Raw genomic sequence first — 144,179 nt, 5'->3', positions numbered from 1 at the left:
AAAATAAATAAATAAAACAGACAAAGAATGGATCTTTTTTCAGTGTTGAAACAACTGTCTGCCCGTGTAGAATCCCCTGCCCATCACACATCTTTAAACCTGGCAGGAGGAGAGGCGAGAGGAAAGGTGATAATCTGGGAACCACGGACAAGTTTAAAAATTCCTAGCACACTGGAAGATTCTTCACCACTAAATACAGCCAGGATAAATGCAAAGTTGTTGTTTAATGGAGACAGTATTATTTGTAGGGAACCAGGACATTCCACCCCCAGATCTGCCTCTTTAGCATAATTATTTTGAAGTGAGACAACTGAGAAACAAAGACTCCAAAAAAGCTCTCTGCCCTCCCCTTTCTCTCCCTAAAAGAAGGCTTAGACTCTCTGTCACCTGAAACCTTGGAGCCCAGACATGGCACCCAGAGGAAAGTAGACAGCAAACCTCACCCAACCACCCTCACCTTCATCAGTTTCCCTGCACATACCTGCCGTCCAGTTTGCCTCCCCCACAGCCCAGAATCCTTCTCCTTTGTCTTGTCACCTCCCCACAAACGTATTGCTGTTTGTTAAGATGTTATATTAGCCCAAGTCCTACAGGGGCCTGTGTTGCTTAGTCGCTGATCTCCGAAGGTACCCCAAATGTAAACTTGCTGGGTTTTATCATTAATCTTTTTGTCTTTTTGGCCAGTTAATTTGCAGGATGCCAGGTGAATAACCTAGAAAGGTAGAGGAAAAGTTTTGTTTTCCTTTCCTCCACAGTTTTTTTTTTTTTTTGGGGGGGTACTAGGGGTTGAAATCAGGGGCTCTCGACCACTGAGCCACATCTCCATCCCTATTTTGTATTTTATTTAGAGACAAGGTCTCACTAAATTGCTAGCACCTCGCTTTTGCTGAAGCTGGTTTTGAACTCTTGATCCTCCTGCCTCAGCCTCCCTGAGCCTCTGGGATTACCGGCCTGCGCCACTGCACCGGCTCCTCCACACTTTTGCAGGATGAAAAAAATGATGTGGCTGAACAGTGGTGACAGTAGCACAATAACATGAGTGTATGTCATGCTGCTGAACTGCAAGTTCAAAATGGTTGTAATGGTTCATTTTCTGTTATGTATACTTTATCACAATGTTGAAAAATATTTATTTTTCATAAAATAGGTTTTGGGGTTGGGCATGTGGCTCAGTGGCAGGGCGTTTGGCTGGCATGCATGAGGCCCTGGATTTGATCCTCAGCACCACAAAAGCAAAATAAACAAATAAGTAAACAAAAATGTAAAATGGGTAAATATGCAAAGTGAGTAGCCTGACATCTGGTAAATGTCCTTCAAACGGGGGCACACCCTGGACGTCCCGCCTCTGCGCCCCTTCTCCTCCTGTCTGTGGCTGAGAGGCTGCAGCTTCAGCAGCCGCTGAAGGACCGGAGGGGAGGCAGGGCGCACAGAGAGCTGAGGATCTCCACCAACCACCCCGATCCCCACAGGGCCTCTGCACAAACGCTTTTGAACACGGGCCACTCTCATTTGGAGTTTGCGGTGGAGAGAGCTCCATGCAGTCCTTCTGGGGCTCACAGTTGTCATCCGCATTCCTGGTTCGTGTTCTTGGCTGTGCCTCCCAGAAACTTTGGCAGAGCAGCCTCCTGACACTCACTTGTTGAATGCTGAAGCTCGACTCGGGCTGTTATAATTTATGTCCAGCTGAGACCAGCACTTCCAAAGACATGGCTGTCTGCAGACCAAACAACAAAACAGGAGCCTTCCCCAGGGAGGGTCGCAAAGCCGGCCCCCAGACGGGCCTGGGAGAAAAGCATGCCGTGACACCCAGCAGACGAGGTAACAAGGCAAATCCCTCTGTGGACTGGGGTTCCCCAGCCCCCTGGGAAGTCCACCGCCTCAAGCCAATCAACCTGTGAGCATTCTGTCAGGGCGCAGGTGACAAATCACCCCCTGCTCTTGTAGAGGCAGTCTGCTCTGGGGGAGACAGGTATTAACCCCTCACCTCCCACTCCCCCAATAGGTCCCTTCTTGAAGACTGGAGCCAAAATGCTTCCTTTCATTCTGGACAGTCAATAAATATCCTTTCTACCACAGGGGGGTAAAAGAAGCCTGACCATCCTCCATGCCAAGACTGCTAAACCAATAAGGCACGCGCTCCTGGACGTGCAGAAGAAATACCCAAGCACCTTGTCCTCTGGCTCTTTTGAGGTCAGAGGCTGGCGGGTGGAAGGGCTGGGATGTAGCTCAGTGGCAGACACTCGCCTGGCGTGGAGAAGCCCTAGGTTCAATCCTCGGCACCACGGAAACAAAACAAAAACTTGGGGCCAGAAAAACTAAATATTTACCACTAATTTATCAACTAATCTGTGCTTGTCAAGCTCATAGAAGGAAAATGGATAGTCTTGAACTCTTCCCCAAATAACCACCCAGGCACTATCATCCAGGGCAGGGTGGGGGTGGGGGGGTGGGGGGGGAAGGTCTGTGCAGTTAACTATTTTGTGTGTGTGGTTTTTTTTTTTAATATTTATTTTTTAGTTGTAGTTGGACACAATACCTTTATTTCACTTACTTATTTTTCACGTGATTGCTGAGGCTGGCTTTGAATTTGTGATCCTCCTGTCTCAGCCTCCCTCATTATTAGGATTACAGGCATGTGCCAACACACCCAGAGAAAGTCACTTTTTAAGAAAGAATGAGGGCTGGGGATGTGGCTCAAGCGGTAGCGCGCTCGCCTGGCGTGCGTGCGGCCCGGGTTCGATCCTCAGCACCACATACAAACAAAGATGTTGTGTCGGCCGAGAACTAAGAAAAAATAAATAAATATTAAAATTCTCTCTGTCCCTCTCGCTCTCTCTAAAAAAAAAAAAAAAAAGAAAGAATGAGCTCGCTAGCATGCTTGCCCACACCTGTAATCTCAGCTACTTAGAAAGCTGAGACTGGAGGATTGTACTTGGGAGGCCAGCCTGGGCAACTTAGTGAGACCCTGTCTCAAAAAATAAAGACTGGAGATGTGGCTTACTGGTGAAGCACTCCTGGTTCAATCCCAGTGCCACAAAAGCTAAAAACAAAAAAGTGATAATGATAAAAAGGAAAGAGCTCTTGGTAGTAGATATTGTTGATGCTGTTTCACAAAAACTGCAAAGTTAGGTTTCGATGAATGTGGAGACACAATGGGATCTCCACAGCTGAAAAAAAAAATTAAATAGTTCTGGGAAAAACATCTTTTAAATATCAAATTCAATTTATTTTCACATGGTGCTGAGGATTGAACCCAGGGTCTTGCAGGTGCGAGGGGAGCGCTCTCCTGCTGAGCCCCAACCCCAACCCCTGTTTTGTGTTGTTTTTAACTGACTGGTTTTTACAGTTCTGTCTTTGCCCAGTGACCTGTGGTTTTAGAACCAAGACCCTGCCTCTCCCGCAGGTGCTAGTATTTCCCTTTCTCGTCTTTTCCTTGACAGTTGGGCCATTTCCTCTGTCTCCAAGTTCAGAAGAAAACATACCCTGGTGAGATGATCTAGAACATTAAAGTAGGACTGAGGGTCCTATGTTTAGCTTTTGTGGCACTGGGATTGAACCGGAGCTCAGTGGTGTAGAGCACTTGCCTAGCATGAGTGAGGCTGTGCATTTGATTCCCAGCCCAAAAAGAAAGAAAGAAAAAAAGTTACTGCAAAGTTTTTATACAGTTTCCACTCTGGATTTTTTATTTATTTTATTTATTCATCTTTGCAGTGCTGGGGATGGAACCCAGAGCCTCCCACATGTTGGGCAAACCCTCTCTCACTGAGCTCCACCCCAAGCCTGCTGAGAGCCATTGCCAAGTAGGAATGACGCATCGAAATTTCCTTGCCAGCGTACCCCATGTTGCTTAGAGGAAGGACTCGTGGAAATGAACTTGCCTTGGACATTCGCTGTGACATTGCATGTATGCTTTAGTAAGGTGACCTTGCTCAAGGACCAGGGCGGATCCGGGTTTAGAGCTGATCAGGTTTCAGGGAGTATCCTGTCCTTGGGTTTAGGGCGGTTCCAGGTTTAAGGTGTACCCTGCCAGGAATAGGGCATATCCTGCTGCCTCAGGCATGCCCGATCCTTGAGTTCCCATTGAGTTCTCGTGGGATTCAGAAAGTATTTGGGATTCAAAGCCTGGTGGAGTCCGTGAATTTTGCGGCAGAACTTGGATTTCCCCAGAACGTGTATAGACGGCCGGTTTGAGTTTGGGAATAAAGAGTTGCCGTTTGAATCTACAAGGTGTGTGGTGGCTCGTGATTCTGTGCCCAGCCAGACTGCGGCACAAGCCCTCATCTGAATTTTACATAGAAAATTTTAAAGCAATAATGCAAACTGTGTTGGACTAGAGGAACACTTTGATTCATTTTTTTCTATAAATTGAATTTGATATTTAAAAATATGTTTTCCCAGAACTATTTATTTATTTATTTATTTTAGCTGTGGAGATCCCATTGTGTCTCCACATTCCTCGAAGCCTAACTTCGCAGTTTGTGTGAAACAGCATCAACAATATCTATCATGAGCTCTTTCCTTTTTTTTTCATTATTACTTTTTTTGTTTTTAGCTTTTGTGGCACTGGGATTGAACCAGGAGTGCTTCACCAGTAAGCCACATCTCCAGTCTTTATTTTTTGAGACAGGGTCTCACTAAATTGCCCAGGCTGGCCTCCCAAGTACAATCCTCCAGTCTCAGCTTTCTAAGTAGCTTACAGGCGTGGGTAACCATGCTAGTGAGCTCATTTTTTTCCTTAAAAAGTGACTTTCTGGGTTAGTTGGCACATGCCTGTAATCCTAACAATGAGGGAGGCTGAGGCAGGAGGATCACAAATTCAAAGCCAGCCTCAGCAACTTAGCAAGGCCTCAGCAACTTAGTTAGACTCTGTCATTGGTGGGATGACCTTGTGGTATCCTCATGCATGCTACATAAACTCAGGGATATGTGCAGACCCCTACCCCAGTGATCCACCTGCTTTGGGTCTCTCAACCCCCTTTCTACCAGTACCAGAGAATGATTCTCTGTTCTACTTTAACTTTGAGAATGAAGAAGTAAACACCCGACTTTATTCTCAAACTTGCCCTTGCCTACCACTTCCCCTGGGAATAACCACATCTGCTTTCCTAAGTAACTGTGTCCCCACACGCTGTTCTGTGGTCAGGGAGTAAAAGTGACTGTATTTGAGAACAGGGCCCACTCTTACTTACTAAATAAAGAAATGAAGCTCTCTTTTCAAAGTCACATTGGTGGTGGCCCAGTTACTGTTAGGAACAGGACCAGAGACAACCAACAGACTACTTCTCTACTTCCTTCTCACCATATTAAAGAAAAATTACCCTGACACTTGAAGGACAGGTGTGGTGGCACAAGCCTGTAATCTCAGCAGCTCAAGTGGCTGAGGCAGGAGGATTGCAAGTTCAAAGCCAGCCTCAGCAAAAGCAAGGTGCGAAGCAACTCAGTGAGACCCTTTTTCTAAATAAAATACAAAATAGGGCTGGGGATGTGGCTCAGTGGTCAAGTGCCCCTGAGTTCAATCTCCGTACCCAAAAAAAAGAGTGGAGTGATCCTTGCTAAATTGATTCCCTTGGGTCTCTCTTGGTTTTTTGTTTGTTTGTTTTTGTTGTTGTTGTTGTTTTGTACCAGGGATTGAACCCAGGGGTACTTAACCTCTGAGCTACATCCCCAGCCATTTTTTTTTTTTTTTTGTATTTTATTTAGAGACAGAATCTCATTGAATTGCTTAGTGCCTTGCTTTTGCTGAGGTTGGCTTTGAACTTGCGATCCTCCTGCCTCAGCCTCCCGAGCCGCTGGGATTCCAGGCATGCGCCACCTCACCCAGCTTAGATTTTATTTTTGTTTGAGACAGAGTCCCACTCTGTTACCTAGGCCAATCTTCACCTTCTGGGTTCAAGCCATCTCCTGCCTCAGCTTCCCAAGGAGCTAGAGCTATAGGTGTGTGCTACTGTGCTTGGCACTCAGTGCAGTGATCTCTTTCAAAGGGGCGCTTTGGTGGTTTGAATGTGGTTGATTTAACGTGAGGTTCATTTGCTGGGAGCTTGGTCCTCAGTGCAGCCATGTGGAGGTGGTTTGGAACCTTCAAGATGTGGGGCCTATTGAGAAGTAGTTATGTCATTGAGGATGTACCCTCAAAAGGGGTTGATATAGTTCTCAGGAGACCCTGGTTAGTTGTGAAAGAGAAAGCCTGGACCCTCCTGCTCTCTCTCTCCACCCCTTGTCTCACCACATGATCTCCCCTCTCATATACCCCCAAGACTGTGATATGGTCGGCCATGAAGTCCTCAGCCGAGCTGAACCAATGCCTCCAACCTCCATAATTGTGAGCTAATCAAACTTTCCTTTATAAAGTATTCAGCCTCAAGGATTTCATTATAGTGATGGAAAATGGACTCATTCAGGCACTCATGACCTGCTCACCTCCCTAAGGCCCACCTCCTAATGTCCTCACCTTGAGGCTTAAGATTTCAATATGTAAATTGGGGGTTGGATCTACAAATATTCAGATGATAGCGATCTTATGACTCTTAATAATTCCAAATGCTGATGGTGGTCTAAATGCATTGTCTCTGTTTTAAGAAAAATCTTGATGCTGGGGATTATTAATTCTGTTTTTATTGCTTCAGATGGTGGGGATGTGGACATGTTCCTGAATCCATCTGGGCCTCAGCTTACTAATTACTAACTCACCATAATAATGATATGTATCTCATAAGGCTAGGGTAAAAATAAAATGACTTAGCATGGGCTACAGTCTGAATTTGAGATGTCCCCAAGGCCCATGTATGAAAGGCTTCATCTCCAGCCTGTGGCACCACTGGGAGGTGGTGGCCCCTTTATTTTAGTCAGTTTTTATTTTTTATTTATTTTGTGTGTGTGTGTGTGTGTGTGTGTGTGTGTGTGTGTGTGGTGCTGGGGATTAGAACCCAGGGCCTTCTGCATGCAAGGCAAGCTCTCTACAACTGAGCTATCTCCCCAGCCCCTATTTTAGTCAGTTTTTCATCATGGTGACCACAAGTTCTGACTAGCACAGCCTGGAGGAAGAAGCGTTTGCTGTGGCTCCCGGTTTCAGAAGTTCGGTCCACGGTCAGCAGGCTCCATGGCTCTGGGCCTGAGGCAGGGCATCATGGCAGAAGGCATGGCAGAGGAAGCTGCTGGGGACATGGCAGCCGGAAAGCAGAGAGCGCCACTCACGAGGGACTGCCACAGTCTGGCTGGGCACAAAATAACCGAGCCGCCACAAAGCCTTGTAGGTTTGTAAGGGTCCGGCTAAGCGTCGGAGGAAGAGACCACCAAGAGACTGACTCATGCAATTGCAGAAGAGGATTTATTGGGGATCCATTCCAGCGCGCTGGGGCTCCAGGCTCACTCAAGAAGGGAGAGCAGCCCAGAGCCCCAAGCAGAGGCTAAGCAGTGCTCAAGTACACTTTTTGGGGAGGGCGGAGGCTTTGCATACATCAGGACAAATCATCATGAGGCGCGGGAAAATCAAACAACAATTCTTAAACTTGATTAGTACATTCATTGGCAGGAACAGGTCGGGCGGGGGTGATTGGTCACTCTTAAGCGGGGTACACATTCAAACTGATTGGTTCGGGCCCTGTATGCCTACATGACAAGCTGCACAGGGCCCTAGGCTATTAAACTAAATGGCCAGTAGGGCGTTGTCTTAACTGCCTCAGGAATTTCAGGTTCTGGGTGTAGCAGAGGAACTTAACAATACCTGGTCCTTCACTTTTTAACTCAGGCCTTGCAGCTTAGAAACTTTACAATGCCCGGTCTTTTACATTTTAACTCAGGCTTTGCAGCTTAGAAACTTTACCCTTTCAGGTTCAAACAGCAACTCTTTATTCCTGAACTCTCACGGGCACTCCACACACACTTCCTGGGAATCCACTCCCTCCACCAGGCTCCGCGCCAATTCTCCCAGAACCCTGCCAGAACTCAAAGTGAACTCCAAAGTAGCAGGCACCCGAGGCAGCAGGATCCACCCTAATCCCAGAGCCGCCCTATTCACGGAGCAGGGTCACCTTTCAACCATTCCCTCTAGCAAAATGCCAGGCGTCATTCCAACTAAACTGTGGCTCTCAACAAGGGACAACATGTAAACCCCAAAGGCAGCCCCCCAGTGACCCAACTCCTTCAGCCACACCCCACCTGCCTGCAGTTACCACCCAGTTAATCCACGTCAGAGGATTAATGTACCATGAAGTTCTGCCCCTCATAATCTAATCATTTCACCTCTGAAGATTCTTGCCTTTCCTCATACACCTTTGGGGTGTGCCTCACACCCAAACCACAACAGGAGGAAAGAACGTAAGTTACTGGGGTGTGTCCTTGAAGGGGATTTAGGGACCCTGTCCTATTCCTCCTCATTTGCCTCCCAGCCACTGTGTGGTGAGCAGTCTTGCTCCACCCCATGCTCCCTTCCATGGTGGACTGTCTTGCCACAGTCCCAAAAGCAATGGGCCAACCGACCACAGATTGAAACCTCCAATACTATGAGCGAAAGGGAACCTTTCGTCCTTATTAAGTTGATTATCTCAGGTATCTTGTCACAGTGACAGAAAGCTAACCAACACAACATCTGTAAGTTCCTTTGCATATTACCTAGAGCATAGCAGCCTTAAAAATGCCATCTTACAAGATTTCCTCTCACTCCAGTCAGAATGACAGCTATTATACCTACAAACAACAATAAGTGTTGTCGAGGATGTGGGGGAAAAGGCACACTCATACGTTGCTGATGGGACTGAAAATTGGTGCAGGCAATATGGAAAGCAGTTGGAGATTCCTTGAAAAACTTGGAATGGAACCACTATTTGACCCAGCTGTCCCTCTCCTCCATCTATACCCAAAGGACTTAAAAACAGCATACTACAGGGACACAGCCACATCAAAGTTTATAGCAGAACAATTCACAATAACTAAACTGTGGAACCAACCTACATGCCCTTCAGTACATGAATGGATAAAAAAAAATGTGGCATATATACACAATGGAATATTACTCAGCAATAAAAAGAATAAAATCAGGGGCTGGGGATGTGGCTCAAGTGGTAGCGCGCTGGCATGCGTTCGGCCCGGGTTCGATCCTCAGCACCACATACCAACAAAGATGTTGTGTCCGCCAAGAACTAAAAAAAAATAAATAAATATTAAAAATTCTCTCTCTCTCTCTCTCTCTCTCTCTCTCTCTCTCTCTCTCTCCCCCTCTCTCACTCTCTCTTTAAAAAAAAAAAAGAAAAAAAAAGAAAAAACCAACAAATAAATGATCTCATACTTCATCTCAAAATCCTAGAAAAAGAAGAGCAAACAACAGCAAAAGAAGTAGAAGGCAAGAAATAATTAAAATCAGAGCTGAAATTAATGAAATCGAAACAAAAGAAACAAATGAAAAAATTGACAAAACTAAAAGTTGGTTCTTTGAAAAAATAAATAAAATCGACAGACCCTTAGCCATGCTAATGAAGAGAAGAAGAGAGAGAACTCAAATTACTAGCATACGGGATGAAAAAGGCAATATCACAACAGACACTTCAGAAATACAGAAGATAATCAGAAATTATTTTGAATCCTTATACTCCATTAAAATAGAAGATAGTGAAGGCATCGATAAATTTCTTAAGTCATATAATCTGCCCAGATTGAGTCAGGAGGATATAGACAACCTAAACAGACCAATATCAATTGAGGAAATACAAGAAACCATCAAAAGACTACCAACTAAGAAAAGCCCAGGACCGGATGGGTATACAGCAGAGTTTTACAAAACCTTTAAAGAGGAACTAATACCAATACTTTTCAAGCTATTTCAGGAAATAGAAAAAGAGGGAGAACTTCCAAATTCATTCTACGAGGCCAATATCACCCTGATTCCTAAACCAGACAAAGACACTTCAAAGAAAGAAAACTACAGACCAATATCTCTAATGAACCTAGATGCAAAAATCCTCAATAAAATTCTGGCAAATCGGATACAAAAACATATCAAAAAAATTGTGCACCATGATCAAGTAGGATTCATCCCTGGGATGCAAGGACGGTTCAATATACGGAAATCAATAAATGTTATTCACCACATCAATAGACTTAAAAATAAGAACCATATGATCATCTCGATAGATGCGGAAAAAGCATTCGACAAAGTATAGCATCCCTTTATGTTCAAAACTCTTGAAAAACTAGGGATAACAGGAACATACCTCAACATTGTAAAAGCAATCTATGCTAAGCCTCAGGCTAGCATCATTCTGAATGGAGAAAAATTGAAGGCATTCCCCCTAAAATCTGGAACAAGACAGGGATGCCCTCTGTCACCACTTCTGTTCAACATAGTTCTCGAAACACTGGCCAGAGCAATGAGACAGACAAAAGAAATTAAAGGCATAAAAATAGGAAAAGAAGAACTTAAATTATCACTATTTGCAGATGACATGATTCTATACCTAGCAGACCCAAAAGGGTCTACAAAGAAACTATTAGGGGCTGGGGATGTGGCTCAGGTGGTGGCGCGCTCGCCTGGCATGCGTGCGGCCCGGGTTCGATCCTCAGCACCACATACAAACAAAGATGTTGTGCCCGCCGAAAACTAAAAAATAAAGATTAAAAAATTCTCTCTCTCTCTCTCTCTCTCTCTCACTCTCTCTTTAAAAAAAAAAAAAGAGGGCTGGGGATGTGGCTCAGCGGTAGCGCACTCGCCTGGAGTGCGTGCGGCCCGGGTTCGATCCTCAGCACCACATACAAACAAAGATGTTGTGTCCGCCGAGAACTAAGAAAAAATAAATAAATATTTAAAAAAATTCTCTCTCTCTCTGTCCCCCTCTCTCTCACTCTCTCTTAAAAAAAAAAAAAAAAAAAAAAAAAAAAGAAACTATTAGAGCTAATAAATGAATTCAGGAAAGTGGCAGGATATAAAATCAACACACATAAATCAAAGGCATTCCTGTATATCAGCGACAAATCCTCTGAAATGGAAATGAGGACAACCACTCCATTCACAATATCCCCAAAAATAATAAAATACTTGGGAATCAACCTAACAAAAGAGGTGAAAGACTTATACAATGAAAACTACAGAACCCTAAAGAGAGAAATTGAAGAAGATCTTAGAAGATGGAAAAATATACCCTGTTCATGGATAGGCAGAACTAACATCATCAAAATGGCGATATTACCAAAAGTTCTCTATAGGTTTAATGCAATGCCAATCAAAATCCCAACGGCATTTCTTGTAGAAATAGAGAAAGCAATCATGAAATTCATATGGAAAAACAAAAGACCCAGAATAGCAAAAGCAATTCTAAGCAGGAAGTGTGAATCTGGAGGTATAGCGATACCAGAGGTCAAACTGTACTACAAAGCAATAGTAACAAAAACAGCATGGTACTGGTACCAAAACAGGCGGGTGGACCAATGGTACAGAATAGAGGACACAGAAACCAACCCACAAAACTACAACTTTCTTATATTTGATAAAGGGGCTAAAAGCATGCAATGGAGGAAGGATAGCATCTTCAACAACTGGTGCTGGGAAAACTGGAAATCCATACGCAACAAAATGAAACTGAATCCCTTTCTCTCGCCATGCACAAAAGTTAACTCAAAATGGATCAAGGAGCTTGATATCAAATCAGAGACACGGCATCTGATAGAAGAAAAAGTTGGCTACGACCTACATGCTGTGGGATCGGGCTCCAAATTCCTCAATAGGACACCCATAGCACAAGAGTTAACATCTAGAATCAACAAATGTGACTTACTCAAACTAAAAAGTTTTTTCTCAGCAAAAGACACAATAAGAGAGGTAAATAGGGAGCCTACATCATGGGAACAAATCTTTACTCCTCACACTTCAGATAGAGCCCTAATATCCAGAGTATATAAAGAACTCAAAAAATTAGACAATAAGATAACAAATAACCCAATCAACAAATGGGCCAAGAACCTGAACAGACACTTCTCAGAGGAGGACATACAATCAATCAACAAGTACATGGAAAAATGCTCACCATCTCTAGCAGTCAGAGAAATGCAAATCAAAACCACCCTAAGATACCATCTCACTCCACTAAGATTGGCAGCCATGATGAAGTCAAACAACAACAAGTGCTGGTGAGGATGTGGGGAAAAGGGTACACTTGTACATTGCTGGTGGGACTGCAAATTGGTGCAGCCAATTTGGAAAGCAGTATGGAGATTTCTTGGAAAGCTGGGAATGGAACCACCATTTGACCCAGCTATTCCCCTTCTCGGTCTATTCCCTAAAGACCTTAAAAGAGCATGCTACAGGGACACTGCTACATCGATGTTCATAGCAGCACAATTCACAATAGCAAGACTGTGGAAGCAACCTAGATGCCCTTCAATAGATGAATGGATAAAAAATGTGGCATTTATACACAATGGAGTATTACTCTGCATTAAAAAATGACAAAATCATAGAATTTGGAGGGAAATGGATGGCATTAGAGCAGATTATGCTAAGTGAAGCCAGCCAATCCCTAAAAAACAAATGCCAAATGTCTTCTTTGATATAAGGAGAGTAACTAAGAACAGACTAGGGAAGAAGAGCACGAGAAGAAGACCAACATTAAACAAGGATGAGAGGTGGGAGGGAAAGGGAGAGAGAAGGGAAATTGCATGGAAATGGAAGGAGACCCTCAGGGTTATACAAAATTACATACAAGAGGAAGTGAGGGGAAAGGGAAAAATAATACAAGGGGGAGAAATGAATTACAGTAGAGGGGGTAGAGAGAGAAGAGGGGAGGGGAGGGGGGGGATAGTAGAGGATAGGAAAGGCAGCAGAATACAACAGACATGAGTATGTCAATATGTAAATCAATAGAAGTGTAACTGATGTGATTCTGCAATCTCTATATCGGGTAAAAATGGGAGTTCATAACCCACTTGAATCAAAGTGTGAAATATGATATATCAAGAACTATGTAATGTTTTGAACGACCAACAATAAAAAAAAATTCTCTCTCTCTCTCTCTCTCTCTATCTCTCCTCTCTCACTCTATCTTTAAAAAAAAGAAAAAAGAGGCTGATCTCTAGTGAGATAGAGAGAGGGAGCATGGGAGGAATAGAGGAACTCTAGATAGGGCAGAGGGGTGGGAGGGGAAGGGAGGGGGCATGGGGTACTTAATGATGGTGGAATGTGATGATCATTACTATCCACAGTACATGTATGAACACATGAATTGGTGTGAATATACTATGTATACAACCAGAGATATGAAAAATTGTGCTTTATATATGTAATAAGAAGTATAATGCATTCTGCTATCATATATAAAATTTATTTTTTTTTTGCATAAAAAAGAAAAAATATATATATTCCAAAAAATGCCATCTTATTATTTAGTCATGAAAAGATGTTGAACCCTAATTTATATTGTACAAATCTCATGAATTTTGGGTTGAGTATACTCTTACCTATGGTTAAGGAAATTTCTATTTTGCTGAAAGAAGCAACAATTATTTAGCCCCAGAGAGGAAATTATGGATGAAAAAAAAAATATATATATATATACCCATAATTTACAAGACAGAGTGTAGAATAAAAAGAAGATCTTTGAACAAAATTACAAGATTTATTTTATTGACAACAATATATTAGGGCTGGGGGTGTGGCTCAGCAGTTGAGGGCTCGCCTGGCATGTGCGAGGCCCTGGGTTCGATCCTCAGCACCATGTAAAAATAAAATAAAAGTATTGTGTCCAACTACAACTAAATAAACAAAATTTTTTTAAAAAGAAAAGAAAACAATATATTACAAGGATAAGAGGCCAGTCACTGGTTGGGTTAATAATGTCAGGATGTTAACTTAGTAGCATCTCTAACCAAGAAAGATAAATAGAATCACTGTCCTCTGCTGGGCTCTGGACTTGTGGAGTAAGAGGACAAGAAAGTAGCAAAATAGTATCCTTCCTGCAAGGTTACCTATGGTCTCTCTTTCTTTCTTTTTTTTTTTTTTTTTTTTTTTTTTTGTACATTTTACTGTAACCTCTCATGAAAGGTGGACTGTGTAAAGTAACTTTAGATGTAAAAATAGCTACTGTTCCAGACAAAGGAATATTATTTGGCATTAAAAAGAAACAAGCTATCAAGCCATTAGCCAGGGAGGAGACCTTCTGCTCAACCAAAACAACTCTAAAAAACATAAAGCCTCAAAAAAATTCACTGAAGGGACTGGGATTGTAGCTCAGCAGTAGAGTGCTCGCCTAGCACAGGCAGGACCCGGGTTCGATCCTCAGCACCACATAAAAATAAAGGCATTGTGTTGTGTCCATCTACACCTAAAAAAAAAATATTAAAAAAAATTTACTGAACATATAGTGGAATGCCCATACAACAAAGAGCTGTCTTCAACATTCCAATGACATTGCTACTTTACCATAAAGCATTCAAATAGCATTTTAAAAAGCTGGTGCAAGCTGGATGCCATGGTGCACACCTGTAATCCCGGTGACTCAGGAGGCTGAGGCAGGAGGATTGGGAGATGGAGGCCAGCCTCAGCAACTGGGTCACAGCCCTCTCCACCAGCGCCACACTAGCTAGCATTGAAGCCTCTGGGAAATGAAGCTGTTGCTCCTGGCTCACCAACAGGAATCCCAGTGTCTGGAGCTCTTCGCTGTAGCCAGGAGAGAGCAGGGTTGGGGTTCAGTGTGGCCCTTAGGTGGGTTCTGGCACAGATGACAGAAGGTGGCAGGGTGCTACAGCCACCGCAGAGGGATGAAGGTATGAGAAGCAGTGAAATTTGGAAGGTATAAATATAAAACTATTACTTCTACAGCCATTGAAAGAAATTGTCTAGAAGAAAAACCACCGGGGACGTTTTTTGCAGCGATGATGTAACAGTGAAAGACTTATTTTAGTTGAGGTCACCCCCCTCCCACTGGTCTGTGTGCAGAGTTTTCTCTTGTTTTAATCAAGGGCTGAATTCCTCCCTTTTCTTGGAAATGAGAGAAGGATAAAGCAGACACCAATTAACTTTTGAAAGACAAATTAAAAGTTGCTTGTAGGTTGCCAAATAAAGGCATCTCTGAACTCTTAAGAAAGAAGTTAGAAGGGATAGGAATAGCTCAGAGGTACAATGTCCCTGGGCTCAATCCCAAGAGCCACACACACAAAAAAAAACCCAGTACAGCACAAAAGCCAGTGTGCCAACAGATGAATTTGTATCAGAAATGTGTTTATTTGAAAGTTAATATGATAGTGGAGTAAGCATGTGCTGACAAGAAGGGCTGTCTTTATATGCAGTTGGGGGTGGGGCAGAGAGGAAAGAGAGAAATCAGTATTTTCGAGGAAAATTTTAAAAAGAACGAAGGAAAATGAAGCTGCGAATCATTTTTGGAATTGTCTCTCAGAGAATAATAACCCTACACAACCCCAGAACTGGGGATTGAACCCAGGGAGACTCAACCACTGAGCTTTTTATTTTGAGACAGAGACTCACTCACTTGCCGAGGCTGGCCTCGAACTTGAAATCCTCCTGCCTCAGCCTCCTGAGTCACTGGGATCACAGGTGTGCACCACTGAGCTCAGTCAGCAGGGACTTTTGCTTGACTCTGCAGGGGCCTCTTGGGTGTTTCAAAGCCACTTGGCATCTCTTACCCGAGAGACATTTCTGTGTCGCCATCATCTAACCTGGTTCTATCTTTGGACAGCAGCTGTCCTGGGAGACAATGAATCCTGCATCAACATGGTCCTTGTAGACAGAGTGACTATCTTGGTGACTACAGGACCTTTCTGTGAGAAACCAGCCTCTACCTCAGAGTAAAGCCTGTCCAAGGAAGGGGGTGTGACCCTTGTCCTTGGAAAGACCCACAGAGCACTCCTAGGCACATACCCACCCTGCTGAGTTGTCTATCTACAAATAACAGGAGAGATCTGCTGCGCCAGGTGTCCCTGACTCAGTCAGGCTAGGTGGGGATCCATAGCAGCACCCTAGCAGCCACCAATCACCATGAGACAGGGAAATACCTGGGATGCCAGATGACCCTCCCAGTAGTTTATGGTGGTTGATAAGGTGTTGGGAAACCATGTAGTTCAGCACGTGCACCCCTCTTGGCTTAAACCAATCAGTTCAAATGAATCCCCCTCTTGTAGTAACCAATCACCCCTACCCAACTTGTTCCCGCCAGTGAATAATCATGTTTAGAGTTGTTATTTGATTTTCCCGTGGTGTGTGACGATTTGCTAAGAGATGCTATGATGTATGTGGAGTCCCTGCCTTCCCCAAAGAGTGTATAAAACTGCTGCAAACCGTGGGCTCGGGGCCTCTCAGCGTCACCAGTTGCTGCGTGCACGCGGAGGACAGAGCTAGCTCGCAATAAACACTTCTTTGCTGCTTATGTCGATCTTGGTCTCTGGGGGTCTTTTGGGGGTCCCGAACTCAAGCATAACATCTAATCATTGATGATCCATCCCTGAAGAGATGTGGTGAATAAATGAACATATTGAATATCTTCTTTTAAGTCTCCCTGATGGGGTTCAGGATAGGTGGCCCCCAAGTAGGGTACCCTGGCATTTGGGAAAACCCTCTTCCCATTCCAGACGTGCCCGCCCTATACCTGGGGAAAGGAATGTTCTTATCTTTGAAGACACGAGATTCAGAGAAGGATCTGAACAAATGGGCCTTGCTGTGTCTTCCCTGTTTGTTACCATTAAGTCATGTCACCTTTGTCCACTCTTACTTTCCTCAAGACTGTCCACTCTCTATCAAGTTTACCGTAGAAACACAGATGTCTCCCCTTACCCATATTTTCATTTCCCATGGTTTCCGTTACTTCCAGTCAACTGCAGCCTAAAAATATATTTAATGAAAAATGCCAGAACTAAACAATTCATAAATTTTCAATTTTCTGTTATTTTGGCTATTGTGATGGAATCATACTCCACCCCATCCGGGAAATAAATCATCCCTTTGTCCAGTGTATACACCTTCTATATACTACCCGCCCAGGAGTCACCAAGTAGCCATCTTGGTTATCAGGCCAACCGTATCACAGTGTTGGCATTCAATTGATGATGGTAGAGGGCCCATTTGGGGTCCAGGTTCTTGGTGACTGGAAAAATAATTGAGCAAGGCATGCTAAAGTCACACATAGAGAATAGATTTATTTAAAGTAAAAGTACAATGAAGAACAAAATAGTTGATTAATTATTTAATTTTTAAAGAGCGAAAGTACGCTCTGTAGAATCCAGGAGGCCAAGTGAAGAGAGGGACTCAGGGTTCCTGGGGTGGATGAAGTCTTGTTTTATATGCCAAACGCTGCCCGCCCCCCACTCTTGAAGACCTTGCCCCATTTGTTCCTATTGGTTACTGTATGTTTGCCTGATTAGAATACAGAAGTTGTGGCGGGAATTGCCATGGTGATAAGCCCCCTTGGGGTGGTTGCCATGGTAACAGGACTTCCTGTAAACAGGAACAGGGCGATGCATCTCCCCATCTTGTGCTCAGGCCAGGATTTTTCTTATACCCTGTCTCTACCATCTTGAGGTCCTGTCCCCAAACTCCTATCTCACAAGTAACACTTATTTTACCTAATGATGTCCGCTAAGGCACAAGAGGAGTGATGCTTGATTGTTATAATGGTTCTATTTTATTGCTGTCATTGATTGCTCAGTTGTTATAATTATTCAATCTTGAGAGTTATAATTGTTTTATTTCAGTATTAGTTATTACAGTTAATCTCTTACTGTGGTTAACTTATAAATTAAGCTTTATTATAAATATATATAGGAAAAAACATAGTGCATACACACTTTGGCACTATTGAGAAACTGATGTGACTCCATTTTTTGAGACACCAGCCTCTACCTCAGAGCAGGGCCTGTCCAAAAGGCTGGGGATGATCTTTGTCCTTGGAAAACCCATTCCTAGGCACATGACATGAACCCTGCTGAGTCATTTGTCCATAAATAACAGGAAAGGCCGGTGGAGCCAGTAACCCTAACTACAGTGACCAGGTGTCCTTGACTCAGCAAGGCAAGTTCCTGGAAAGACCAAAGAATGCTTGAGCAACAACCAATCAGACTGAGACAGGGAACATACCTGAAATACCAGGCGGTATCTTCCCAGTAGTTCTGGTGATTGAAACAAGGTTAGGCCACCAATCAGTTCAAACGAGACCACCACTTGAACTCACCAGTCACCCTTACCGACTCGTTCCCGCCAGTGAATGTGCTGATCAGTGTTAAGAGTTGTTGTTTGATTTTGCCGCGGTGTGTGATGATTTGCTAAGAGATGCTATGATGTATGTGGGGGTCTTTATTTCTGCTGACCCCTGTTTTATGGAAAGCATAAATTTGAGCCAGGCACATAGGTGCATCCTAATGAAGCCAGATTTAAAGTTAGGTAGTCAGTGTAGTTAGGTAAATCGGGTCTAATATCGAGTGAAATCTAAAATGGAGGCCATGCTGGGAATGATTCCGGAAACGCAGGACAACTCATGGAATGTTAATGAAGTCCCGAGAAAAGCCCAAGGCCAGAGCCCATCCCAAAGAAATGTTAATGAATAGCTCCAGCAGATTTGAAGATAGCCCATCCCAAAGAAGTGTTAATGAAGTCCTTCCTGCCCAGATTACTTCTTTGGCCCACCTGTGTCCCACCCCTCAGGCCTTCCCACCTACATTCCATCACTGAAAGAACTATAAATAGGAGGAGCAACCGCACTTCCAGGGATTGCACCTCTAGGGTCCCCTTCTTCCTCTGGGAGAAGTCTTTTTTTTTTTTAAAAGAGAGAGAGAATTTTTTTTAATATTTATTTTTTAGTTCTCGGCGGACACAACATCTTTGTTGGTATGTGGTGCTGAGGATCGAACCCGGGCTGCACGCATGCCAGGCGAGCGCAATACCGCTTGAGCCACATCCCCAGCCCAGTGAGAAGTCTTTTCTGCTGTCCTTTAATAAACTTCTAATTTCTACTCTGACCTTGCTTCAGCATGCTTCTCTGGTGTTATTCTTCAACATTGGGGAAGCAAGGACTCATAATACTTATAATCAAAGCTACTCTGGAGGTTGAGGCAGGAGGATTACAAAATCAAGGCCAGCTTTAGCAACATAGAGAGGCCCTAAGCAACTTAGTGAGACCCTATCTCATATATGTATGAGACATGTATAGATTCTTATATATGGATATATGGCATATGTATATGGCTGGAAACGTGGTTCAGTAATTAAGCATCCCTGCGTTCAATTTTTGGTACTGAAAAACCAGCCTCTACCTCAGAGCAAAGCCTGTCCAAGGAAGGGACATGACCTTTGTCCTTGGAAAGACCCACAGAGCACTCCTGGGCACATTCCCACCCTGCTGAGTTGTTTATCTACAAATAACAGGAGAGATCTGCTGCACCAGGTGTCCCTGACTCAGTCAGGCTAGGTGGGGACCCATAGCAACCCCCTAGCAGCCACCAATCAGCATGAGACAGGGAAATACCTGGGATGCCAGATGACCCTCCCAGTAGTTTATGGTGGTTGATAACATGTTGGGAAACCATGTAGTTCAGCAGGAACACCCCTCATGGCTTAAACCAATCAGTTCAAATGAATACCCCTTTTGTACTGACCAATCACCCCCTACCCAACTTGTTCCCGCCAGTGAATGTGCTAATCATGTTTTAGAGTTGATTTTTTCCCTCGATGTGAAATGATTTTCTGTGTGATGTTGTGACACATAGAGTGACCCCCCAAAAAAAAACTATAAATCTTCACTGAACAAAGGACCGGGACTCACTCCCTGGGACCACTACCTCCGAACGGCTGTGAGTCCAGGCTCGCGCTTGCAATAAAGACTCTTGTGTGATTGCATCGGATTCGGCTCCTGGAGGTCTATTGGGGTCTCATGGAATCTGGCATTACAAAGGGGGTCAGGGTGAAGAAGATTAGGAAGGAAAGGATTGGGGGAGGAGAGGGTCATGGATGAAAGGATCAGGGAGAGAAAGCTGGGAAGAAGGAAAAAATGTCCATTTGAGAGCAACAAGGGATATATTCAAAGCATGAAGTGAACCACTGTTATAGTCCTACCTCTTTATTAAGGGTTAAGTTTCAGTGGGTTTTGGTGACTACATTCAAACCATAACTGTTAGGTTATTGTGTCTGAACTAAGTTGTCTGCAGGGCAGGCTGAACAAATGTTAGCGGCAGGATGACCCACGCACTCCAACCTCCCCTCTGTCTGGTCCTTTATTACCTGTTTGCATCAAGTCTGAACACTCAACCCCACTCAAGGCTGAACACTCATCTGGTGCAATGGAAACCCACATCTGACCCCTGCCCCATCTGCCTGAAGGTAGAAGATGACACCCTTAGCTACTACCGTGTGGTCCAATCACTGTCTGCCAACAAGGCAGCTTGCAGACCCAGAGACCCCATTAGATATTGGCTATAAAAACTCCCTCCTGCTGCCCCCCCCCTTGCTCTCTCTGTCTCCCTCTCTTGCTTTCACTCTCCCTTGCTCTCTTTTTCTTCTCTCTCTCTCTCCCTCTCTCTCTCTTTTTCTCTTCTTTTGCACTGCTGCAATAAAGCAGTGGTTGCTCTGAGTGTTGTGGTCACTTTCCTTTCAATAACAACATTTAAAAGTCAATTAAAATAAATCTCTACACTAGAAAAAGAAAACATGCTGGTCATGATAGTGCAAGCCTGTAATTCCTGTGACTGAGGAGGCTGAGGCAGGAGGATCCTGCATTCAAAGCCAGCCTCAGTGTCTTAGTGAGGCCCTAAGCAAGTTTGTGAGATCTGGCCACAAAATAAAACCTAAAAAGGACTGGGGATTTGTGACTCAGTGGTTATGCACCCTTGGGTTCAATCCCTGGAACAAAAAAAGGAAGAGGAGGAGGAGATACAATGACCATTCTAATTAATGCAGAAATGCTGCGTTTGGCAACAGAAAGACCATCTGACAGAATTCAAACCCACTCATGGTCAAAATCTGAGCAAATTAGGAATGTAGAAGGGGTTCCAGCCTGAGCCTCAACTTAAAAAAGAACATCTGCAAAATTCCTAGGATTGACATATGAAAACAAAACAAAAAGAACAATTCAGGATATACCTCTAGTTTTGGCTTGATACCTCCAACTGGCTACCAAGTCATCCATACCCAACCACAACTCAAAAGTGCATTCTGGTGCAGTCATATTGTTTGTGGGTGCCAACCATCTGTGAACTTGTGTCTAACCCAGGTCCTACATGCATATGCTCCACGGGTTGGTATTATGCCTGAGTCACCTCATTCTGGCTTCCTGCCTCCTAGATGTCCTTCTCTCCCTTTGGGAAGAGTCACCTCCTGTGCCCATACTTTTCAAATACAAATTGCCCAATGCAGAGCCCATACCCCCAACCACCTTTCTTGTCAAATGTTCACACAGTTACAGATTTCAGATGTTTCCTGAGAAACCAGGCACCGTGGCACATGCCTGTAATCCCAGCAGCTTGGGAGGCTGAGTCAGGAGGATCACAAGTTCAAAGCCAGCCTCAGCAATTTAGTAAGGTTGTAAGCAACCTAGTGAGACCCTGTCTCTAAATAAAAAAGGCTGGGGATGTGGCTCAGTGGTTAAGCACCCCTGGGTTCAATCTCTGGTACTAAAAAAAAAAAAAAAAATCAAATGTTCCCCCAAGGGTTATATGTTAAGGGCTTGGCCCACAGTCTGTGACGCTGTTACAAGACAGTGGGGGCTTTAGGAGTGGGGCCTAATGGAGGGAGTTCGGTCACTGTGGACACACCCTGAAAGGGGACCATGGGACCCCAGGCCCAGGCCACCATGGGGTAAGCAGCTTTGCTCCTCCACGTGCTCAAACACAGCAGGATCAGGTCCTGTTCACCCGGTGCTGAAGGCTGGACACCCAGGAAACATGGAGGCAAGAGCAAAAGGTTTTATTTAAAGGATATAACAGGGTGGGGGGCTGGGGGACAAAGAGAAAAACTTCTCCTGAGGAGAGGAGGTCCAAAGCTGGTGCCCAAGGGAGTGGGGGTGTCCTGCCCCTTTAATAGATTTTAGATTTCCTTTCTTGTCACATTCCCTCCTCCTCTTATCTTGCCTCTGTGACCAAAAGTGATCAAGGGGAGGGAGGGAGCTTGCACTTCATTAACAACTGCTTGCTGGGTGGAACCATCCCTGGAGGCAGGTAACCTTGGCAATAATTTGGAGGAAGGGGAAGTGCTCTGGAGGTATTAGCATTTTTATTTCCTTTTGAATCAGCCCCCATCTTCCTGACCCAAGCATTCATTACCACCACTGACTGTCCTTTTGCTCTCTCACACCCAAGATGTTCTGCCTGGCTACCAAACACAATCCCAATAGAAATGAACCGAGGGAAACCTCGGAAACCAGGAACCCTAGAGGTCACCCTAGAGGGTAGGGAGACCAGAGAGAGCCTGGAAGGCCCGAACCCTATACCAAATGAATCTCTCCTTTTTAAAAAAGTCGATTTTCTCAGGTATTTTGTCACAGCAATGAAAAGCTACCCTACATACTTCTTGGGCCACTATCTATCTGAACAAACAACCCAGAGACAGGTAGTAGAAAACCAGGTGCTAGCTCAGGTATCCCAGATATGCTAAAATTGTTCAAACCAGCCAATCCTAGGCCTGGCTTACCTGAGTGTCTTATGGAAACCATCAATGGAGATCTTATTGTACTTTTTCATCTCTTGTCTTCTGGAAGAGTCGAGTGCTTCCTCATGTACAACTTGCTCCCTGACCCCATCCCCAGGTATGTTGGTCTTTGTGCTTGATTTCGTATAATTGAGCACCTGAAACCCTTGGAATTTCCTGAGTGGGAGGAGTGGCTTGTTATTCATAAGGAACCCCATGGGTAACACACCTGAATTCATGCTAATGAGGTGATTTTGAAAAGGTCGGGCCACTAAGAGACTGTCTCATGCAACAGCAAAGGGTTTATTGGGGGTCCAGCATGCTGGGGCTCAGAGCTCACTTCAGAGGAGCAAGAACAAAGAGCCTGAGAACAACTTGAGCAGAGTTTATATACATTCTTTAGAGAGGGCAGGGACTTTACATACATCATAGCCTCCTTCAGCAAATCATCATATACCGCGGGAAAATCAAATAACAACTCTAAAACATGATCAGCACATTCATTGGCGGGAACAGGTCGGGCAGGGAGTGATTGGTCAGCCCTGAGAAGGGGTATACGTTTAAACTGATTGGTTGAAGCCCTGGGATGTATACCTGCTGAGCTGCACGGTTTCTGGGAAGGGCTAATGGGCAGTTCCAGGAATTGTCTTAACTGCCACCGGAATTTCAGGTTCTGAGTGCAGCTTGGAACCTTTACAAAACCTGGTTCTTTGCGTTTCAATTTCAATTTCTTTTATTCTTTCAATTTAGGTGGGCCCCTAACTATGGTCAGGGTGGAGCTGGTCACCAGGAGCATCAAAACTCATGATTATAGGGTGGGAAGGATCAGCCCCACTGACTGACCCATCTCTGGGAAGGACAAGGGCTGGAGACTGGGCTCTATAAAGAGTTCTGAATGGAATTTGATGAGCTTCTGGGCTGTTGAAGTGTAGAGGGTAGGGAGGCCAGAGAGAGTCTGGAAGCCCTGAACCCTACACCTTGCCCTGTACATCTCTTCCATCTGGCTGTTCCTGAGTTGTGTCCTTTGCAATAAACCAGTAAGGTCAGTGTTTCCCTGACCTCTGTGAATCTTTCTAGAAAGTTAATGGAATCAGAGGAGGAGACTGGGTCAAATCTGGTCCAGTTACACCTCTGACGTGTGGTCACTATGGCAACGACTGTTCTAAGAACTTGGAGGTTGCTTTGGTCTAGCTCAAACTGATTGAAACCCCTGACCCTTCACTTGGGTGACCTTGGGACATCAGAGACCCAGAATTTCCAGCCACAGGAATGCTGCTTTTTCTGAACAGCCATGCTAGAAGAATCAGAAGGTTTGACTGTGTGTACAGTCCATGGACGACTTCAGGATTTTGATTGTTTTTGCCTCCAATCACCTTTTCCATGCCTATGATCACCCTACTTCTTTATCCCATAAATACTCCTAAACCCTGTCCTTAGGGAGACAGATTTGAAACTCACCCTCTTTGTTATTTAAAAAAAAAAAATTTTTTGGGGGGGGGCAGTACCCTGGATTGAACTCAGGGGCACTTGACCACTGAGCCACATCCCCAGCCCTATTCTGTATTTTTTTTTTAGAGACAGAGTCTCACTGAGTTCCTTAGTGCCTTGCTGTTGCTGAGGCTGGCTTTGAACTGGTGATCCTCCTGCCTCAGCCTCCTGAGCTGCTGAGATTACAGGTGTGTGCCACCGTGCCCAGATTGAGACTCATCTTCTTGAGTTAGTACCTTCTCCTGGGCTTTGCACATTCTAGAAAGCATTCTATCACTGAGCTCTACCCCAAGTCCCCCTTTATTTGTTTGTTTTTATTTTCTATTTTGAGATAGGGTTTCACTAAGTTGTTGAGGCTGGCCTTGAGCTTGTGATCAGCCTTCTGAATGGCTGGGGTCACAGTTGTGTGCTGCCACATTCTGCTTGTCCGTATATTCTTGACTAAACTTTTTCTATTCCGAGCATCAGTTTCAGTAGCTACATATTGGGCATGAGAATCTGACTTAATGGGTAACAACTCTGGAGTCACTGGGTGTCTTCTGAATGTTTCACAGAGTCTTGTGCTGTTTGTGCCATAGGTAATATTCAGGTGTTTTAACTATACTTGATGGGAGAAATAAGGGAACTACCACAACTCATCCATTATCAAACAGAAAATTTGAATAGCTGTATAATTATTAAAGACACTCAATTCATAATTCTTTTTTGGACTGGGGATTGGATGCCAAGATGCTTAACTACTGAACTACATTTCCAGCCCTTTTTAATATTTTATTTAATATGTCAAGATCATTGTATTGTCACGAGCAACTAATAAAAAAATTTAAAAAATATTTTATTTAGAGACAGAGTCTTACTACATTGCTTAGGGCCTTGCTAAATTGCTGAGGCTGGCTTTGGACTTGAGATCCTTCTTCCTCAGCCTGCCGCCTGAGCCGCTGGTATGACAGGCATGTGCCACCATGCCCAGCTCAATTCATAATTTAAAACCTCTTAAAAAGGAGAAATTCAAGGCCAGATGATTTCATTGGAAACTTCTACCAAATATTTATTTATTTATTTATTTGGTACTGGAGATTGAACCCAGGGTGGCTAAACTACTGAGCCACCCAGCCCTTTTTTACTTAAAGTTTTTTTTTAGTTTTTATTTGTTCTACTTAGTTGTACATGACAGCAGAATGCATTTTAATTCATCATACACAAATGGATTGCAACATTTCAATTCTCTGTTGCACACGGTGTAGAGATGCACCATTTGTGCAATTACACATGTACCTAGGGTACTGACGTCCATCTCATTCCACCATCTTTCCTATTCTCACAACCCTGCCCCACCCTCCCCTTTGCCCAATCCAAAGTTCTTCCATTCTTCCCATGTCCCCTACCCCTGCCCATCGTAGATCAGTATCCACTAAGCAGAGAAAACATTTGCCCTTTAGTTTTTTGGGATTGGCTAACTTCACTTAGCATGATATTCTCCAGCTCCATCCATTTGCCTCATGATTTCATTCTCTTTTAATGCTGATTAATATTCCATTGTGTATAGATGCCACATTTTCTTTATCCATTCATCTAAAGATGGGCATCTAGATTGGTTCCACAGTTTAGCTATTGGGATTTCAGGTGCTATAAACATTGATGTGATAGGTGTCCCGTAGTATGCTGATTTTAAGTCCTTTGGGTATAGACTAAGGAGTGGGATAGCTAGGTCAAATGTTGGTTCCTTTCCATGTTTTCTGAGGAATCTCCACACTGCTTCCCAAAGTTCACCAATTTGCAGTCCCACCAGCAATGTATGAGTGTACTTGTTTCCCCACATTCTGTCCAACATTTATTATTGCTTGTATTCTTGATAACTGCCATTCTGATTGGGGTTGGATGAAATCTTGGAGTAGTTTTGATTTGCTTTTCTCTAATTACTAAAGATGTTGAACACTGTTTTTATATATTTGTTGGTTGCTTGAATATCTTCTTCTGAAAAGTGTCTGTTCAGTTCCTTGGCCCATTTGCTAATTGGGTTGTTTGGGTTTTTTTGATATTAAGTTTTTTGAGTTCTTTATATATCCTGGAGATTAGTGCTCTACCTGAAGTATGTGTGTTAAAAAATTGCTTCCATACCGTAGGCTCTCTCTTCACTTCAATGATTGTCTCTTTTGCTGAGAAGAAGCTTTTTAGTTTGAGTCCACCCCATTTGTTGATTCTTGATTTTATTTCTTATGCTTTAGAACTCTTGTTAAGGAAGTCAGGGCCTAATCTGATAAGATGAAGATTTGGGCCTACTTTTTCTTCTATTAGGTACAGGGTCTCTGGTCTAATTCCTAGGTCCTTGGTCCACTTTGAATTGAGTTTTGTGCATGGTGAGAGGTAGAGGCTTAGTTTCATTTTGCTACATATGGATTCCCAGTTTCCCAGCACCATTTGTTGAAGAGGCTATTCTTTCCCCAATATATGTTTTTGATGCATTTGTCTAGTATGAGATAACAGTAGTTATGTGGGTTGGTCGGTCTCTGTTCTGTACCATTGGTTTACATGTCTATGGCATTTGGTGCCAATACCATGCTGTTTTTGTTACTATTGCTCTGTAGTATAGTTTAAGTCTGGTATTGTGATGCCTTCTGCTTCACTTTCCTTGCTAACGATTGCTTTGGCTATTCTGGCTCTCTTATTTTTCCGAATGAATTTCATGATTGCTTTTTCACGTTCTATGAAGAATGACATTGGAATTTTAATAGGAATTGCATTAGATCTGTGTACCAGTTTTGGTAGTATGGCCATTTTGACAATATTAACTCTGCCTATTCAAGAGCAAGGGAGATTTTTCCATCTTCTAAGGTCTTCTTCAATTTCCTTCTTTAGTGTTCTGTAGTTTTAGGGGTATTTCACCTCTTTTGTTAGATTGATTCCCAAGTATTTTATATTTTTTGAGGTTATTTTGAATGGGGTTGTTTTCCTAATTTTTCTTTCAGTGGATTCATCACTTATGTACAGAAATGCAATTGATTCATGGGTATTGATTTTATATCCTGCTACTTTGCTAAATTCACTTATTGGTTCTAGAAGTTTTCTGGTGGAATTTTTGGGATCTTCTAAATATAGACTCATGTCCTCAGTAAATAGTGATCCTTTGAGTTCTTGTTTTCCTATGTATATCCTTTTAATTTCTTTTTTTCTGTCTGATTGTTCTGGCTAGAATTTCAAGGACTATGTTGAATAGAAGTAGTAAAAGAGGGGCTGGGGATGTGGCTCAAGTGGTAGCGTGCTCGCCTGGCATGAGAGGGGCACTGGATTCCATCCTCAGCACCATATTAAAATAAAATAAAGATGTTGTGTCCACTGAAAACTAAAAAATAAATATTAAAAAAATTCTCTCTCTCTCTCTCTCTCTCTCTCGAAGAAGAAGAAGAAGAAGAAGAAGAAGAAGAAGAAGAAAAGAAGAAGAAAAAGAAAAAGAGGGCATCCCTGACTTGTTCCAGTTTTTAGAGGAATGCTTCCAGTTTTTCTCCTTTAGAATGATGTTGGCTTTGGGTTTAGCATAGATAGCTCTTACAATGTTAAGGTATAACCCTACTATTCCTAGTTTTTCTAATGTTTTGAACATGAAGAGGTGCTATATTTTATCAAATATATATTTGCTGTATTTTATCAAATATATATTTGATAAAATATAGCACCTATTGAGATAATTATATGATTCTTGTCTTTTAAGTCTATTGATGTGATGTATTACATTTACTGATTTCCATATGTTGAGCCAACCCTGCATTCCTGGGATGAATCCCACTTTATTGTGGCGCACTATCTTTTTTTTTTTTTAAGACACAGAGAGAGAGAGAGAGAGAGAGAGAGAGAGAGAATTTTTTATTATTTATTTTTTAGTTTTCGTTGGACACAACATCTTTGTTGGTATGTGGTGCTGAGGATTGAACTCGGGCCGCACGCATGCCAGGCGAGCGCACTACTGCTTGAGCGACATCCCCAGCCCACTATCTTTTAAAATATGTTTTTATATGTGATTGGCCAGCATTTTACTGTGAATTTTTGTATCTATATTCATCAGGGATTTTGGTCTGAAACTTTCTTTCCTTGATGTGTCTCGGTCTGGTTTTGGTATCAGGGTGATTATTTATATTTTATTTAGAGACAGAGTCTCACTAAATTCTCAGGGTACTGGCATCAAATCAATATTGGCCTGCTATCAACCCCACCCCAGCTTAAACTCCTAAGCAGCTTATGAGATTCCTCTTGCAGGCTAGAAAGCTGCTCTGTGAGTGCTGACAGGCTGCTGCTCTCCTTGGAGGGGCAGCCTTGTTGGTATATGTCATGTTACCGACAGTAAATCTCTTGCGTGGGATTTCGGTGTATGGTGTGGTCTTTAGAGTTTGCATGGACTCTGTGAGGGTCCTTTTACAGGTGCTCACTAAATTGCTGAAGTTGGTCTGGAATTTGCAATCCTCTTGCCCCAGCCTCCTGAATCACCAGGATTACAGCCTGCTCCACTGTGCTTGGCTCTATCAAATATTTAAAGAATTAACACCAATTGCATACAATTTTTTCCACAACAGGAACTCTTACCAACAAATTTTATGAAGCTAGTATCATCCTAATGCCAAAACCAGACACAGTACAATGATAACAAAAAAGCTATAAACTGATATATCTCATGAGTAGAGATGCAAAAATTCTTAACAAAATATTAGCAACTAGAAATTATATATATAAATTATATGCTATGATGAAATAGAGTTGATTGCAGGAATCTAAGACTGGTTTAACACATGAAAATCAGTCAGTGTAATTCACCACAGTAACATGAAGGAAAAAAAAAAATCACACCATGATGCCAATTGATGAGGATGAAACTTTTGACAAAATTTAATATCCATTAATGATTAAAAACTCACAGCAAACAAAAATGGCAAGGAACCTCTTCAACTTGATAAAGCACATCTACAAAAAAAAAAAAAAAAATCCTAGAGATAACATTATTCCTGATGGTGAAAAACGATAATTTCCCTCGAAAATCAGGTACAAGGAAAAGATGTTAGCTCTCCAGAGTCCTTTTCAACATAGTGTTGAAGATCCTCTGCGACGCAAAAGGCAAGAAATGGAAATGAAAGACATACATGTTGCCCAAAGGCTGTTGGTCCTTGTCCCCAATGGCAATCCAATATCTAGGACATGGTTTGGAGAAAAAGGAAAAAGCTTTATTGCTTTGCTAGCAAAGGAGATGTTATGCTCGAATTCGGGACCCCCAAAAGACCCCCAGAGACCAAGATCAATGTAAGCAGCAAAGAGGTGTTTATTGTGAGCTAGCTCGGTCTTCCAGGCACACAGCAACTGGTGACGCTGAGAGGCCCCAGCCCAGGGTTTGCAGCAGTTTTATACACTCTTTGGAGAAGGCAGGGACTTCACATACATCATAGCATCTCTTAGCAAATCATTACACCCCGCGGGAAAATCAAATAACAACTCTAAAACATGATTAGCACATTCACTGGCGGGAACAAGTTGGGTAAGGGGCATTGGTTTGAACTGATTGGTTTAAGCCATGAGGGGTGTTCATGCTGAACTACATGGTTTCCCAACGCGTTATCAACCACCATAAACTACTGGGAGGGTCATCTGGCATCCCAGGTATTTCCCTGTCTCATGCTGATTGGTGGCTGCTAGGGGGTTGCTATGGGTCCCCACCTAGCCTGACTGAGTCAGGGACACCTGGTGCAGCAGATCTCTCCTGTTATTTGTAGATAAACAACTCTTCAGGGTAGCTATCTGCCTAGAAGTGCTCTGTGGGTCTTTCAAGGACAAGCGTCACGCCCCCTTCCTTGGACAGGCTTTGCTCTGATGTAGAGGCTGGTTTTTCAGGAGAAGTTTAGGAAAAAGAAAAAAAAAACATGTAAGTTTCAAAGTGATGAGAGATGTAGACAAAACATCAAGTGAAACCCCTGCTACATACAGATGACATAGATCAGAGAGGGAGAAATGAGGGGCTAGCTGTGTGGCTCAGAGGTAGAGTGCTTGCCTACTCCTTCATTGAATCCCCAGCCCTGAAAAAGGAAAAAAAAAAAAATGGAAGAAAGAAAAAAAGAAAGAAATTGTCCTTTTTTGAAGAGGGTATGATTTTATATGTAGAAACTTTATTTCTTTGTACTAGCCATGAATCTGTAGATATCAAAATTGAAATACAAATTGAGCACAGTGGCATACACCTGTAATCCCAGCGACTCAGGAGGCCTTCTGGCTGGCATGTTTGAAGCCAGCCTCACTCAGCAACTTGGTGAGTGGTTCATCCTCATGCTTTTTGAAGACAGCCCTTGCTACTCTGCTCTGAGGCTTATTTTAAAAGAGACATTTTTTTTTCTCCCTTCTTCCTCTCCTCCTCCCTAGAAAGATTAGGGAGACAGGGTTATCTTTTGTTTCCCATTTTAGGCCTAGTTATCAGTCCTTGAACACACACCCACCACAGGAAAGGGACAGCTAACTCTCAAATTAACAAGTGAATCACAAACAAACAAACAAACAACAACAACAACAAGAAAACACCTTGGTTCTCCCTTGGGACAGGCAGAATCGCAGCCTCTGGGACAGGAGTTTGCTGTGCTCCTCATTTGCCAGCAAAGCAACAAAACTTTTTTCCTTTTTTCTCAAAACCTTATCCTCGTTACTACATTGGCATGAATTGGCATAGAAGACAAAGACCTAGCTTTCAGTAACAAGACCCTGTCTCAAAATAAAAAATTAAAAGGACTGGGGATGTGGCTCAGTGGTAGAGTATCCCTGGGTTCAATTCCTATCACCACACAAAGAAAAAAAGGTAGTGTTATGGTTTGGAAGTGAGGTGTCCCCTCAAAGCTCAAGAAGGTTCAGAGGAGAAACAGGTTGAGTAGTAAGAGTCCTAACCCAATGAGTGAATTAATCCCCTGCTAGGAATTAATTGAGTGGCAGCTGAAGTGGTGGGTGTGGCTGGAGGGGGTGGGGATGGGGGTGTGGCTCTGGGGTAGACATTTGAATCTGGCCCAGGGAGTCTCTCTACCTCCTGAAGATGTGAGCTGCTTCCCTCTGCCACACTCTGGCTCCGTGATCTTCAGCCTCCCCTGGGGCCCCATGGAATGAAGCCGGCCTTCTATGGACTCAGACCTCTGAAACCGTAAGCCCTCAACTAAACTTTTCCTCCTTTAAAATTGTTCTGGCCAGATCCTTTAGCCATAATAGCAAAAAAAAAAAAAAAAAAGCTAACGAAAACAGAAAGAAAGAAAGTTGGTTCTAGAAAAATTTAGAAACCACTTCAAGCCATTCTTAAAGTGCTGAGGTATGGGTGAGCATGGTGGCACGTGCCTATAGTCTCGTCTCAGTGCGGGGCCAGGACAAAGCAGGAAGATTACGTGAGCATTGGAGTCGAAGGCTGTAGTATGCTACATTTATCAGGTATTTTCACTAAGTTTAGCGTCAATGTTGTGATCTCCCAGGAGGCAGGAACCAGCAAGCAACCTAAGGAAGGGGGAACTGGCTCAGTTGGAAATGGAAGAAGTCAAACCTCCTGTGCCTATCAGTCGTGGGGTCGCATCTGTGAATAGGCACTGTGCTCCAACCTCTGCAACATAGCAACAACCATCTTTTAAAACAAACAAAAACCCTTAGGTACAAATCTAAAACATGTACAGGACTTGGATGTTAAAAGCTATACAACGTATATATATACTGGCTAATGTTGTATAGCTTTTATATATATCTCCTAAGTCTCATGGCTTAGGGAAAAATTCACTCAAATGGATCATGAAATTAAATGTAAAGTGAAAAACTATAAAACTTTTAGGAGAAGATCTAAGGAGGAAAAACCTTCAGGATCAAGAGCAAGCCATTGGTTTCCTAGACTTGGAACCCAAAGCCCAGTTTGTGAAAGGAAAAGTTGATTAATCGGCGTGTTCATTTCCTGGGGCTCTCATAACAAAAAACAGATCTATTCTCTCGCTGAAATCAGGTGTCAGCAGGGCCACATTCCCTCTGGAGACTAGGGAGAGTCGTTTTTTTTTTTTGTTTTTTTTGAGAGTGAGAATTTTTTTAGTATTTATTCTTTAGATTTCGGCGGACACCACATCTTTGTTGGTATGTGGTGCTGAGGATCGAACCCGGGCCGCACGCATGCCAGGCGAGCGCGCTACCGCTTGAGCCACATCCCCAGCCCTAGGGAGAGTCCTTGGCTTCTTGCAGTTTCTAGCAGTTGCTGGGAGTTCTAGGTTTCCCCAGGCTGGCAGACACAGCTCCAATCTCTGCGTGTCTCTGTGTCTTTTTTGTCTCTTGAGTCTCTGTCTTCATAAAAAGACAACATCCAAGGGTTAGGGCCCCCGTCATAATCCTCTGACTTTCTCTTAACTTGATCATGTTAACAAAGACCCTACTTCCAAATAAGGTCATATTTATAGGTACCAGGGGTTAAGACTTCAACATATCTTCTTGGTGGGGAGGCACAATTCAATCCAAACTTTTGATCTATGAAATACCCTATTAAGAAGATAAAAGACAAGTTATAGAGTGGGAGAAAATCTTTGCAATCCACATGGTCAACAAAAGACTAATACCTAGCTGAGCCCCTAAAATCCTAGGGGCTCCGGAGGCTGAGGCAGGAGGATCTTGAGTTTGAAAGCCAGCCTCAGCATCTTAGCAACAAAATATATATAAAAAGATGTGGCTGGAGATGTGGCTCAGTGGTTGAGCAACCCTGAGTTCAATCCTCAGTACCAAAAAAAAAAAAAAGACTAGTACCTAAAATAAAGAACTCTCCCAAATCAACAATCAAAATCCTGAACAATTTAATTAGAAAATGAGTAAAAATCATCAGGAGTTATGTAGATGGCAAACAAGCACATAAAAATGTGCTGTGATGATTAATTTTATGAGGACCGCAAGTTCAAGTCAAGCCATGTCTTGATGGATGGATGGATGGATAGAAAGCTAGCTAGCTATGATACCGCTGTTGACCGGTGACGAGTCCTTGCTTCCCCAGTGTTGAAGAATAACACCAAAGAAGCACACCAAGGCCAGGTCAGAGTAGAAATTAGAAGTTTATTAAAGGACAGCAGAAAAGACTTCTCCCGGAGGAAGAAGGGGACCCAAGAGGTGGAATCCGTGGCAGTGCAGTTGTTTCTCCTTCTTATAGTTTTGGGGATGGAATGTAGGTTGGAAGGCCCAGAGGTGGGACACTTCTTTGTGAAGGGCTATCTTTAAGTTTGCTGGGGGCTGTTCATTAACACTTCTTTGAGGTGGACTTTGGCCTAGGGCCTTTTTGGGACTTCGTCAACATTCCATGAGTTGTCCTGTGTTTTCCCTGAGTCATTCCCAGCATGGCCTCCGTTTTAGATTTCACTCGATATTAGACCCGATTTACCTAACTACACTGACTACCTAACTTTAAATCTGGCTTCAGCTAGACCGACAGATAGATAGATGAAGCAGGGGAATGTAGTTCAATGGTAGAGTGACTCTGGGTTCAATCCCCAGTTCTGCAAAAACAAACATTTGCAGTCCCGAGCGAAGGGATCTGAAACAATTTCCTCCCATAGGAAGTTGGCTCATGGCTTGAGTACTGGCTGGCAAAGGCAATGATCCCCCCCCATGTTTTTTAGTTGTAGATGGACATAATACCTTTATTTTAATTGCTTATTTTTATGTAGTGCCAGGGATCGAACCCAGTGCCTCACACATGCTAGGCGAGCACGCTGAGCTGCAACCCTGGTCCCCAATGATTCACCCTTTACTGCTCGAAGACAAGCTTCCAGGGGCCAGTTGACATTTGTCCTCCAGACCAGAATCCATCTGTCCAGAACATAATGACAGATTCTTCTTCTAAGCCTCTAACTCCCTATTATCCTATCATCATTAGCACAACGTGAGCACAAACTACTCTAGCTAGACCTGGTTCCCCATGTGCAGACCGCACTATAGAGTATTTACTCATGCATTCCTACCCTGAATTCCCCCCACTTCCTTGTTTCTGAAGCTGTCCACACCCAACCCCGTGGATCCAGAGCAATGATTTCTAAATTGCATGAGTTGAGGGGAAGTGGGGATGAGAGGGTTGACATATTTAGCTTAATTAATATTGAAGACAGAACAGCCGGTGCAGTGGCGTACACCTGTAATCCCATCAGTTTAGAAGGCTGAGGCAGGAGGATCGAATGTTCAAAGCCAGCCTCAGCAATTTAGTGAGGGCGTAAGCAACTCAGCAAGATTCTGTCTCTAAATAAAATGTAAAAAAGGGACTGGGATGTGGCTCATTGGTTAAATACCCCTGGGTTTAATCCCTGTACCAAAAAAATGAAAAAATAAAAAATAAATAAAATAAAATAAAATTGAAGGTAGAGAAAACCAGCTAAATTTTGCCAAAGTTTTACATACAAATGAACAGAAATGTGTATTTTAAGATTTTTTTTTAAATATTTATTTTTTAGTTCTCGTTGGACACAACATCTTTGTTTGTATGTGGTGCTGAGGCTCAAACCCGGGCCGCACGCATGCCAGGCAAGCGCGCTACCGCTTGAGCCACATCCCCAGCCCCCAGCCATTTTTATTTTTTATTTTCACACAGGGGCTTGGTAAGTTGCTCAGGGTGGCTTTGAACTTGCAGTCCTCCTGCCTTAGTCTCCAAGTTGTTGGGTTACAGGCCTGTGGCATGGTGTCTGGTCTCTTTTTGTGGTGTTAAGGATCAAATCCAGGTTCTCGTGTATGCTAAGCACATACTCTACCACTGCTACATCCCCAGCCTGACACATTAATATGTATATACACACATTAAAAGTACAGGCTTTTAACTGATTAAACACAGCGGAATTCATCTATGTGGAATGTTTCAACCCTTCTGCCACAAAGGAGAGTTGATTAGAAGATTGAAGATAACATTCTTGGCTTTTGGTTTACAAAGTAAACTCAGATCTCAAGGCAGAGATTTGAGTTGGAGATACAAAGTTTTTTGAAGTTTACAAGCAGAGTTGGAGACCCAAATGTCAAGTCCCGAGAAGATATTAATTACTCTGGAATATGGTAAGAATAGTTGGTACCTACACTGCTCTGTCCTGTGTGATAATCATGCCTTCCTTCTCCCAGGCAGAAGACTGGCCATGCTGGGAGAGAGAGAGGGCCCTGGGTCAGGACTCGGGCTGAGCATTCTGGTGGGAGGCCTCTCTGGTCCTTTGTTGGCATTGCCTGGTGGCTCGTTTCTTGGCTGTCTTAGGTGGCAAGGGTGTTGTCCTGGCCAAACAGATATGTCCCCTGAGTATTATCTAGGATGTGTATTACCTGCTGGAATGCTGAGTCTCCATTGCCTGGTCGCAGGTTTGGCACATCTGCAATTCATCTATGTACCCAGAGGAGCTGTGGTCAGACTCAGCACCCTCCTGAGGCTGAACGCTTATCACACACACTCTGACTTAAAGCCAGCAGATGACCCAGTCTTTTTTTTTTTTTTTTTTGGTACTAGGAACGGAACCCACAGGCACTGAACTGCTAAGCCACATCCCCAGCCTATTTTATATTTTATTTAAAGACAGGGTCTCATTGAGTTGCTTAAGGCCCCACAGTTGCTGAAGCTGGCTTTGAACTTGCGAGCCTCCTGCCTCAGCCTCCTAAACTGCTGGGATACAGGCATACGCTACTATTCCTGGCTTGTTCTGTTCTTTCTTAATAGCTTTTTTGGAAGTAAAATTCACGTACTGTACAATTTGGCTATTTAAACTATACAATTCAATGGTTTTTAGTATATTTGCCTAAACACGTATCCATAGTCACAATTATAGAACCTCTTTTTTATCTCCCAAAGAAACCCTGAACCCCTTAGCCATCACCTCACCATCTCCCAATCCTTCAGTTCTTCAACTAATCTACTTTTTTTTTTGGTACTAGGGATTGAACCCAGGGGCACATAACCACTGATTCACATCCCCAGCCCTTTTCTGTATTTTATTTAGAGACAGAGTCTTGCTGAGTTGCTTAGGACGTTGTTAAGTTGCTGAGGCTGGCTTTGAACTCACAATCTTCCTGTCTCAGCCTTCTGAGCTGCTGGGATTACAGGTTTACACCACCATGCCTGGAACAACTAATCTACTTTGTCTCTATAAATGTGTCTTCCAATCTACGAACATTGGATGCTTCTTTTGTTTTTCTTTGGAGCTAGGGATCAAAACCAAGGCCTTGCATACACTAGCATGTGCTCTAATACTTATGTATATCCCCAGCTCCTGGGATGCTTTTTAACTTACTTAGAAATGCAATTGATTTTTATTTTACATTTTTTGTATGGTAGCAGTGATTGAACCCAAGGCCTCACACATGCCAAGCAAATACTCTACCACCGAGCCACATCCGCAGCCCAGAAATGCAATGGATTTTTGTATATAGATCTTATATCCTACAACAGTGCTGAACTCATTTATTAGTTCTAGTAGCTTTTTTTTTTTTTTTTAAGAGAGAGAGAGAATTTTTTAGTATTTATTTTTTTTTAGTTCTCTGCGGACACAACATCTTTGTTGGTATGTGGTGCTGAGGATCGAACCCGGGCTGCACGCATGCTAGGCGAGCGCGCTACCGCTTGAGCCACATCCCCAGCCCCAGCTTTTTTATTTTTAAAAGTTCTAATAATTTTATAGAATCTTCTTTAGGATCAAATGACCTACTCCTCCCTTCTGGATAGAACCCAGAGGTGCTCTACCACTGAGTCACATCCTCTGCCCTAGTTTGTATTTAATTTAGAGACAGGGTCTCACTGAGTTGCTTAGCACCTCACTTTTGCTGAGGCTGGCTTTGAACTTACGGTCCTCCTGTCTCAGCCTCCCCAGTAGCTGGGATGACAGACGTGTGCCATCAAGTGAGGCTCTCTTTTCCTGAACACTCCATCAGTCCCAATTCTGTCCTCCAATGTCTACTACTACAACAGGCCTTTACGTGGTTCCCATATTTCAAAATTAACTCTCTAAATTCTTCTCTAGATAGCACCAGATTAATTCAACAGTTTATCCTACAAACTTTACTGAATATTTTCAATTGAATCCAGGGGTGATTTACTGCTGAGGTACATCCCCATACTTTTTTTTTTTTTTAAATTTTGAAACAGGGTTTTATAAAGTGGCTGAGAATCTGGTATCCTTCCTCAACCTCCCAAATAGCTGGGATTATAGGCATGAGCCATAGTGCCTGGCTGGAACTTATTTTGATCCTTGACAGAACTCCCTAACAGTGGGTAAAGAGTATTTAAAATCTCCAATGTTCTGATATTCAAGGACCTTCATAGGCCCTATATTTTACTAAACCCACATTATCCAGTATTTGCAGAATAAGTCCTGCATTCACATATGGTAAATAGTCTTTGAACCGTCACTGTCATGTAGGGAGCATTTTGACAATAAAAATAGATCTTGTTGCTACCCTGTGGCCTTTATAATGAAGTGGGGGCACCCAGATACACAAGAAAACCAACTGATACTAATATAATTACAAAAGTGATCAGTCTTATGGATGGATGAAAGTAACAGAGTATAGTTAATACATCGACATTCTAGTCACAGGTGTGGTCAAGGGAGGTTTCTTTGAGGAGGTGACACTTAAAAGCATTTATTTGCCTACTACGTTGCAGAAAACTACCTGCATGGTTCAGAAGTGGAAGAGAGCCCAAGGGCAGAAAAGTAGCAAGGTGGGTGACCAGATGGTTGTCCCTGTCCCTGTAGGTCTCTCGGAGTCCTTCACTCCGTGTACGTTTCTTGAGCACTATGTGAAGCATAAATGACAGTGGAGCATGCTTGTAATCTAGTGACTCAGGAGGCTGAGGCAGGAGGGTCACAGGTCCAACGCTGTACGGAAATCAAGAGGAAGACAGGCAAGGCAGCTAAACAGGAATGGTTTTATTTGAAACAAATCTGCAAAGGGGAAATCCTGGTGCAGCTTGGAGGGCATTCTCTGCTGACAGCCTAAGGACCTTATAGGAAAGTGAAAGGGTTAGGGGGTTGTCAGGGAAGGGTCCTAGGGTCCTCATTATCATTCTCTGTGGTTGTCACAGTTCCCTGTCCAATGAGGCATTTCTCAAGATTTCAGTCCCAGACAACAATTCTTGTTACAGGGTATGGTCTGGCGTTTAGGTCAAGTTGACCATTGTTCTAGGTCGGAGTGACCACGGGGCAACATTTGTTCTAAGGTGGAGGATATATTTCAAAATGGCATGGCCTAAGTCAAGTTCTCCCTAACAGAGGCCGAGTTTAGCAAGACCCTAAGCAAATTGGTGAGACCCTGTCTCAAAAAATAAAAAGGGCTGGGGATATCTAGTTCAGTGCCTCTGGGTTCAGTCCTTAGCACACACACCACCACCACCACCACCACCACCCATTCTTGTATATGTAGACTGTCTGTCCATACTAGGTGCCTTATGCTTGCTGGGAGTCTATTTGATTCAGCAGTGCTGCCACACAGATGGTTTCAAGTATCTGAGAGAAGTCTGGAGGTGCATGGCATAGTGACTTGGGAATGTGCTGATGCTCCAGGATCAACGCATTCAGCTGTGGTCTAAAAAAACAGTGGTCTAGGGCCAGGGATATAGCTCAGTTGGTAGAGTGCTTGCCTTGCATGCATGAGGCCCTGGGTTCAATCCCTGTGCACTCCCCCTCACACACATACACACACACACACACACACACACACACACAGAGCAGTGGTCTATTTTGTGATGTCCTTGAAAAGAGCAGTTTTTTATCTGTTTCTGTGAACTTGCTTTCTGTTAGAGACCCTGCACAAGGCCTTCAGCCACATAAAGAATTTTTTTTTAAAGAAAGAGAGAGAGGGAGAGAGAGAGAGAGAGAGAGAGAGAATTTTAATATTTATTTTTCAGCATTTGGCGGACACAACATCTTTGTTGGTATGTGGTGCTGAGGATCGAACCCAGGCCGCACGCATGACAGACGAGCGCGCTACCGCTTGAGCCACATCCCCAGCATGGAATTTTGTTTTAAAAAGAAAATTCCCAGTGATAGGATGGGTCTGAGATGATGTCAAGTAATTATAAATATTGTGAGAAACAGTGGACCAGGGCTCAGAATATGGAGTTTTTGTTTTTCTCTGGGCCCGCCTGCGTAAGATATAATCTGGACTCTTCCTCCTCCAGACTGCTGCTGGCTGCTCTCGACCAGTCTGTTTCCCACCGCAATTTCATTGAGTGTAGCCCTTGCTGCTCTGCCACTGTCACTTATTGTAAAAACAGATATGTCTCTCCCTCTCTCTCTAATCTCAGGGGAAACAGGATTACCTTTCTTCCCATCCAGGGCAGAGTTATCTGTCCGCAGTAGACACCCACCATAGGAACAAAGTCATCTAGACTTTGGGGATGGCACCAGAAGATCTCAGAAATGACTGTCTCCCAAATTAACAAGTGAATTACGACTCTAGACATCTAGACAGAACCTGTGGAATGTAGCCTTTGAGTCACCTCTTTAAACGCCCCCTGTTCCTGCTGATGGGCAGAATCATAGCCTCTGGGACAATAATCCCCTGAGTCTCCTCCTTTGCTAACAAAGCAATAAACGAAGGTTTATTTTTTTTTCAGTTTTCAGTTTTCTCAAAACTTCGTCCTTGTCATTGGCTTGGCATCAGCGACAAGGACAGAGCTTTCAGTAACAAAATGACTGTGGAGAGAGGGTGCTTCTTTTTATTTTATTTTGTGGTGCTGGGGATTGAACCCAGAGCCTGTTAGAAAGGCAAGTGTTCTACCACTGAGCTACACCTCCAGCCCCAAGAGGTCCTCTTGAAGAAACAGGGACCCTGGGAGGAGAGGGGTCCTGTCTGCCCTGTAGTTCTGCTGCTGCTGGTCTTCTGAGAGAACAATGACAGGCTGGAGCAGGGGAAGAAGAAATAGTCTCCCCTCCACCCTTTGAGTTCTTAGTTGGGTTGTATCTCTGTAACAAAAGGTAGGTTAATGAAAGAAAAACAAGCATAACTTAAGATGTGTACCTCATGAATACCTAGCAGATAAACCAGAGAAATGAGTGGACCTCAAGAGCCTCTCTCAGAGTTGGTTTTTAATTTCAGACTTTAATTCTATTATTCTCAAAGAATGAAGGGTGTGGCGGAGACAGTCACCCTCTTGTTATCACTCAATGTCCCAAAAATCCTGATAAACAAAAGCCAGGTGTATTATGCAGATTAAAGGGACTACCTTCTTCATTGATAATTTTTCAGTAAATTACACTCATTCTTTTCTTCCTAGCACAGAGGGAGACACCCTGAGGAATCCACATTTTCTTTATAGATGTGTCTCTCTCTCTGGTAGTGGAAATTGAACCCAAGGGCACTTGAACCCAAGGGCATGTTGCCACCCAGCTATGTCCCCAGCCCTATCTATTTATTTGGTACAGGGATTGAACTAAGGGGTACTCCCCCACCCTACTAAATGTGCAAGTTATATTTATAGCCAGAGAAAAAGTGACATACACAAGCAACCTGATTAGCTGGAGTGAGCATTTGCCTTCTATGGGCATGGTGTAAGTAATTGGTAGTCTGTGCTTGGCTGAAGATTAACCGCCATGATTGGCCAAGACTCAGTTGCTTGGTTACTTGAGTATACTCTCAGGTTAGATTTCCATTTGCTTATATGTTATTATGTATGGAGACTGCTTTGGGCAACACTTTATAACCTAAGTGCAGAGATAGATTTAGGCCACACAACTTAGTATTAAAAAAGTATGAATTTGGCTCTGTGAATTCTAGCCCCAGCACCTCTTCAGCACCAGCAGAGAAGAGCTGCTTCTGAACCAGTCCAGCCACGATCTTGCTAGGATTCACAGGTTAGGACTGTCTGATCCGCCTATCTATAAATCTGTAGCTGTGGGTGAGAGTATGAGAGTCAGCATGAACCTTAATCACGTTGAGTGGTCCCAGTTCAACGACCCTTGCATCACTGCATGGGAGCAGATGGCCTCATGAGTTCAGGGATGATCTATGCAGCTATAAGAGAAGATCCTTACTTACAAGGTGGACCATCAAACTCACCCATGGTTTAATCTGTTTTTTTTTTCTGTTGCTATTAAAAAAAAAAAAAAGAAAGAAAAGCTTATTTAGCTCAGTTTTAGAGGTTGACAGTCCAAATAGGTTAGTGCAAATCCCCAACTGAGTCACATCATGGCAGATGGTATCATAGTCTGTGCACATGAGAGAGGGAGAAATCACTCAGGGAGACAGAGGCCAGTCTTGCTTTTTTTTTTTTTGGTACCAGGGATTGGACCCAGGGGTGCTTAACCACTGAAGCACAACCCCTTTTCATATTTTTCTTTACAGACAGGGTCTCCCTGAGTTGCTTAGGGCTTTGCCAAGTTGTTAAGGCTGGCTTTGAACTCTCAATCCTCCCGCCTCAGCCTCCCGAGGCACTGGGATTATAGGTGTGCACCACCGCTCCCAGCAGTTTGGCTTTTTTTTTTTTTCTTTTTATAACCACATTTCTTGAGAACTCACCAGGGTCCTATGAGAACCCTTCCCCTCTAAATCCCTTCCAGGTTAGTGCTTCTAATGACCTAATGACTTCAGTCTAGGCCTAACCTCTTAAAGCTCCTCCCGTTTCTTACCATCACCATACTATCAGGATCAGTTAGGTATTGACTTGGTCTGAGATGCAGGTAGATTCAATCAAATCTATTTTATTAATGTTCATGGCACTTAACTGGGTGAGGCCTGGGGTGTATACTCTTATATCACTAACTTAAGTCTATCTAAGTTCTGCAGTTTATCTAAGTTTTGCAGTTCACATTACATCATAGGCATATATATTGCTTATAGTCTTTTATCCAACACACACTATCAACAGTCAAAAATCCTATAATATTTCTGGTACTCATATCACATACTGAGGACCAAGCTTCTAACACATAAATTTTCATAGGACACACCATAGTACCCACCCATAGGTTAAGCCAGTGCAAAAAATGAATCAAGTGCTTTGGTATACACTAGACCCATACTGAATACTTTCTATTGTGTTGAAGTGTTCTATAAAAAATAATTGATAAGGACCTTGAGGGTAGGTTTCCAATTATGTCAATGCCAGTGGGGTGAAAATGTCACTTGGAAACACTTGGTTAACAATATACTATGGTCCACTTTAGGTCCATCACCCCTCCACCCCGCCACCCTTTGACTCTTCCTCCTTCCCCTCCCCACATTACAAGGATTTCTTGAGGGAAGGGGATCCTTCCCTGCTAGTAGTGATGTAGGACAGATGAGCCTGGACACCTGAGGAATTAGTAGGAAGCAGGTTTATTGGATGCAGCCATCCAGAGTGAGGTTTGCACCTAAAGATTTCTATGGACCCCAAGTCTGGAAATTCTTGGAACTTTATACCCAGTCATGGGGGGGGTATACATGACTTGGAGGTTTACATTTTTGCAGGAGTCTACATAAGAGTGTGTATATATATATATATATATATATATATATATATATATATATATATATATTTTGAGTTCACAAAAAGTGCTTTTAATCCCATTTTTCAGATTAGTCAGAGGTTTTACCTCAAAAGTAGAAAAAAAAAATCACATCTGTGGCCAGACTACAAGACAGAGCAAATTAGTCCTCACAAAAAATAGTAAGTCCTAACCACACTGAGTTTTATTTTGCAGAAATTTTTCCTGATATTCTGTTAATAAGAACAATTATGGTGAGGGTCTCTGGAGAAGCTTAATTAAGACTCCTTGGTGGAAGTGGGGTGCCACTAGAGAGGACTCCAGGAACCCCAAGTTAAAAGATAAAGACCAAGACTGTCAGTTAATTTGCATTTAATCATTTTACTTTGGGAAGAAAAATATATGTAGTCCCTCTGACTCAATCTCCAAAGTGGAGTGTGGTTATCTGTAAAGAGATGATCTATACATTTGAGTTTCTGGAAGTACTTGATTAGCAAGTTGGAGGAGAGCAGGGGCTGCCTGGGGAGTTGAATCAATGTGGATTAGTATTGTAGACATTCAAAAAACACTCGGATTCTGTTGGATAAACTTGGATAAACTTTTATTCTGAAAAGTTTCAGTTCTCTAGAAAAACTGGAGATTACACAATGAACATTCACATATCCATTACCTAGATTCATCAATTGTTAATATTTTGCTACATTTGCTTTCTTTCCAAATGAAATACAATATTTCTGAGACATTTGAAAGCAAATTATAGTCATCAGGATTCTGATTTAGAAGCACCTCTTAAAAATACAGATATTTTTATAAGTCATAACAAAACTGAATGATTTGGTAATATTCTCCAGTATATACAAAGTTCCCGAATTATCTTTCAAATCTCTTAGCTCCACCCCCGCAACCCAGAGCCAGATCAAAGTTCAACTAATGGATTAGTTGTGGTCTCCTTTTTCTGGATTAATTCCCTAGCTTTTTGTATTTTTTTTTTCTGGTAATGAAACCGGAATTTTGAGAAGATCTGATTCCTTGCTTTCCTCTGGGTTAAAGACTAAAATTCATGGACAATCAGAAGGGAAGAGTAAATGGTACAGGATTTAGTTAAGCAAGAAGATATAGAACTCCTGCCATGTGGGAGGGGGCCTGATAGCAGAAAAACCATTTTGGTGTGTTTAGGAGTTTATTCGTGGTTCTGGGCTGAGCATGGAGCAAAAGCAATGTAAAATAGGTATTGAGAAAGGCATCCAGGCTATCTTTCACTTTCACTTCCAACCTCTTTCTTCCCTCTGGGTTCACACTCACCTTCTGTTTTCAGACTCCAGGGCAAAGGAATTGGCTGAAGGCGTTCCCACAGGTGAGTCTCAAGGTCCTTTAAGTTTGAAATAGGCCTTGATGGTGCTCATGAATATGTCTAGCCTCCAGGTGTGTTTGAATGGGGCCCATTATCCTGACTGCCTGGTTATTTTACTCTTTGTACAAGATTTTTTGAGAAGCTCATTGTAATTGTTCTAGTGTTCCTCAGTTTGGATTTGTCTGATGTTTACCACCCATTTTGATTAGATTTATTTAAAACACCTTTTGGCAGGTATATATGTGATATCAAAACCCAGTGTGAAGCTGGAGATTATGGCCCATGTCTGTAATCCTAGGGACTTAGAAGGCTGAAGCAGAAGCAGGATAGAAAGTTGGAGGCCAGCTTCAGCAAATTCAGTGAGACGGTATGTGAAAGTAAGAAAATACGGTTGGGAATTTACCTTAGTGGCCAAGTGTTCCCGTGTTCCATTCATATTAAAAAAAAAAAGAAAGAAAGAAAGAAAAAAAGAAAGGAGGGGAAGTAGCCCAGCTGTAAAGTACCCTTGGGTTCATTTCCCAGTGTGGAGAAAAACAAAATAAAACTAAACAACCCAATAGGGACATTCAGAGCTCTGGAGTGTGGCCCTTTCTGATGTCTCTGGCCTATGCAATCTTGAAGACTCCCAATGTTACCATCACAACAGACAAAAGTTAAAGCAGTGTTTGGGAGTGAGGAAAGAAAATTGGGCAATACCTTTGAATCTGGAGATAGTTTTTGTTAGGGGTGGGGAAGCATTTGCTATTTGCATCTAGTGAAGAGAGACCAAGAATGCTGCCAAATGTCCTACAATGCACAGGACAATCCTCAAAAAGGAATTATCCAGCCCCAAATGTCGATGTACTGTGGTGGAAAACCCAGGGGTTTTGCCAACAACATCTATCCTTTTTGGTTCCTGTCATGCTCTGCGATGAAATATCAAATACACAAATGAAAGCTAATCATTTCTCAATACTCACCAACTGGTTATATCTCTGTATTGAAATTAGCCCTCCAATTGGCCTGTGAACATCGTGTACCTGCCAAGTATGTCATCCGAGACCAGCACTTTAATTTATTTGAGCAGGCCCATATCAATCTTTTTTTGAAAAAAAAAAAAAGGTGCCATCAAAATCCCAAAGAGCATCGCTAACTGACAATTGTGCTGCAGTTTACAGTGTACAAAGTGCTTTCCAATAACATGTCCTGTAATTTGAGCTGACAACAATTTGGGAGGCGGTTTATTATGATGCGGCTGACTTGTCGCACTCGAGGAACCAAGTCGAACCAAGTCGGTCACTGGCTTCTGGACACCAGGCTAGGGGAGGGAAGAAGGGAGAGAAGAACGCCAGACGGGATTCAGGCTCCAAGTCCTGCATTCCGCTTTGCAAGAATACAAACCCTCTGATGCTTCCTCCCTCCTCCCTCCTGCATCCACCTAAGAAAATGCTCAAAAGGCATCCTAACTGAAACTGAAGTCAAATGGGTTCATGTGCGATCTTGGGAATTTTCGGTTCCTAACCTTGCGAGAAGAGTTGGGTGAGTTCTGGAATGGGGGCTGGAAACGGGAGATTTCGGGCTTTGTAGAAGTCACATCCCGTCCCTACCCCACCTGGTCCAGGCTCAGTAGGTAAGGGGATTCTGCCGAGTGCCCTGGGCCAGGCTTTCTGCGAGGCGGCGGCGCGGCGAGTCGCCACGCCGCCGGGCCGGCCTCTCCGCAGTGCGGTGGCGGAGAAAGGTCGTCTTCGGGGGAGTCACGGGAGGCCAATTCCTTCCTTTAAAGGGCTCGCATTCCACGGCCCTGAAGCGAGACGTCGGAGCTGAGCGGCGGTGCCCAGCTGGGTTCAGCGCTCACCTGGACGGCGCGCGGCCGCGACACTCGGCCCTTTCCAGCTGCCTCCATCTTTGCTGCGTGCCAGCCTCCGAACGACGGGCTGCTGACGTCCCAGGACCCAGCGGGCCGGTCACTGAGAGCCCTCCTACTGCGAGAAAACCCCAGGCTTCTCCGACTGCCGGCCTTCCGGAAGAAGCCGCGCCCCCGCGGGCTCCCAGGGTCGGTTTTCTGACCGCCTCCGCATTCCCGCGCGCACCTGGTCGGCCAGCCGGCGCCCCACCTTCCAGGTGAGCTCCGTTAGGCCCCGCCCCTCGCTCGGGCCCGGCCCCACTCCGCGCCTGCGTAGTGCGGCCGACGGCGCGAGCGCCGGGGCGGCGCGGCCGTCGCAGTTCGGCGGCCGCAGTGCGCGTGCGCCGTGGCGGCCGGGGGGCGGGCGGCGGCCGCGGCGAGGAGCGGGGGCGGGGAGGCGCCGTCTGGCTCGGGCTGGGCCGGCGGGAGCGCGAGCAAGCCACGGCGGACCCGCGGGGCCTGCGGACGGCTGCCTCGGCGGCCGGCAGGTGAGGAGTGCGGGACAGGCGTGGGCTGTGAGGGGAGCGGGCAGCCGACGCAGCCGTGGCCGGGACTCAGGTGAGCGCGGCCCGCGGGCCCGGGGCGCATTGTCCGCGGGCGGTGCCCCTCAGCGCCCCCTGCTGGCCGGGCGCGGCGGGCTGGGCCTGGGGCGGGCGCGCGCTCCTTTGTTCGTGGCCCCCACCCGTCTCTGTCGCCCCCGCCAACATGGCGGCTGCCCCCAGCCCGGCCCGGCCCCCGGCCCCTTCGCGCGCGCTTTGTTCCGAGCTGGGCGGGGGGCGGGGGCGGCCGCCTGCGGCAGCGCGGGCGGGGGAGCGTTGCATAACCCCGGCTGGCTGGGGGAGGGGCGTGGCGAGACCCCCGAGGGCGGCGGGCCCCCGGCTCGCGGACCCGCCCCGGCCGCCCCTCGAGGCCGGGGGTCGCGGCGGGCCGCGGCGTTGCCTTCCGGGGGCGGCGGGCTCCGGAGACACCCCCGCCCGGTGCGTGTCGGCGGGGGGCGCGGTACCCCATCCTGCGTGACCTTGGATGTGCGCGCAGGAATGCGCCCGGATGGCGGTGCGGGGCCGGGACTGCGCAGCGCGGGGTCGCGGTCCGGGGCGCCTCCTGCACGGAGGGTGCGTTCTCTGCATCGGGGTTCGTGTGAGCAGTGGCCTCGGTCAGCGGCGTTTCGTGCGCATCTCGAAGTTTGTGTACGCAATGGTTTTTCTGTTGATTTGCTTCTTATAATTTGTGAACCGGGTTCCGGTTCGGGGGGAGGGTTTTCCATCCGTGTTGAAGTGTTTCTGCCCGTGGTAAAACAGCTCGTTTGGCTCTTGAGCGTGTGCATCAAAACGCCAAACCAGGTAACGTGTCAGTGGCTTCCAGGATTCCACTATGTAATGCGACTGGTGCTACGACGAGATCCACACCGAAATGCGAAAACCTCAGTAACTTTGTTATGTTCGAATTTTCTGGAAGGAACTCTATGCAGTCTGAAAGGATTGATGGAGAGTACAGTAATTGCTTTCAGCATAGCTTTTGTTAGGCGGTGACTGTTAAACTTGGGGGTTTATACCTGTACATCTTGTGCACTCGTGAACACCCTTAGAGGTTGTGAAATTTTGGAAAGGTTAAGTGAGAGGCTTGTGTCAGCTTTTCTCCCCCACTTCAGCTTTAGTTAAAATTGTAACTAGTAATTTGCAGAACGTTCATTATCAGATTTGATAATTACATATCAAGATTGCACAATATGTTTATGTCCAAATTGTGGGTAGTGGGTTTTAGTTTCTTATGAGAAAGTGACATTTAGTTTTAATCTTTTAAGTGGTAGTTACCACTAAAAATGATTTTGAAATAGATCATGCAAAAGGGTCAGTGGATACGTTCAATTTATCTCCTTATGCTAATTTAAAAAAAGAACTGTTTTCAATGATTCCCTCAGATATCAAAATCTGATGCCTAACTTTCTTACATAAGTTTAATATTTATAAGTAGTTTACACACATTGCAATTTTTCCATATATTTTAAGTAACCTCTAGGTTACTTATAAAAACTAATACAGGAAAAATGGGAGTTCATAACCCACTTGAATCAAATGTATGGAAGATGATATATCATGAGCTTTGTAATGTTTTGAACAACCAATTAAAAAAAAAAACTAATACAGGGCAAATGCTATGTAAATAGTTTTATTTAGGCAATAAGGACAAGAAGGGAAAGCATGTACAGGTTTAGTAGAGACACTGTTTTTTTCCCCCAGATATTTTCTGTTAGATTCCCTGAATCTCTGTGCAGATAATGGGAAAGCTGGACTGTCCTTTTTTTGATATACCTTAATTGCCAATTCAGAACAAAACAGCAGTATGAGATATTATTGATAATAATTTTGGAATCATTGTGGCTTAAGGTGGCAATCTTTGTGAAGCTAGTTCTCCCAGATGCAATAGGAAAAAGAAGGTTCCTTGAACAGTTTGGTTTGGGAACAGTTTGGTGTGGTCTATACTTTTCTCTTGAGCATCAGAATTCGTTTTACCATATTGGAGGCTCTCAGAAATACTGCCATAGTGTTTTCCATAGTAGGCCCAGAACCCTTTGTTCCCAGTGGGACATCTGTGAATACCCCTGAAATCCAGTAAAGGGATGTTCCCTGGAATAGCCATGGTGAAATTGGGGTCACGGTTATTATCGAAGAACTAATTTACGATAGTTTAAAGATCTTAATTGGCTTTGTGATTCTAGAATCTGGCAACAATTCATTCTGTAGAAGAGAATGTTTTCCCATAAAATGAGCAGAAGAAGCTGGTTTTATTTTCCTGGGTCTGTTTCTCACTATGTGGCCCTGGCTGGTCTTGAACTCATAGTGATACTGGGACTACAGCCACACTGCACTGGGTTTATAGGCAGACTAGGGCTGCCCAAAGTAGAAAGAAGGGAGAGTGGATTGGTCTGGTTTCGGCAAAGTTACTTTCCTTATAAGGCCAGTACAGGGAGAAAACAACAGAGAAATAACTGATGGGTTACCAGTAGATTTCTTCAGGTTACATTTTTGTCAGGTTTAAAGCAAAGGGAAATTCATTGTCATTGGGTTTAAAACTAGCTGGTTTGGGAAATTTAGCTCAGGCGATTTCTATGAAAGTCAGATAATAACTTAGTTTCAGTTTGGTTAACCTTAATATGAATGGCTCCATTTTGAATGAGGCAGAAGCCTACTCAAAAACCATGGCCTCTGGTAGTTTTTAATCCAACAGAGTCATTACACTGTAGCTAGATAGTGGTTCCCCATCCCTTTCTTGTGAATTTGAGGCTTTAATGATGAGGTTTGTGCTTACCTCTCAATCTTGTGGATAGTTTCTTTAATGTGGCAATGTGGCCCTTACATTGAAGGAGTTCTCCCCCCCCCCCACCAGGAATTCAACCCAAAGGTACTTTCCCACAGAGCTACATCCCCAGCTCCCCCCTCCCCCTTTAAGGGAGGATGGTCACTAGGTTGCTTAGGGTCTTGCTAAATAAATTGCTGAGGCTGGCTTTGAACTGGCGCTTCTTCTACCTCAGCCTCCTGAGCTGCTCCGGGATTACAGGTGTGCACCATCCATCAGTTAGAGTTATGGTCTTCCGCTGGAGGAAGTTTAATTACAGTGTTTTTACTTTTTAGTAGCTAACCTGATTGCACACGCTGTTGCAACTTACTTCCTAATTGTTAGCGTCTTTTTTTTTTAGTGTCTTACTGGTCCATGGTAGTACAGAACAGTGGGTTTCATGGTGGCATGTTTGTACATGCATGTAACATAATGTATGAAGAGTTTTACTCCTCACTAACTCCCTTTACCCTCGGGTCCTCCCTCCCTCTGATCCTTTTCCTCTACCCTAATAGTTTACCTTCTGCTTTCATGATGATGTCTTTTTTTCCCCTGTAGCTTCCACAAATCACAGAAAACATTCGATACTTGTCTTTGAGTCTGGCTTATTTCACTTAATGTGATGTTCTCTAGGTTAATCCGCATTGTTGTAAATGACAGGATTTTTTTTCTTTTTTTGGTTCAATAGAAAATCCCATTATATATTTGTACCACATTTTCTTTGTCCAGTCATTTGATGGACACCTAGGAAATTCTGATTTGTGTTGTGATGAACATGGATACACTATTGTCACTAAAGTATGCTGATTAAATGCATAAATACTGAGGAGTGGTACATTTGGTTCATATGGTAGCTCTATTTTTATTTGAGGAACCTCTGCACTGATTTCCAAAGTGGCTGTACTAATTTACATTAAGAACTCCTCCCCCCACTCATTTATAGTTCCTGATGGTTGCATTCTGGCTGGAGTTACATGGAATCTCAGGGTAGGTCTGGTGTTGTCTCCTGACCCCTGGAGTACTCTACCACTTACGTGGTGCTGAGAATCAAACCCAGTGTCTCATACTGAACCACAAGCCCAGCCCTCCTCAGTCCTTTTTAAATTTTGAAACAGAGCCTTCCTAAATTGCGGAAGCTGGTCTTGCATTTGTGGTCCTCCTGTTTTAGCTTCCCCAGTTGCTGGGATTACAGGCTTGCACCACCTACTGGCTCAGTGTAGCTTTGATTTGCATTTCCCTGATTTAACTAAAGGTTTTGAATATTTTTTCAAGTAAGTGTTGGTCATTTGTATTGTTGAGGTGTCTGTTTAGTTCATTTGCCCATTTATTGAATAGGTTATTAGTTTTTTGGTGTTGAGTTTTTAATATTCTGGATATTAATCCTCTGAAGAGTAGCTGACAAAGACTTTCTCTTATTCTATAAGCTCTCTTTAAGCTGTTAGTTGTTTAGTATCTTTTCAAAAGTGTGTTATGAATACATGAAAAGAATACTATTTTTGGAGTAGTTGTGGATTATTTAGAAGTTAAAAATAATGCCTGCAAGCTTTTCTTTTGGTTAGGGACCTCAATTTGCTGAGGAGTATATAAATATAAATACTTGTTTTATTAGATTTTAATTAAATGTGTTTCTTTCTCTTTTCCTGACTGAGAAATTGGAGGAAGAGATTTTTGCTCAGTTATCTGGTAGAGTTTGGAAGATGTGGTATCATGAAGAGAACATAGAGGCTCTGGAGTTGATGACCAAGTCAGGACCCTCTGGGTTGGAATCAGCCCCACTGTTTATTGGCCCAGAGCCACACAGCTGATTCATCACATGACCTTTTTAAAATTCAGTTTTTTAGCTGCAAACTGAGATGAAACCTGTCCTATAAGACTATGATGAGAATTAAATGAAAGGGATTCATTAGAGTTCTCAGTATAGTTCCTGAAATATAATAACTGGCTCTAGTAAACCATTGATTTCCTTCCCCTTTCCAATTTTGAGGGCTGGGTATGTGGCCTAGTGGTAGAGTGCTTACCTAGCATGTGTGAGGCCCTGAGTTCAATTCCCCAGCGCCCCCAAAATAAAATTGACCCAACTTTGAGGTACTTATTTGTATTTTTTTTAATTTTAAAAGTTTTAAAAGTTTGCTTTTCAATTTTTAAGTTAAATCTTCACTTGGTGTCTCCTTTTTACAGGTTCTGTATGACTTTAGACATAAACAAACATGCAGAAGGGATGGTGGAGCAGAGGCCTGCATGAGAAAGGAGTCGAAAGACTATCCAGGATTTGAGTCTCTAAGATAATTGGCAGAGACAGGGGCCAAAAACTATCTTTTTTTTTTTTTTTGGTCTGGGGGAGGCACTGGGGATTGAACTCAGGGGCACTTGACCACTGAGCCACATCCCCAGCCCTAATTTGTATTTTATTTAGAGACAGTGTCTCACCGAGTTGCTTAGTGCCTCATCTTTGCTAAAGCTGGATTTGAATTTGCAATTCTCCTGCCTCAGCCTCTTGAGCTTCTGGGATTATAAGCGATTACAGATGTGCACCACCACACCTGGCCCCTGCCAGTTATCTTTTACTCTTTCTCTGTGTTATCTCTCTTGTGGAATGAGACTTGCCTCATCAGATGTAACTAACCTTAACTGCAGTGAAATATACAGTGGGCGTTGATGATGATGATGTTACAATTGTTAACACCACTTGGAGTTTCACATGGTTGGTTGTTTAAGGGATGAATTTGGGGTCACATTTTAAATTCCACATTCACATGAATGCGGTTGGAGTTTATTTTTTCGTCTGGAGGAGACCCATTGAAGGCTCCTAGGCCAGGATTGGACCTCTGTTTCAGAGCACTGTGGAAGGTGGGTTGGACAATTGCCAGTGAGGACCTCTAATCTGTAGGGTAGTCTGTTAGAGAAGCAGATGAAATCATTTGAGGTAAAGGGGGGAGTTGGTTTAGTGTCAGATTAAGCGTGTGATCCAGTAAACATGGATAGTATCCGAATGTTAGAGTAAATGAAGAGACTAGTAAGGTATTTCGAAAAATACTGTGTATGTTTTTAGACTATAATAGTTCTTTTTAAAAAGGCAGAACTTTTAAAATAATATAGATTATATTTGTTTATAGTTAAATTGTTCTGGTTTCCCATAGTTATACCCTTATGATTTATGTTTAATAGGTTTAATGTTTGGGCCTGTGTGCAAATGATGTTACTAATCATACATATCTGAATCACTGTTAGTAACTGCATTTGGGTCTTGATACAGGTGATGAGAAGAAAGAATGCTTTTTCCTGCTTACAAGATTCTTTTGGCCGGAAGGTTTGATTTTTTTCTTTTCTTTTTTTTTTTTTTTTTTTGGTGGTGCTGGGAATTGAACCCAGGTGTGCTTTATTTGCCACTGAGCTACATCCCCAGTCCTTTTTATTTTTTGAGATAGAATCGTGCTAAGGTGTTGAGACTGGATTCAGACTTGTCATTCTCTTGCTTCACCCTCTAGTGTAGCTGGGATTACAGGCGTGTGCCACCATGGCTGGCATTGAATTGCTTTTTTTTTCTTTTGATGATCATTGTAGATACATGGCTTTTTAGATAGCCAGTATATTTTAATTAAATAGTCATTCTTTTTCCTCAGCTTGTCAAGACTACAGTGTGTCCAGGTCCTTTCAAGCTACTTCCTGTTTCTTTGACATGATACATGAGTCTTTGAAGTTTTTCTTGCTTTCTGATTCAAGATGTCTGAGGTAAACATTGTTCTTTTCCTGTCAAATTTATATATTATCTGTTTCAGTTCTTCTCATTGGAGGGTGTAATTTAGATACCAGAGGGCGGGCTCTAGACTTGGGAAGTATTCATTTTGATTTTAGTACAGATTTACTGTCATAGGGTTTTTAACTTTAAGTCTTTTTGCTCCAACACTGAAAATTTGCATTTTTGTAATGTCAATATAATTTCATTATTCTTTGTGGACGTTGAAGTTTGAAAATAACACTAATGACCACTGAAGCAACTGTAGGTGTAAGTTTGGTTGCAGTTTTTTTTGTTGTTGTTGTTTTAATTTTTTATTTTTGTAGTGTTGGAGATTGAACCGAGGACTAGAGCATGCTAGGCAAGCACTCTACCACTAAGTATGTATCCCCCGCTCTTTTTATTTTTGAGTCACAGTCTCTTGAAGTTGCCCAGGCTGGCCTCTGCTTCAAACTTGAGATCCTCTTACCTCAGCCTCTTGAAGTAGCTGGGATTATAGGCATGTACCTGGCTAGTTACAGTTTTTTTTTGTTCTAAAAGATAACACATCATATTAGAATGTACAATTGTATTCTGAATTATAGCTATTTGAAAATATTTTATTTTAGGTTGTTTGATCAGTTTGATAATTAATTTGGTTTATTTGCCTGAAGTCCTTAACTTTTAACAATTGCTTTAATTTTGTATTGTATTTTTTCACTATGTAAAATATTTACATGGACATTTGTGTGTTTGGAAATCAGAACTGTTCTAAGAAGTTCATTCTGTCCCTTCATCAGACGCCTCCTGCCTCAGTTACATTAATTTTCTGCTCCACCAGGATTTCAGTTTTCCAAATAAAAGCAATACATATTTTTATTTCCCTTTCTTATGCCATAGATAACACATAGTGTAATTTTTAATACAGTTGGCCCTGTGTATCCATGAGTCGTGCATCTAGTGATTCAACCTTCAAAAAAAATTGCATCTGGACTCAGCAAGTACAGATTTTTTCTTGTCATTCCCTGAACAACTCACTGTGACAGATATTTACATATCATTTACATTGTATTAGGTATTGTAAGTGAGGTGATTTAAATTATAGGGGACCATTTGCTCAGGTTATATGCAAGTAAAACTCATTTTATATAAGGGAACTGAACTTGTGAGGATTTTGGAATCTGCGAGGGTGAGTGTTGGAACCAATTCCCTGTGTGTGTGGAGGAATGACTGTATTCTGGAGATCTTTTTTTTTTTTTTTTTTTTTTTTGGTACCTGAAATTGAACCTCAGGGGCATGCACATTCCCAGCCCTATTTTGTATTTTATTTATAGACAGGGTCTCACTGAGTTGTTTGGGGCCTTGATTTTTGCTGAGGCTGACTTTAAACTTGCCATCCTCCTGCCTTGGTCTCCCTAGTATTTATAGGCGTCTGCCTGCCATCACGCCTAGCTCTGGATCTCATTGTTTAGAAGTTCTGCTACCACCTTTTGTGCTTACAACCCATTTACTAATGATGAACATTTGGGTTGTCTATGTTTTGTTGCTGTTATAAATAGTTGTTGCAATGAATTAACCTTATGCATATGTTATTTTTTGTGGTGCTGGAGATTGAACCCAAGGCCTTTGTGTATGCTAAGCAGGCATTCTATGTCAGAACTGTGTCCCCTGCCTGCATGTGTTGTTTTGTATTTGTGCTGGTATAACTAGCTTTACGATAATGAAGTTGTTGAGTAAAAGATAAATACATGTGTAATTTTGTTACTGTCAAAAAATTACATTTTAAGAAAGTCAATCTGATCATGTGTCAATGGTTTTATTTAAAACTCTCAATGGCTTCTCATTGTTTTGAGGACAGAAATTTATAATGTGGCCTCAGTGGTATAAGAGGTAGCCCCCTTATATCTGGAGGGTATGTTCTAAGACCACCAGTGGATTCCTGAAACTGCACATAGTCCATATTATAATATGTAATGTGGTGTATAATATATTTTTTCCTACTGTACAAACCTGTGATAACTCTTAATAAATTAGAGTGCATAATCATTCCTGATTGGGGTAAATGGCTTAGTGTCACTCATTTCAGGGAATCTGTTGACTAAAATCTTTGTGTAGGCTCAATGCTTTCTGGCATAAGTTGCCATCAGTCAGGATACATTTTCTGTTTGTCTTCCACCCACAAGTTTAACACCTTTCCCATCTTGCATCATGGCTGTTAACTTGTAGGTTGAGGTTCAACAGCAAAACTAGAATGAATTTTTTTCCCCTTTACAATTTTACTGATAATTCATTTTTGATCTAGATCTTGGCCACTTTAGCATACAATTTTTTTCTTCTTAAGTCTAGAACTTTCACTAGAGGATGCAGTTTATGTCTTCTGCATATCTGAATTGCCTCCATTACTGGTTTTTTTTTTTTTTTCATTTTGTATCCATTATTAAGTAAGAGTTATTTGAACACAAGCACTGGAACAGTGCATCTCGATAAGTGCATCCAGTTGGCTAATAAGTGATTAACGGGCAGTAATATACAACATGGATATGTTATACAAAGGAATAATCATGTCTTGGGCAAGACAGCAGGATGGCATGAGATTTCATCACACTCAGAACAGTATGTAGTTTAAAACTTATGGATTGTTTATTTCTGGAATTTTCCACTTAGTATTTTCAAACCATGGTTTCCTGTGGGTAGCCAAATCTGTGGGAAGTATAATCATGGATAAAGGGGGACTACTGTGTGTAACTCCCTTTGGTTGCATCTCCATCCTGTCCAGCATTTCCTTTGCATTCTTTGTTCCAGCTGTACGAGGCCCTTAGTCTTCTTTGCCCACCATTTTTTTCTTCTCCAGGCATCCTGGCACTTGTTCTTTTTCTCTGCCTGGAATGCTGTTCTTTGCTTTGAAAAATTATTCCTAGGAAGTCTTTCTTAAGAGTTTGGCTCAAACATCAATTTTTCATGTTAGAAGTGAATAGAAGTAGAGAGAAGAGTCTCCATTTAGTCTATCACCTGCTACAACAACTATCAGTTTCCTGAAATTCTTTTTTTCCCCCTTGCCTTCCTTGAAGTTGAAGTCCTCCTGGTGCTTTTCAAAATTAGTACTGCATTGGTTTATGAAATAAATTAATTTTAGTGTCTCAAAATGTTCGACTCCATAAAAGCAGAGAGTTGGTTTTGCCTATAGTTACTTTTCTAGTACTTAGTTCAGTGTCTGGATTGCAAGTGCTCAAACTACCCTTTGCAGTAGCTAAGATTAAATAGGAGTTTGAGGCTGTGTAAGTTAAAAGTCTGGTCTACTATACAGGTATCTATCATATAGTGGTTTTAAGTAAACATTAATTGTAATTTTGGGGGGTGCTGGGGATCAAATCCGGGTCCTTGCACACTCCTAGACAAGTGTTCTACTACTGGATTACACCCCCAGCTTTGTGTTCCCTGCTCCTGCCCCCAGAATCATGGGATTCAGTCAGAAAGTAGAACCACTAGGATGAATAAAGAAAAAAAAATGTGTGTGTGTGTATTATTTGAGGGATTTGTATAGTGAATTAAGTTTACCCAGTGTAGTAACTCTGGGAGTAGTTTCCATAAGGCTGTTGTAGTCATGCTTGATTTGAAGTTAGAAGAACAGACAGACATTTGGGAAAGAAGGATCAATGTGAAGTGAAGAGAAAGAACAAGCTCGAAGCCACAATAATGGTGCAGGGAAAGCAATGCCAGTTTCTCTTGTTACTGACTTAGTTGTATGAGTAGCCTGGAAGAGGAGGGAGGGCCCTTGGCAGGTAGCTGAACATACATATTCAGGCCAGGCATGATGGTACACAACCTGTGATCCCAGCTAACTTGACAGGTGGAGGCAGGGCGATTACAAGGCCCAACCAGGGCAATTTAGTGAGACCCTCTCTGAGAATATTTAAAAAAGGACTGGTGATATAACTCATAGTTAGACGACCCCTGGTTTCAGTCCCTAGTATCTCAAAAACTAACCAACCCCCTACCTCTTTTGTCCAGGAGGTAGAGCTGCTCAGAGCACCCCAGGGGAGAGGCTAGTTAATTCAGCACAACAGTGTGTGCAGAGCCATGGGATGGCTTCTCCTTCTGTGCTCTCTGCCCAAGACTGTGGTTAGAAACATAAGGGAAAGGAATTTCGGGGGAATGTAGTTCAGCTTAGCCAAATTAAAACATCATAAAGCAGAAGGATGAGCTCAGGATTGAAAATTCTCAGCTCAATTTGCACATAGGAACCTGGAAGTTTCAGTGACATTCCTAAAAGATGGTGCAAATGAAATTCCTAATTTATGGGTGAAGGTATTGATTTTTAAGGAATTGAATCCTTTTTTTTTTTTTTTTAAGAGAGAGAGAGAGAGAGAGAATATCACTTTATTTTTTAGTTTTCGGAGGACACAACATCTTTGTTTGTATGTGGTGCTAAGGATCGAACCCGGGCCGCACGCATGCCAGGCGAGTGCGCTACCGCTTGAGCCACATCCCCAGCCCCAAGGAATTGAATCCTGAAAGTTATTTTGGTAGTGAAATGGTCAAAATCCAATTAAGCTGGAGACCTTGAGAGCTGTTGTACTACCTTTGCTAGTAGGAATAGCGTTTTCAGTCCCCTCCTGGAAGAACTTCATCTCCCTGTGCCTGAACTGCCGGCATTGGCTTCTTTTCCTGAGAATATGAGCAACCATTATCTTTGTTCTAGACCTGTAGTGAGGCAACACTCCAAATCGTTGAATAGTTTTGACACTATATAGATAGGAACCTGGGACAGTATTTGTGGGACTAGATCTTAATTGTGGAACATAAAGCTGGATCAGTGTATATGTAAGTCGACAGTCGTGTTTCTGGATTCAGTGTGTTAACTTGAAGGATAGAAAAGGGCCTGAGTAACTTTGGTTTAGAGATGTTTGCATGGGAGGATCTATTTGGAGCTCATGTCTTAGGTTGTCTCTGTAAGGGATGAATTTGAGAGGAGAGCACCAGTGTCCGTGAGCTCTGTGGCCACTCTTTGAAAGTCTGAAATGACTGTAGGAACTGTTGCCCTGGAACTGGGGTCCTTAAGTGCAATGGGGATAACTGGACCTGTGGTGACAGGAGCCCAGCGGCCCCACCTGATTCAGATGAGGACAGAGGAGCCAAAGCAGTGATCAAACAGTCTGGAGCATGGTATTGGCTGGTGGATCATAGTATTCCTAGAATTGAAATAAAGGGATAGTACACTGAAGTCCTACTTGATTTAAAGTTTAAAAAAAAACAAAAAACTAGATCTAGTTAACAGAATTCTTACTAAATTCGTCAAAGCAGAGGTTTTGGTGTTAAATTTGCAGGCTTAATTTACAAACTGACAATGAAGGGGGGCGAAGCCAGACCCCTCAAAGAACTTTTTTTTTTTTTAAACCTTCTTTACTAGAGTGTTTGAAGGTGGGGTGGGGAAAATACAACCTGTTAATGGGGTTAGTTCATCATTTGTGTATTCTCTATTCCTATTTTTGCCCATTTCTTATCCATAGGGGGTTAAATATTTTTCATTAATACTACTGCGATTGATAACAGTATAGTATAAATGTATCAGAATTTTCTCTGATGGTTCAAGATAACATTGCTAATTGAATTGGTAATAGTGTACCCTGTAATAATTCCTAACTTCCGACTATATTTCTTTCTTTCTTTCTTTTTTTTTTTTTTTTTTTTGGTACTGGGGATTGGGGTATTGGTGAACCACCTCTCCAGCCCTATTTTGTATTTTCTTTAGAGACAGGTGCCTTGCTTTTGCTGAGGCTGGCTTTGAACATGCGATCCTTCTGTCTCAGCCTCCCGAGCTGCTGGAATTACAGGCATGTTCCACTGTACATTTCTTTGTAAAAACTAAAGATACATGTAATTTTGCATACTGTTACTGAACTCAAGTTTGGAAGCTCATCCCACGAAAAACCAATGTCTGAAAGATAAGCTTTGGTGAGAAAGGCATTATTCGGTGGCTAAACAATGGAGAATTGTTGGTACTCCAGTAATCCCAGAGATTTAAGAGACTGAGGCTGGAGGATCGCAAGTTCCAGGCCAGCCTTAGCAACTTACTAAGGCTCTAAGCGACTTATTGAGACCCTGTCTCAAAATGAAAAAGGCTGTGGATGTGGCTCCGTGGTAAAGCATCCCTTGGTTCAATCCCCCTCCCCCATGGAGAAGTGGGAGCTTTGCTTGCAGATCAACTTCTTAACAATTCCAGCAGGTTGAAGAATTATGGATATAGGCTAGGAATAAAGAGTGAGTGGACTGGTGCTGCCACCTCTTTTTACTCCTTTCATGGTTTTGGTGTTTCCAGTCATGGTGGCTGGCAGGTGCCTTTAGCCTTGAAGGAAAGGCAAGTTTAGGTTAGTGTTACAACTACCAAGGTGCTGCAAGAAATCAAACACGAGATTTGAAGTGGGTGGGCAAAGCAGACTTTACTTCTGCCTGAAGGTGTGCTATAGAACCTGGCTAGCAAGGGCTTGGGTGGGTGGGCAGTCCTCCTTCCTGCTCTTATTCCTAATGCAGCACACACCCTTGCTGTGATTGGAGGAGTTCCGGGTTCCAATCTACTTGATTGGCTAATTTTAAAATTGGGGTGGGCAAAGGGATCGGCTATAATTGGATCTCTTATCCCAGTTAAGGCTAAATATTATATTCTGAAAATGGGCCACCAAACTTTCTATTTCTCAGTCAGGTTAACCGTATATTATAGTTTTGGATAAAATACTTTTCAAATGATCAGCATGTCTACACGAAGAGCTGACCCAAAGGTTAAAATGGAACAAAGTGTTCTCATCTTGTCCAGTCTCCCACAGAACGCTTGTCAGGCCTGGGTGAGGAGTCAAGTGTTTTCAGCGGAGGCTGCTTTATGGTCCCTGGAAAATAACCTGGGCGGCCATTACCACAGTAGCCCACAAGTCAAAGAGCTGTTACCTACAAAAAAGCTAGTGGGAGACTAATAACAATTGCCCAACTGTGTGATCTCCAGAATTAGTGAGTTTTAAGTAAACTAAGAACACATAAAAAAGAGGTTTATTTTAGCCTTTTCCCAGAAACAATATTATGTGCTTCACGTATCAGAGGCCAAGTTTTTGCCTTTCTCAAATCCAGTGAATAGGCCAAGTCCGAAAAGCTTTGGGATGAGGCTTTGGGAGTTAGGGGAAGAAGAGATATAATCACAAACATAAAGTACAACAAATAATGCAGGAGTAAAATCCAGTGATGTTGGATGAGATCATAGGCAACATGAAAGACATTGTTTAATGACAATGTCATATTTCAGTTGGTTAGCACAAGTGAAGGATTGTTAAAGGATAAAGGAAATTTTGAACAGTTGTAGAGTGAGGGAAAGAGTGGAAAGGAGAGACTTAATAACATTCTGTTTTGGGGCCTAAAACAGTGCTATCTCTTCATGTCATTTTTATTTACCAGAGAAATGACCTTCCTCTGCTGAACTAGATTGATAATTGTGGGTGGTAAGGAAGTTTACTGTGAAGTAGTCTGGATAGGAAAAGAGGGCTTGCAAGCTGAGAGGCTTTCCCATTTGTGCTTGTGTCCCTGCCCTGTGTGTGCCTGCTCTTCTTGCAGGTGCAGGTCTCTGTGCTGATGCTGTGCTCACATTTTCTCCTTCTCTAAAGTGTTTATTGACCCAGTATTGCCTGCATTTTGGATCTGCCTATTTTTTCTTCCTGAAAACTTTTGAAGTATAGCTGGGGATGATATTAATTGATAATTACTATGCAAAATATTTGATAAACTGTTTGCAAACAAACAAACAAACAAAAAACCCAGAATATAGACTCCAAATTAACCAAGACATTAGATTCCAGTGTCTTTGCTGTACACTGTGCTCACACTCCTCCCCTTCTGGTTGAACGCTGGTAGCATTATTAAAGAAGTATCATTTTCTTATACCCATTCTTTTTTTTTTTTTTTTTTTAGAATCTTCTTTTTTTATTGGTTGTTCACAACATTACAAAGCTCTTGACATCATATTTCATACATTAGATTGAAGTGGGTTATGAACCCCCAATTTTACCCCAAATGCAGATTGCAGAATCACGTCGGTTACACATCCACAATTTTACATAATGCCCTATTAGTAATTGTTGTATTCTGCTACCTTTCCTATCCCCTACTATCCCCCCTCCCCTCCCCTCCCATCTTCTCTCTCTACCCCATCTACTGTAATTCATTTCTCTCCTTGTTTATTTTCCCATTCCCCTCACAACCTCTTATATGTAATTTAGTATAGCAATGAGGGTCTCCCTTCATTTCCATGCAATTTCCCTTTTCTCTCCCTTTCCCTCCCATCTCATGTCTCTGTTTAATGTTAATCTTTTCTTCCTGCTCTTCCTCCCTGCTCTGTTCATAGTTGCTCTCATTATATCAAAGAAGACATTTGGTATTTGTTTTTTAGGGATTGGCTAGCTTCACTAAGCATAATCTGCTCTAGTGCCATCCATTTCCCTGCAAATTCTATGATTTTGTCATTTTTTATTGCTGCTCCATTGTGTATAGATGCCACATTTTTTTTATCCATTCATCTATTGAAGGGCATCTGGGTTATACCTATTCTTTAGATTGAGTTTTTAAATACTTTGTTCCATTTTGGTAAATGTCTGTTTTTGAAGATTTAATTTTTATGAGATTGTTTTCGTTCTAACAGTGATTCATAAGTGCAGCTAATGTTTAATTAAAAGCATTTTGTGTAGAGGTATAATTCAGTATTTGTAGTGGTTTCTTGAACTTTCTGAAAATTTTTAGAAAGAAGTTAAACAGTGTTTAAACACCTTTAAAGCACACATTAATTGACTGTCTTTGTTAAATAAGGTCTGTTGAATGATCTTTTTTATTTAGAATTCATCTCTGACTTAAAGCTGTCATTTTTTTTTTTTTGTATTATCCTGGTGTTTAACCTTGTAAGATTTTCCTTTTAAATAGATTCAGCAAAAGATAAAAGTAATTCTGTGTACTTTTATTCATGATTACTCTTCATCACCATCTTTAAAATATTAGTCCATAAAGTAAGTTTTGCCTGAATTACATAGTCTTTAAATAGATGACACATTGTTTGTGGGACTATGATTTAGTCCTTTTTGGAGGATGGTTCCCTAAACTTAAACAGGATTAAAAATCCACATACACTGTTGACCCAGTTCCACTGCTTGAAATTTATTATATATAAATCTGCATAGGTATACAAATAAGTATGAGGTTTTTCATCACAGTAGTGTTTGTGATAATGAAAAATTAGAAACAGTTGTTCAGTAATGGAATTAAGGGAAAATAAATGATGGTATTCATATACTAGAATGTTCTGCCACTTTTGAAATTAAAGAGGTTGAAAGCTAGATGTGATGGCAGGTGCCTGTAATCTCAGCTACAGGAGGCTTAGGAAGGAGACCACAAATTCAAGGCCAGACTGGGCAACATAGCCAGAAGTATTTTCCAAGGAAAAAGATTGGTAGGAAATTTATTTCATGAGAAACTTAACATTTGATAAAAGAGAAGCAGGTGTAGATAAAACTATGTGCTCTTGGTGTTAGATTCATAGCAATCTTTACAATTATGGAGGAAGCAAAGGGAACAGAAGGTATTTATTGTGTGCTCAGTTCTAAATAACTTCTTAAACTTTGAGTTAATAGCAAATTCCCCTTTGGTTTGAGCACTGTTGACTTCTGTAGTTTTTTTTCTCCTTGTCAACTTTAAAAAATTTTTATCATTATGTTTAAGTACAGAAGTAGTTATAAAATTCTTTTTAAATATTTTTTTTAGTTGTAGATAGACACAATATCTTTATTTATTTATTTACTTACTTATATGTGGTGCTGAGGAATGAACCCAATGCCTCACACATTCGAGGCAGGTGCTGTACCACTGAGTTACAGCCCCAGCCCTGAATTCTGGTTTTTGACAGACACTGACTGTGTAACTACCACGCATTTCATCATGAGTGTCCATCATGGGTTCCCTGTGATGGTAGTTTGTTTCATTATGTATGACTGCATAGTAGTTAATTTGTTTTCCTGTTGACAGATATTGGATTAGTTCTGGTTTCCCCAGGAACAAGAAGATAGCAAGTTGAGGTTAGATTGACTAGAGCTGTGAGACCCACACAGATCTGATGGTTGTGGAGGAGGAAGGGGGAAGGGAAAGAGGGAATCTCAGGAAAGGTCTTAGGGCTATAGTGCATTTCCAAGGCAGTTTGAGGCAGGCAGTCCTTCAGCCATTTGCCATTTAGAGGAGTCCTTTGTTCTGTAGCAATAGGCCTACTTCGGTCACTGGCTGAAAGAACCTGTGGGAAGTATGAGGCCAGAGGGAAAGCAGTGATGGATTCAGAGCAGAGCCTCCTAAGTCATTTGGTTAAGCTCCCCGTGGTAGGTGATCTGTGAGACTCATTTGTATGATATCATAGGCTAATGTGAGTGGTATTGACATAAACATTCGTGTTCTTATTTTTTTGCCTGGTTTTCTGTTGGGTAAATTAAGGAATGGAATCACTGGGTCATATATTATGCCTGTGACAGGTACTAATTGATGAAATAAACTTTTCCAGAGTGGTTATACCAATTTTTCTTCCCATTGCAGTGAATATTCTGTGGCTCCATATCCTCATTGAGAATGTGGTATTGTTAGTGTATCCAATTTTAGACATTCCACCTGTTATGTACAGGTATCTTACTGTGGTTCTTACCTTCTTCTAAGTTAGGTGTGGCTATGGGATTTGCCATGGTCAATGAATGTGAGCAGAAGAGACTTTGTCACACAAACTGTAAGAATAGTGTTGAGATTTGTCATGTTCCCTTCTTCCTGCCAGAGTGATCCTGTTTACAGGTGGCCCAACTGTGTGTGGGGGGGGATGGAGAAAAGGAGGAGGTGGGGGAGGGCAAGGGAAGGAAGCTGGGCAGGGTGTGTGTATGTGTGTCTGTCTGTCTGTCTTAATCATCTAAGATTTCTGAAGTTGTTCATAGTCCTTTCCCTCTCTTGTGCTGGGGATGGAACCCAGAGCATGGCGGGGGGGTTAGGCAAGCACTTCTAAGGTACACCCCATCCCTTTTTCTTAAGTAGACTTAGAGAAGTTTTAAGTTCATAGCAAAATTGAGCATGACATGCAGGCCTTCTCATATATCTCCTGACCCCACACATACATAACCTCTGTCATTGACATTCCCTTCAGATTGGTATATTTGTTACAGTTGATAAACCTGCTCTGATACATCCTTATCACCCACAGAATAGTTTGCATTCCTTGGCTTCTGACAATTACAAAATTATCTGTACCCACTACTATAGTATCATAGTGGTCTTCTCTGAGTTCTGTCAATCCCATTATAGTAAAAAAGCATAACACTTAAGCTTATGAAGCTTTTTGAAGCTTTATGGCCCATTACATGTGCAGTTTTTGTGGTGCTAGGGATTGGACCCCGAGCATATGCTAGGCAAGCACTGTATCACTGTTAAGGTTTGATTCTGGAATGTCTTCAAAGGGTCATGTTGAAGGCTTGGTCCCCAATGCAACAGTGTATATAAGTGAGGATTTTGGGTAGTGATTGGACTATAAGGCCTCTTGTCTCATCAATGGCTTTAATCTATTGAGGGATTTGTATTTGAATGAACTGTTGGGATGTGGTAGAAACTGCAGGAGGTAGGACCTGCTTGGAGGAGGTGGGACAATGAGGGCTTGCCCTGGAAAGGATATAATTTGTCCTTGAGCCCTAACTGCTCTGCTTTCAGCGCCATTTCTGCTATGATGTTCTGCTTTATTATAGTCCCATAACAGTGGAACCCACAAATCATGGACTGGAACTCTGAAACTGTGAGCCACAATAGATTTTTCCTTCTTCAAGTTGAAAGACCCCTAGACCCTCAAATCCCCCGTCCAAAAGAGAACTAGCGTCACACTGGCTGCAAAAGCAAGAGGCAAGTTTATTAATACACAGGCGCCTGCGGGTGCACAGGAAAACCTCAGCCGAAGTTTTGGTGAACTGGCACACCGGGCTTTGGGGTACAGATCTTTTATAGGGAAAAAGGAGTTGTTTTCCACCTAGCACAATAACAGGTGTTTTTGAATCCAGCATACATGTCACTTAAAGGGTAAACTTGTTTTTCACTATGATAAACTTGTTTTTCACTATAGGTTCCCGAAAAACTCATTAATCTCATAGGTTTACATTTTGTTTCCTCCCTTTTCCCGCTTATGATCCCAGTTTGCTCAAGCATGTCCTGTGATGTGGTCAGGGTGCCCTTTCTAACAGGTCATGTGGTGAGCTCACCTGTTTACTGCATACTTTCTACTTTTCATAATCGGGCCTTAGGTTATGGGGCTGGGGTCTTTCAAAGTTTTTTTTTTTCTCAGATATTTGTCACAGAGACAAAATATTGACTAAAACAACCAGTTTGTAGCTTTTAAAGTGTTATATGTGGTTGGAAAGAATGTATTTCTGTTTGCTGGGTATAGTGCTTTGTCAATTCAAGTTGATTAATCTTGTTAAATTATTGTAGCCTTAAAATTCTTTTTTTCATGTTTTGGCCTACTAGTTCTATTGATTACTGAGATAGATTTGTTAATACAGGCTGAGTATCTTACCTAAAATGCTTGGAACCAGAAATGTTTTGGGTTGCCCTCCCTCCACCCTGATAGTGGAGATTTTCATATATATATATCTCCCAAGTTCAAACATGGAATTACCCATAACCACATAGACTGAAGGTGATTTTATGCAGTATTTATAATAATTTTTGCTTGAAACAGTTTTACGGTGTGGAATTCTCCACTGTGGCATCATGTCAGCACTCAAAATGGGTCAAATTTTTGATCTTTTTTTTTTTTTTTTTTTTTTTTTTGGGTACTGGGATTGAACTCGGGCACTCAACCACTAAGCCACATCCCCGGCCCTATTTTGTATTTTTTTATTTAGAGACAGGGTTTCACTGAGTTGCTTAGTGCCTCAACGTTGCTGAGGCTGGCTCTGAACTGGAAATTCTCCTGTTTCAGCTTCCTGACCCACTTTGATTACAGGCCTGCGCCACTGCACCAGGCTTGAGTGAAGTGTTTTTTATTTTGTATTTTCTGTTTAGAGAAGTGCAAACTGTACTTTGTTTTTGTGTTTCCTTTTCCTTAGTTCTGATAATTTTTACTTTATGTATTTTTAGGATATGTTATTGGTTGCATGCATATTTAGAGTTGTTTATCTTAAATGTTCTTTAAGACAAAAACATTAGAGGTAAATTTATCAAATTGATATTAATGTTGCAATATCATTTTCTTAATATTTGCAGAGTATCTTATTTATTTTTTATTGTCAGTCTATATACTTAGGTTGTTGGTGATTCTCTTGTTAGGACCATATAGTAGGATATTAAAAGCCTTGTCAGTTGTTATTATGATTGGAACATTTGATCTTTTTGGCTTAGTTGGGTTTAAATATGTTAATGAGTTCATTTTCCTTATTCCTCTCTTACACACTTTTTCCTGTTGATGTCGCCACCTTTTGTCTTTTGTGTTTTTTTTTTTGTGTGTGTGTGGTTCTGGGGATTGAACCCATTGCCTTGTGCATGTGAGGTAAGCAGTCTACCAACTGAGCTGTATTCCCAGCCTGGGATTCTTATTGTTTATTTACTTGTTTTTTTTTTTTTTCCTTTGAACTTGGAAGTTAGTTAAAATGTCTGTTTGACTTATCAGAATCTAATATTATTTGGCACTTTCTGTCTCTTCCTGGACACTTAAACTCCATGTATTTTATTTTTACTTTAATGTTATATTTTTGCTGTTTTAAATCTATTTTATTTTAAAACATTAATTAATTGTCAGTCAATAGGTACAGTCAATACCTATTTAGATTTACCCACAAAATTTACCCATTTCATTGACCTTCATTCCTGGTTGTAACTTGGTCCTCCATCTTGGAACATTTTCCTTCTGTCTCAAGAACTATCGTAACATCCTTTATATTTTTCACCTGTTGTGTTGAGTTCTTATAGTGAATCAATCCTGAATGTGTATAAATATAAAAAATTCTAAAAATATTAGAAGTTATCTTCCTTTTTGAAAGATGCGTGTGTGTATGTATATGTGTGTGTGTGTGTGTGTGTGTGTGTGTGTGTGTGTGTGTGTATAGTATTGGATTGAACCCAGAAGCTTTTAACCCTGAGCCACATTCCCAGCACCCCATCCCACCTTTGAGACAGGGCCTCACTAAATTGCTGAGGCTGGCTTTGAACTTGTGATCTTCCTGCTTCAGCCTCCAGAGCTGCTGGGATTACAGGTGTGCGCCACTGTGCCTGGCTGTTTTTCCTGTTTTTGATTTTCCATGGTTTTACTATCATTTTTCTAGGAGTTTGTGCAGTTTTTTTAAATCCTGCTTGGAATGGGTCCACAGAGAACAGCTCTTTCATTAATTTTGAAGGTGTTATTTTTTAAGAGTTTCTGCTATCTCCCTTCTCCACCCCTATTCTGAGAACCCATTTAAACCCTGTTAAACATTTTTCAATCTCTTATCCATTCTTGCTTCAATCTGGATATTTTTTGTCTGCTGTCTATGTAGTCACTGCTATTCTTTCTTTTTTTAAGTCATTAATTTTTATCATATTAACCTGCTGTTAGTCTTGTCCATTAAATTTGTTGCAATTTTTTTCCACTTCTGGAATATCTGGTTTTTAATTTTTTTAACCAAAGTTTTCAGTTGTATATCTCTTTGAACATAGTAATTATAGCTATTTCCTTTTTCATTTAATAATTATGTTTATTGGGGCTGGGGTGAAGTTCAGTGGTAAAGCATGTGTGAGGCCCTGGGATTGATCCTCAGCAATATAAAAAGCAAGCAAGAAAACAATAACAAAAGAAATGTACCATTCTCCTAGTATGATTTTGAAACTCAATCCTGTCAGTTCTGTGGCTTTTTTCTAGTTTTTATTTGTTGTTTCTGCTGGGTTTTATTCATTTTGTTTATGTGCACATCTAGTAGAGTACATTTTATATATTATTTGAATAATTTGGGGTCTAGAATCATATTCCCTGGGAAGATTCATGCTTGCTTCTGGCAGGCATTTGAGGGACTGGGAATTCCGTGACACAAGTTTTCTAGTGCCTCTCCAGCTGCCCTCCCCTTGGTAGCCCCTGTATTCTAGCCCTCTGTCTCCTAACCTTGCTAAAACTGTCAGTCTCTCAACTGCCCCTTAACACTTGGCAGTTAGTCTCAAGGATGAAAGTGGTTTCAGCTGTAGAATTTCCCGTCCTAGATTTTGCCTCTGTGGTGTTGTACTATCTTTCTCTTTCAAGTTCTTTGATGTCTTTAAATATGTTTAGTGTATGTGTTCAACTTCTCATCATGGAAGTTTTCATTCATATACAAGAGTAAAGAGTGCAAAAGAATCTTCTATTTCTTTGGTAAAACTCCAGTAGTCTTTGAGAGCTTCCTTGCTTCTGGTATGGCAGGATGTTCCAAGCTCCTGTGACCTAGAATTAGTTTTTTCTGCTAGAAACTCTGGTTCCTAATAGGTTTTGCTAGGGGTACCTTTAAATTTTATTTTTATTATGTGGCTATTAGGATTACTAGTTTATAATTATCAGGAGTTGGCCATTCTTTTTGATGATACTTGTAGGTGATCTTCACAAACCCATTAAGAACCTGGAGGGATTGTTGTCCCCGGTTGTAGGCAGAGGTGGTGCCATGGGCCTTTTGGCCAATCCAGTGAAACCTGTGGATAACTATTTGGAATGTTTTTCAACACGGTGAATTAAGCTACACAGGCTAACAAGGGAAACCAATTATATTTAAAGAATTATAAAAATATTACTGTACTGTGTAATGTACTTTAGCTACTTTGGTAACATAAGTGACAAGACAATATTTGGGCCATAGCATATAGTTAACATATAGGTACTTCAAATTTTGTTTTTTAAGGGATTAAAAGGAAGGTTTTTGATGTGTATTTGGAAAAGAAATGGATTATGGGGTGGTCTGTAGCTTATTTCCTTTTACGTACTAATTACCAAATAAGGGAGTACAGGAGATGTTTTAGATGTGTGTGTCATTGTAAGTGCAGTTCTTTCTTTTTTTTTGGTACCTGGGATTGAACCCATGGTGCTTAATTATGAGCCATATCCCCAGCCCTTTTTGTATTTTATTTAGAGACAGGGTCTTACTGACTAGCTTAGGACCTTGGTAAATTGCTGAAGCTGGTTGGCTTTGAACTCCCAATCCTCCTGCCTCAGACTCCAGAATGCACTTAATTAACTGCCCATTTAGGTCAGACTTCACAGGTTTCTATAAGATTGACCCCATTTCATACACCAGCTACAAACTTGGGGGGGGTTCCCAAGTTACCTTTTGCATACTGATTGGGCTCACTACAAATTTGGAGATTTCTATAACCCACCTCAAGTTTGATCATGCACTTAGAAAAATTTATAGAACTCCAGAGAGTACAGTATTTATGATTATAGTTTTTTAAATTAGAAAAGGTTACAAAAAAGAAATGTCCAGGGCAAGACCAGTGAGGGTCAAATGTGCAATGCTGTTCCCTACTGAGTCAGTTTTTGTTACCGCTGTTGACGAGTCCTTGCTTCCCCAATGTTGAAGAATAACACCAGAGAAGCACACGGAGGCAAGGTCAGAGTAGAAATTAGAAGTTTATTAAAGGACAGCAGAAAAGACTTCTCCCGAGGAAGAAGGGGACCCAAGAGATGGAATCCCTGGAAGTGCGGTTGTCTCTCCATTTTATAGTTGATGGAATGTAGGTGGGAAGGCCAGAGGGGTGGGACACGGGTGGGCCAAAGAAGTAATCTGGGCATCTTCAAGTTTGCTGTTCATTGGGCTGGGGATGTGGCTCAAGCGGTAGCGCGCTCGCCTGGCATGCATGCGGCCTGGGTTCGATCCTCAGCACCACATACAAACAAAGATGTTGAGTCCACGGAAAACTAAAAAATAAATAAATTCTCTCTCTCTCTCTCTCTCTCTCTCTCTCTCTCTCTCTCTCTCCTCTCTCAATCTCTCTTTAAAATAAAAAAGTTTGCTGTTCATTAACATTTCTTTGGGATGGGCTATCTTCAAATCTGTTGGGTTGTTTCCTGGACTTCATTAACATTCCAGGAGAGTTGCTCCACTTTTCCTCAGCATGGCCTCCATTTTAGATTTCACTCATTATTAGACCCATTTACCTAACTACACTGACTACCTAATTTTAAATCTGGCTTCATTTTGACCCTCCTGGACCATCCATGTGTTACTATAGCATGCAGAGTATTGTCAGCCAGAAGCGCTCACCTGAGTCTGTGTGTCCATGGTTTTTATTGATGATTCTTTTACATCCCCATGATTGACCGACTCATTGGTCAGAACTTGAACTCAGTCTCTTAACTCCTGGATTGCTTTCATGGGACTCAAAGCTCCAATCTTCTAATCTCATGGTTGATCTTTCTGGTGTGGCCAGAACTTTTGAGTCATCTTGTTAGCAGAGGCTGTCTGGGGGCTCACCTAGAATTACAGACACTCCTGAGTTGTCCTCAGGAAATTTCATGGATTTAGAGGGTACTTCCCAGGAACTGGAACCAAGGCTATTCAGGCTTTTTGTCATACTAATTATGCTTCCTTAGTGGTGGCTAAGGACCAGGCCTAACAGCTACATAGCTGGCTTATGCTGTACCTGAGTCCTAGTAAGCTGGTTTTTCAATGGTAGTGGCAGGTCTAATACTTTCAGCCTAGAAATATTTGGTTAATTTGGGATATATTTTGAGATCTGCAACAGATGCAGTGGGTTGTTCTGTTGTTCATAAAGTTAGAGGTACTGCTAAAGGTATTGCATACCTTCAGGATGGAAATAAGGAAGGAAGAGCCTTATTTCAGAAGGAGTGTAGAAGAAATGTAGAAATCATCTCCCATCCAAACTCGTGGTCCTTGTAGATTTTATCCATGCATAAGAGCTTCTTTATTAAAAGTTAGTGTTTCGTTGTTTAGACTGTTTAATGATTTTGTTTTTATTGATGGGAGAGTTTCAGCTTTGCAGACCTTTGGTGTGGTAGCACTTTTCAAGGTCCTTGAAGAGCTGAACACTGTAATTCTGTTGTTTAGAATTGAGTCCTCCCCCCTCCTCCTTTTCCTCTTTTCTTGTTTCTTCTTCAGGTTGAACCTAGGGGCACTGAGCTATACCCCCAATCTTTTTTATTTTGAGACAGGGTTTTGGACTTGGACTTTAACTCCTTCTGCTTCAGCCTCCCAAATCTCTGGGATTACAGGCAGGCACCTGCACACAGCTCCCAGTGATCCCCCTCCCACCGTTTATAGTTACAAAATTTAAAACCACCGACCCCCTTTCTCTCTCTCTCCTTTTGGTACTGGAGATTGGACCTAGGGACGCTTTACGACTGAGCTACATCATTAGTCCTTTTTGTTTTTAAATCTGAGGTAGGTTCTGAGTTGCTTAGGACCTTTCTAAGTTCCGGAAGCTGGCCTTGTTGAATTTTGCAATCCTCCTGCCTCAGGCTCCCAAGCTGCTGGGATTACAGGTGTGCACCACTGGACCTGGCTCCTTTTTCTTCTCTCTGAGAGGTGGAATCTTGCTGTGTTACTCTGGGCTTGAACTCCTGGACTCACATGGGTCCTTTGGCTTCAGCCTGCTGAGTAATTACCTTTTCGTGGTGAAAAAAATTTTTTTATAGAAAACTTGAAATAGGCAGTTGAATATCTACATATTCATTCAGATTTAGGAATCGCGAATACTTTACCACCTTAACCTGTTTTTCTTATCCACTGGCTATAAATTGGAAGTTTCAGTGATTTCCCTCCTTGAGTTTAATAATTTGCTGAAATGGCTCACAACTCAGGAAAAGTGTACTTAACTATATTGCAGGTCTATTATGAAGGATACAGCTCAAGATGAACAGTTAGAGTTGCATAGGGCAAGCTCTGGAGGAGAGTTCTGGAGCTCCTAAATCTTTTCCAGGAACCTCCATGTGTTCATCCACTTGGATGCTCTCTGAACTGGGGTTTTATGGAAGTCTTCTTAGGCACGTTGGATGGTGGTTGGATGGTGGTTGATTGCCCTGGAAATCCCTGAGGCCATCCATGTATCCTTAGGCATCAGTCATTCCTTTAACAAAACTGTATTTAGGATCTTAGGAGCTGTGTGCTAGGCAATGAGAGGAAGACCAAAATGTGTTTTTCTAATGCCACAGATATTTGGAAAGAAGAGTAGAGAAACAGGGTGGTGCCCTGGGATGTCCCTGACTACATTTATTGTAAGCTGCTGAGAATGTTCTAATGGTTGAGAGAGATATGCACATGGCAAGGATGAAATTAGGTAAAAACTGACAGGGCTAATTGTACATGGCTCAGGACAGTTCATCTTATTACAGGAGCAAAGGGCACTTTGGTGGGATGGTGTGTAATTGTGTTCCCTCCCCCCCCTCCCCTCCCCTCCCTCCCCTCCCCTCCCCTCCCTCCCCTCCCTCCCCCCCTCCCCTCCCCTCCCCTCCCCTCCCTCCCTTCCTCCCTCCCTCCCTCCTCCCTCCCCCCCCCTCTCTCCCCCCTCCCTCCCTCTCTCCCCCCTCCCTCCCCCCCCTCTCCCCCTAGAAGATAGCAAGCCTATCTGGGCAGTAATGCTGAAGGTGCTTTGAGATTACAACCTGATAAATTTGAAGTGAAAGTTTGTATGTTTCTCATCCATATTTAGTTCTTTAGTTGTAAGCATAGCAGAAAGGGAGTTGGGTTGATGCTTTGTACATTATAGTGAAGGAAAAGAAGCAGGGAAATTGAGCACAGCAAGGGAGCAACCACTGTGGTTGTACCATCCCTGAAATCTTAGCCAGCGATAGGTCATTTAGTTCCTGAGGTTCATAATAGGACAATGCAGAAATGATAAAAAGTATGGAATGGTTGTGTTAAAATTTAGAAACCAAGAAATAGCTGAAATAAAAGGGTTACTAAACTGTTACAGATGTTAGCCAAAGTTAAAGGATTGGGCATCAGCGTCATTGCCATATAGTATTTGGAAAAATGTCTTCTAGATCCAAGAAGCCAAGATATTTTATAATGAAAATCCTGGAAGCCAGGTATGGTGATGCATGCCTATAGTCCCAGCAACTCCAGAAGCTGAGGCAGGAGAATCACAGGTTTGAGGCCAGTCTCAGCAACTTAGTGAGGCTCTCTCTCAAAATAAATAAAAGGGGCTGAGGATGTAGCTCAGTGATGGAGAGCTTGCTTTGGCCCTAGGTTTGATCCCACGTACTGTATCCAAAAAAAAAAAAAAAAAAGGATGTGGCTCAGTGGTTAAGTGGGCCTGGGTTCAGTCCCCAGTACCAAAGGAAGATGATCTGTGAAAAAGAAGTACAAGGTGCTGCGTTGGGATTACATTGGTTATGAATAATAATGACAAGATGTGAGCAAAGCCTGGGATCAGAGGACCTTCCGTAAGGAGAAGTACTTTTTGCTCTTTTGTTGGTTCTACAAGTACAATGCTGCCTTTCCTTGATGGCTGATCTTCAAAATAGAGGAAGGGAATGTGGAGAAGGTGCCTCTCCCCCCCACACTATATTGGTTTAGCCCAAATCTGTCAGTGTAAAATGAACTCTTAACTCTTCTTCCCTCCATCCTCTGGTTTATAACTTAATTTAGGACATCTTAAAATTCTTCTGTCAGTTGCATCAAAGAATTGTTAGAATGGCAGTGTTAATGTAAGAAACCTGGAGTGATCAGAGGTGATATTGAGTGTGGGATGCTTGAAATAAAATTTTGGAGGTATTCATAGTTATTGGTGAGAAAAGGTCTGGGTTGTGACTGACTGTGGGAATAGTTGGCTTATGTATGGTAGGGAGTTTGAAGTGATGATGTATAAGAACCCAGGGGAAGGCACTGAAAAGATCATATGTTTGGATGATGGGATTGCCAAGAATATTGATTTCTTTTGATAGAAAGGAAATAAACCAATACCAAAGTCTTCAGTAAAGATGTGCAGATGACCAGGAGACTAACAAAAAGGGATAGCTGTTAGTACTAGTGTATGGGATGTGTTTCTAAATGGAAGTTTTGGATTGGAGAACAGTATGCAGTGAGAGATACAAGCAGATGCCTTTGGAGGGAGCTGTGAATGGGGAAGGTCTCTGTTAGTAGGTAGCACTTTGCTGAAGGTGGTCTTTGCCTTCTGGAGAGGTATGGGCAGGCACCTTCTGGAGAGGTGTGGGCAGGCACACAGAAGAGGGAGATAAATCTAATTGGATATGGCACCATGGGAAAGAGTTCAATGAAGAAAGCTCAGGCTGAATAAGGTAAATGAGCCATGTGAGAGTTTGTCTGTGTCCTGAGCCTAAGCAACTCCATTTTAAAACCCCAGTTTGAAACCTGCAGTCTCACCAGACACTCCTAATGGGCCCTCCAGTATGGCCCTCAGGCACAAAGAAGTCACTTCTTCTCACTCTGGTAAACTCAGTGTGAATCCTCTGGCATGTTGTCTTCCCCCTGATAAGGGTGGGACCACCAGACCAGATGTTTTAACCTCAGGGTAAATGACATCACTGGAGACTCAGGTAGCAGCTGATAACGATTGGAAGGGGGGTCAAAAGCTCCAAAATTTGGTATAAATAGTGGAGCAAATGAAGAGACATTCAGCCAGGTGACACTGATGCCCCCCACGCCCGCACTGACATCCTGACACTTTTCATTGTTTGCCTGACCCTCTGCATTTTCCTCACTGCTGTCGTCTTGACTCTTGACTCTGGTGAGAGCCGCAGCTTCTCCCTATAACTCTCTCCTCAACCGGCCATCAGCTTCACCCCAGGAGAAGCCTGCCTTGGTTCCTGACCTGATCACCATGGTCTGAGTGAGTGTGCATGTGCTGGACTTAGAGCCTAAGGGTTGAGACTTTTGGTCTGGCACTTGAATTTAGCGTGCAGAGGGAATGTCTGTCATGAGCCTGTCAAGAGTGAGTGTGTTTGCAGTGCTTAGAATTAATCTAGAATTGTTTGCTGTGAATTGATTGTGTCTATTGCAGTGCCTAGCATTAAGGATTGTCATTTTCTTGATTAGGAACCTATAGAGTGAAATTGTATTGAGTGATTTGAGTGAATAAAGCATTGAGAAAGGAAACAGTGTAGACCTTGTTTATTTCTCCCCCTTGACTGCATAAGTCGTACTTTTTGCCATCACGATAGTGAAGCAGGTGGGTAGGCTAGTGGGGGAAGGTGGGTGCCAGTTGTCCTGATATCTTTCATCATAGGCCTGGTTTCTTTAGTTGGGTAGGCAGACTGGGTATAGCTTCCCAGAGATACTATCTGAAGCACTGGAGAGTTTGCTTAAGCCTCAACACTGAGAGGCATTACCTACAGAATAGGTGCTATTTGTGCTTTTCTCAGTACTTTACATTGCTATTACACACACACACACACAATTTATTTTGCTTATTTGTTTGTTGTTTCCCCGTCTACCCTAAGCTTCCAACAATAGGCACCCTGAACATTTTTGGAAGAAATTAGTCATGAAATCATTGATTTTTTTTTTTAACTCTGTCTTCCTTGAATAATATAAAAGGTTTATGTAATTTGGATTTTATTTATTATTTTTGAGATGGTTTTGCAATGTCAGCCAGGCTGGCCTTGAACTCCTGGGCTCAGAGATAGTTTCCTGAGACGTGGGACTACAGGCTGCTCTGCCCGCCACTCCTGCATAGTGGAGACTTTCTACCTTAAAAGTTAAACTGACTTCTCCTTCCTTCATCAGACATCTTAACTATTTTAATGATTTGGTTGTATTTTAGTCTTTTATATGATTAAGTTTTCCCTTCAGTTCTTTAAATTGGTCATAAATTGTAGACATAAAGACTAAAACATAAGAACCAAGCATCATAATTGAAATTTATAGTGTTTTTTTTTATGCTCTCTGAGAATATATATGGATGTATATACTGTGGACTGTAAATTCCTGGAACTAGATTTGTTTAAATGATAAAGCTGTTTGCATAAAATGACTGAACACTTGCATGGGTGAGGCGGTTCTGGACCCTTCCTCTGGTTTCTGGAAACTTGGGAGGAGAAGCGGGAAAGTGGAATTTTGTTGGCCAGAATCCTTTCTCCTGTCCAGGGCCACTGGTCTACTCATTTTCTACCAACTGTGCCCCCTTCAGTGACCACACATCCCTGTTGCTCTCCCCATTGTCTTGTTCATTATGTCCTACCAGGAAGATGGGCCATGCCAATCTAAACTTCCTGAAATCCCAGCATTCACTCTTTTCTACCAGCCAAATGCATTATGATAGTTCCTCACTAACTACATTTGGGTCTTGGGATTATCCTAGACTTTGTCTTAATGGAACAATTGCCTTGTTTTTGCCCTTCTACTTTGTCCTATGCTAGGAATTCAGGTCTTAGGAATCAAAATTCATTTTTTTTGGGGGGGAACGTGCATTTTTAGTTAAAAGATTTAAATTTTAGGTTGTATTTTAATGGCTCACTAGGCATTTTGCTGCTTTGATTGCTCTAGTAATTAACTATTTCACTATTTTACAGAGCACTTGTGATTCCTCACATTTTTGCTGAGCTTATAAAAGAGACACTTGGATGGTGGATTAACAAGAAAACTGACATTTTGTGGAAACTTTCCAATTGGAGAATATTGAATTTTCACCCTAGTCTAGCAGCTCTGCTGCTCACATAAATACAGATGAATGAAGACCCCATTCGGAAAGACACCTGGCCAGCGGTCCAGAGCTGATGCAGGTAAGCATTGCAGCTCTGCGCATATTCTAGTATAATACACTTTTAAAGACAGATATGAAATCGAGGAGTACTTTCACATAATACCTAGTGGTTTGCTGCTCTTGAAGCATGGTGATTTCCAGTATTTTATACACATACACATGTGAAAAACCAGCTTTAGTTTCTTGACAGGAAGGGATTTCACTAAATGTGTGTTTAGGATTACATTAAAACCTAGGAGATATTGTTCAAAGAAGGTGATGAGGCCTTAGATGAGCATTGTATTTAATGAAGTTAGGATTTTGAGCAGATTTAAAAAGAAAGCTTTTAGTGTGCTTATTTGAAGAAAGTATACTGGTATGAAAATGAAATGAATATTTAATAGTAATTATCAATTTTTGTGGCACAGAGCTAGTACAACAGAAGTTTGGATCTTGCTTGTTTTTTTTTTTTTTTTTTTTTGGACCTGAGATTGAACCCAGGGGTGCTGAGCCACTGAGCCACATCCCCAGCCCTTTTTTGTATTTTATTTAGAGGCAGGGTGCCCATGATTTGTTTAGGGCCTTCCTGAGTTGCTGAGGCTGGCTTTGAATTTGTGATCCTCCTGTCTCAGCCTCCTGAGCCTCTTGGATTACAGATGTGAGTCACCATCCCTGGCCTTGCTTGGTTTTCACTCCCCCCCCCACCCCGCCCCGCGCCAAACAAAAAAAAAAATTGTGTAGAACTATGCTATAAATTAGGTGAATTATACTTTCTTCAGCTGACTTTTTGTATCTCTGCTGATCACATATAGTCTTAGAAAACTGAGCTGACTTCCCAACCTGCTGCCTCCAGGTGTGTTATTTTAATTCTACAACCTTGAAGACTGGTCTGCTTTTTAACTCAATTTTCTGGTATGTCTGTTAACCTCATAAGACTGAGAACTAGCTTGACTGGGATTTAGATTTTTAAGTACCCTTATTACCTTTTTTAATTTTAGCTCCCCTTTTAAAAGCTAAAATAGATTTCAGTGTTCAATATAGTTTTGAAATATTTATTTAGAATACTGGTGGTGCTGTAGATTGAACCCAGGATTGCTCTACCACTGAGCTACATCCCTAATTTTTTTTTAGGCAGGGTATCCCTAAGTTGCTAAGGCTGTCCTGGGACACAGGATCATCACCTTAGCTCTCCCAGCTACTGGGATCACAGGCATGTGCCACATGCCTGACCATCTGAGAACTTTGAGTCCCAGTTTTCTGTATAGACACTGATGTGATGTGTTCAAGTTTTCTTAGCCTTAGGTTTTCTCATCTAAAATATGAGGCTGTTACTATAGCTGTTTAGGTTAAGAACTAAATGAGATATTGTGTGTCAAGTGTTTCCCTAGGTGCCTGGCACATTTAGTAATAGTAGTAGTATTGATCATTACTGTTTAGAATAAAATATTTTTATTTCATTAAGTGAAAAAAATTGCTCTCAGGATTTTATTGGCCAGTAAGTATAACCTCCCAGTTCTCTATTATTTGAAATAATGACTTATTTCCCATAGTTCTTTTACATATACCATTCCAAAATCTAACTTTTCTCTTAGGTGGAAGGCTGGCTGATCATAGTGATGTGTAGATGTGTATAGTAGTAGAAGTGATTTGATTGTTTTTCTTTTTAAATAAAGTGGGAAGTTAATCCTAATAAGTATTTTCCAGTAATCCTAATAATTATTTTTCAGTATTTCCTATAGCATAGGGCCAAAGAGTTTCTATTTGACCCATTAAGATATTTTATCATGAGAGAGCATGAATGGGGTTATTTCTTCTTTTTTCACTGTGAGGTTAAGGAGATAAAGTGTATGTGGGAAGGGAACAAAGTGCTTACCCCTCACTCTATATATAGTCAGTATAACACAGCATCTCTGGTCACTAGCATGTGGAATGGTGGGGTTTCTCTCTACCAGCAACCAAGCAGTTTTGCAGCAGATACCAGCTGAGTATCCTCCACTTAATTCAGTTTTGATAGATACTATCTGAATATTGTGTCAGAACTGGCTATAAATTTGCTTTTCCCTGATCCCATTTGCTAGAGTAGCTCATAGAACTCAGGAAAATGCTTAAGTTTACTTGTTTACTATGAGAGATATTAACAAAGGAAACAGATGAGCTAGATGCATGCACTATCAAGGGTGCACCACCCTACCAACACCTCCAGGTGTTAGTTGGGAGGCTTTCCTAAACACACTCCTGTTTAGTCCTCAGTGTTTTCAGTGGCTAGCTCCCATTCTGAAGCTAGGGACCCCCCCCCAGCCACTAGGCATCTCCTTAAACATAAAAAAGACACATTAAGTGATCCCTGTTCTAGGAGTTATGTATCTGGAGGTAGCTGGCGGAGACCAGATAGGTATTTCAAAATGGCATAGTACTATACTGTTTCAAAAAGAGTGTTGACCTCTTGATCAGTATTATTGATAATATTCTTGACACAGAAATGCTATGCTGCTTTTAAATCCCTCTATCAATTACTGATAATGGCCATGTGCAAAAAGATTCATCCTAAAAGAGGCTAATTCATCTCAAATAACATTCCGTAATTAGTATGGTGACCCTTATGACCTTCCGCAGGCCCCAACTAAAAGGCTTGTAACAAAATGCAGAAGGTATTGCATAGGTAACATTTTTCTCATTGGTTTTTACATTTTAAAATTTGCAAATAAATATATACAAAGTTCTTTTGATCTTCCAATATTAAATGTTTTGTATTGGCTTCTGGTGAGTAATTTGGCTCTTTAACATAACTTCCTCTTATACTAACCCCCTAGTAGTAGTTTTGATTATGTAAATGTTGAATATTGAGCCAAGTAATGCATTGTAATTTCTTTTTTTTGGTACAACCTTCCCCTCCCCCCTTGGGATTTTGATTGCTTTTCTTTTCCTTTTTTAATTTTCTTTTCTTTTTTTTTTTTAAAGAGAGAGTGAGAGAGGAGAGAGAGAGAGAGAGAGAGAGAGAGAGAGAGAGAGAGAGAATTTTTAATATTTATTTTTTAGTTCTCGGCGGACACAACATCTTTGCTGGTATGTGGTGCTGAGGATCGAACCCGGGCCACACGCATACCAGGCGAGCGCGCTGCCGCTTGAGCCACATCCCCAGCCCCCTTTTTTTAATTTTCTATGTATGATTTCCTGCACAGTCAAAGGTGATGATTCATTTGTGTTTTTTAGAACCTTTTTCATTTTTGCGGTGGTTGCGTGGAGGTTGTACTGGGGGTTGAACTCGGGGCCTCTGGACCACTGAGCCACATCCCCAGCCCTATTTTGTATTTTATTTAGAGACAGGGTCTCACTGAATTGCTTAGAACATCACTTGTGCTGAGGCTGACTTTAAACTCTTGATCTTCCTGCCACAGCCTCCTGAACTGCTGGGATTGCAGGTGTACACTGCCATACCAGGCCCTTTTATTCTTTTAGGTTTTTTTTTTTTTTTTTTTTCCCCCCGTAGACCTGATGTGGAATTGCCAAATTAGGAATTTTCTTCTTCTTTTTTTAGTTGTAGGTGGACGCAGTACCTTTCTTGTGGTGCTGAGGATCGAACTCAGTGCCTCATGCATGCTAGCTAGCTGAGTGCTGTACTCTGAGCCACCACCCAGCCTCAGAAATTTTTTTCTTTTATGCTGAAATCTCATTGTTTCCTAGATGCTGTGTTTTCCCTTTTTTGATGTGTATTCTTTCTGGGCACAAAGCATGTTTATCTTAAGAAGTGTCAAGAGTAGACAGTGAATGAATAGATTGTTAAAAGTTACGAATGGCATTTGTGGTGATTCATTCATATTTTCTGCTATTGTATGTGTTTGAAATTGTCTATAGTAACATTTTTCAAAAATGCTCTTAGAATATTAGTTTTTGAGACTTCACATTGGCATTGTCTTTCTTCAGTTGTTATGCTCAATACTTTGGGTAAAAGTCTGGGTTGGAAGTACTTTTCAGTTAGAATCTTCAAAGCGTTGCTGTATTGTCTTTGGGGTTCTATTTGTTTTTTTTCTGAAAGTTGGGTGTCATTTTTATTTCTTATCATTTGTATGTGTATAGTTAATATTTTCCTGTTCTGGAAACTTAGAAAATTTCCCTTTTATGTGTTGTGAAACTTATGGTAATGTATGTAAGTGTTGTTTCAGGTTCTCAGTCTGTAGATTCATACTATAATTGTGGAATTTTGTTTCTTTTATCTTCTAATTTTTTTCTCTTTGGGATACATGCTGTGTGGATGTCAGATCTTTTAGGTTGATTCTTTTTTCCTTTTCCGTTCATTTCATCTTATTCTTTCTAAGAGTGGTTATTGACTTTTATTTTCCAACCTTTTTCTTTTAATCTCAATCATCATTTTAAATACGTAAGAGCTCTTTTTAAATTTTCATACTTTTTTTTCATAGATGTATATAGCTTACATTTTTTTGTGGCTATAAATTATATTTTTAAAGTCTTTCTGGAATAAGCTGTACTATTTAATAGTTTCTTAGTTTGTCTTGCTTTTAGCTTTTGGTTTTGGCCTGGAGATTTTCCCTAAGTCTTTTATGGTCTTATACTGACTGATCCTCTAGCAAGCCACTAAGTTGTTGGGTGGGAAGCTGTGTGGGAGTGGTGACCCTTGTGGCTTGGTAGGCTTCACTTAAATTATTGGGGAGTTCATGGGTCTGTATTTATGGGTGTTTTGTATAGAGATGGAATTTCAGATTTTCTACTTTTCAGATTTCCTGATTTCTCCCTTAAAATTTCAGTCATACTCCTGTAACACTTTTTTAAAACTGTACCCATGACCTGCCTGTCACACAAAGCTGAGCTTATATATAGTAAATTGACTGAAAACAGGAGGGAGCGTGTGGTCTTGACTTTTAAAAAAGGAATAGTGGTCGCAGGGAAGATTGAGTCATAGGTTTGAAATTGTCAGGGTTGGTGTGGATGGGGATTGGTTAGAATTTCTAGTCTGAATGAGTTGCTGAATTAGGCATTGGTCTCTATCATTGGAACATCTGAGTCTATACAAAGTTCAATTAAACAGTTTTGTCTTATTTTGGAGCATGCACGTGAATGAGCCTCTGTTAAAACAGTTTCAGGTGTATGTTGTTTCTGATGTGCCTAATTGTTTAGTACAGTTCAATTCTTTTTTTGTGGTACTGAGGATCGAACCCAGGGCGTCACACATGCTACCTGAGTCCTCTATCAATGAGCTATATCTCCAGCCACAGTTTAACTTTTTGACTAATAGAATAGCTAGCTCATCTTGTAAATCATGGTTCTGTTTCTTCATTCTGCAGATGGATATAAGGACGCTACCTAATAAAAGGAGTTTTTTCCCCTGAAAGCCAGTGATTCTTAGGTAGACGATAGAATGCCATTTTTTAGTGACAGACTCATACCAGTACCCAGTTAGTATATATGTGCTTTCTACTCTTCCATTACTTGTTTTCCTTCTTAAACAATTTGTATTGGTGTTTACTCCTAAGCAATATATGGAGATCTTCTGCATTACTTTTTACAACTGAACAACACCCCATTGTATGGAGGTCCCATATTTATTCAGTAACCACTAATACTGAACATTTGGGGTTTCTGCTCTCTGCTATTGCAAATAGTAGCTGCGGTGAATAGCATTGTCCATATGTCTTGCCAGTGTGTCACTGGATAAATTTCTGGAGGTAGAATTTTAAAAAATTTCCCCATTTCATTTGTTTATTTTTATGTGGTACAAAAGGTCAAACCCTGTGCCTCATACGTGCTAGGCAAGTGCTTTGCCACTGAGCTACTTCCCCAGCATGGAGGTAGAATTGAGTCAAAAAGTGTCCATATAATTTTTTTATACTCACCAGAATCCCTTCTATGGAGTCTGTAGCAATTTGCATTTCTCCTAGCAATATGGAAACATTTCTTTCATTCTGTGGCAGATGTTATCAGATATTGGATGTTTGTCTTATGGGTAAGAAATGGTGTTTTAATGCTGTTTCGTGTGCTGAATAACTTGTAAGGGCCTGTTTGGCTTTCCTTTTTCTCTTCTCTTTTTATGCTATTGTTATTATTCTGTTGTCTGTGAATGGGTGATTTACCATCATCTTTTTGAGTCAGGTACATAAAAAGATTTCTTCCCTGAATCTCTTGCTCCCATCTATATGGATGGCCATATCAAACATATCATGCCGAAACCTCTCCTCTGTACTTGGAGGTTGAATTTTTCCCGCTCCTGGGATTCTATATGTTTATGTTCTTTTGTCTTTTTAAACTGAAGCCTATCTTCCAGTAACTAACAAAGAAAATAATAATATGTTAGATGGAAATTTTAGTCCTGTGTGTGGAAATGTCTCCGGGGTTCAAAATAATTTTGCCTCAAGTTTGAAAGTACCACTTACTCTTTTTATTCTTCTTTTTTTTAATGTTACCTTTTTTCTTTTTTTTATTATTAGTTGTTCAAAACATTACAAAGCTCTTGACATATCATATTTCATACATTTGATTCAAGCAGATTATGAACTCCCATTTTTACCCTGTGTACATATTGCAGATCTTTTTATTCTAATATAATGTTGATGACAGAAAAGTAAGTGTAGAGTAATGCTTTTTTGAAAAAAAATTTTTAAATAGTTTGATTGTATAGAGGACCTACGATGATGCCTCATTTCTAAAGAATTTTACTAGCAGTTTTTAGTTCACAGCAAAATGGAGTGGAAAGTACGGAGAGTTCCTGTATCTCCTTTGCCCTCACAGGTATAGGCTTCCCATCAACATTGTATTCACAGTGACCCATTTATGATAATTTATGAACTGATATTTAACATCCACAGTTCACAGGCTTACATTCGACTTCACTTTTTTTTTTGGTACTCAGGATTGAACCCAGGGGCGCTTAAGTATTGAGCCACATCTGCAGCCCTTTTTATATTTTCTTTAGAGACTGGATTTGCTGAATTGCTTAGGGCCTTGCTGATTTGCTGTGGCTGGTTTTGAACTCATGAACCTCTTGCCTCAGCCTCTCAGCCTCTTGGGTTGCTGGGATTACAGGTGAGCGTCACCCTACCTGGCTAGGCTTTGCTCTAGTGAATGTATATTCTATGGGTTTGGACACATGTTGTACCATCATTGTAGTATTGTATAGAGCAGTTTCACTGACCTAAAAACCTTGGGCCCCCATTAACTTCTCCTCGTTAACCTCTGGCAACTCTGACTGAATGGTTAATTGGTAACAGAGATTGAACCCAAGGCCACAGAGCCACATCCCCAGTCCTTTTTATTTTTTATTTTGAGACAGGCTCTTGCTAAGTGGCTGAGGCAGATTTGAACTTGCCATCCTCCTGCACCACTGGGATTACAGGCATGTGCTACTGCACCTGGCTATAATACTTCTTCTTTCTCTTTTCTTTTCTTTTTTTTAAATCAAATGTTTTCTTTTAGTCTGAGATTTGTCTTCTCACTGTATTATCAGTGTCATATGTAGAGAATTTTCTTTCTTTTTGGGGGTTAACAGGGGCTGAACCCAGGGGTGCTTAACCACTGAGCCATATCTCCAGCCTACAGCCCTTTTTATTTTGAGACAGGATCTCATTAAGTTGCTGAGGCTGACCTCGAATTTGCGCCCTCTGCCTCAGCCTCCCAAGTTGCTAGAGTTACAGGCGTGCACTGTCATACCAAGCAAGAATTTTCAATTTTGGGGCTGGGGATATGGCTCAAGCGGTAGCGCGCTCGCCTGGCATGCGTGCAGCCCGGGTTCGATCCTCAGCACCACATACCAACAAAGATGTTGTGTCCGCCGAAAACTAAAAATAAATATTAAAAATTCTCTCTCTCTCCTCTCTCACTCTCTAAAAAAAAAAAAAAAATTTTTTTTCAATTTTAATGAAGTCCAACTTCTAACTTATTTTATATATACATTGTATCTTTAGTGTTGTATCTAAAAAGTTACCTGGTACTGTACCTCTTTATCTAGATTTTTCTTCCATTATGTTCTAGGCATTTATCATTTTGTATTGGGTCTGTGATCCGTTTGTACTTAATTTTTTGTGAAGGGTCTGTATCTGTCTAGATTCCCCCCACCCCCCAGTTTCCATCTCTCTATACTACCCATCTATTCTTGTGTGTTGAATACTTTTTTAAAAAATTAGAATATTCTGAATTCCTATGGTCATTTCTCAAATCTTTTAGTAACTCTGTGCACCAGAGCTGCAAACATCACATGCGCTTTATAATCCTCTTCCCTCTTAGGGGGCAGGATGTCTGAACCAGATATTCAGTCTTGTGGAAGTAAAAATTAGAGAAAATGAGGGTACCCTTCCAAGAGTGCTCCCTCTTCTCCAGAGTCTTTTGCTTGTGTCCCTACTGACCCTCCAGCAATGCCAGTTACAGTTTAGGTCTCCTGCTGTAGCACTGCTTCCTATGGAGATATCTGATTAGATTAAGGTATACTCTTTGGTATTTGCCTGTCTTTCCTTTCAGTTTTAGGGGCAGTTGTTTGCTGTGACTTTGATTTTCTGGCTAATCTAAGAAGAGTCGTTTTCTTTTGCTTTTTTTAAATTTAGTTCTGTTTGTTACTTGATTTTCAGGACAGATTAAACTCCTTTTGTGCCAAACCAGAAACCACAAGTTGTCTTTTTTTTTTTTTTTAATTTTAATTTTTCAAGATTTTTATTTTACTTTTTTTTAAGAGAGAGTGAGAGAGGGAGAGAGAGAGAATTTTAATATTTATTTTTCAGTTCTCGGCGGACACAACATCTTTGTTGGTATGTGGTGCTGAGGATCGAACCCGAGCCGCACGCGTGCTACCGCTTGAGCCACATCCCCAGCCCCTTTATTTTACTTTTGATCTTATTATATCAGTTGGTAAAAGAGGAAAGTTGTATAGGTATAGTTACACACATGACTTTGTCTTCTGTCAGTTTTTGATTGAATTTTAGTACTCAGGGTCTATATGTATGTATGTCATAATAATCTTATGACTTTTTTGATGAACAGACCTTTTTATCATTTTGAAATATCCTTTTTGATCTCTTAGAATAGTGTTTGTCCTGAAGTTAATTTGTCAGTAATTGGCTCTTCCTTTCTAGCCTCTTAATTGGTACAATTAGACTTTTTAAAACAATTTTTAAAAATTATAGATGGACACAATGTCTTTATTTTACTTTATGTGGTGCTGAGGATTGAACACAGTGCCTCACACATGCCAAGCGAGCACTCCACCTCTGAGCCTCAACCCCGGCCCATAATTGGACTTTTTGCATTTAATGTAATTGTCTTTGTGTTTGGGCTGGAAGATACTTCTCCTGTGTATTGTCTATAGGGAAGTTGGTTTGCTCATTTTTCGGCCACCTTAAAGGTTTATTCTACTACTTTCTGCCTTACATTGTTTTTAGCAAGCAAATCTGAAATCACTTCTAGCTGTTTTCCCTACTTTATCTGAAATCTTATTCCACTTACATTGCACTTGTTGGCCGTGTGGTATTGTGCTTTATTTATTACATCTGGAAAGCTTTCTTTCATCATTTTTTTCTCCTTACTCCTTTCTCCTCTTTCTTGGAGTTTAGTTTCCTATATTGGTATTGTGGCAACGGTCTTGAGCACATGTTCTCCCCCATGGTCACATTATTGTTTTTGTGTGCCATTTTGGGTAGCATGTATTGCTGTTTATCAAGTTTGTTGATCTTTTTTATGTGCAGGGGTACTGGGGATTGAACTCCACCTCTAAGCCACATCTCCAGCCCTATTTTGTATTTTATTTAGAGATTCTCACTGAGTTGCATAGGGCCTCACTAAGTTGCTGAGGCTGGCTTTGAACACATGCTCCTCCTGCCTCAGCCTCCTGTGCTGCTAGGATTGCGAGTGTGCAGGTCTGTTTTGCTGTTAATTACATACAGTGAATTTTTCATTTCACATCATGTGTTTTGAAACACCGTGTTGATGAACATTGGGATTTTTGTTGTTTAATATTAAAGAGTGTTGAAGTTTCTTTTGGCAAGTAGATGTTGTGTATGGACTTGTAGTAATCTGTATTGTAGTCCTACTGAGACTTCTCAGAAGGGGGTCACCCTTTCTGTGTGTGTGTGTGTGTGTGTGTTTAATGAATTGTTACAAGTGTTCAAGAGATGGCTAGATGAAATTGGAATAACTTTATCCTTTTGTGATTGCTCAGAATTGTTTATGTACAAATTGTGTTTAGCTAAAGACTTAAGCTTCTTCCCCCGAATGAAGAGCTTTGGACTTCTGAGTAGTTTCCTCCTTACCACAATCTGGTCCTCATTTCGAACCACCATTCATTCCTAACTGCAGTTTGACTTTCCACTTGGCAAAACTACATTGTTCTTCCCAGCTCCCCCTTCATACACTATCATCCAGAAATTGCTCTTGGGAATGAATTCCCGGTCAGTGCAGGACTGTTGCTTTTGTTTTTCTGTTCTCAGATCCTATAGACCTTTGCTGCCTATCACCTCAGTGTTCTCTTTTCTAGCTGTTTATGACAGGAAGACAAGTTCTCTAATGCTCATTGTAGTTGTAGTTTTAGCTACAGAACTCTGACTTTGCGTTGGCTGACTTGGAGTGGAGAACTGTTGCCTTTAGTCTGCTCAGAATAAGTAAACAAAAGACTTTCTTACACATTGTCTGTAGCAGCTATTTGGATGCTAATTTTCAGTCTACTCTTCACTGATTGTATCTCACCCCTTTCAGGCCATGCTGGAGTGTCTGCAAACATGATGAAGAAGAGGACATCTCACAAGTAAGCAACTTTGAAATAGCATGTTGTTTTTAGATAGCATGTTGTAACCTCTGGTTGCCTAGCAAGTGGGAGTCGCCCACCTCACCTGATGCCTAATAAATCAGAGTCCCTTTCCTCTTATTGCACTGGCTGAAGGGTTCCAGGTTTGTCCTTGAACAGGGAAAGTCCTTTGTGTCCTGATCTTTCCTCTAGCCTACTGAACCTGATGGCAGGAAAGAGCAGTAATGATGAGAGTAACAGGGTTCCTCTCCTGGTCCTCATGTGCTGTTACACCGGGAGCTGCTTTTCACAAGAATGTGTCTTATGCTGGAGGGCTGCCCAGCTTGCTGTTTTATAACATTGTTAAATGAATTAAAAGCTTGTAGTTTAGAGAAAGCATACCCATGTTAAGAGATGCTTCAGTAGCCATGTATTTAAAATGACAGGTGTGTATTTTCAGTGCCCCAGTACTAAGCTCCTTTTTCCCCCTGCACCATGCACTGGTGACTCTGCTACTGTATCATGTAAATATCACTCCAACACCCTGTTGTGACTCAAAGTCTTCTTAGTTGTAGATTATTCAATACGTGGAAAGCCCTCCTTCACTCTACTACCACCACCTGAGGCCCTCATTGTAGCAGTTATTTCCAAATTGTTTATGCTCATTAGTTACCACCCTGTAGTGGCTGAAGAGCACGGGAAGCCTTTTGCTCATGAAAGGTCTGGATGAATCAGGATTGCCCTTCTCTAATGGTTAATACTTGAACCATCTCCCATCTCCCATTCAGATGAATGCATGATGTATAATTAAATATTAATTATAATAATATTCAGTTTAAGAAATGACCTGAAAAAGTAAAAATTTGAAGGTTAGATGAGTTTACTTGTTTCCCTGAGGTTTAATAAATAAATTGTCAATCAGATTTCATTATTTCACTCATTCCTTTATGATTTTACCACGTCAGGGCATGTGATAATTTATGTGATATGTCTGTCATTATTATGTTATTACCATAAATGGCAAGCCATTTCCTGTCTCAACTAGAAGATGATAATAAGAGAAAGATAAGTCAAATACTAGCTAATGGGGGAAAAAAGCAAGTGAAATATCAATTTGGCAAGGCCAAAATAGTTCATTCAAAACATATTTTTGCCATTTAAAAGACTGTGGGAATGTTATTGTGTATTTGTTTTAGCTATTATTACATGTGTTCAAATAATGATTTGTGATTAATATTATTAGGGTTTCTGACATTCATGTGTTTGAGCCCTTTGTTATTGCATTTGTATAAGGTAGATTCCAAATCTGATATTGTTTGTAAGAAATACTATGTACTCATTATCTCACAGGTTTGAATTCCTTAAAAGCGAAAGAAATAAACATGCCTATTAAAAACTGTAAATTCATATTCATAGCAACTAAATTAATCTCATGTTACACATTTCAGAGAACTTGATTTGGTTCTTTAACAGGTGTACTTGTTTCAAAGACTAAAACACATCACTGTGTAGCAGAAGGGAGAAATTACCAGTCCTCTTTTTTGTTCTCTGTAATTCTGAAGGATGGGTAGAGGGTACAAAAAACAAAACAAAACAAAAAAACTGAAACAAAAATCACAAATGATGGTTGTTAATGTTTTTTGAGTGAAGTGATGAGTAGGTGTGGGTGCATGGAGCTTTGGAGAGGCTGCTGTGGGGGTGAACTTCCTGGGGCTGGTCTTGGAGCCGACTGAGGTTTTCGCAGGTTCCTTAATGTGGCCAGGGCTCAGTTTACTCGTGTGTTGGACCAGAACGGTGAGGTTTGGGGCATAAATTGCTTTTTACAAATGAAAATTTTGTGGAAAGCAAATATCAAGAAGCAGAACTGCCCCCCCCCCCCTTCAGCTATGACTTGAGAGGTTGCAAGGAGTAAGTCCCCTCCTACTCTTTGGCCTGGTGACATTGGGTTCCCATTGGTCACCCCTTCTGTCACTTACTAAGCTAGTGTGGAAGGGCTGAGGAAGAACCAGGTTGTTTGAGGGAGAGTCATAGAGCTGTGCTCAGAGCAGTCACCTCTGACCCTGTCAGGTGTTAAGGAGCACTCAGGACTGAGACTAAAGTAGCTTGGGTGTGGAGGGCTTTTTGTCTGTTTCATTTCTTTATTTCATTCTTTTCACAGTGCTGTGAATTGAATCTAGGGCCTTGTACATATTAGACAAGTCCTTTATCATTGAACTACATTCCCAGCCCTTGAATTTGTTTTCTAAGTAAACAGAGATCAACCTGTGTGCTTCCTTTGGACTGGGCACCTTGCTGTGTTTGGGGACAAGTTGGTGGATGAACCTTTTTGGGCTTTCCGCAAAGTCAGAAAAGCTGCTGCGTTAAAAGTACATCTTGAACGGAAAAATACCCGTATCCAAGAATAAGTTATACTGTTGCTTTATTTTCACTTTCAAACATCAACACCCTATATTCCCTGAATTTGAATAATGGACAGTTTTCCATTTGCATGTACTATTGGAAAGGGGTATGTGTTTTTTTTTTTTTTTAAAGAGAGAGAATTTTTTTTAATATTTATTTTTCGTTATCGGCGGACACAACATCTTTTTTTTTTTTAAAGAGAGAGTGAGAGAGGAGAGAGAATTTTTAATATTTATTTTTTAGTTCTCGGCGGACACAACATCTTTGTTTGTATGTGGTGCTGAGGATCGAACCCGGGCCGCACGCATGCCAGGCGAGTGCGTACCGCTTGAGCCACATCCCCAGCCCGGGGTCTGTGTTTTACATTTAGAAAATAGAGTAGGATTAACTAATTTTTCGTAGAGATTTTTTTCCTTCCATTTTATAAGAGACAAATACTAACTACTGATAGAAAATGTCATTCAGCTCCTTTTTAATTTCTGTTGTGCTCTCACGTAGTTTTTGTAGTAACTGTAGAATAGGAACTATGAATCTTTTATTATAGATGAGGAAATTGATACCTAGGGACATTAAAGAACTTATCCAAGGTTATACATCTAATTTATGGAGCTAGGACTCAGAAGTGGGACAGTCTGATTCTAAAGCCTATGTTACCAACTACCACACCATATTTACAGAGCTGTGTGCTTTATTGTCTCATCTGGAAAATGGGTTATTTCAGTTGTGAATATGAAGACTAGATAACGCTTGGTGCAGGTGTCTAAATGCACCATGGTTGTGCTAGGCAGCTTTTTGTGTGGTGACACAAATACCTGACCCAGACAATTTAAAGGAGGAAAGTACATTCCAGTAGTGCATGTCTTTGGCTTATAGTTTCAAAGTTTTCAGCTCATGGTTGACTGGTCCATTGCTTTGGACCTGAAGTGAACAGAATGTAATAGCAGAATGGTGCCAGAAGCTCCTGGCAACCAGGAAGCAGGGGTAGGAGTAGGGGCGTGGGGGAGAGAAACAGTGAGAGAGACCATTCAGATTATAATCCATCTAATGGATTAATCCACTGATGAGGTCAGATCCTTCATGATCCAGGCCCTTCTCAAAGCTACCCCCCATGCACATTGCTCCACTGGGGACCAAGCCTTCAGTACACAAACGTTGGGAGATATTCCAGACCCAGATTATAAAGGTGATATTGACAGTCTTTAGTTTGTGAGAACAGTTAATACTTTATCACCTGCAATAACTCATATGTTATCAGAGTGCTGCTGCACAGTGTGTAGAGGGACTTACAATGACTTGAATGGAAGACTGACTTGTTTTTCTCCACCTTATTTTTATGTTGTCACCTTAAGCTGGGAATGACAGTAGCCATTATAGAACTTTTATAAAATAACAGTTACCAGCAAAGCAATTTTTTCTCTACTTGCTAGCTTGTATCTTGCAAAAAGACATTTATTTTGATTTAGCCAATTTTTTGTTGTAAAATCTGCTGGATCTCTTAAGGGAGTTACTTTTATATAATAATACTAACTAGACTGGAAAGAGCAGCAGTAATTAATTCATACATCAAAGTACGTAGTATGTGACAGGCTTTTATTGATTCATAGTAGAATTGTAATTGACAAGTGAATTTTACATGTATAATGTTTTAAAATAATGGCTACCATAAATTGCTTTTTACAATTATTAAGGTATTAAACCAAATGGATAGAAAAAAATGATTTTCAACACAGGACTTTTCTCCCTCCCCCCTCCCCCTCCCCCCTCTTTCTTCCCTTCCTTTCCCCCTCCTTCCTTCCCTTATTTGCCTTCCTGTACCACAGATTGAACTCAGGGGCACTTGACCCCAGCCCTATTTTGTATATATATATATTTTTTTTAAAAGAGACAGGATCTTACTGAGTTGCTTAGCATCTATCTGTTACTGAGGCTGGCTTTGAACTATTAATCCTCTTGCCTCAGCCTCCTGAGTGGTGGGATTACAGATGTGCACCACTACGCCTGGCAGAACTGTGTTCTTGATGACAGTCATTAAAATTTAAAACTTCAGTATTGAGCAGATGCGTAAATGTCACCTACAGTCTCAGTTTACCCTTTTGGAACATGAACACAGAAGTTGTTTTTTTATTCTAAATCAGTACTGCCCAAAGTGTGGTGTGTAGGTCACAGAAGACCTTGTCACTTGGGTGCCTGTTAGGATTTCCTAGATCCTCTACAGGCTGCCAGATGCAGAGCCTTTCTGGACTGGGAGTACAGTGGGAATCTTGCAGGAGCTCTCCAAGTGATTCAGATATAACAGGCCTGAACTGTTACTGAAAGTGGTATCTCGGTCATGTTGGAGAACTAAATTGAGTTGTGGTTGGAGATTAGGACCAAAATTATGTCAATGAAAAGTGGTTGCATTACAAACTATAGGAAAATAGCATTTTAACTAATGCATTATCAGTTCATACCTGATGATCACTTTTGATGCCTTTTCATCACTTTACTTTTTTCTGAAATCATTTGTTTTAAGAAAGAGTTTCTAGAAATTGAAAATCAATAAAAGATATTTAATTTGTGGCTTCCTCTATTTTTTTGCTTGAATTGTTTCAGTCATAACACAGTATAGCCTTTCATTAATAACGGGAATCAGGTTGTCCTAGGTTAAATGGACATATCTTGGCCTTTCTTTTATAATATTGCCCTTCATGAGGGTTGTTGTTTAAACTCTTAAGAAATGACAAGATTGAAGGACTTTTTAAAAGGCATATTGAGAGCATTTAAATCAAAGTCGCTGTATTCAAAGAAAATCACTATTTTAAATTACTACATTCAGTTGTGATTTTAAATTGAAATTATTTTCAGTTGTCCTTTACAGTTCTCTACTTGTGATTATCTTAGATTGAATGATCCAGAAGAGACTGAAAAAAAAAGTAACATATAATAAACTTTTCATTCCTTACCCAGCTTTAATAATTATTGGTATTTTAGGCTGGGGATATAGCTGAGAGGTAGAATGCTTGTCTACCATCTGCAAGGCCCTAAGTTCAATCACCAGCACCACAAAAAATAAAATACTGGCATTTTGTCAAATAAATATTCTTCATATGTCACTTGTTATTGAAGTTCTAAGCCTGTTTTTAAGTAGGTGCTAGTTGATATGCCTGCCTTATTAATATCGAGTATGGCCTAATGCTGGTAGCAGGCCTTCCCTGGCCCCCGGGGCCCAGCCCCCAGTTCCTTGTTCTGCATGTCAAAGTGGCCAGCTCACAGGGTCCTGATGCAGGCTTGCGGTTTCATGTTTATCTGCCTCAGACATATGTGCCTTTTTGGGAACATCTTGGCCTTCTCGGAGCTTCCTGATAAGGGACGGTCACGGTAACCCAAGAGTAGCAGGTGTTATTCCTCCCCTGTTTTGGCTAAATTTCCACTGCAGTTATAGAAAGTATATAAGGGAACAAACTTGGATAATAAAGCGGTACACATGCCTCCTCCTGGATGAAGAACCTTGGTGTCCTGTGAACTCTTTTAACCCCGACGTCTCTCGCCGGACCATTCGCCGGACGCGGCAGCCTAATATTTTAAAAACACCCTTGCTTGTTAGCTTTGGCTCTGAGCAGCTTGTGCATTCAAGGCCCAATCAGAAAGTTGACTCCTGATTTTTAATAAGTATTATGTCAATATTAATTACTACTCATGTTTACCGTCAGCTTTTGTTACTGGAAAGGCTTCTATATATTTCTAAGTTGGGAATAAGTGTATCTGAATTAGATATACTTTAGTTCTTTTGGAATTAATGGAATTCTAAAAGTAGACTTTGCTCTCCACCAAAAAAGGCAATGGAAATAAAAAAATATCTAATTACCCATTTGTGTACAATGTGTCAGAATGCATTCTACTAAAAAATAAGAAAATCAGTAAAAAAAATTCTAATGCCATTGAAAGTCTTTTTCTACATATTTTTATGGATAATTTTGTATAAAAACTTTGTGTTTTCTACATTTTATTTTTAATTGTCTTCTAAATTATTCTCTGCATATAATAGCTATGTAGTTATTTCATTACAGTCACAGTGTTGTGATATGCTAATGATTTAATCACTGGGGCCTATTTGAACATTTTTTTTTTTAAAGCAAATGATTTTACTTTAATGCTAAGTGTTAAAATTATTCATTTAAGGGGCTGGGGATGTGGCTCAAGCGGTAGCGTGCTCGCCTGGCGTGCGTGCGGCCCGGGTTCGATCCTGAGCACCACATACCAACAAAGATGTTGTGTCTGCCGAGAACTAAGAAAAAATAAATAAAAATTAAAAAATTCTCTCTCTCTCTCTCTGTCCCCCTCTCTCTCTCACAAAAAAAAAAAAAAAATTATTCATTTAAATGAAAATTCTTATGTGAAAAAATGTCCAACATGACTGTTCAGCTTTTTCACTGTTATGACCAAAATACCTGCCAAGAACAATTTTAAAGGAAGAAAGGTTTATTTTGGCTCATGATTTCAGAGGTTCAGTTCATGGTCACCCAACTCCATAGCTCTTGACCCAAGGTGAGCGGAACATCATGGTGGAAAATCATGTTGGAGGAGAGCAGCTCAGGACCTGGCAGCAAGGAAGTAGAGGGAACGGGGAATTTTTTTTTCTTCAGTTTCCTGTTAGCTATATCTTTACTAACATCCATTATTTTCTTTCAGTGATCTAGATGTGGACTCACTGGGACATGAATACTATAGATGGTATGACTTTGTGGTTTGTGGGTGGTATCCCCCCCAAAAACAAAACAAAACAGAACAAAAAAAATTGGATTGAACCCAGGGCCTCATGAATGTTAAGCAGGCATTGTACCATTGAGCTGTATCTCCAGCCTTAGACAGTAACACTTTCGACATACATTGTTCACTGGAAAGGCTCTGTCTCTTACATAAAGCAACAGAAAATGGTATGATCAATATCTGAAGTTTTTTTTTTGGTTTGTTTTTAAAGTCATATAGAAAAGTATTCCTATTAGCAGATCAAGACACTGAAAATATTCTAGAATGTTTGAAGTACAAGGAAAGAAGCTATATTAAAATTGTACTTAATGGCCAGGGATGTAGTTAAGTGGAAAGTGCTTTCCCAGTATTTGTGAAGCCCTGAACTGAGGGGAAGTGGGAGATATGCTGAGCTTGCAACGGGAAAAAAAAAAAAAAAACCTAAAAAACAAAAAGTCTCCCAAAAGTAAACATACAATGTTGATCCTAGACGACACAGCAGAATGGCTTGGGCACAACTGAAGTCATTCATTCATGGGTGAGAAGATTAATTGTATAGAAATAAGTTGGCATTGGAATGGAAGGTGCTAGCATCACCTACTCAACTGTGGAGTCCCCTCTTACTACTTCCTGGCTGCTGTGCATTTGCTTTGGGTCAGAGCTTCAAGGCCAGATACTCTTGACATACATTGCAGGTACAAATGGCACTCAGTCTTGACATTTATAAATAGAAACAACAGGAATCGTCAGGTATCTAAGGAGCACTAAGCTTATGAAAGAAAGTTACTAATTCTGAAAAATATACAAACCAGTATTCACTAAATATGTAGAAAACAACAAGAACAAACCCAACACATAGGAGACCAACCTGAAGAATTTCTTTTATGGAAGAATCAGGAAAAAATGAAGATTCTCCTCACAGACTGGAAAGCATGTTTATTAAAATCATTTAAGATTAGATTATATAGAAACAGCTTGTTTTTAGAAATTAAAAATATTATGTAAGATATACAAGAGAGGGGCTGAAAATAGAGTTCTGAACTCAAGAACAATTGATCTCAGGATTTCTTCAAGATGAAAAAGTGTGCAAAGGCACTTGAATGAATCATGGAAGATTGATCTACACATGCCAGCACTTGTCTAATCAGATCCTAATGGATGAAGGCGGAGAAAAATAAGAATAAATATGGAAGAAAATTTGCTCATGTCTCTTTAGATTGACCAGCTTCTGGTGAGGGATAATTTAAAATATGTCAAAAATGCTGGTGACATTTCACAATCTAGGAACAAAGAAAATTCTACAAACAATTTGAAGAGAAAACCAGATTGTCTTAAAGGAACAAGAATCAGATTAGCATCTATTAGCTGTAACTCAAGATTGAGTAAGAAATGAAAAAAAATTTTTTTTCTCAAAGTACTGAGGTGAGGGACGCCCCCTCCCCCAAGGGATTGAACCCAGGGCTTCTCGCATGCAAAGCAAGCACTCTACCAACTCAGCTGTGCCCCAGCCCCGTGGTTTTGAACCTTCTGTGTATATGCAGTTAGTTTAGAGGTGAGGGCAAAATAAAATTTTGAAGCTTTCATGAATCTCTGGAAGTTCTGAACTCTCAAAGAATTACTACCAAAGGATGTTTCTAGAAAAATATGACCACGTAAGCAAAGAAATAAAATACAAACAAAAAACCTTATTCGCCAAATTATTTCTAAATACAGCAGTTTTTTTTCTTTTTAAAAATACTCTTAGCTATAGAAGTAGACATGTATGACTTTATTTTTTCCTTCTTTCATAAAGGATTTTTGTTTTTGGTTTTAGAATTATTTAGGGAAGAAATGGAACAGGTTCAGGTTGAATATAGATTTTAATAGATAAATATAAGTTTTGTTATATTTGGAATTGCCAGAATATTAGGGAAAAAAAGATAAATTGCTTATACAAGAAGCTTCATTTGGTGTGAAGGAACCTCATTTATTATAACTACATAGATGGGAAAAGAGGAAATGAAAACAAAAGTCAAATTGAACGAAGCAAAATGTGAAGAATAACACTATTAATATTGTTTATCACAGCAAAAATTAATGTTTAAAGTTTTCTTATTAAGAGGATGTAAGGAAATAAAATCTACCCGAAAAGAAGGATTGCACATCTTTAAAATCAAAGTACATAGGAGGGGTTCTGAGAAGGATCCCAGCTGCTGGTAGAGCTTAAAGGAAGGGGGAGACTTTATTCCCACCCCAGAAGATGCCTGGCATGAAATTGGCTTATACTGAAATGTGATTCAGAGACCTATATCAAAAGTTATCTGGAAGAACTACAGATTCCCCTTGTGCAGAAGTAAGTGTGGGAAGGAAGCATGATTGAACTGGAAATGTTGTTGCTTTTGGCTAAGTTTCTTGTGGTTTTGTTGAAAATCAAAGTGGTCAATTTATTTCTCTGAAACTCGTAGGGAACTATTTCTTTGCTAGAGAAGTTTTCTTTTCATTTTCTGTGAGAAAAGAAAATGAAAGGAACCTTTCTCTGGGGAGAGAGCATGTGCATACGCAGGGGTTAAGGGATTAGTTCACACAATTGTGGGGGCCTGGCAAATCTGGAATCTGCAGGGCTAACCAGTATAAAAAAGCTGAGAGGAAGCTCCTTCTGTGAGTCTCTGTGAAGGGCACCCCCCACACCCCCCCCCATGAGGCCTGCCTACCTTAAAGGGTAATTTGCTTTGCTCAGAGTGTGTAGATTTAACTGTTAATTCCAGCTTCAAAACATAACAAAACCCTTCACAGTGCCTTCTATGCTGTTGCTTGTCCAGATATTTGAGTGCAGTGACATAGCCAGGTTGACATATAAAATTAACCAGCACACTGGTGAAGTGGCCGAATCATTTTGGTGGCTATGATGAAATGTCTGAAAACTACAAAATGGTACATGTACTTTCAGATTGATGAAATCTGGGAACCTATTTTTGCCTTTGCTTTAACTGTGAAGAAAGCCAAGTCCTTTTTTTTTTTTAATTTTTTTAATATTTATTTTTTAATTTTCGGCGGACACAACATCTTTGTTGGTATGTGGTGCTGAGGATCAAACCCGGGCCGCACGCATGCCAGGCGAGCACGCTACCGCTTGAGCCACATCCCCAGCCCGAAAGCCTAGTCTTGTAAAGGGAAAGTACAGGGACGTTTGCCTAAAAATCAAAAGAAGATATGTAATTGATGATTTTATTTGAAGGGGAAAAAAGATATTGCTAGGATTCCTGTATTCCAAAACAAGAAATATAATCTTTACCAGCTGTTTTCTGAAGAAGCCAATTGGATATCATTGCCTGTTCCTAGAAATTATGAAAATACCTAGAAGTATACTTTTTAGAAGTTACATACTTGATAGTGCTTCATATATGCTTTTTTTCCTCTCCCTTAAGTTTCAGATTACAGTGTTTTTTGGTTGCTGTGATTGAATGCAAAATCATTTTTAAGGTGATATTACTGTGAACAATATTGATTTGAGCTTTTTGCCCTCTCCTCTCTTTCTCCATCTAATACACTTTTGTCTTAAGTTGATTAGGGGTCAGCCCCCTTATTCTATTTTGCATTTCCTTTCCTCTTATTTTTGAGAATTGTGTTAAATCTGTAATGTCAGAACAGCTGAAAATTACACCCTACAGTTGACCTTTGAACAACATGAGTTTGAACTGCGTGGGTCCACTTATGCAAGGGTGTTTTTATGGGAGATTTTTTTTGGAAAAACAAAACTCAACTTTTAGATGAACCGTGGAGTCTAGAAATACTGAAATAGTTGGGGAAATGTAATCATGAATACCATAAGATGCATGTAGGTTATTGTCTATTTTATAAAATACACTTATGTCTAATTAGAAGGTAAAATTTATCAAAATGTATGGTCATGAGCACTGAGAGAACCATACATGCATGGTTTGCAAGTGAGAGAAATGTGAACCAATGTGAAGGTATAGCATTGAATCATACCTGCATAAAGGTACTGTTTTTACCTGCTGCTGTGCTGTTGTGATTTCATAGTCCCCTCTTGTTGCTGTTGCCATGTAAGTATGGTGATCATCCACTTAAACTACCACTTGGCATTTATCTCCACGTGAGCAAGCAGCTCCTCTTTCCCAGGTCAAGCAGAGAGTGATCACTCATAGTTCCTGCACGTTTTTCCTTGTACATAATACATGTACAAACTGTATGTTTATGTTATCAGGAAGTCTTCTGGACAGCAGTAGGCTGTTATGTGGACATTTTAACTGCACTAGGGGTTGGTTTCCTTACTTACCCCTGCATTTTTCAAGGGCTAATTGTGTTCCTGTTCTTTTTCTTGTCCCTGTCATTCTGTGGTTAAATACATCCATCCTTTGCTTTTACCAGTCCTATTCTCATGCCTTTTCCATGAGCCCTTGATGATTCGAAGCGCAAAGACCTATAACTTCTTTAGAAAACATTTATTGGGACGGTGTTTTTACTTTCTCACATGTCTGCAGCAGTTTTATCTGGCTTTTATACTTGAAGGTAAACACACATTCTTAGATGATTGTTGAATCCTGGACTAGGGTCCCTTTCCCCTATCTGTTACCCATTGTCATCTGGCACAAAGTGTTGCTGCCAAAATATACATTTTCTTTACCTAACACATGATGCCCCCCCAAAGGGGTGGTATTTTCTTTAAGATCTAATTACTGGGATATATTTGAACATCAGTCTTTCTGGGCCTGATTTTCCAGGGCTTGTGTGTGTTATTGAAGTGTTTATTATTTTAGGAAAGTTAATGTGAACTATTGTTTTTAGCCTTTCTAAGGGCTGCTTTCCTCCTTTTTTTTTTTTTTTTTTTTTTAAGATTGTGACACTTCTGTTATAGAGGTTATGTGTGACCATCTCTCTTAACTTTTCATGCATTTTCCTTACAAAGCTCCCATGGTGTTATTTCTTCTCATATTCATCTAGTTTAGTCTTCATGTCTAAAAGAATTTTTCAAATTGCTAATTGTTTCTTTACCTTGTCTGACTTTTTCTCACATCGTGTCTTGTCTAGCTGTCTTATTTCTGAGCTTTTCTATTTTTGATATCTATTCCTATATTAGGATTCTCCAGAGAAATAGAACCAGTGGGAGATAGATAAATATAAAGGGGATTTATTATGCAGTGTTGGCTAATGTGATATGGAGGCAGAGAAGTCCCACGGAAGACTACTGCTTGCAGACAGGTTGAAGTACAAAGGCCTGAGAAGCATGGGGCGGGGGGCTGCTGCACCTGAACTGTGTCCTGCTCTGGCAAGCAGACTGGAAGGAGTGAATCCCTCCCTCTTTCCTTTCTTTCCCTTTCCTTCTGTTCAGGCTTTCAACAGACTAGCTGAGGCCCACCTACACTGGTGAGGGCAGATCTTTATTCAACCCATGGATTCAAATGCTAGTTTCTTTTTAAAACACTATCACAGCCACCCCCAGAAACCCTGCTTAATCTAGGCACCCTGGGACACTGTCAAGTTGACCTGTAACATGGACCCACCGCAGTTCTTCCTGCAGTGCCTTCTGTTTGCTTAATGCTAGATAGCAGTTTTCATCTGCTTCATGGACATATTTTTCTGCTTGTCCTCATTGCTCATGAGACCGTCAATCAAGGGTGTTTGTTTCTTAAGCTGTCTTTGTGTGTTGTACAGCCGTGATCTTTATGTCTCTGAGGAGGGATGAGAAGATTGCAGGATGACTTCACTAGTTTCAGAGCTCTGAGGCTGCCTCTGCTGTTTTCCTGTGACATATTTAAAACAAATCCCCTTCCTGTAGTCATCTCTGTCTACTTCTTTCAGGAGGTGGATCATTCCTCTACCCTCTGCTCTCATTTCCTCTGCCCTTACCTTGCTTAGTTGGGATTAGATTTTTAATGGGGTGTCCTCAAGGCAGGACTCTGCCTCCTTGGAAGAAAGGGTGTGCTGGGTATTTCCAGAACTCTGTGGGTAGAGGTAAGATGGGGTGGTTTCCTAACCTAGCATTCCTGCACTTAACTTGTGACCCTTTTTCCAGGCTCCCAGCTTAGGTTCCATGCTGAGTTTTTCTCTTGAGGCAAGTACTTTTGTTGGCTCTGGTGTCTCCCCTCCAAGAAGTCTGACTTGGCTGAATTTATATAACCAGCCCAGAATAAATTATTCCTACTTAGACTAACTATATATATATACCTATAGATTTAAGTATTATAACCTACATAAATTTTTTTTTTTTTTTTGACTTAACCTATGTCACATACTAGTCTCTTCACTCATGGGATACCAAATGAGTTTCATGCCTATAGACCTTTTTAGCTCCCTTAACATTTTCACTCTTGATGTGTATCAGTAGTATCTGTTAGACTTTGGTTTAAGTACAAGTTAAATGTGTAGTTTATTCATATTGTTGAAGCCAGTAGGAGCAGAATTAGTAGGGCATTAAAATGGGCAAACTTGAATAGTTATGAATTTCTTTTGATTTGAAATGAATCCATGTTACATAAGAATATGAGTTTGTGGTGATTGCTGTAATCTATTTCATGTGGTCAGCCCTTCTTTAAGTTGGGTAGTTGTAGTTTAATTGAATTAAAGGAAACGCAGAACCTGTAAAACTGGTGTTTATGAGTGGGACCCACATTCCTACGGACAAGTATTTTTTTTCCTGTCAGTACATGGTTCACCGGCTCAGCCAGTTCCTGTTGCTGATGAATTATGTTATGTACTTGTTGCTGGAGGAGACCTCAACACCTGTGAGCAAGCAGCACTGCTATGGGGTAGGAGCTGAGCACCTCGAGTTACCTGAACTGGCACTTTGGCATACAGGAGTTTGTGCTCAAATTGGGGACTTCGGTAATAGAACTTGCAAGTCAGTGGTTGTGTTGGATCTAGGCATGCATACTTGTGAGATAATACCTTGTGTGTGTGTGTGTGTGTGAATACAGAAAACATCGGAGCAGTGTGGGGCCAAGCAAGCCTGTGTCTCAGCCCCGGCGGAACATCGTAGGCTGCAGGATCCAGCATGGGTGGAGAGAGGGCAACGGCCCTGTCACCCAGTGGAAAGGGACCGTCCTGGACCAGGTGCCCGTGAATCCTTCTTTGTATCTTATAAAGTACGATGGATTTGACTGTGTTTACGGACTAGAACTTAATAAAGATGAGAGAGTTTCTGCGCTTGAAGTCCTACCTGATAGAGTTGGTAAGTTGCTTTTACTGTTTGTGCATTATTGCTTTAAAAGTGATAATTAAAATAGAAATACATGTTTGATTTTTCTTTTACATTGTTGCTATTTTAACTTTTATTGAGACATCTTTGGTAAGCATTTCAGTCAGTCATCTAAAACCATAACAGTTGATCCAAAGTTCTGAAACCACAGTTCAAGGAATTGAGAAGGACATAAAGATGTATACAGTTTTCCTCCTGAAATGTAAAATATAATAATCTCTCATGTGGTTATTTTTGACCATCTGCGCCCCCACCCCCATTATCTGGGCCTTGACAGGCAAATTGTTAGATTTTTATCGTAAGGAATTTATCATAAAGTCTTTGTGTGATGTGTTTCTTTCATTGTGTATTACATGAATGATAATTATTTGTACTTTAAGCCAAAATGTAAGCAACCAGGATGTGAGCTTTGCTGTATGTTCTCTAGGGCTTGTTTGAACAAGGTTTGTGGAAGCGAATGTCTGTGTGCGTGTGTCTGTCTCTCTCTCTGTCTCTCTCTCTTTTTGTTATACCGTATTGGTTTTGCCTTGTAAATGTTAAATAAAAATGACTGAATTTAATAGGATGGCTATACAAGTTAATGTTATTTTCTCAAAGAGTATTTACTTTGAACTTTTTCATCACAGTGATGCTGCTATTGCCTAAAATACTGGTTTATGCTTTAGAATTATTTTTGAAAGTCTGTGCCATTTAAAAAAGCTTCAGCTCATCTAGACTTGGAGACTAGGAAATTTGGGGTCAAATTGTCAAGGGAAGAAACTAATCTACCCCCCCTTCCTTTTGTTTTCTTCAGATTGTGTTATTGTATTCTCAGGACAAGAGTTTCCCAACAAGTTACTAACTCTGCCAAAAAATTTATTCAAACACTTATATCAATTTTTTATGCTATCAATTTTTTATGCTAATTGTTATGCATTTTTTCCTGACCCAGCATTTTAGTCTATCCCTTCAAGGCAAGACTCCTAGGTCACTGGAACTACTCACTTCCTGCATGTTACTACAAGACCCAATCCTTTTCTCATCATGGAACCCTATCTCTGATGGCAGGATCAAGAGTTATGTAATATTGTTCTTTGTAATGTTGTTACTCCAGTTTCTAATAAGAAATATGGACTGCTTATTGTAAATGGTAAAGCAGTTAGAAAAGAGAAATACAAAACTGTCACTGCAAATCAGCAACATGTAGTGTGCCTAAATGCAGTTCATAACCACCTGCCATTGACCTTAGTAGTCACTGCAATAATTGGGTTAAAAAAAATTTTGCCTTTTATTTATGCTCAGTGTAGGAAGAAACCAGCCTTCCTTAATTAGGTTCAGGCTTGCCATTGGACTATAGCTACAGTAGTTACCTTTTCCTTGAAAGTCTTAGCTGAAGGGATGTATTGTCTAGAGCAGTGTGGTTTCCATGGCAAGGTCAAGGGACCCCTGACCCTTCATGAGGTTTGCTGGGTCTAAATTGCTTTCGTAATATTAAAAGAATTTTCTGTCTTCATCATTCTTTCACATGTGTATAGTTGAGTTTCCTACTGTATAGCTCAGCAGACACAAAGTAGTGCTCAATGTTGCCAAACTATACATTGGTAAAAGATGTGTTCAAAGGGCAAGACTGACCGGTTTTAAAAGTAGATAGTTTTCAAAAATTGTGGTATAAAGCACATAAAATGTAAAATTTACTATCTTAACCATTTTTTGTAGCATTATGTTCTCATTGTTGTGAAACAGATCCCCAGAACTTTGTCATCTTGAAAATCTGAAACTTTATGACTATTAAATGACTCCACCTTTCTCCTTCCTTCCCCGGCCCCTGTCACCCACCATTCTCCTTTTTATCTTATGATTTGGCTAATCTAGATATTGCATGTAAGTGGTATCATACAGATTTTCTTTTCTCTGACTGGCTTATTTTCACACAACGTAATGTACTCAGGGTTCATTCCTGTAGTAGTACATGACAGGATTCCCTTCCCTTTCAACACTGAAAATAATATTCCAGTGCATTGACATGACACATTTGTTTATCCATTCACCCACCGATGAACTTTTGGGGTTGCACCCACTTCTTGGTAGCATGTAAAGTTGTGAATAGCGCTGCTGTGAACATGGGTGTACAACTCTTTCTTTGAAATCCTTTTTTGATTCTTGCAAGAAGTGGGACTGCCAGTCATGTGGTTATTCTAATTTGAATTTTCTAAACAGAATTGCCATGTTGTTTTCCTCCACAGTTGCACCATGTTACAAGCCCATCCGTGGTACACCAGGGTTCCAGTTCTCCCATCTCTTTGCTGGCATTTCTCTGCCCACCTCCCCGCTTCCTTACTTAATGGGTGGGAGGTCATACTTCATTGTAATTTGTAATTAATGAAGTTGAGTAGCCCTGTTGAGCTTCACTTAGAATCTTGTTAGACTTTTGTGTATCATCTTTGGAGAAATGTTTTAAGTCATTTGATCCTTTTGTAATCCAGTCATTTTGTTTCTTTGTTGAATTGTAGTTCTTTATATATTTTGGAGACAAAGGGTTTTATTGTGGGGAGCATGAAAAGTTTATTGGTAACTGTTTCAGATTCTGTGTTGCAGCTGACCTTTAGAAACTACCAATTGTTGCCTTTTGATGTAATTTCATAGAATATGGGAAACTATCTGAAATACAATTAGGATACTTTTTCTCAAGAGCATATTTTTGTGAAGCTGGATGCTTACACATAATTTTAACAGATCACAACAGGATGAATGGTAATGCATATATGAGAAATAAAGTTTTACTTTTAAAAGCTAGATGTTAAGAGATTTGTACAGAATGTAAGATTGTGCCCTTGAGCTAAGTTTTGTTAGCAATGCATTTTAAAGAACTATTTTCTATATAGATACTTATAAATATTTTGAAATTTGTTTCATTTTCTAAAGCAGTAAATATTGATAGGTATAATCCATATAAACAAATGCTCTTTTATGTTCTCAGTAATTTTTGAGAATATAATGGAATTGTGAGAGTCATAATCTCAGATCTGCTGGCATGAAGAGCCTGATGGGTTTTGTTTTTGGTGTGATGCAGAGGGTAATTCTGTGTAATTTCTGTTACTGCATATGTAAGCAAACATACCACCATGTATGTTTGAGTATCCTGATTAAATTGAATTCCAAAACATTTATTAAGAAACTTGAATTTTTGTTCCCTTTAACAGAGGTCACCTGATGAATGAGTAAAAGGGGGGGGGCTGATCTGTTTTTAGATTGTAATCTGAAATTTGAGGACTAGAGAAACCTTAAAGTTGAGAGGATCCTCCATAAATTTTTACCTCGTATTTTAAAAAATGAAGGCACTAAATTTCCACCTACTTGGTTTTCTTTCTTTCTTTCTTTTGGTACTAGAGATTGAACCCAGGGTTGCTTTATTTCTAAGCTGTATACCCAGCTCCTTTTATTCAGATAAGGGCTCACTAAATGGCCTTCCTAAATTGCCGAGGTTGGCCTCGAACTTGGAATCTTTCTGCCTCAGCCTCCCTAGTTACTGGGATTATAGATGTGGTCCACTCTACCTACTTTCTAAAGTATCATGGAGTAGGGCTGTAGTGTACTACTAGGGAAGCCTGTGCCATCAGCCACATGGGCTGTCTCATGAAATCCTGTTGTAGTGGCAGCCCCTCCTCTACCAATGCATCTTAATTAAGTTTCTTCAAAGACTCTAATCACAGTTGTTCTAGTTAATAAAATATCAGTTGAGATCTCTGCAGAAGGGCTCAGTGTGGCTAGATGCCCTATTTCCTGTTGCTCTGCTCTGTCTTGCAAAAACTAAATTTAACTGCAGACTTGATGGATATACCCTGCTTTTGTGGTATATCCTGTAAAATCCCTGACTGTTCTAAGAAATGGGGAGAAGAGCACCTTCTGAGAACTCAAAAGAAGAAAAATTACTTTTATGTAAAACCTCTAAGCCCTTCCTCCCACTGGATATAAAGTTCAAAGAACTTCCAAAGTCTTTGTTCAGAGAATTTTAGGTAAGAGCCCTCTCTGGACTGACTGCACTCAGTAAACCTGCTTCCTAAAAATTCCTCCAGTGTCTAGCCTCTTCCGTCCTACTTCACTAAAACAAATATCAGGGGAAGGCCACTGCTTTCATGAGGATGTTCAGACAGTAAACAAATACATAAAACAAGGTGGCTTTAGATGATGGGGAATGTTGTTAAGAAATATAGCTGGTAGGGGCTTGGGATGTGGCCCAGGCGGTAGCGCACCCGCCTGGCATGCGCAGGGCACTGGGTTTGATCCTCAGCACCACATAAAAATAAAGATGTTGTGTCCACCGAAAACTTCAAAAAAAAAAAAATTAAAAAATTCTCTCTCTCAAAAAAAGAAAAAAAGAAAAAAATAAATAGCTGGTAAGGGCTGGGGCTCAGTGGTAGAGCACTTGCCTAGCACGTGCGAGGCCTGGGTTCCATCCTCAGTACCACGTAAAAATAACTAACTAAATAAATAAAGATATTGTGCCCAAGTACAACTAAAAAAAAGTAAAAAAAAATATAGCTAGATAACATGACTAGGATTGGTGGGGTCATGGAGAGCCCCCCAAGAGGGAAACGTGAGGCAGAAGGAGTGCTCTAGGAAGAGGCGAACTTGTCCAACCTGGGAGGATTATTAGCAGGGTCATCTGGGAATAGTGGAGGGTTAACTCAGATATGGGCAGTGCAGAGGAAGATGGTAAATCTGAGGGCAGAGGCTAGGTGGCCTAGGTCAGTGGGCCTTGGGCAGGAGTGGTTGTTAAATTATGCAGGTCAGACATGGGAACATTTTTAATTACTCAATCTGATGTAAATGCCACAATGATCACTGTTGCTATAGAGAATAGATTGTAGGGGCAAGAGTAAAAACTATGTTTTAACAGAAGATGTAAATAAGGTTGAGAAAAACCACAGAATCATTTAAAGCAAAAAATCTCAGGCCTTGAATATGTTAATCTGTTTCAATAAATGTTCTTTGGATATATGAAGGGGACCAACGTGAAGCGGGAAGCAAGGTCAACTGTCTATAAGAACACTATTTTTACAACTCTGCTGTAAGTCTGAAATTATCTCTATTTAAAATAACTGTTAAGCAATAAGAAAAATACTTCATACCTTGAATGAACAATTAAAAGTTCTAATTTAGGCACAGTACTGAGAACAGATGAGTCCTGATTTAATCCAAAATACTTCCCATCACATTTGTCTTCTGAAAGCCCGTCCTCCTCTCAGTGACTTTTATGTTTTCTAATGTATTGCGTGGACAAAATGTCAAGTAGCCTCATTTCTAAAATTCAGTCTTCATAATAAATACACAGCGAGACACTTTGCCGAACCCTCGCTCTTTTTTTCTTTCAATCTCCAGCAACATCTCGAATCAGCGATGCACACTTAGCAGACACAATGATTGGCAAAGCGGTGGAACATATGTTTGAGACAGAGGATGGCTCTAAAGATGAGTGGAGGGGAATGGTCTTAGCACGGGCACCTGTCATGAACACGTGGTTCTACATCACCTATGAGAAGGACCCTGTCTTGTACATGTACCAGCTGCTAGACGACTACAAAGAAGGCGACCTTCGCATCATGCCAGACTCCAGTGAGTACATGTTGGCAACTTTTATTTCTGATAATTCAAAAAAGAATTTGGATTTTAACTTCAGATAATTAACTATTCCAGCTATGTTTATTAATTTAAAAATATTTTTAGCTGTAGATGGACACAATATCTTTATTTTTTTATGGAGTACTGAGAATCAAACCTTGCACATGCTAGGAAAGCACTGTACCACTGAGCACAACTCTAGCCCCTATATATTTTTTTGAATATGTTGTTTTTTTAGTCATTCACAAGAATAAGTGGCACAGTTTTCAACCTCTCATAAATTTTAGATTAGAAAATGTTTGATTACTTTTGCTTGGCCTTTGGTTCTTTTGTAAAAGAAGGTTATTTTAAAGTTATATTATTGGCATTATTATGTATTATTTCTTGTATTTAAAAATATATGAAGATGTAGGGAACAGTAAAATAGTTTCATATGGCTCAGCTTGAACAACCCATTGTCAGTGTTTTATCTGTTTTCTTTCAACTGAATTATTTTAAACTAATTTTTATAGGCTGATCATTTTATCTGAACATATTTGACTTTACTTTAAAGAATACTGATTTTAGAAAACTGTTAAATTGGGGAAGCTTTTAGTAGCAACTAGATCACTGGGTCAATATTTAGACCATTGTGCTGCTTCCACAAGTACTTTCAGGTAATTTGAACTCATGTGGGGAAGGTAGAAAACACTATAACCTGCTTTTATCAAGCCTGATTTTAAAAACAGTTTTATTGTGATATAATTTCTATACCTCATAGTTAACCAATTTAAAAAAGCTACAATACAGTAGCTTTTATGAACATCAGTGTACTCAAAAAGACATCCGGTCCTCACAGCAGACAATTCTAGTTAAAAGGAACTTTGTATCTTTACCTACTGTTCCCTTATTCCCCCACCTCACAGCCATAAACAACCAATAATTAACTTTCTGTATAGATCTTCCTGTTTTGTGCCTTCATGTTCATGGATCATGTAGCGTGGGGTCCTTTGTGACTCATGTCTTCTCACTTAGCACATTCTCAGGATTCATCATGTTGCAGCACGTATTATTACTTGGTTTATTTTAATGACCAAATATGATTCTTTAGTATGCATAATACCACACTTTTTGTTTGTTCATTCATTGATGAACATTTGGATTGTTTCCACCTTTTGGTTATTATGAATGTTGTTGCTATAAATATTTGTATACAAGTTTAGGTGTGGACATTCTTTTCAGTTCCATTGAGAATGTATCAAGAAGTAGAATTGCTGGTTCATAATGGTGACTCGATGTATCATGGTGAACTGCCATGCTAATTTTCAAAGAATTGCATTTTACCTTCTCACTTGCAGTTGATGAGGGTTCTACCTTCTCCACATCTTCACCAATGCTTGGTTTCACCTGACAAGCAATTCTACTAGTGAATATGTAGTGGTATATTATTGTGGTTTTGATTAGTATTTTACTGATGACTGCTGATGTCAAAGGGATCTTTTCATGTGCTTATTGGACATTGGGTATCTGCTTCGGTGAAATGTCTATTAAGTTCTCCTTTGGGTGCCCTTATCCCCCCTTTTTTGAGACAGGGTCTCACTAAGTTGCTGAGGCTGACTTTGAACTTGGAATCCTCTTGTGCTTCCCAGAAGTCACTGTACTGCTCCTGGCCCCCTGCTGATTTTCAAGTTTCTTTTATTACAGGTTGTAAGTCAGTATTCTAGATACAAGTTTTTTTATACCTGATTTGCAAATGCTTTCTCCCATTCTCTTTGGTGTCTTTTTTCACTTTCTTGATGGTGTTCTTTGAGGCGTTAAAAGTTTTTAACTTTTGTGTCCAATTTATCTTTATTTTCCCTTTTGTTGCTGTACTTTGGGGGTCATACTTAAGAATCTCTTGCCAAATCCAAGGTCTACTCTTGTGTTTTTTCCTAAGAGTTTTTTTTTTTAAAGCTTTTTACATTTTGAATTAACTTTTGTGTATGATCTTGAGGTAAAAGTTCAATAATTCTTTTGTGTGCTATTCAGTTGTCTGGGCACCATTTTTTGAAAACTTTCCTCTTTCCCTTATTGAAAATCAGTTTGCTGTGTATATTATTTCTGAACTCAGTTCTGTTCCATTCCTTAGTTGGTTACACAGCTCCCACACTGTCTTGATTACATTGCTTTGCAGTAAAATATGGAATTGGGAAGTATGAGGCTCTTAATTTGTGCATTTCCAGGGTTTCTTTGTCTATTCTGGGTCCCTTGCAATTTTGTACAATTTCTGAAATCTGCCTGTCAGTTTCTACAAAGAAGTCTGCTGATATTCTGAGAGGATTTGTGTCGAATCTATAGACAAGTTTGTGGAGTATTGCCATCTTAGCAATGTTAACAAATCCACCTACCTATCTACCTGTCTGTCTGTTTATGATGGAGGTTGAACCCAGGGCCTTGTGCATGTGAGGCAAGCACTCTACCAACTGATTTATATCCCCATCCTGTTAACAAATCTTTTTTTTTTTTTTAATTGTAGATGGACACAATGCCTTTATTTAATTTATTTTTTTGTGGTGCTGAGGATCAAACCCAGGGCCTCACACGTGCTAGGCGAGCACTCTACCACTGAGCCATGACCTCAGCCCCTGTTAACAAATATTAATAAGCCTTCCAGTTCATAAGCATCAATGCTTTTTTATCTATTGAGATATTTGATTTCTTTCAATAATGTTTTATAATATTCTGAGTGTAAGGGTTGCTTGCATTTTTGTTGTTGTTGTTAAACTTGCTCCTAAATATTTTTTTTGTTACTGTTGTGAATGAAATTTTTTTTGGGGGGGTGGGGGCATACCTATTCTTTTTAAAAACTACTTCTTAGCCTTTCCTGTAACACATTGATCTCTGACCTAGGACATTATGTTAGGAGTCTGACAATCATCTGCTCATCTGGCCTTGAATTTCTACTTCTTAAGATTTTTTAAAAAGTGCTTCTACATTTGTTATAAAGGAATAATAGTGTATAATTGGAAATTAAATTTTCATTAGAATATTATATGACAGGGCTGGGGATGTGGCTCAAGCGGTGGCACGCTCGCCTGGCATGCGTGTGGCCCGGGTTCGATCCTCAACACCACATACAAACAAAGATTTGTGTCCCCCGAAAACTAAAAAATATTAAAAAATTTTAAAAAAAGAATTTATATGACAATATTTCTCCACCCTGTATGAAGTTCATTTTTAACATTTTAACAGAGAAACAGCCAGTCAAAATAAGTGCTCTTAACCTAAAGATAGATAGTGCACAATTACCTTTCTGATTGCTTCTTGCCCTTCTCATTCCTTTCTCCAAATTTCTAAATTTTTTGTGAATGGTATGGAAGTCTATTTATCATTAGAAACCATGGCGATGCTCTGATAAGGAGTTCTGAAATGGTCCTATCACTGTGATTTGAATCCTGGCCCTGTTACTGATAAAGTAAGCCTGTGAAGTTTGTGTGAAGTTATATATTTGGAATCCTTTTAAACTCAAGTTCTGTGAAAGTATGGCAGTATGATGCAGTAGATAGCTTTTCCGTTTCCCTCTTTTAGAGAACTGAATATTTGCAGTTGTATTGTGTATGAAAGCAGAATAGCAGTTTTTGGAGTGTCATTCAGTGAGAGAATTTATTGTAATTAAAGAGACAAACTATTGCTAATTAAATACATTAAACGATCCAAACTAGGACACTTGTGAAAATGAAGTGGTGCACTAATTATACCAGGGCAACACAGCTGTCTTTTGGAAATCTGGTCACCATACCTGAAGACCATCTGTTACTGTCAGGAAAGGAACCTTGAGTTATTCAGAACCCATACAGAGTTTATTAGAATTGTAACTGCCTTGTATCACACATACCCCCTTTCTTTTTCCACTTTATCTTTTGTTGTTGATGGTGATGGTTTGCTGCTGATTTTTTTTTTTTTCTGTTTTTCCTAGAGGTTACAACCATTGCATTTCCCTTGGGCCCTGCTACAATACAAGTATTGTAGACAATGCAAATATCTGGACTATCCTCAGACATTCTGTTATACTTGGCCTGGGGATAGAGTTCAGAGAGCATCTATTTTAATAGATTTTTTAATTTTAAAGTTGGTTAGGAAGATCGTGTAAAATGCATTGAAGTTGAGGTTGACAATAAAACTAATAATTACTTAAGATATTTTGAAGTGAGTAGCATATTCTCTGTAGGAATTATCTGCTTTGAAATTATATTTCAGAATCTGTCGAATTTTTAAATAATTTTAGCAATAATTTAACATGAGCCAAAGCAATTTTGGGTCATCGTTTTTAAAGTTGTTTATATATCGATCTAGACAGGTCATTTGACAAACCATTTTGTAAATGTTTTAATGGAATACAGCACATTGAATCATTGCTGTATCATCCTTGGCTGCTTTTCTGTTGCAGTTGCAGAGTTAAATGGTAGGGACAGAAACCATTAGGCCCATCAATAAAAAGTTATCTGACTGCTGGTCCAGATAATGATGATGGATTCAGGATACTTAAGACATTTTTAAATTATTACAATAAACATGAATTGCTATCTAAAATTGATTTTAAGTTTTTTTTTCCTCCTCCCTTGTTTCTGTCACATACAGATGACTCACCTCCAGCAGAAAGGGAACCAGGAGAAGTTGTGGACAGCCTGGTAGGCAAACAAGTGGAATATGCCAAAGAAGATGGCTCGAAAAGGACTGGCATGGTCATTCATCAAGTAGAAGCCAAACCATCCGTCTATTTCATCAAGTTTGATGATGATTTCCATATTTATGTCTACGATTTGGTGAAAACATCCTAGATGTCATCATGAACTTTGCCAAATTTGTGGAACTATTAAATGTATAATTTGTAGACATAAAGACTTGATTGCTTTCCAGTTTAATGAAAGCTTAAATGTCCCTGCGAACCCACAATCTCTGCCAGCAGAACTGGTTTTGTTCTGAATAGTACAGATTGATGTGAACACAAAGCATTTTGTGTAAGGAGGACTCCTCATAAGAAGTCTGTTGGGAGGGGAGTTACAGGCAAGTTTGGTAAAAATTAAGCTAGTGTCATAGTCATTTAAATCTGTAATAGATCCTAACCATTTCCCCCTTCACTCTAACACTGTCTTATTCCACTGCCACAATGCAAGCATAGTTTGGTATTTTTGTTACTGCCTTTTTTGAGATAATGTGTATTGATATTTACTTGTCTCTATGTATCTGTGTGCCTGTGTGTATAATATGCATATGCACACACAGGGGTCCACGTGCACATGCGCGCCACTGGCAGTCCTTTCCTTGTGGATTGGGATGGGGGTGATACTGTTTTGTCCAGTTTAACAGGAATGCTTGACATAAGTCAATCATATTTATAATATTCCTGCTCTTTATTTAAAATGAAATTGAGGCACAGGAAGCACATAGGGATGTTCAAGTTGTTTTGAAAGTCAGAAGTTCAGAGCACCTTTTCAGTCTGGAGGCTTTAAACCACAAGTCCAAAAATGAATTACTTTTGAACAGTTAATGACCCACATTAGAATTTGATAAACTGGTGAGAAATCTGGGTAAAAGGCTGCCTTTAATTCTAAGCTTTGTAAAAAAATTTTTTGTTTACATTTTAATTATGAATACTTTCAGCAAAGCCCAGGTCCTTGGTTCACATGGTATAACGTAGGTGTGTTTTGGAAGGCATATTTTGCTTTGTTATTTGACACCAGTAATCTTAAATTTAGTACATGGATTTAAAGGCACAGTACATCAATGGTTTGTGAGTATGTGGTAAATTCCTGGAAGAACAGTGCTTTTATATTAGAAGTGTAAGTTTTAAGGATGGCCTTGTTGCCTTCTAACGAGTTCTCTGGGACTTTCTAATTTTTATTACTATTATTGATGATATACAATTATGATCAGAAGGTTTCTTCTGTCCCCTGTCTCTTCTCCACTGCTTTCCCCCCTCAAAAATGTCTGGACCAATAACAGCTTGATCTCTTGACATCTTTTATGGTGGTGTATGTTCTTACTTCCAGGTGTGCTGTCAAGGTGGGTTCATTCCCTTCAGTGGCCCCTCGGGGTTTGCATGTCAGTGATGTGTTACCATAGAAAGCCCAGTCATCTGCATTGGCTTGTGAGTGGGATAGCAGCCCTTCACCACAGAGTCCTTTTGTGGTTTATTCCTGCAAGGTTGTTTGAAACTGAAAGAGAATCGCAAATGTGGTTGGTTAATCAGCCAAATGGCTACTCTCCCTTTGTTTTCAAAGAACCTGGTGGTTTGACAGCCAGGATAAAGGCGGTATGTGAAACCAGTCTCTAGTGGAAACCTTAACCTGCATTTTGGGCAGAACCTACGCGTGCATGCTGTCAGCCAAACACCAGAGGTTTTCGAGGGGCCTGAACGATCTCTGTTGGGCTGTTCTTGATGTTAGAAATCATTCCGTAGCCTCACAACGCATGGTTTGCTCTGTGCCCTTTTTAGCCTTCAGGAGGACTTGTGCCTTGTGCTTCTGGATGGTAATGACTGCTCACCATGTGAACACAGTACCTCAGTTTTCTCCTCTCCCTGGCTGCAGTTGCCCTGTGCTCAGGACTTCACCACAGGCAGCCAGGGACAAGCTCCTCAAAGCATTGTGATACCCCAGTCATAGATGCTTTCTGTGCGTATGTGAGCAGGTGTCGTCCTGCGGATCTGCTGTTTTTCCCCTGCATGTAAATCTCAAAGCTGAGCCTGGCTCCCAGAGCTCCGTACTGACGTTTGTGGCACAAGTCCGCAGGTGTGTCCAGCACACACAGACAGTGTGCAGAATATGGTGCAGTGACTTCAGGCCGGAAAATAAAGTTCCTTTTGAAGTGTTCTGAGGGTTGGGTCAATCGAAACACTTCTAGCATTACCTAATGACTTGCATTGTGGTATTTTCTGCAAGCTGCTTTAGCGACTTTAATATACCCACGATCTCCCAGTCTCTAGAGGAATGCAACATGATGATAATGATAATGTTTTTAATCATTGTTCCATTTGTTGCCTTTGGGGCTGAGGGAAGGGGAAGGGTTTTTTGTTTGTTTATGTGTATGTTTTTTGGTTGTTTTTCCATTTTTTCCCCATTTTTTAATTTTTGTGGCTTACACCACACTTAGCGACGCTGTGACTAATTCTGCTCCCACGCCCACTTATCTTGGGCTTCGTCTTAGGCTCATGTTTCAGATCTGCATGCATTGCTTGCATTTTTCTGGTATCTGAATGTTGGTTCCTTGTTCAAGGAATTCAACATTAATTTCCAAAATTTTCATGGGACTTGTGAAAACACAAGACATGACTATGTATAAAATTTATTGGCCTTTCTCATTTACCTGCTCTAGTATTGTGTTGTGTGTGTGTGCGTGTGTGATGTCAGGCTGCCACGTAAAACTTCAGAGAACCGTAAAAGCAGACCATCCTTTTTTGCATGCTCTATTCTAAGTAGAATGTTCAATGTAATAACTAAAATTGCATGTTGAAGATATTTAGGTTTTGTTTTCTTTCTTTTTTGTTTTCTTTCAGTTTCCTGTATATTTGCTTACTGTGCTGTTCTAGTGGTTGTAGGATAAAAATGCACTGGTGAAGCAAATGTAGTGCCAACAGAAGGTGATTTTCCAGTTGTATATGTCATGCAGCATTTGAAGGGACTGTGCATTCTTTAAAAAAATCACAGTTACTTCTAAATCAGATTTCATTTCTATTCTTGTTTTATGTGCCAAACCCCGAAGTGCATTGGGCTTGAATCTCTGAACACTGTAGACCCATTTGAAGACTGTTCTGATTGTCACAAATTGTAGTGCCTGAAAACACTCTTAAACTGATTGTCTTAAAAAAATGAAAGTTCTCCAAAGACAAAACAGGAACAATTATTATGAGTAATTATGATTGAAATGACTGTGGTTCCTTGGAAATGCTGCGCTCTTTGTATTTTCCACCATTAGTGCAGTTTGAATGAATGTGTAGAGTTCAGAGGTCTTCGTGTTCACATTTTAAAACTAGGTAAATGACCTCATCATTCGAGCTTGAATTCATTTTTAATTTTAATTTTATTTTATACAATGTGTAGACAGTTTCCTGTTCTCTGCATTTAGAAGTATACACAATATAAATCTGTTAATTCTGTAAGTAATTTTTATAATTATGATGTAACTCTATCCTATCCTTAAAACATTTAAAATAAACCCTTTATGTGCAACTTCTGACTGTAAATTTTGTGCTCATGAGCAAAATGTGATGTGTTAAACCTGCTACTAAGAAATATTTTTAAGCCAAATAACCTTTTTTAACATGTGTAAATGTCAGATATGAATAGAAACAAAGAAATAGAAGTTTTGTTTGATAACATTCAATAATACTTGAAAGCCTGGGGGCAGTAATCAATATTGCAGGAATTTTAACTTAACAATAGTTTAGGATTTATCAATAATAAATTTTGGTTTATCGTAATTTTAAACAATTTTAAGTAGAATTAAGTAATGTGTATTTTATACCATCATATCTATTCTTCCTTTGAATATACCTTTATTCATATTTAGATATATCTTTATTTATAATTAAAAATCCATGTGAGACTCTACAGTGAAGAGTCAGTCCACCGTGCTAAGGATCAAGAAATGAAGGTGATGTTAACACCTGTGTGTGTTTTGTATTTTATCTTGCTAGTTTCATTCAGCAGGTTGAATACAGAGTTTATGATATGCACTTTATTTAGATTCTTTTTGTTTTTTTTTAATCTTTGTCTGGCCAGAGGACTTAATGCTGAAGGCCACGTTAGGGACGTCACCTTTTCCCTGCTTTTAGGAGAACGGTTTGTACTTGATGAGGGATAAATGTGAACCTGGGTTTCAGGGCCCTTGGAGTCTAGGCTTGTATTGGTATGACAGTTCTCACCCAAGACCACAGGAGCCTCTGAATCAGGTGGAGGGCAGAGTCCACCTGGCTTGAGGAGTGAAGGATGCAGGGAGGTGGGAAGTCATTGGGGTACACAGGTGCTCACCACCGTCAAGATTCCCTGGCCTTCCTGGCTGAGGGCACATTAGTCATTGTCTGGTGTCTATTGAAGGCACAGCTTAGTGTTTCCTAATAAAGTAACAAAGCTTAGTCTGAAGGGTGAAATTTGATGATTGGTATATATGGGACAGTTAGAGGGATGGACCCTCCTTTTTGAAATTTCTGGTGTGATAAAGCTCAGTGATGATAAAAGAATTTGACATTGATAAAGCATTAGTAAATGCTTAATAAGTACCTTACTAAACATGTGCTACACATTTCATTGTTAGTTTCTAGCATTTCAGCATAGAGGATACCACTCTCCTCCTGCCTCATAGGGGAGGATTGGGAGGGGACTGGAGGCTACTGTCTGGGATTACAGGGGCAGCGGGAACTCCACCCCTCTCAGCTTTATGCCGTGAATGGCTCTGTGGATGCCTAATAAATTAGTTCAGTGGGATTTTTGTGTGTTAAATAAAAGTCAACTTTAAAAAGTTCATTGGAATGATTTGAATAAACCATGTAATCACCATGAAAAATGTTTTGTAACCCTGTTTCATGAGTTAATAGCATGAAAGTATTTTATTTCCAAATTGAGCCTCATAGAAGGTTTTACGTCAATCACTAGAATATAGGTGTCTGTTTATTGTCTACTAAGAATTACAACTGGTAGCAAAGTTACTCTTTAGAGAAATTAATGTCTTTATAAATCCCAGGTTTCTTAATGTACATCTTATTTTTTACAGTAATTGATTTGCCCTGTGTCTCATAATTCTAAGTTTATGGACTGCAGAGTTTCAGAGAATTTAGTGAGTCTTTATTTCTCTGGTCATATCTAGTCTCCTCTGCCCTTCTGATTATGACTGGTGTTGGTAAACCAAGTAACAGGTGGTCTTGGGTATTCTCTTGGCGTATAAGTTTGCCAAAAAAAAAAAAAAATGGTAGTGGCATTTTCTCTGCTTAATTTTTAAGCCAGGGCTCTGGGCCATGCAGTGTGTCTGCCCGTGACAGCTCTGACGTAGGTACCCCTGCATCGCCTTATCACAGTAGCTGACTGGTCCTACTTCTGGCTCTACTTTATTATCTTCCTTTCCCTGCCATTACTTTGAATTTGTGCATCCTGGGGAAAGCAGTATGAGTCAGCCAAGCAAAGATGAGAAGAGCCATCCAGCCTGACATCCTAGATATAAGAACAGTAAACAGTATTGTTACATGAGATTTGGTGTGGTTTTCTTGCATTTGCATTGCTGTGACGTAGCTTATGCACATTTGAACTCTCTACCTAAAATCCTTCATAAGATAGGCTGCTTGTATGCAACTTCAGAATACTGTTTTTGTGGCAGAAATGTTGAAGCAAATCATGAAAGGTTGTGAAAGGACAGAACACCTCTTTTAATTCTACTAAGTTAACTTATCAGCAATCCAGGGTTAAATTTCAGCATTCTGAACTGTCTTTACATATACACTGTAAAATTAGCTTTAATGCTCTTTGCCTTGAACTTGTCTCCTCCACCTTGGTAAGAAATTTGATAATTGCTTTCCACTGGGTCTGCCTTTCATACATGCCTAGGTGTGAGGGTCTCTGGCATTCACTAGAAAAATGAGGAAAGTCCCTACCTACTGCTTAAGAGGGAGGAAATTGCGATAGGTCTTATCCTGTATTGTGTTTACTTTGTGCTGGTTTTGCCGGGGCACCTGATTTTAACAAAGTGTTGCTTTAAGTTTTCCTGTAATTCTATGGTAAATTAGTTCTAACCATGTGTGTTTTCTTAATTTAACCTAAATCTGATAGATCATATTAGGAAGGACAAAGTTGTGGTCAATATTCCTGCAGAAGTGAAGAGTGTGTTAAATTCAAAAAAGATGAATTGAGATGACAGATGTCACAATGTGCGTCATATCAGGACTGGAATCATCTCTGAGTATCCTGCAGAGGGTAGAGACTACTGGGGTCTGGGGGTGGGGTGTATCAGTGCATACAAAATGAGTGTTTGTCTGTGGGTAATAATCACATCCTGTTACCTAGGTGGCCATTAGTTTATTATAAAAAATGCATTTATCAAAAAATGCAGAAGTGGTTTAGCCATTATCAGTGATGTGTATTGTTAATTATATCCTTAATGAGGGTCATATTCAGTTTAAACACACCATAGTCTAAAGAACTGTTTCTATATTTGTACTCTGCACACCATAGTTGTTCAGGCTGCAGCATCAAAATTTCACATCGACAGCTTGAACATCAAACATTTATTCTTTGGAGTCTGGAAGGCTGTGATCAAGGTACTCGTAGTGTTGGTTTCTTCTGAGTCCTTTGGGGACTTGCAGATGGCCATCTTCTTGTGTCCTCACATGAGCATCCCTCTGTGTGCATCTGTGCCCTAATCTCTTCTAAGAAATCTTGCTGTCAGAGCATTATTCTTGGCAGAGACTTATAATTTTTAATACTATTACTAATACTCCATTTTGGTATAAAAGGGACTAGGGAAACTAGTGTACTAAAAAGGAGCGTTGAAAGTGACAAGTAGCTGCTTGAGACCACTTGTTTGGTGCCATCTCAGGCAAGTTGGCTTCTCTGACCTGTTTTCTTTGTCTGCGGAATGGGGAACCTTCTTCCCAAATCTAGCAGGTGATCTTGGCTCAACCCTGTCTGACACTCTCCTCTCTGTCATCCAGGACTTGAAAGGTACTAGTTCTGTCCTTTAAGGCCTTTTACATGTTAGCTCTGATTTGATGTTTGCCATCATGCTTTCAGGTCCACAGTCTGACTTGTCGTATAATGTCAGTTAGAAAGTTACTCATTTTCATAGTTATTTAGAACACTAGCCTCTTCCATCCAACATAGATAGAGTTTTAATGAGCAGTGTGGCAATGGAAAGGGTAGTGGGCTGTTTCGTATTATTATTTTTTGTAACCGAGAAGTTGCCTACAATCCGACCCTTCTGAAAGAGGTGCACCTCTGTGTGTTGTGTTTGTCTTCACATTGTCAGTGGCATTCAGAACAGTCCATTGATTTCCGAATGCTTTTGTGAAACGTGGTGCTGGAGCTTGCAGTGTCAGCTCACAGCCAGCTGAGCAGTGATTCCAACCTCAGGTCCACCTTCAGATGGGATTCCCACAGAGAAGGAAGCTGCATTCCTGCAGCTAGGACCCTGGGTCCAGCTAAGGAGAGTAATGGCACATCATCTCTTCCCTTTCACCCTGGGGCCTCCTCTGCACTGGGTGTTTAATTACGACTTTTTCCTTTCTAATAGAATCTGAAATTGACTGTCTTTGGGGGAAGTTTCAAAGGTTTGACCTTCTAAGGGAAAAAAAAAAATGCCTAATTGAAATTACCTTAGTTTTGTTTTTGTTCTTTGTTCTTATTTTCCAATACTGGGGATTGAGCCCAGGGGCATTCTACCACTACATCCCAGCCCTTTTAAACTTTATTTTAATTTTACTTTATTTTAGATAACTGCGATTGAACCTAGGGGCTCTTAGTCACTGAGCCACATCTCCAGAGCTCTTTTTTGTATTTTATTTAGACAGAGCATCTTGCTGAGTTGCTGAGGCTGGCTTTGAACTTGTGATCCTCCTTCCTTAGCCCCCCTAACTGCTGGGATTACAGGCATATGCTAGTGTTCCTGGCCTTCTTAGTTTTTGTCATTCTATCATTTGTTACTTTCTGATATAGATCTGTAACATTGGTCCTCACATTCTGAGTAAAGCTAGCTAGTTGACTTGAATTGTATCACACTCACTCTATTTTAATGTGTACTCAACTACCAAGATTTGAGAGTGACTTTTAACGGTATGTGTAAAAATGCACTGTTACTCCTTCATATGGAGCTTTGTAAAATGGTAGAGGTTGGTTGGCCTCAAGTGGCCAGGCAGGAAGACTCCAATGTTTGATCTTTCTGAGAAAGTGAAGGTGGTTGTTATTTTTCTCTAGGACTGACATTTTGGGTAACATTTCAGATCTATAATTGGGGAAAATGTAACTGGAGGTCAGGGTTTAATTAAACTGGTTTATAGTGGAATTTCAAATGTCAGTATCTTCCAGGTTTTTAAAGTCTAAGGTAACCTAGTTTGGCTTTTTTTTTGGGGGGGGGGGGGTGGGTACTGGGGATTAAACTTGAGGCTCTTAGCCACTGAGCCACATCTCCAGCCCTTTTTTGTATTTTATTTAGAGACAGGTTCTTGCTAAGTTGCTTAGAGCCTCACTAAGTTGCTGAGGCTGGCTTTGAACTCAGGATCCTCCTGCCTTGGCCTCCTGAGTTGCTGGGATCACAGGTATGTGCCACTGCGCCCAGCTTCTACTTTGGCTTTAATGCTATTCAAATAGTAGCAAAAATATTTATTTTATTGAATATATTTTCTAAAGGTTTGAATATGCAAGTAATTTTGTAAGCCACGTAAAAAATCTTAAAAAAGTGATATAAATAGTTATTTTGCCCTTGCAAATTACCCATCATTTAATTATGACTTCTTAGTTTGTCTTGTTGAAGATTGCCTTTTCTAACCAGGTAAATGTGAACTGACATGGTATTGCATCACTAGCCCTCAGAGAGGCAGTTAACAGAAATGGTTTCTAAAATCCATAGTCACAAAATTTCATAATATTTTAAATTTGCCAATTAGTGAAGTTCTCTGGGACTCGGGACTTGGGAGATGCTGTGCTGGGGTCTTTGCAGATAGATTAATAAGGTCTGAGTTACAGTCTGAAGGACGAGTCCTGGACAGAGGTTTTGGAATCTAGGGTTATTTTATAATATCTCTATGTCTCAGTTCTTTCCTTGTAGCATATTTAATAATAATATTTTCTAATTTTTCAGAAGCGTTTTGGAAAATGAACTTTTTTCGCAAATAATTTGTCAGAATCAATGAAAACCCTTATTGCCTATAAAACTGCTAAGATGTCTGGTCACAGTGGCATAATCCTATACTCCCAGCTACTAAGAGTCTGAGAAGGAATGATCACAAGTTTGAAGCCAGCCTGGGCAACTTAGAGGGAAAGGTGACTGGGAAAGTAGCTCAGCAGGGGAGCATCCCGGGGCTCCCAGAGGAAAGGGGGAAAGGAGGGGGCAGATGTGGACAGGCTCTTGTCTGTAAGTCACTGTTGTTCTGAGTCAGGCCATTGTAAGCTTAACCACTGCCAGCTGTTTATCCAGGTGCTTTCACTATGGATTCCTTAAAATCAGCAGTGAATCAGTCTTTGGACTGGGAACATTAGGACAACGCAGGCATGTTTTACTTAGCACCATATATCCTCACCTCCCCCCCTCCTGCTTGTTGGAGTATGATCCTTTAGGCCTTTTAATAAAATTTGTGAATCCAAAGAGTAGTATGGTATAACTTTTAGGAACAGAAAATAAAAGTAAAATATAAATCACAGCATATTCTCAGTTTACAATCACAGTCCTCCCAGCTGGCTGTTATTGGGCAGAATGTTCATACTTTGAAATCCATCAAAGCTTTCTAAAAAGCCCAGAAACGGCACAGGTGCACCTTCTGCCTTGGAGCAGGACCCCTTTCGCTGTGGCAGAACATTGACTTGTCAAGCACTGTGCTGCTCCTCAGGTTCGATTGCACAGTCCTTCAGTTTTATTATGAATGGAAAGGTGAATTTTCAGTTCACTTCCCATTACAGTCAGAAAAATCCAAGAACCTGGCTAGTTTCTATGTCTTTACTATTTAAAGTTTCTTTAAACTCTTCTGCACCTGTTTTCTTACCCTGTAAAGCTGCTCTGGGTACCATGTGTAGCTGGAATAGGAGGAGGAGCCATGGTATGATTTGGCTGGATGCCGTGTTCAAGGTGACTGGATGAACTGCCCACTTAGACAAAGGTCTGTGCTCTTTTCTCTACTGCCTTCGAGAAGATGCTAGCTTGATCTTTCTGATGGGATACTGTGAGATTTAACAGATTAAAACAAACAAACAAACAAAAAGGGCTGAATTTTGATGGAAAAAACCCTACTAGAATGTGACTTCAGTGAACCAGAGTATTTTAGTGTTCTCTTAACACTGTAGAAAGAATGCTAGTGTTGATGATTTTATGCTGATCCTCCCCACTTGAAGTTGGTATTAGAGGCACTTGTTAATAACCGATTTATTCTGAGGCTAAATTGTTGATTATTTCCAAGGAAAAGGGTCTTTTTATAACTAAACATGATATCAGATGTGAAAATCATCATGTCTATGAATTAAAGTAAAATTGTCATACTTTTAAGGATCCTTCCTAAGGGTCATGAAATACATAACTGTATATATATATATATATATTTTAATCTTTAAAGGCAAGATTTTAAAACTCCTGTCTCATGAATATTTTCAGACTATTAAGTTCTAGTTCATTGTTTGAGAAATACTATCTAGAGTTAGTGACATTTTGAAACATGCTGGGTTTAAGTGAGTTTGAGCAGAAAAATCCCTGAAAAGGGAAATGGGTGGGGATGCATTGCTAAGGAAAGGGATAAGTTAATTCATGCTGTGCCCGAGGTACCTTTAAGCATTAAAATAAATAAATGCTCTGGGCAAATTCATGTGAAGTTCAGCAGAAAGTCCGTCTTTAAATAGGTCTCCAGGTCAGGCAGTTGGTGGCACCGAGATCGATAGGCTGGTCTTCTTTCCCCCTGGCGGCCTCCATATGATGCTGTCACCTAAGGCAGAGTTGTTAAATACAGCATTTCCCATATGTCATGGTTGGTATTAACATGCCACCTGGGTATTGCCATCCTCACCTATGGAGGTCTCCAGGACATCTAAGGAGGAATCCTGGCCTTGTGGCCAGGAAGATTCTAGTCTCTGGTGCAGCAGAAACACGGATCTTGACAGAATGCATCCTGCTGATCCTCAAAGCTATTCGCTGACCTGAAAATCCTGCTGCCACCCACCCCCTTGATTACTAGGAGGAGGAACCAGGAAGCCCTGAACTGGCTACAGTCAAATTCTTGCTGTGAGTGGTCAGGAGGACCCTGAAGAAAAGGGGCTCACAGAGGAGCCACATTTGAATTCTGCATCACCATGTCACCACCTTGCAAACTGACCCAGTGTGACCCCCAAATGAAGAACAAGTTTTTGTCTTGACAGTTGGGAATGTTTTGTTGGCATGAACTCATATAAGCCTTTCCAGAAAACTGACTTGTTTATCTTAGATCCTTAAAAGATGACATTTTGTGCCCAGTGAGGTGGCATACGCTTGTTATCTCAGGGGCTTGGGAGATGCAGGCAGGAGGATTGTGAGTTCAAAGCCATCCTTAGCAATAGCAAGGCACTAAGCAGCTCATTGAGACCCTGTCTCTAAATAAAATTCAAAATAGGGCTGGGGATGTGGCTTAGTGGTTGTGTGTCCCTGAGTTCAATCCCTGGTTACCACCCCTGCCTCCCTATGATGGCATTGTGTCTGGTCCCCTCACGGCATCATTGCCTGATACTGTGCTTCTGATTCCCAATTAGGTATTTGTTCCTCTGGGATAAAAGGGGAGTGAGGATCCCTGAGACAGAAATGCATTGTACATTTTTTTGTTTCTTATCAAAGCTGGATGGTTTTAGGAACGATCAGCAAGTGTGCCAAATTGTCAGTGCTGACCTGTGCTGGACCAGTGCTGAGTGTGGCACGAGAACCAGTCTGTACATCAGGGTGCGGGTTACTGGTGGTGCAGATTCCTGGATGTGGTGGTTTGTGTGTCCCTGAGGCATTTGAAATGTAGTCCCTGCTATTGGGGTGAAAGCTTAAGTCTCCCGGTGGTTTTTAAAGATTGGATCTTTAGGGGAAGTGGTTAGGATTTGATAAGGTCATTCATTATGAGTGGAGACCTCATGATTGAAGGCTGGTCCCTTTATAAGAAGAGGGAGAGAGAAACCACAGGAGATGCCTGTGAACTCCATGTCACATATCACCTTGGGGACTCTGCCAGCAAGAAGGCCATCACCAGATTCAGCCTTGGGACCAGAACTGAGAGCCAAAACAAACATTAAATATTTGGTTACAGTAATGCAGAGGAAATTAATATGAACATGTTGAGCTACATGTAGCCTGAAATTGAGGCTCAGGTTACTACGATTTAAGAAGCACTTGCCCCACTCCTAAGTAATTTTGTTGGGGGCGACCTACCAGCTCTCAAGTTGGAGACTCACCATCTTGGCTTAGGGATAATTAAAAGTCATAGAGGTGTTTTGTGGGTTTTTTTTTTTTTCCCTTTTTTAATGTGCAAGGCTGTATCTTGGATGAGGTGGGAACTTGATCTGCAAACTATCTAATGACCTTGACCTGAATCTTTCTGTTTTACACCTCCAAATTTTTATATCAACATAAGAGTCTTATTCCTTAAAATTATTGGAACTGTGGAAGAGATTCAAGCTATGAGCTTACAGTTCTGTGTGTGTGTGTGTCTTCTGGGCCTCTCAGATTCTCTCTCAGTCGGCAGATGGGGTACTGCCTGGGTTTCACCTGTTAGTGAGTCAGGCTGGGCCAGTTCTCCTATAACCCCTGCAGGGTGCTGCTTGTGGGCCTTTGTCCATTGATACTTGTTTCCAAAAGGGGTAAAACCCCTTAGGCTTCAGTGTCCACTCAGTGTTGATTGCTTATCAGAAACTGTTTAGTTCCTGAAAGGATACAAAAAGAATCTGAAAAAATAGAAAATGCCGTAGGACAGACAATCACTTTGTACCAAAATGAGCTTGACTTTGCAAGATAACCTGCTTTTGACATGAAACAAGCACTTTTTTTTTTTTTTTTTAAATTCCTTGTGACTGGTTATTGCTTATAAGAATTGAGTGCAATAATAAATCCAAAGTGGCTGGCACACACCAAGTTTTCAAAAAGGTAAATTTCACTCCCCCAAGCATTCAGAATCAAATGCATTGACATGTGTTTGGAAAACTATGATAATTATTAATTATAAATCATAATTATTTGTGAATGCCTCTTCGTTGACTTCAGAATATCAGTCCCAGGAACAGAAGAAATATCCTCTAGTCATGAGATGGGTGTATTTCTAATGTAAGTCCACTGCATATTGTTCTTGTGGCTTATTAATGTGTTAATGTGGTTAAATTCTTCCATATTCCATATTGACCCAACCTCCCAGCATCGGAAATAGAACCCAGGGCCTCATGTATGCAGGGCAAGTGCTCTACCACTGTGCTACACCCCTAGCAGCTCTCCATTCCATGTTCTTGATGGAACAAAACCTTCAGCTGTCTTCATCAACTACTCTTGGGGTATAAGTTACTAGATGATCTTGTGGGCCCCTGTCAGCTCCAAAACAACCTTTTGTGCTCATGTGTCACAGGAACAAAACTGTATTTGGTCATAATTCGTTTGTTGGGGACACTGGGGTTTCTCTGCACAACAGCTCTAGCTGTAGGTGTCACAGAGTTCCAGTTTGTCATGAAGTGGCAACTTGGTCTGCAGTATATCAAAATCATGACATGGGTGTGTGCTGAGACTTCTTGCAGTCTGATTATTGGGCTCTACTTCTGTTTTTTAGCATAGAAGTGTAATATGCTTGGTGTCACTTTGCCGTGTCTGAGATGCAGAGCTTGATTTGGGTAATGGCAGCCCCTTTGTTTTATATTCAGTTCCTTGTTACCTTGCTGGAAGGGATTTACTGGTAAATATGGTAATAAGTAACTATTCAGAGTACTAAAATAATAATTTGAACTAGTATCCAGGAGCAGCTTTACTGGTAAGTACTGCCAAACATTTAAGGGAGAAGATAGAAAAGGTGGGAGGGCGTTCTTTCTGATGTGGTGGTTTGGGTGACATCCCTAAAGGTCAACTTGAAAAGTTTGGTCCCCCTGATGGCACTATTATCTTGACTGGAACCTTCCTGTTTAAAACCTCCAGGTTAGGTGTTTTTTTTTTTTTTTTTTAATCAATATGATAGTCTCTCTCTTTTTATTGATGCATTATAATTTATTCATTATGGAGGATTCATTATGCCATATTTGTACATTCACATAATTTGATTGATCCTAAATTACCTGTCCCACAGATTTTTTTTCAAATTAATATAATAATTTTATTAGGAATGGTTGACCTTTAAAGGTCAGGACTGGTGGTCATACTATAGGTCGCTGGGAGTGTGCTCCGAAAGGACTGTGGGACCCTGATCTCTTACTCCTCTAATTTTGCTTCCTGGCTCATGAAGTGAGCAGTTTTTGCTCCACCATCTGCTCCCTCTGTGATGTGCGACCTTATCAGAGGCACAAAGAAACAGGGCCATATGGTCTTAGACAGCTCTTTTCTCTGACATCTCAAGTATTTATAATATCCCAGGTAATTTGTCATAGTAATATAGCCTGACTAATACATTTACCGGTTCATTCTGCAAAGCGGTGTTATCCTGACACCAATGCCAGACAAAAATATCACGAGAAAACTATAGGCTTATATCCCTCAGAATATTACAGGAAAGGACCATGAACAAATCCAGTAACATAGGAAGGTTTGGTACATGACCAATCGAGATTTCATATCAGGAAACCAGTTAGTGTGTTACTACACACTTAATAGAGGACAGAGGCAGGAATCATTTCAAAAGATGGGCAAAGAGTATTGTACAAAGCCTAATACCTGTTAGGATAACTGTGAAAAAAATCTGAGATATAAGAAATCTGCTTCACCTGATAAAAGACATCCATTAAAAAAATGTGCTCACCTCATACTAGTGATGAAATAACTATGTGTAAAGGTCAGGAATAAATCAAGACTGGCCACCCAAACCACATTTGACATCCTATTGTATTTAACCAAGGCATTCTAATGAGAAAAGAGTATCCAAATTGGAAAGGAAGAAATGAAATCCTCTTTATTTGAAGATGACATGATTTTATACATAGAACTTCTTAAGGGCTACATACAATACAACTAGTTGAATAAAGTTGCAAAGGACAAGCTCTGGCTAACCTGTACCTTCTCCAGCAGCATTAAAAGGTCAGAATACTAGGAATTGAACAAAAGTACAAAATTCGTACCTGAAAACTGCAGACTTGCTGAGAGAAGTGAAAGAAGAGTTAAATGAGAGATTTGAAGCCTCATTATCCAAATAGAAATTCCTGTCAAAAGCCCAGCAGGTTTTTTTTGCAGGAATTAGCAGGCTGATCTTAACTTTTTTTTTTGGGGGGGGGGGCAGTGCCGGGTGTGGTGGTGGTAGGGTTTGGTGTGTTATCCAGCATCCCAGCCCTATTTTGTATTTTATTTAGAGACGTCTCACTGAGCTGCTTCGTGCTCTTGAAAAAATGATACATTTGGAGAACTTCCCGATTTTAAAATGTACTGCAGATCTGTAGTAGTCAAGGCAATGTGGTATTGGTATAAGGATGAATACACATTAGTGAATAATATATATATATATAAAAAAAACCCACGGGAAATAATTGAAGGTTCTGAAATTGACTTAAGCATTCATGGTTGATAGATGTTCCTTGGGGATGCCAGAGCATTTCAATGGAAAAAAGATCACCCTTTCAACCAATGAGGGCAGAGAAATTGATAATTCACGTGCAAAAGATTACTTTAAACCCATACACCTTCCACAAAAAACCGAGAACAAAGCTTAAGTGAGGATCTTCATGACTCTGGGTTTGGCACAGATTTCTCATGTGACATTGAAAGCATGATCCATGAAAGATCATCCTGGTAAACTGGACTGGATAACATTAAGAATGTGTATCATAAGCAATCTTTAGGAAAAAGACTTGGAGAAAATATTTACAAATCATAGATGAAGGGTTTATATACAGAATATATGAAGAACTCTTCAAGAAACAACCCAAGCAGAAGTTGGCAAAGTACCTGCAAGGTCATTTCCCTATAAAGAAGATGGGGATGGCCAATAAACATGAAAGATGCCATTAGAGAAATGTAAATTACAATGAGCTGTCCCTTCCCACCCACCAGAATGACTAATCCAAGGATAGGCACAATCCTTTGGCTGTTTCTTTTAAGGTTACATGTAACTTTGCCATATGACCCTAGATCCTAGGAATGAAACCATGAGAATTGAAATTCTCTATGGAAAACTTGTAAACTAATATCTGTAGCCACATCACACAGTTCATATAGGTCTTTGCAATCAGATTTATAGCCCCCAAGTGGAAAAGACTGTTTCTGTTAAGATGTGCTGTGACTGAGAAACAAAGTGGCACAACCTTGGAGTGAGATTCTGTCAGAGAAAAGCAATCAAGTGCTGCTACTGCAGTGTTGGTGAGCCACCACAGAGAGGCCAGATGGAAAGGGCCTCGTGTTGTGTGAAATGTCCTGAAGTGGAGATGAGTGATGAGTGATAGGCTGGGACTGGGAGAGAGAGGGTAGCTGGGTACTGGCCTCCTTTTGGGGATGAGGGAAAATCAGGTATGACCAGGCAGGTTGGTGGTTGGAGGTTGAGGCAGGAAGATCACAAGTTCAAAGCCAGCCTCAGCAACTTGGTAAGACCCTGTTTCTAAAAAAAATAAAGTGGGTGGGGATGTGCTTAAGCATCCCTGGGTTCAATCCCCAGTACTCCTGCACCCACCCCCAAAAGCAATGGTTGTACACCAATGCACTAAACTTCTATCGCATCTCTGTCAGTCCTGCCACAACAAAGCTGCTCTCAACTACCAAGGTGTGAATTCTAGGAAGGAAAGGGAAGGAGGGGCTTGTGGTCCTAGAGCTTTGGGGAGATGCCTTAGAATCTGGGTTTCTAACAAGCTCCCAGGTGGTGTTTTGCCTCCTCTCAGGACACAGCTAGACCTGAGCCTTGTCTTGTAGGATGCTGGTGTGTGTTTGAATGAGGGGATTCCCCAGAGCCAGCCTTGGTCATGACAGGTCCAGTGTGGTGCTCTGGTGGGAAAGCTGGTGACCAGTGTCAGGGCTTCAGTCATGAAAAACCAAAGGGTTCTCTTTGGGAAAATAGCTGGTGGGGAACAGAGGGGACTGTGACAGGTGGGAGGAGTGTTGGGGGGGACAGGAACCTGAGCCCTGCAGCTTGTCATGTGTCACTGAGTTCAATCCGCACCTCCATCCCCCACCTCTCTCCCCCCGACCCCCCCCCCACCAAAAAAAAAAAAAAAGGACTGGTGAGGTGCTAGTGAGGATCCCAAGGAACGAAACCCTGGTACATGACTGGCAGGAATGTCAGATGGTGCAGCTGCTGTGGAAAAAGGTGGTTGCTCAAAAATGTCCACGTAGTTGCTCCGTGACCCAGCACTCACTCCTAGGTCAAGTGTAAACACGGCCACACGAACCCTGACCCACCAAGTCCACAGCAGCTTGATTCCCAGCTGCCTCAGAGTCAAACCCAGCCACGGGCTCCCTGGCTGATGGATGGGCAGACAGAGTGTGGGGATTCAGGCTGGAACCGCACTGGGCCTTTCAAAGGACAGACCTTCGGACACCTGCCACACATGGGAACCTTGAAGCCCCAGGCGCTAAGTGAAAGAAGCCAGACCCAGGTCCAAGTGCATGACCCCGCCAGGGGGAATGTGGGAACTCGCAAGTCTGTAGAGACCGACAGTGGGTCGGGGTTTCCCTGCACTGGGGAAGGGGCAGGTGGCGTCTGGAAATACTTTGAAGGGCTGTGGACACATTTTGGAAAAGTGTTGGTAGCAGCCTATGAATCTACTGAAGTCTGTGGAGTGATCTTTAAGAAGGTGAGTCGTATCCTATGTGGGTGACATGGCAGCACCTAAAATCTTCATGATCTCACCTGAACAGAGTGTGCAGAGCCTGCTGACCCCCGGCTGCCCGCGGTCCTGCACACACAGTGCAGAATCAGCCTGCAAGGCCCACAGGGCTGTGCTGTGCTCTTGCTCGTGTTCCTCTTCCCAAGTGTCCCGTCTCCTCATGTGTTTGCCCTGATGTTCCAAGGCTTGCTGGGACCTCTTCTCTGTCCTGGTACATGGGGAGCAGGGCATGCCAGGCAGCCTGGGGGCTCACAGTCTGGTGAGGAGGAGACAAAAGGTGCCAGGAAGTCACAGCAAGATGTTGGGGAGGCGCTGGGCCAACCCAGACCCAGGCTGCCCGGGAGGAGGGGAGGGCGGGTGTGTACTCTGAAACCTCCCTGGGGAGGTGACTCCTGAGGTGAGATTTGATGGGCTGTCCCAGTGGCTGTAGGGGCACTTGGCTGGACTCTCAGCTGGACAAGACTGTCCCCTTACTGACTAATTACCGAGAGACAGGGAGACTGCTCACCAAGGGAAACTGGGCATCCTAAGGCCACAGGAAGAGAGTTTTACAAGGAGAGTGACATTGGGGTGAATCTGCAGTGCAGCGTGCTGTTGGCAGGCGGAAGCAAAGGGGACTGTGTGGGCAGAGGGACTGCAGGCCTGGAAGAGCAGCTGTGTCCAGTTTCCCTGGAGACCGTGGTGTGGGGAGACCCGGAACTTCTCTGAAGCTTGCGCCCACTTGCATCTGTATCTCCATGACTCCAGGACTCAGCCACAGGCTGCTTCATCTTCAGTGCTGTCATTTCAGACTGCGAGAGTTCGGCATTTGATGATTTCAGAAAAGAAGTTTCTCCGTGAGTGCCGCAGTCTGGCTGGGCACAGAATCACGAGCCACCCACACCTTGTAGATTCAAACAGCAATTCTTTACTCCCGAACTCACACCGGCCTCTACACACACGTTCTGGGGAAATCCAAGTTCTCCTGCCGCCCAATTCACCTACTCCACGAGGCTTTCGTTTCCAATACTTTCTGAATCTCATGAGAACTCAACAGGAACTCAAGGATCGGGGGTGCCTGAGGCAGCAGGATACGCCCTATTCCCCCCGCAGGGTACACCTTAAACCTGGAACTTCCCTAAACCCAAGTTGTCTTAAACCGGGCACGCCTTAAACCTAAGGAGCGGGATACTTCCTAAAACCTGCAGGATACGCCCTAAACCTGGATCCACCCTGGTCCTTGAGCAGGGTCACCTTTCTCAAACACACATGCAATGTCACAGCGAATGTCCAAGGCAAGTCCATTTAACATGGGGTACGCTGGCAAGGAAATATCGATGCGTCATTCCTACTTGGCAATGGCCCTCAGCATCTCCCCCTTCTGATTAATTAAACAACAAGCAATGTGGCTTAAGGACCGTGCCTGGTAGGTTGTCCAATTCAACATATGGTTCTTACCCGTCATGGGAAAACTGATCTCTAGGCGTCAGCTTCCTGTCTTATGTTGAATCCACTGCAATCAGATCAACCCATCACTGACTACCGGTCCAGCATTCAGCCATGCTTGTGGATAGGCCTATGCACCAGTGGGGGGGTGAGGTTCTTGCCTCACCTCTGTTGGCCCCCAAATTTAGCCTTGGTGCCAGTGGGGGGGGTGAGGTTCTTTGCCTCACCTCTGTTGGCCCCCAAATTTTAGACCATCACTAGTAGAAGGGAGGAGGATACAGAAATGCCACGACACCAAGCCAATTGACGGCTCCTTTGGAAAAATTGCATCACTGGTGACACCATCAGCAAAGATATGCCAGCACTACCACAATTCGCTGCACCAGACAATAGTTCACAATGCATACAACTGATGTATAGTCCAGGCAAGTTCTGCAAGCAGTTCAAATCTGAGGAGTCTATCAATAAGTCCTTTTCCTCCCAAAGTAAATTGAGTCCTTGATTGAGCATTACTTGTTGAGTTATATTCATTGATGCATCAGTTTATGCAGTTTACTGTGATAGCTATCATAGAAGCTGTACTTTGGTTTTATCTCAGTCTTCACTGGCACTGGGATGGAGATGGGAATTCTGGCAAAGATGCTAAAGAGACATTATCCTAAACAGAATTATTAAATATAATGAGAAGGAAAGGTGAAAGTAAACTAACAGATCTGTTAACCTCCTTAAAAAACAATCCTTAACAGCTGTTTACCTAATTTAAATTAGTAAACAAAAGACCTGTTAACCACCATTAAAAACAATCATTAACAGCTGTTTTACCTAAATTAAATTAAACCATTTAAATCACGTGAATAAAAAAAAAAAATTCGGATCCATTATTTCATGAGCGCTCCTCATATAAGAAATATGGACATACGCACATACAGACATACAGCACAAAACACAAGAGTGCACACAAACGTACAACACATAAGACAATAGTAAAGGCCTTGTAGCTTTTTACAGGTGAAATCTCCATTGCAATGTTTAAAAACTCCACAGTCAAAAAATAAAACTGATCAGAAAAACATTAACCTAGGTTTATATGAGCTCAAAAATAAAATAGAACTTTATGATGTGGGAAAAATGCAATAATAAAATAGATACTGAAAAAAGCACCCTGGTTAATCACTGTTGCAGATGTAAGAATAGCCAAGCTGGAGCTCTGGATATCAGCTGTTATGGATTTGAGTCAAATGATCTTCTTTTTCTATAGAAATTGCTTTGGTTAACCTCTCTGGAATCCAAATCAGCTGCTGTTCTCCCTGTAGAAAAACAGACAGAGCCCCGACTCCAGACTATCACTGGGTCGGGACCTTTCCATTGTCCTGTTAGAATATCTTTCCAAAGTACCTTGGGCTTATGTACATTTTTTGGATACATATGTATTTCCGCAGCACTAAGTCCTGATGAATCCAAATTTAGAAAGTTTAGGGTAAAAAGGGTTATTTTAAGTTTATCTTTGGGGGATATATACCCCTTTCCAATTCCCTCTTTTTGCTTTAATAAGTACGTTTTAATAGTTTGATGAGCTCTTTCAACTATGCCTTGTCCCTGTGGATTGTATGGGATTCCTGTTATATGAGTAATACCAAATGATGAGCAAAATTGTTTAAAAGAGGTAGAAGTATAACCAGGACCATTATCTGTTTTTAACTGTTTAGGAACGCCCACAGTGGCAAAATTTTGTAAGCAATGAGCTATAACATCTTTAGTTTTTTCTCCGGCATGAAGGGAGCCCATCAAAAATCCAGAAGAAGTATCAACTGTAACATGTAAATATTTTAATTTTCCAAATTCTGGCAAGTGTGTGACGTCCATCTGCCAAATATGGTTAGGTATCAATCCTCTAGGATTGACTCCAAGATTAACTTGTGGTAAAAATGTCACACAATTTTGACATTGTTTTATTATATGTCTGGCTTGTTCTTTAGTTATTTTAAAACGCTTTTGTAAAGTATTAGCATTAACATGAAACCTTTTATGAAAATTTGTAGCTTCTTCTAGTGTAGAGAAAATATGTACGTCATGTGTAGTTTTATCTGCTAAATTATTGCCCAAACTAAGGGCTCCAGGCAATCCTGTATGTGCCCTAATATGTCCTATAAAGAATGGATCTTTTCTGTCCCAGATTAGACCTTGTATAGTGGAAAACAAAGAGAAAACAGTAGAGGAAGGGGAAATCCTACCAGCATCTTCAAGGGATATTATAGCATTAACTATATACTGACTATCAGAAAATAAATTAAATACAGAATCTTTGAACATCACAAAAGCTTGTAAAACTGCATTAAGCTCTACCTTTTGAGCGGATTGTTTGGGTACTAAAAATGTAAAAGTTTGATCAGGGGTAACTACTGCTGCTGTACCATTATTTGACCCATCAGTGAATATATTTGGAGCATTCATGATAGGTGTTTTTCTTGTCATTTTAGGAAAAACTACAGGATGCTTAGACCAAAAAGACAACAAAGGATTCGATGGTAAATGATTGTCAAATGAAACATTAGATTTACACATGATTATTGCTCAAGTATTTAACTCATTAGCTAACTCATCAATTTGATCCATAGTATATGGAGTAATAATTTTATTGGGAGAAATTCCAAACACTCCCTTTGCTGCTCTTATTCCTTTGAGTATTAATTGTCCTACAGCCTCAGGATATCTAGTAAGAATAGTGTTAGGAGAATAAGATAAATGTATCCACAATAATGGACCTTCTTGCCAAAATACTCCTGTAGGAATATTTTTTGTTGGTAGTACAATAAATAATAAAGGCAAACTTATATCAATTCTATCTAGATGCATATTTTCCATATAAGTTTCAATAATTTTTAATGCCTTTCTAGCTTTAGGAGTTAACATTTGGGGTGAATTTGGGTATGATGGACCTTTTAGAATATCAAATAAAGGTCCCAACTCTCCTATTGGTATGCCTAGATAAGGCCTTATCCAATTTATGTCTCCCAATAACTTTTGAAAGTCGTTAAGTGATTTGAGTTGATCTACTCGTATTTGAATTTTTGGTGGACGGACCATGGTTGAGGATAATAGAACTCCTAAATAATTAATTGGAAAATTTAATTGTACTTTATCTATTCCTATCTCTAGATTATAATTCTTTAACAAGTTTGTAAGTTTGGCATAACATTCTAGCAATGTGTTTTTCTCTTTATGTGCTAATAATACATCATCCATATAGTGAAATATTTTTAGTTCAGGATTTTGATTTCTAAGTGGCTGGATTGCTTTATTAACATAGATTTGACACATAGTTGGACAGTTAGCCATCCCTTGAGGGAGTACTTTCTATTCAAATCTTTGATCAGGACCTTCATGATTTAATGCAGGGATAGTAAATGCAAAATGTGGACTATCCTCGGGATGAATTGGAATTGAAAAAAAACAATCTTTAATATCTATAGCTAAAACATGCCAGGTTTTTGGTAAAGCAGACAATTGAGGAATCCCTGATTGAGCAGGTCCCATAATAACCATTTCATTATTAATGGCTCTTAAATCTTGCAATAATCTCCATTTACCAGATTTCTTTTTGATGACAAAAATGGGAGTATTATGGGGAGATATGGAAGGTTATATATGTCCTTCCGCTAATTGTTGTTTGACCAGATCATGGGCTACTTGTATCTTTTTTAATCAGGGGCCACTGAGGAAACCACACTGGTCTTTCTGATTTCCAGATAATTTTGATTGTCTCAGTGGCCCTTTGTGAAAATCCAACCCATGTCTGTCTGTTCCTTGATCTATTTGAATTGGTGCTGCTATACCTTGTTCTTGTTTTCCTAATCTTTTTTTCTTTCCTAACACCTTGTCTAGTCCTAGTAGTGGATGTATTAGGATTGATGTTATTTGTTAACATCAAACCTAGTTGATCTAGGACATCTCGTCCCCATAAAGTTATGGGAAGATGATCTAATACATATGGCTGTATAGTTCCTTCACATCCTTCAGGATCCTTCCAATCTAATATCATAGCACTTCTATGGGGATTAGTCGCAATTCCTAGGCCTCGTAGCGTTTGAGTGGCTTGTTGTAATGGCCAATGTTTTGGCCATTCTTGACGAGATATTATGCTAAGGTCAGCACCTGTGTCCAGTAGCCCATTAAACTCATGACCTTGAATATTTAGTTTTAGCATTGGGCGAGAATCTAAATTTAAAGACAGCATAGCCCAATCTACACCTGTGGAGCCTAATCCCCTGGAACCTCTTTCTACATTATGACTAGAGAACTTATTATGTAGGCTGGGTATTATTAACAACTGTGCTATTCTATCTCCAGGTGAAATTACTGATATACCTCCTGGAGAACTAGCTATAATTTTTATTTCACCTACATAATCGGGATCAATTACCCCAGGACTTATCATAAGTCCTTTTAATGTAGATGAACTACGTCCCAATAATAAGCCTACTGTTCCTTGGGGAAGAGGTCCTTTTACTCCTGTAGGAATGATTTGAACTCCCATCTCTGGAGTTAATACTGCTCTGGCAGAGGCGCAGATGTCCAACCCTGCGCTCCCTCGGGTTTGTCTGATGAGGGATTTAATGGACAATGTGTCCTGGGCACCACCCTGATGGTGTTGCTGGGTTCCTCCACTGCCCCGTATATTTGTGGTTGTGGGCCCCGGAGCATTGGGCCCCCCAGTCCGTTTTTTGGCAATGAAGCCTGATGCCTTTCCTCCACGATATCGTGGGTAAATACCTGATCCTTGTCTGTTTTTTGATAAGGGAGTACCTTCTATGGTGGTTTGAGAATGGCATTCATTAGCCCAATGTCTCCCTCTACGGCATCGTGGGCAAATACCCGGTATTCTATTCCTTTGATTTCTAGTTTTGTTAGACCCCCCTCCTACGGGGCAACTGCTTTTAAAATGTCCTGTTTGTTCACAATTATGGCATGTTTTTGGCCTGGCATCTAAAGCCTGTTGTACTGAAGCTGCCAAGACTTGCTCTTGTTCAGTAATATCTCTACATAATTTAATATATGTGTTTAAATCTTCATGTCTCCATGGTCTAATAACCTCTCTGCAGCAACGATTTGCTTGGTCATAAGCCAGTTGTTTTATTAATGGCATTGCTTGATCTGTATCCCCAAAAATTTTGGTAGCTGTTTGAATAAGCCTAACTACAAAGTCAGTGTAAGGTTCATTAGCTCTCTGTATTACCTTAGATAGCTGACCTTGTGAATCTCCATGTCCTTGTAAAGTCTTCCATGCCCTAACTGCATCTGCAGCAATTTGTGCAGATATAGCAGGATCATATTCAATTTGTTACCATTGACCCTCATAAGGTCCTTTTCCTAACAACATATCTAGATTTCTTTGAGGGTAACCGGCTGCTGCATTTCGCTTAGCTGTCTCCGTGCAAAATTCCTCATTGGCAACCTTCCATAACAAATACTGTCCTCCATTTAGCACAGATCGACACATGTTAGCCCAATCTGCTGGCGTCATGTCTAAGTTGGTAATGGACTCGACCATGCTTACCGTGAAGGGAGCTTGAGGACCATAGATTGTTACAGCCTCCTTTAACTGCTTCACTGTTTTAAAATCTAAAGCACGGTGAATTCGTTGCCCTCCTACCTGTTCAAGTACAGGGCATGCTAATCTTTGAGGTCCTGTCTCAGGATCCCACTTATCAACTACCGGGTTTGAGGGCCACTCAGCTGTCTCCATCGGTGGGGCTGTTGGTTGAATTACGCCCTCTGGTAATAAAACGGAGTTAGTAACAGCCTCTTGTTGTGGCCTTTTTCCTAATAACCCCTTTTTCTTTAAATTTTCTTCCTCTGTGTGACTAGCTTGAGAGACCTTCTCTTTTGCTTGATCTAAAATGTCTTTCTCCATGGTCTGAACCCCTAAGAATTTACTTAACACCTTTTCGGTTTGTTTTTTTACTAATTTCTAATCTACTATAAAGATAACGCAACCCAATAAGATAACACAAAACAAAACCGCAACTGAATGAAACAAAAATGGAATAAAAATTCGCTGTATCAATTTTCTCTTCCTTGGGGCTGACAAACTTCAAACCTTGAGCCAACCATTTTTCCCAGTTTGCCTGAGAAATTTCTAGGGATAGGCAGCTTGAAATAAAAACAAAATAAATCAAAACAAGAACACATTGGTTTTTGAAATGGTCACCCATTCTCTCGCCTTCCCTCAGGGGCGAGCAATTTCACTTACCTCCAAGTTTCAGACGTTCCGCGTACGGACCACCAAATGCCAATGTCTTGGCTGGGCACAGAATCACGAGCCACTCACACCTTGTAGATTCAAACAGCAATTCTTTATTCCCGAACTCACACCGGCCTCTACACACGTTCTGGGGAAATCCACGTTCTCCTGCCGCCCAATTCACCTACTCCACGAGGCTTTCTTTTCCAATACTATCTGAATCTCACGAGAACTCAACGGGAACTCAAGGATCGGGCGTGCCTGAGGCAGCAGGATACACCCTATTCCCCCCCCCCCCCCCCCGCAGGGTACACCTTAAACCTGGAACTTCCCTAAACCCAAGTTGTCTAAACCCAAGGAGCGGGATACTTCCTAAAACCTGCAGGATGGGCTGGGGATGTGGCTCAAGCGGTAGCGCGCTCGCCTAGCATGCGTGCGGCCCGGGTTCGGTCCTCAGCACCACATACAAAACAAAGATGTTGTGTCCGCCAAGAACTAAGAAAAAATAAGTAAATATTAAAATTCTCTCTCTCTCTCTCTGTCCCCCCCCCACTCTCTCTTTAAAAAAAAAAAAACCTGCAGGATACACCCTAAACCTGGATCCACCCTGATCCTTGAGCAGGGTCACCTTTCTCAAACACACATGCAATGTCACAGCGAATTTCCAAGGCAAGTCCATTTAACATGGGGTACGCTGGCAAGGAAATTTCGATGCGTCATTCCTACTTGGCAATGGCCCTCAGCACATGAGTTAAAACAGCAGCCACTCAAAGAATAGCACTGTCATAACCACCAGCAGCTGTTCTCCAGAGAGAAGTGCTCTTGGTGTCCATGGCTGCTCTTGTCTGGCTCTTTCCTCCACCCACTGAATGGCTTTTTCTCTTCACTGCGGACTGTACCCAGCCATAGCCCCCTCCTCAGGAAGCTCAGTCCATAGAGAGTGGCTGCAGAGAGTGGGCTGAGCTTCACATGCTGCCATTTATACACCTACATGGAATGTAAAGATGAGTGAATGCATTGTGTTAACAACTAACGCTCATCAGCTGCCCTTGTGAAACATGCAGAAAAATGAAGGTGTTACTGTCTTCTCCAGAGGCCAGGTGGAAAAGGTCAGTCTCTAGCAAAGGGCATTTAAGCAAGGATGAAGATGTGCATTAGCTTGAGGAGCAGAGGAAGCAGCATGCGCAAAGGCCCAGGGGCACCACAGCACGTGGTGGTCTGTTCGGTGAGCGAATGATGGGCGTGCACCTGCTGGAATGAATGATGGGAAGGCGGGGCCAGGTGCAGTGTGACCTCACCTGTCAATTTAGGCATTGCATTTAATATTATGGCATCATGTCCTCAGGCAGGGATGCCTGGAGAGCCACACCTGCTCATATGCCTGTGTGTCTTCCTCTTTCCCTCCCCCCCCCCCACACGTGTGCACCTGGGTCCTGCAGCTCTGTTTTGAATCTCCAGCACATAGACCTCTAGGTGCCCTCTTGCTTATAAGGGCTCCCAGATGCCTGGCGTGGTGGAGCCATGTCCCGCCCCCCACACACACACACACCACCCAGAGGCCCCTATGTGTCTGAGACTTCATCCAAGGGCAGTGCAAGGGTCTTGTGTGATTGAGTCATAGGTGTTGGAAGCCACTCTCTCTCAGAGTGACACCCCAGCTGCCATGTCACTGCCAGTGGAGGACCACTGTGGGTATTGTTATGCGCCGCCCAAGCCAAACATGAAGCGGTGTGGGGGACAGGGACAGGAGGGCTCTTGCCTCTGCTCCGGACTGTGTGGTGTGAACCATGTGTGGTCTGTATGTGGTGTGTGGTCTGTGTGATGTGCATGATGTTGTGCTGTGTGTGAGGTGTGTTGTGTGGCATGGGTAAGGGGTGCGCTGTGTGGCACCTGGGGTGTGTGCAGGAAAGGAGAGGGTATTTAGGGCTCTGCTGTTTACCGTCTGCTCTGGGATCCTGAGCCCCTCTGCAGCAGCACCCTCTGGACCCTGCTCCCCCCGAGGTGGCCACCCCTAGCTGTGGAGGAGGAGGTAGGCCACCAGGCACCCATGGGAACGCACCGGGCGAGCTCCTGATTTCTCGCCAACAGTGGCTGACCTAGTAGGAAATGGTTTGAACGGTCAGTCCTGTCCTAACGGTCAGCCACCGTGTGTCCCGTCACAGGGCAGGGGGTCAGGCCTGGGGTTCCCCCTTGAAAGTGGAGCTGCTGCCCTCACTGGGGAGGTGTCTGAACTCCACCCAGGGAGCGCCCGTGGAGAGGCAGCGGCAGCTTGGCCCCGCCCGCAGGACAGCATGGGGACCTCAGGGGCACAACACGTGGCGTATCATGTGGGATGTTTGCGGCATCAGGTAACAGATGTGGTTCACCTTCCACCACTAGAAGTCCACGAAAGGGTGGTGACTGGGACAGCACATCAGGGTCACCTGGACCTTTTTCATGAATTGACTGTGTGTACAATCTGATGACAGGATGGCACTGGTGTCACCCTAAGGAGCCAGTCTGTCTTGGGTCTGCTGAGGAGGAGGGAGATCCCTCCCAGGGGAACAAACTCTGCCTTCCTCCCGGTGCCCACCAGGAACCATTGTCAGCAAGACCCAGGAGCCTGGCCTCCTACAGCTGGGCCTTCACAGGAAGGACCGCACCCATTCCTGGGTGGATCTCAACCAGCATGGAGGCCACACACACAGACACTCCCCTCCCCCCCAGGATCACGGGGGATACCAGTGGTTTGCAGGTAGCAAGGGGCAGATCATTATCACAAAGTTTACCATGGACCCTTGTGCCTGTGAGCCATTTGAAATGTATTTCTCATTGTGGGTCATGTTCCCAAGGCGCTATCTTAATTAATCATTTTGCATGTGCATGAGTCAACTATAACTCATTAACTAAATATCTGGTTTTGGCCTTGGCTTATTCAGAGAATTACACACCAAGGCGTGTCTGCGGTGCAGCTGGAAGCCATTGTTGAACAGTCAGTTCTAGTGTCTGGATTCCAGGATAGAAATCATTGATTGGGGTGATAAAATTATCCCAGCTACCTTGCTGCCTGTGGACCTGAGCTGTGTATGAAGGGACCTGCCGCCTTGTATGGCCACTGGACCTGGGAACACGGCTGATCTGAACAGAGAGGTCTTAAGAGGAAGACTCAGATGTACAGTATCCATAACTAATCCTTTAATGTAGGTTAACTGTTGATGGTCCTAACTACTAACACTAGGGTTTTCTATGCACTCAGGATGCCAGCAGGGAATTATCTCTAGTGTCAGAGTCCAGCTCCAACAGGGGGTCTCAGGATGGTGAGGAGTCGGCGAAAGGGGGTGGAGAAACAACACAGACACCAAAGTGAAGGTGCTGAATCCCAGTCTTTACTTGCTAATCATATATACTTTTCATTTTGGCAGGCTCACAATACTTTGTGGTTACAAAACAGGAATAATTATTCAAAGAAACAAAGTATTACGTAGCTACAATTAGATCAGAAGAATGTCTCTTGGCTTATGCATAAGCAAGCATTTTTCCTTTCAGTTCGAGTTTTGCTTTGAGCTGTTTTTGCTTAGTTAACTTTTAATAATAGTTAGAAATGTCCCAGACTATTGGCCTATACCTTGACTATTCTTTCTTGACTTACTGACTAGAACCGGTGCCACGGTTACGGCAAGCGGTTAACTTGAAAAAAGAGGCTATTAATTTTAATCAAACAAGAGTAAGAGCACAAACCATTGTGCACAGGAACAAGAACAAGTTGCCCAGTACTAAGCACTAATCTGTCTTCTTAACATTAATTCTTCTTCTCTAGATTTTAATTTAATTTCTCAAAAACTTCCTTGACAGGAATACAGGGTTTTTTTCATTAAACATTAGCAATTTACCCTCCACAGCTGAATCATTGCCTTTAGAGCAAACAGATCTATTCTTTAGAAGTAGTTACATTCATGGGAAAGTCATGTTTTTCTTCCTTCATACTTAATAGTCATATGAGAAATAGCAACTATACTTATTAAAGGAATACAAAAACAAACCAGCCCATTCCCTGAAACATACTGCGCTCCTCCAGAGGATGGACACCTTGCGCCATCCACCTCAGTAGGGCCTTGCCTTTGCCTGAGTCAGGGGAGGAGCGCAGCACTCTGGGTTCCCCTAAATGCATTGTTCAATGTGCCTCTTTTCCATTTGGAAGCCCCTGCCAGAGTCTAGAAGCTCCTGGGTTTAGCACAAAGCCCTGGGATTGGGCAGTGGACCCAGTCCAACGGCACTGGGCTGGTTTTGGAGCCCTGCAAATGGAATGAAAGCCTGAAGTAGCATCTAGTTTCATGAGATGCTTAAGAATAAGCCCATTCAGGGCATTTTTGTTCACTTTCCATCTAGCATCCAGAGAAACGTGTCTGTGTGTTTATCTCTGTGTGCTGTTATATGGTTGTCTAAAAAAAAAAAAAAATACAGGCATTGGGAAGCAGTAGAGAAATTAACTGAAATTCCCAATGGTTTGTTAATGCCACATAATGCTAGTGATTCTAAATGTAGAGGAGTCAGGGAAATTCTCATAGTAACAGTCACTGAGCCATTTTACAAAAAGGAGACTGTGAAATTACACTAATGCACATATTAATTCAGTGTTCTTAGAGGAAAACATCATTTTAAGTCCACATGCGGTATGCTATTTTCAACAGGAATTAAAATGAAATAAAATCTACAGACAATAATTTGATGACCAAAACAGGTGCCTTGGTTCTTTTTAAACATCCTTTTTTTTGTGGAGCAAACAATTGAAAAAATTCAGTTTATCCTTCTGAGTGAGAACACCTTGGGCCTGTCCCACCCGGCTGCCAGTGGTCTGGCCTTGCATGCAGGTGACTGAAGCCCCTGCAGGTGAGGCTTTTCATTCATAGGGCCAGGTGGATCATGAGCCAGGAAATTGCCAAGGGTGGGGACAGAGGAACAAGCTAAAGGACATCCAGAGTGGCCATCGGCCAGATTCAGGGTGAGGAAGGCCTCATGGCATTGACTAGAATAATTGGGGGACACTGAGAAGGGATATGGTTCTAAATGAATAGAGACCTAAAAAAACAAAAGTACCAAAGAAAAAAGCAAGAGAAGACTTCAGAAGCAGAAATCAAACCTAATAAGTAGACCTTGTTTAAATCCTAATTTGAGCAAATCAATTATTAAAAACATCTGTTGAGAGTTGGGGCTATTTGAAAATGGACATTAGAATAATATAGTCAGATTGTGGTTAATTTTATTAGATGTGGTGAGTTACAGTTTTTTTTTTTTTGTTTGTTTGTTTGTTTTGTTTTGTTTCCAGCACTAGAGATTGAACCCAGGGGCACTTAACCACTGAACCACATCCCCAAACCTTTTTATGTTTTATTTTGAGATACATTCTCTCCAAGTTGCCTAGGGACTTTCTAAGTTGCTGGCTTTGAACTTGTGATCCTCTTGCCTCAGCCTCCCGAGCTGCCGGGATGACAGCTGTGTGTCACCACACCTGGCACGCTCCTAAGTTAGTGCCTGACCATGTCCACTGGAGGGTTCTGTCGATAGGTACCCAGGGTGAAGAGGAGGGAGGGATAGCAGAGTGCCACCAGATGCAGCCAGACCCTAAATACAGAGGTGGCCTGCTGGGTCATGAGGCTAGGTCATGTGTGGTTTGTGCCACTCCTTGTTCCCTGAGGCCCTCTCTGACGCTATCTTGGTTGCTGGCTTTCTTCTGTTTCCCCCAGTGGATGGTAAACCAAGGGCTTGTTTCTTTCTGGATCCAGCACAGATTCTCTTCTCAGCCTGAACCTTTGGGCGTTGGGACAAACGAAAGGTAGTTTTTTTTTTTTTTTCCTTGCAGTGCTGGGGATCAAACCCAGGGCCTCGTGCTTGTTAGAGCACATCTGAGCTACACGCGCACCCCAGATGTGTTTTCTTGTCTTTTTCTCTGACCAATACAGTATAACAACGATTTATGTAGCATTTGCATTATATTAAGCATTATAACCATCTGGAGATGATTTAAAGTATGTAGGAGGATGTTCTCAGGTTGTATGTAAATACTTGGCCATTTTATACAAGAGACTTGAGCATCTGAGGATTTGGGGTTCTGACGGGTCCTGGAACCAATCTTTCATGGATCCTGAGAGATGACTGAAATAATATGGAAATTATATGTGTATATAATTATACGTAGTATATATGTATATAAATGACACATTATATTATATATGTATATAAATTATATAAACATATATGTGTGTGTTTTATGCTGGGGGTGGAACCCAGGGCTTTACACAGGCTGAGCATGCTTTCTACCACTGAGATAGAGAGCCAGGGTCTTGTAATCTCCACATGGGAAACTCCATGGGGAAGTCAGACTTGGGTTACTCCAAAGCAAACATGGTGGTTGTGACTCAAGACAGATGCCATCAGGTCAAGCTGGGTACTTATAAGCAAACACAGCTACAGGCAGGACTGAGTTAGGAAGTCACAATATTTCCATAAGACAAAGCAGTGGACTGAGAAAGACATAATGCTGAGGACGGAACCGGCCCCCTCCCACCACACAAGCTTAGCTTCCACATATGGGAGAAAACATGCAGTACTTCTCTTTCTGGTTCTCTTTAACGTGCTAGTCTCTAGTTCCATCCATCTTCCAGCCAGTGGCAGACTTTTGTTATTCTTTATGGCTGAATTAAAACCCCCTTGTGTATATGCACCGTATTTTCTTTCTCCACTCATCTGTTGATGGACACCTAGGCTGGTGCCATAACTGGGTCTTAGCTGGTTATTGTGGGTGTGCAGTGATAAACACGGTATGGATGTATC

At 41.2% G+C, this 144,179-nt stretch overlaps 1 protein-coding gene across 1 annotated transcript; it reads left to right on the top strand.

Moving 5' to 3' along the window:
- Positions 1–45,818: 45,818 nt before the first annotated feature.
- On the top strand, positions 45,819–115,268 carry SPIN1 (spindlin 1). Its single transcript, XM_081263511.1, is given in 6 exon segments — positions 45,819–46,295; positions 87,133–87,181; positions 101,200–101,453; positions 106,839–107,072; positions 111,675–111,860; positions 111,863–115,268. Coding segments are annotated over 5 exon segments (759 nt in total). The 5' UTR covers positions 45,819–46,295; positions 87,133–87,155; the 3' UTR covers positions 111,922–115,268.
- Positions 115,269–144,179: the final 28,911 nt, after the last annotated feature.

Source organism: Spermophilus citellus, assembly GCF_964194105.1.
Source record: "Spermophilus citellus genome assembly, chromosome: 12".
In the NCBI taxonomy this organism is placed as follows: domain Eukaryota; kingdom Metazoa; phylum Chordata; class Mammalia; order Rodentia; family Sciuridae; genus Spermophilus; species Spermophilus citellus.
Note: the sequence above shows the minus strand (reverse complement) of the source record. Positions and strands in the feature narration are given on the sequence as shown.